Source organism: Lycorma delicatula, chromosome 3 (assembly GCF_047948215.1).
Source record: "Lycorma delicatula isolate Av1 chromosome 3, ASM4794821v1, whole genome shotgun sequence".
NCBI lineage: Eukaryota > Metazoa > Arthropoda > Insecta > Hemiptera > Fulgoridae > Lycorma > Lycorma delicatula.
The window spans coordinates 66,605,108-66,749,286 of NC_134457.1; the positions used below are offsets into that span (position 1 = coordinate 66,605,108).

At 31.1% G+C, this 144,179-nt stretch overlaps 1 protein-coding gene and 1 long non-coding RNA gene across 2 annotated transcripts; one reads left to right on the top strand and one right to left on the bottom strand.

The window, feature by feature from the left end:
* Window positions 1–16,429: 16,429 nt before the first annotated feature.
* Window positions 16,430–31,619, bottom strand: LOC142321664 (putative dimethyladenosine transferase). The gene is made up of 6 exons (XM_075359930.1): window positions 31,467–31,619; window positions 29,294–29,480; window positions 24,498–24,801; window positions 21,650–21,871; window positions 19,138–19,244; window positions 16,430–16,548 (listed from the first exon to the last, which is right to left on the bottom strand). Exons 1-6 carry the CDS (start codon window positions 31,522–31,524, stop codon window positions 16,506–16,508), a joined length of 921 nt encoding a protein of 306 aa, XP_075216045.1. The 5' UTR covers window positions 31,525–31,619; the 3' UTR covers window positions 16,430–16,505.
* Window positions 31,620–32,215: 596 nt separating this feature from the next.
* On the top strand, window positions 32,216–85,218 carry LOC142321665 (uncharacterized). The gene is made up of 4 exons (XR_012755699.1): window positions 32,216–32,375; window positions 49,457–49,610; window positions 81,606–81,890; window positions 84,900–85,218. It is a non-coding gene; the product is annotated as an uncharacterized LOC142321665 (long non-coding RNA).
* The last annotated feature ends 58,961 nt before the right edge of the window (window positions 85,219–144,179 follow it).

Below are 144,179 nucleotides of genomic sequence, written 5' to 3' on the forward strand. Positions count from 1 at the left end.
GTCAGCATTGAGATTCCAACAGTAGTTGCCCAGCATTCTTTAGTTCCAATTTCCCTGGTATTGTATTTTTACATGAATATTTGCTGGGAAAAGCATTTTCCACGTTCATCACTCACAGCTCCAAGATTGGTAGGGAAAAAATCCAGATGAGAATCTAAGAAGTGGATCTTTAGTGATATATTACATCTTAGTGTTTTGTGGTTTTAAAGATTCTCAGTTTTCTCCTCATAGTCATTAAAACTGTTCAAATTCAATATATTCATTAGTTTTGTATTTGTGGTCTAAAAAATTTATCTGTCGTTATCTTAGCATCACTTATATTAGGGAACTTGTTTTTCAGAAAGTGAAATCCAGTTCAATCACAACCCATTGCATTAACAAGATTTTTCATTAAACCTAGCTTAATGTATGTATATTTTAGGTTTTACTAGTACTGGACTCGATTCCCCCCCGAGGGGAGAAGAACCCACCTCGTAGCGTGTCCGGTCGCTACACCACCCCCTCCGTTCCTAGCCAGCAGTGGCTTTAACGGAGGACTTCTTCTCGCCCTCAAACTGAGTGTGCCACACAGCTTTCAGTCTAGGCCCCGCTGAGATGCCACCGATGCAGATGCCCCGAGAGACATCTACATCGGTAAAAGTTCACCCCGAGATAGATTTACGTGTTTATGCCTTCAGAATGAAGACAACGGACACCTGCAGCTACCACGTCGCCCTCAAGAACTAAGCTAGGAAACCTAACCGCGGAAAGAAGACCCCGCGCCTAGATCCTACTATAAAGAGCCACTTTCTGAATGTCTCAGATCCGCACTAACAACCTCATTATAAACTTCCCACTAAAGTTTGTACATCGAAATTTAGACCTAGTTCCCTTAAGAACCCCGCTTAATACTCAAAATGAGTTACTATACTAGTACTGGACTCACAATTTCTATCTAGTCTGACTTTTCTCTCCTACAGTCAGTGTTTCTTTTTTTGGCCACTCTTTTTTAAACCCTTTCACTGTCAGCCATTTTGGAGTGGGTTGTGCTAAAACTGTCAAGCATTTTTATCCTGATGTGCAGAGGTGTTGTTGAAACCATTGTACATCTTGCTCTTTTCAATTTATAAATTTAAAAAAATACCACTTACCCAGAAAATTATGTAGAATATGATGATGTTTAGAAAATGTCATATTTTTCACTTTAAAATATTCATATTACAAAAATTAATTTTTTAAATTAAAAAAAATATATTAGGTATTTTTGTTCCCATTTTCCTAACACTATACTTACTTTGAAGAAAACTCCCCACTGCCATAAAATCATATAAGAAATATGAAATTTGAATTATTATTTACAACGTTATGATAAATAGAAATCTGAAACTGCATGACAATTTTTGTGCTGGTTTTCTGTATTGCCTAGCATTTTTGGTTGGGAAAGTGCTCTCCATGCAACCCCCTATTACATCTTGTACAAACAGTTCTTAACATTCATTTTCTTCCTTGAGAAGTACATACACAACATTTTGACTCCTCTTCTGGCAATTTTCTCAAACCTGTTGTTCCACTATGATCATCAGTTGCATTTTTTCTTGTAGCCATTCAGCTGATAAGCTTTCAATTACCCTTATAGTAAACAGATATCTGGAAACAATTTTTTTCCCTTTATTATGCTCTTTATACTGAATGTATGAGTTTTAACACCATTCTTGATATGTTATTGAGTGCTACTTTTTTTCCAGTAGCACAGCACTCTCCTCTCACCCAAAAAGACATGCAACATCATGTCGATGTGTCTATTCCACCCATGTACTGGTTATATTGACAAATTATTTCTGGTTTTGTTACTGCTCTTGAGTTCCTTTGTTGACCTACACTGTCACCAACTCCAATTTTACTTTATAATAAGAGGACAGGTGTTGGCTGGAATTTTTTTCTCTTTGTGTGCACATGTGAGTACTGGTCCACATATATAGTACATCATATTTCCTACTCCAAATTTCTTTTTCAATTGCTCTGGCAAAACTTTTCTGTCTTTTCCTGTTACCAATAATGTAGGCCCCTAATTTGAAAAGGTTTTTTTTGCCAGTGGTACAGACAAAGACATGGTAGCCTTTATTCAAATAATTACCAAAGTGTAGTAATTTGTGTACAACACAATATCCTAGCCCATGTCTAGCAATTTCATTTTTATCCTCTTGGCTTTTTGCACCTTGTTGTGTGTAAAATCCAAGGCAATAATATGATAATCACAAAACATGCAGAATTCTATTTCCCAGTGGTGTTAGTGCTTGTTTGGCAAGTATTGTAACAGGGGCGTGTGACATTTAGTACCAACCAGAGTTTCATCTACACTCAGCTGTTCATGTGGTGTGTAGTGATGTCTGAATATATTGTTGGCATGATATACCAGTGGCTGACATCTGATACACGGAACATAATCAGGATGATGAACTGGTGGTGGATACTTCTCGCTATCGGCAAGATGAAAGAACTTCATCAGATGCCTGAACCAGTGTGCAGTAAACATATTAGCAAACCATGGAAATGACTGACATAGGATTGTACTCCAGTTAGAAAGCATTCTAGGCCTTCTGTTAAGTCCCATATTTAGTAAACATGCTATAAAACCTTTTATCTCAGTTGTAAAATTTTCCAGTTTTTATATGGAGCAGACAAAGTAGCAGCATGGTTTCACTGGCAATAAGTTGCACTAATCTTAAAGTGAAAAATAAATTGAAATAATCCAGTTCTGAAGCTCCCACTGGTGGCATATGTTTTGGTCCAGGTCCAGGTAGCTCATGAAATGGGTATGACAGAGGCTGTAGTGTTTCAGGTACTATCACTTCAATGTATTGTGTATCTTCTATTTCATTCCAGTGTTGGCTCCATTTCAGAAAAAAAAAAAAATACACAACAATAACAAACAAAAATTAAATAGAAAGAAGATGGAAACAATTACTAAACAAAACTAAGATTACATATTACAAAATAAGCGAGTGCAAACAAGTATTAGGCTAGGTGCAATGCAGAAGGATTGTAACTTTCAATATCGATGATTTGTTGAAACAGCCCTCTAGAACCGAATACTAGTGATATATATGTAGAATGAAACGTATAGAACCAATATATAACACTCCAGCACAATCTAGCTGCGATTTAAATTAAATGAGACTAAACAGAGTACCAATAGATTGTACCCTGACATTCAAAGGGCTTTTTTTTTGTCTTCAGTCATTTGACTGGTTTGATGCAGCTCTCCAAGATTCCCTATCTAGTGCTAATCGTTCATTTCAGTATACCCCCTACATCCTACATCCCTAACAATTTGTTGTACATATTCCAAACGTGGCCTGCCTACACAATTTTTTCCTTCTACCTGCCCTTCCAATATTAAAGCGACTATTCCAGGATGCTTTAGTATGTGCCCTATAAGTCTGTCTCCTCTTTTAACTATATTTTTCCAAATGCTTCTTTCTTCATCTATTTGCCACAATACCTCTTCATTTGTCACTTTATCCACCCATCTGATTTTTAACATTCTCCTGTAGCACCACATTTCAAAAGTTTCTAATCTTTTCTTCTCAGATACTTCAATTGTCCAAGCTTCACTTTCATATAAAGCGACACTCCAAACATATACTTTCAAAAATTTTTTCCTGACATTTAAATAAATTTTTGATGTAAACAAATTATATTTCTGACGGAAGGCTCGTTTCGCTTGTGCTATTTGGCATTTTATATAGCTCCTGCTTTGTCCATCTTTAGTAATTCTACTTCCCAAATAACAAAATTCTTCTACCTCCATAATCTTTTCTCCTCCTATTTTCATTCAGTGGTCCATCTTTGTTATTTCTAATATATTTCATTACTTTTGTTTTGTACTTGTTTATTTTCTTGCGTAGGACTTCATCTATGCCATTCATTGTGTTTTCTAAATCCTTTTTACTCTCGGCTAGAATTACTATATCATCAGCAAATCGTAGCATCTTTGTCTTTTCACCTTGTACTCTTACTCCAAATGTAAATTGTTCTTTAACATCATTAACTGCTAGTTCCATGTAAAGATTAAAAAGTAACTGAGATAGGGAACATCCTTGTCGGACTCCCTTTCTTATTACGGCTTCTTTCTTATGTTCTTCAATTGTTACTGTTGCTGTTTGGTTCCTGTACATGTTAGCAATTGTTCTTCTATCTCTGTATTTGAACCCTAATTTTTTTTAAATTCTGAACATTTTATTCCAGTCTACGTTATCGAATGTTGATTTCTCGTTGAATGTTCACCTTCAGATCATCAATATTGCGGAGATAAGATGCATTCTCCTTTAAATAGCCCTAAAGGAAAAAATTGCAAGTAGACAATTCTGGGGAACGTGGAGGCCACTGTCTTCTGCTGACAGCTCATTCATTTGTGAAAGCTGCATGAACGCGATTCAGTGAAATGTAGGATGTGTGAAACGTTGCTCCATCATATTGGAAGAAGTTATATTCTTTTTCATTATTTGTTAATTGCGCATAGAATTCTTCGAAAATTGTGAGGTAAACCTGTGTTTTGACAGTCCGGTCAAAAAATATTGATCCCACTGTACAATACCGGAAACAGCACACCACACACTAATTTTCATCATGAAGTGGATGCTCAAGTATCTCATGAGGATTACTTGCAATTCAATATCCGGTGTTCTATGAATTAACATGGCTGGATAAATGAAACCATGCCTCATCTGAGACTTGAAATACAAATCGAGTCTATCTGTCCACCAACAATGTTTTCAAGAAGCCATTTGCAGTAAGTCGTTTTGGTTTGTCTGTCTCCTTTAGTTATTGCACAGTTGTAATGCGGTATGGTTTCAGTTTTAATTCATGAAGAATTTTACAACAAGATGTGTATTTAAAACCAGATTGTTGGGATAACGTGCTTAGTGATTTTTTTGGATTGGCAGTAATTCTGCTTTCAATGTTGCTAATGGCCTGTGGAGTCCTAATGGAAAGTTGCCTATTTTGTTTTGCATTTGAAACTGAATCTGTTGTATGCCACTCTTCGTTGGTATGCAGGCATTCAGGAAATTTTTGTACAAATACTTGACACGATTCTTTAAATGATCCATAATGAATATAGGCCTAAAGTATAGCTACCTCTCCTGGATTGAATAAGGCATTTTACACAAACACAGTTGCACTCATAATACTGCACTGCAAGAAAACATACACTGGACTGACATGTAAAAAATGGCAGTAACAATCAATAGTAACATTCATCCACTAGTCATGTATGTGAGAGTCTTTCATAAATGGTATTGGGTAGCGGCTTCATTATGGATTCGGTTTTATGTTGCTCACCCTGTACATGAATTGCAGCAAATATAAGGAGTTCAGGGCCTGTACTGATCACCTACTTTGCATCCAAAATATACTTCATATGATTTCATCAGTGGAGTTATATTTCTTCTCTGAGACTTTGTTTCCTCACCACAAATATTGAGAAATGAAGGTTAGTGCAACTGTGTGACACTTCTGTTAAAACGTTCAATGCAGTGCGGTTATAAACACATACTTTATACACGTTAATGTATACTTTACAGAGAAAAATAGAATTACAAATTGGTGGGAAAATAGCTGTACAACTAAATGTTATGCACATGAGAGCTTGCACTTGACAGATGTAGTTGAGATTTTTCTTAGCTTGCATGATTCATTGTTTATTGTTTACAGTATTAATCCAGCACTGAGTCACCAAAACAAAATTCATTTATACTGCACAACAGGTGAGAATTCCATTTAGAAAAAATGTGACATGAATCATTTTAATTACTTTTTAAATAATAGTGCTTATTTGTCATGGTTATTTATCAGCTCAAATAAATTATAGTTTATTTAGCAACTTAACTGCTGCAATAAATAATATATTGTGCTTTCAATGTTCATGCCCATGTTCTTGCTGGAAAATATGAAGGGAATTACAGAAAATCTAAGACTGAGAGTGAAATTTGGAATCAATATTGTTGACAGTGTAATTAAAATACAAATTGAGATTTAAAAGTATTTTAAAGCTTTAGAGGTAAACAAGATTGGTTTCATTCATGGGTTAAGTTAGAGCAACATACTTCTTTTTTGTTTGTAACTCTCATGAATCAGGAAACAGTTTTTCTCTTTCTTCATTGCTCATAATTCTTCCCCTCTATATTTGTCTAATTCCAGTTTATCTTCTACCAATTTCCCCATCTATCTTTTCTTCATTTATAATATGCATATATTCTTACTGCCTGCTCAGTTTATGATGCTTTTTATTAGCCCTTCAGCATGGGTTGCAAGTTCATACCTGTCTTATGTTATTTTTGTTTGTTTTATGACATGTAAAACATCTGCATTATTACAACCATCTATATGATTACCTCTTTGGATTAAGTGATTTTGCTGATTGATTTAAAATATATATATATATCAAATAGCAACAAAATCTATTTGAGGTTATTTCGCACATTGGTCAGTTTGTTGATGAATTATATGAATTTTCACAAAGTTATTTATATGTATAATATACATAATTTTTATTCAGATTTGAGTGCTTTTTAATTGTCATTTAAAAATATTTATAAGTAAAGAGGTTGTTGTGTGTGGCAAATCTTCAGCAATTCCTGAATAGTTTAGCACAATCTTTAAATTATTTAGTTTAGAAACTTTACTATCAACTATTTAGTTCATTATTATAGTAAAAAAAGACATGCATTGGTATTATTTATATATCTATAGGTGTGCTATTATCATGTTTACGTGTACATATAAATTTATCAGATAAAGATTAGATATTGTTATACTTCTAAATTTTGTTTATAGCAATTTACATTAATAGATTCATCACTTTTGATTTTTAACTGAAACTTCTTTAGGTTTTTGTATGTGTTATGTAGTTTAGAAATTCCTAATGTTTAGTATTTTGCGTTTTAGTACGTTCATTTCTTTTTCTTTAATTAACCAAATAATTCTTTAAAGCAGTATCTCTAAGTTACCTTTTTCACATAAAATATTGATTTATAAACTATAGTTAACACCAGATTAAGGTATTGTATCATGTTAACTAGTTCATGTTAAGACATGCTCAACTGTAATTTTATTTGTTTATTTAAAACAATACAATGAAGATATTTTCTTTTTATTAATGAAGTAAATGCGTATAATATTTTTTTAAAGAAAATTTTTACTATTTTATACTTTATACATTTAATTAATAATTATAGATTTAAATAATTTATGACTATACTAAACATTTAATTATTTAACAAATTTCAAACTCATATTGGTTTAAGGATAATTCAGTTTAAAAAAATTAAAGTGGGAGATTTTTTTTTTAATTATTGTTTTGTTTTTTGGCACTGAAAGCTCAAAAATTACTACTTTTGTTAAAATAATGTGGTTAGATTGGTAAAGGATGTTTATACTCAGGAATGTTTTTTATTGTGTTTTACAAAATATTAGATGCAAAGTAAATTGAATGAATAAATATTGTTCAATGAATTTTTTTTTCTAATTAAAAACTAACATTTCAGCTGTTAATTTATGAAGTAGTATTACTCCATCTAAAAGTTATTTGTAAAGTGGGTTATTTTCAAATTTCCAGATAATTATGTGTGGTGATGTAATTTAATACTACTTGTTCTTCTTAGATTGAATTCTGTAGGTTTTGGTGAAATTATGCAGAAAAAAATTTGTAGAAGATTAATTTTTACATTATCTTATAATAATCTGCGTTTCTATCATTTCTCCGAGAGATAGGTTTTTATTTTTTATACGTTTTTGGAGTGAGTAAATGTGAGTTTTTAAATGGAAAGGAGTTGAAGTCATGCTGAAAAAATGTTAAATTCTTTGAAGTGGTTATTGAGTTACTCCTAATCGTAAAACTAGAAAAAATTTAGCAAATATTTTTTATCTTACATCTTTATCTTACTGCATTCATTTATTTATTTTCATCATTTGTCGCAATCTCTATAGTAAATGGTTTGTCTTTTACACATTTGGTTGTATCATTGAGAAATTAAAAAAAATTTTGCGTACTAGAAACTCGCTTAGCACCATTAATTGATCATTCTGAGAAATTAATATGGTTATCCTAACTGTGTTAAGGGAGCAGATGTATAGCAGGAGCCTATTTCCATTATTTTTACTGCTTTTATATTCTAATTATTGACTAATTTAATACATTCAAAAAGTTACTGTACACCAAAGCTCAATGCCTTAAGCCATTTTGTTGAAAGCGAGTTATTATATTAGTATATAAAGATCTACATATCTAAATGAAATTAGTAATATTTTCCATAAAGAGAGATAGGAATTCAACATTTTCTTGTGAAGTTGAAAAGCAACTGGTTCTAAATTTATTACTATGTGATACTGATGATATTTGGATTCTGTATAATGAAGTTTGATTTCAGTTTGTGTGACCTTACCAAATGTTTAAGTAGATAATGGTAAATCCTTACCCTTCTGAGACCTGAGTATTTTAGATAGAAAGTATTCTTTAAAACCTGTGGTATAGTAAACTATACAATAATGAGAGTGTGACTTGAGTCCTGAGCATAGCACAATAAATTTGATGTACATACTAAAATATGACCATACTGGAACAGTAATTGTGAATTATTAGGTGCATTTCACAACATAAAAATTTACTAAACTTTTGACACCCATATCAAATTTTGTTGAATAGAGTGATGAAACAGAATAATGCTTTGCAACAATATGATGTCAAAATCAGATTTTGAACGTTAGTTGTAATATCTAATAATTTAAAAATTTATCACAGTATGCTAAATAAAAATTATTTTAAAATGTATAATTTCTTTTTTTAATGAAATTGTTCTTGATCCGTTATTTAATCATGGGAGCCTTAATCTTGGGATTAATGCGAGACAAGTATGAGTCACTGTACCGATAGGCTGGTTCACTGATAAGGACAATGCTGATTTTACTATTGTCAATCAATGTTGATTACCTATCCAGGAAATACTGATTGCCTGGTTAGGTAGGTAATTACTGAAATACAACTGTAGCCCAGCAATTACTTTGGAGAGTTGTCAATTCACACCTTCCATCTTAACAGGATATTTGCAATCGTGAATAGCAGATTCATTCCTAACACCCCTGTAATATCAAGGGATTCCTGTACTCTAAAATAAGAATGATTTTATATAAATTGATATGTGCAGTTGTTAATAAATTTTTAATTCTAATCCATCTGTTTTGTAGAAATTTTGGCTAGGTACCATTAATTATAAAATTGAAACAAAAAAATAAATGTAAAAAGAAATATGGTTTATAAACGTATTAAAAAACTATAAATTTGGTTTAATTTTATTGGTCCCTGATAAGATTAAACATGTATATTATTGTATTTACAAAATTTTTGTTGTACTGTGTAGATGAAAAATTCAATAAATTTTTTGTGCATTTATTTTACTACCTCACATTTTGTTCCTTATTTTATATTTAACTGTTAATTTACATATATATATATATATATATATATATATATATATATATAGATTGATTGAGAGCTTTATTAAACCATTTCTGTTTTTTACATATGTAATGCCACAGACAAGCCTTTACAGTAAATAATTCATCAGCATAAATCATCACTGTATGATAAACTTCTCTTAGTGCTAATTAATATATCACATTAACAAAAATTAGTTCACTCCCTGTTTCTCTCATAATTACATGTTTTTTTTATTTTTTATTATAATAAATTCATCCTTTAGATATAGATCAAGTGGTTTCTCGAATGGCACTGAGAAAGGCACCAGGATTGACCAACTTGACCTGGATATTTTCTCTCATCTGTTGCCTGTCATAAGAGAGCCTCTTGGCAGGCTGTTGTTGGGGTGTCTAAGCTGAGGTTGCTTTCTGACTTGTTGGAGGATGACTTTGGTGAGGGTATTCTTAAAATCAGCAAAGGATCCGAGTGAGGTCGGCAGTTATTGACCCATCAGCCTCTTGCTGGTAATCGGCAAGTTGCTTGAAAGGATGGTTGTAGAACAGCTCTGGGAAAATGTCGATATGAACTCTCTTCTAAATCGAGGCCAGTATTGCTTCATGAAAGGGGTTGGCACTGAGGATTGCATCTTAAATGCTCTTGCCGAGGTGGAAAGCGCCCCGACTGTAAATATGTTTTGGCAATTTCTATTGACATAGAGACAGCATTTCCTTCCTTGTGTTGGAGTTCTGTCCTCTGTGAGTTAGAACGCTACAGTGTTTCCATAGTCCTGCAGACCATATTACTTGACTACTTGTCTAATCACACAGCTCTGTTTAAGGATGTGCACCTAGTTGTGGAAAAATCCGTTACCAGGAGAAGCCTGCAAGGTTCTGTTCTTCGTCCCCTGCTGTAGAATCTGGTATTCAACGGATTTATGGGACTGACATTACCAGAAGGGGTCACGGCCCAGGCTTTCACCAATGACTGTCTCCTGTTAGTTTGTGATAACTCATGCTACAAGACTGAATGCAGGCAGCTTTGTCAACCGCAGAGGGCTGGATGGACATTCAAAATTTAAAGATTTCTGTGCACAAGACAAAGTTTATGGTTCTCAAGGGTGCAGACAAATTATCATACAGTCGTAACCCCCATATTAAGTATAAAGGCTGTGTAATCAGCTGAGCTCGAGTTCATAAATACCTAGGCGTTTTGTTTGATGAGAAGTTGCTGTTTAGCAACCACATTAGGCAAATAATGGCAAACACAGTCTCTGTGATGCAAAAGCTTAGGAGGATTGCTTGAAAGGATTATAGGCTGTCATTTGTACATGGTGTACTGAGGTGTCTTCGAAAGCATGACCTCTTATACTGCGTTCGTTTGGACACATAGGTTAGAAAGAAATTGAGCACTTATTCAAAATTTAAGGAGTCCCCAGCACAGAGCCTTAATTGCAGCAATTGGTGTTTTTAAAATAACCTCCTACAAAGCTACCACTGTATTGGGAAAGGCTCTCCCAATCGATTTAGTAGTGAAAGTTCGGGTGGCCATGTGGAGATTGTGAAGAGGCAGGGAGGCCGAAGTATTTGGGATGCAACTTTGAACCAGGCCTGTACCAGTGCGGAACGGTGATCTCAATGCACCGGTTCTAAATTTTGAACAGTTTCTTATCTCCTGCATGCGAAGGAGGCTTTACAGCCTCGCGATGGAAGAATGGTCACGATGGATGGAAGAACATCACAACTAAGGGAAGGTCCTTGTACAGATTTATACAGGATCTGGGGGATGGTATGCCTCTCCTTTGTTTTTAAGGGCAATGGAAGCCTGAGTGCTCTCCAACCATGTAAATTAGACCAATATTTGTTTTGGTTCCGCCCGGCACCTGATGAGCTGTGCATCTGCGGGGAGGTCCAGTCAAACAAACACATGATGTTTGACTGCCCAGCTCTTGGTGGGCCAGAAATTAGACCACCCTGGAACTTAGAAGTGAAGGGGAAAATTGGCCACTCACAAGCAGTGAGTCAATGTGGCGGGAGCCACACTGTCGAACCATGTGGGAGTTCCTTGATGCTGTTGCTTTGTTCAACCGACATCAGTAGTTTACCTAAGGGAAAAGACTCCTACCACGCTGCTGTAGGAAGCTAACCAAGAGATATGGCTGGCTACCAGCCAAATTAAAGCCCCAAGCGCTTTAACTGTGAACAGATACTTGCTGACATTCAGTGGCCTAGGCGTGGCAGCGATTGCTATTTTTTATGAGATAAATTTAATTATTGATAGTCATATAAGTTTTAGTAGTTGACGGGTGTACCTACCCATTTTAATGATATATGACAAGTGGGCAGCAGGACATGCAAGAAAGTGGTGTACGGCACTATGCTTATTCCGCTCACACTTTTAGGTTAGCTCTAGGAGCTAGTTAGGACACTTGTCGCTAAACTGTTTCAAGGCTTATGCTTTAGTACAACTGAATGGTGTGGAAGAAATGCCAAGCGAACGAATCATCCTTTATTTCTCTTGGAATACTGTTAAATAATTTAAACCATTGTAACTTAATTATTTTTGTATTGCTACTTTTTTCATTCCTCAAATTTGTTTTATTCCTTAAAGAATAACTGCTACCATTTTCAAAAATGTGATATCTTTCAATAAGTTCACTGGAAATTTTCATTTCTTACTCTAAAAATTAACAGGAAGCTTAAGAACTATATCCTTTGCTTAATATTCATCCAACATAATGTCCGCAACATTAAATTAATGCTTGTAAATTGATTAACTTTTCAAAATTACTCGCATCATTCTATTTTATAACTTACATCAATTTGGCCCTCATTACATCCAAGCAATATCGAGGCACAAAAATCTCATAAGGTGGACACCACATTTTTACATAAATTAACAGCTTGAACATATTCTAATTCTAGCTAACACAAAACTATTTTTTGAATTTTTTTTTACATATTTGATCAACATGATTGTTGAATTTCAACTTACCATCAATAATAACTGCTAAATTTTTAATATACTATACTCTTTATATTTTGATTTTCCATTCTTACTGAAACCTGTTTTTTTTTAGTTTTTATTAACTAATACTGTAAATTTTGTTTTGTTTGCATTTAACTTAAGTTTATTTAGATTCATCCATTTGGTAAATTTATTTAAAGTTTATCTACACCACTATCTATGTCATCACCTTCTATGTACACCAAAGAAGATCATCAGCAAACTGTTTTACATTACTATACTATGTGAAATGCTTAATCTTAATGTGATTTATATGTATAATAAACATACATAAAGCTCTTAACATATTTCCTTGCAGTACCCTTAAATTAACAACATTCTCACTAGAGATCTCATTAATCATCTTAATTCTTTATCTTCTATTATTTAAATATGATTCAAACTAACAGTATGCATTATCTTCTTACTCCATAAAACTTTAATTTCTTTAACAATAATTTTCTATCAGTTGTCTCAAAAGCGTCTAAAAATACATCTATGATGATTTTGTTCTTATCTAAAGGGTCCTTTCATTTATTCAGAACAAATCAATGTGGTCTCATATGAATGATTTTCGCTATAACCCGATTGTTCGTCTAAAAGTATCTTAGAATTTTTCACACATATCAAATTTTTTTTCATTCAAATTTCAATTGCACACATATTATTGATCGGTCTTATTTCTTCACACTTATTAGCCCTCTTTAATTTTCTAATTGGTGTAACTACAGAAAATTTTAGTATATTGCATAAATTTAGTAAATTTTCTCTCATGTTTCCTATTAATTATTATTTCAATTACAATATTAATTAAAATACTTTTTATTGTATTAAAAACACCTAAAAACATTTTCTTACTCACTAAATCTCCATCTATTTTATTGTTCATTCTTTGTATTACATGTAAAAATTCTTCTATCGATCTTTAAAAAAAAATCTACTCAGAAAATATTTCATATATTCATTGATTGATTTTATTGGTACTTATCACTTTATTTATCTGTCACACTAAAATAATTATTCAGATCTTGTACCATTTTATTTTTATCATTTATCTTGAGACCATTTATAACTATTCAGAAATTTCATTTTGTTTACTTTTTTAATATTTTCCATAACCTTTTTTGATTTATTTCTGTTATTTTTAATTTTTTTTTGGAACCATACATTCTTTGATTTCTTTTATTCATTTTTATACCTATTATCTATTAATTTAAAATTCTTCCAATCATTATCTATACGATTGTTCATTCAAGCTATATGTTTACTAAATTTATAAACAATTTTTAATATATCTATGAAGATTATTTTTTTTAAATGCTGAGAAATTTTTCTGTTTTAACATTCAAATCTGAATCATTAATATTACTTGTAATCAATATCAGTTAATTTCTTATACAAGTCCTTTTCATACTGAAAAACATAAACATCTTTCTGTAATGATTCTTTATTCTTTGTTTTTAATTGAATCCATTAGCCAAAGGTCAGAATGCAGTTATAACTTTTTTTAAATAAAAGATTATTTACATTACATGATTTATTGTTTTGCCAAAATATTTTCCTTTTAAAAAATTATTTAGTTAACAAAATGAATAAAAATAACAGTGATCTAAAACAATTATGTTACTATTACAACAATTAAGTTATAGGCCAGCATGTTTACCTTATTATTTTATGTTCTTGTAAATTTTATAAATAAGTAGTAACTAATTGTCTTTTAAAAAGAAATTAATCATTAAGCTAAGATTGTATATTAACAGAATTTAAAATCTTAACTTATAAGTTTGTAACATAATTTGTGTATCATATTTTATTCTTAAAAAAATTTGATGTGTAGGGAGAATTGCATAATAAATTAGTGATTATAGTATCTCATTATTTTATTTAACGTATTTAAAATTTTGATTGAATGCCAAGTCTATAAACAGGACAAAATTGTGTTAAGATATTACTATTATATGTAATATTACAAAACTTTTTTAAAAACTTACTTTAAACTTTTTAGTCATACTTTCATCAAATTATTATCATGCATTGCATGAGTTTAATTAGTAGGCTAATCTGGATTTCAAAAGATAACATCATATATTGATATGTCTAATATATTTATAAAATCTCAAACAAATTTTCAATCAAATATTTACTATACAAAGTAACAAAATAGTGAAGTTTTTGATTATTGAAATACAGTTGTAAATTAACAAAAGTTTTTTTTGTCATATAAATTTTACAAATTTACCCCCTTTATGGTGGGATGTTTGCAAAAGAAACGGTGTGGAATATTGTACTGTCACCTGACCTTAGTAACTGCAAAATTTCATCAATAGGCAATGTTAGGAAGTATATTAAATTATTACACCTGCACCCTTAATTTATCCCCATACAGAGAGATGTTTGCAAAAGTAATGGTGGAATATTGAATTGTCACCTGATCTTAGTAACCGTATAAAATTTCATCAATTGGCAATGTCAGGAAGTATGCTAAATTATGGATGCAAGATTTGAGGACAAACATGAAAAAAGAAACATTGAATTAAAATAAAGGAAGTAATAAAAAGATGTCAACATCTAAATTAAATACCATTAATGAATGAATTATATGTATTTTCAACTTTGAGTTACTATCAGCATCTTCAAACTAAAGAAACAAGATGTGATTCAGTCTGGATCATTTTTAATGCTTTTATATGTCATTAACTAACAATGGGTAAAGTGAATAAAAAGGAGTTGATGTTACCACTACAGTGTTTTTAAGTTGTAACTTTGTTTTTCTGGAAAGGTAGTTAGTTATAACTTAATTTTTGATGTGAATAAAGTGAAGATACAACCTACTTAAGTCTAGTAAAACTTCATTATTTTGGAACTTAGGTAGGGTAAACTCCACTTTGTCAGTTGTCTTTGACATCGCGATGTTTCAAGCGATGAAGGAGGAAAGACATATACAGAAAGAAGTTATGAGTAGATGTAAGGTATTGATGCGTTTCAAGATTGAAAGTATTGATTTTCTAACTTCATATCTTATGCCAAACAGTGATGAAACTCTGGGAAAAACACTAACCCCAAGAAATCACATGGATATATCTTTATGTTATACTGCTGATCCTGGATTTCAGAGTGGAGTGGGGGAAAATTTTGTTGTACACAAAGACCAATCAACAGTCTGTAAAAGTATTAACAATGTTATGGGTCATATTCTTGAAAAAGCTCAGCAGGATTCATTTTCCCAGTACAGCACAACAGATGAATAATGCAGTTAGTGTGACAAATGCACTATTATTTACAAACTGTTGTTGGTGCATTAGATTGCATCCACGTAAAAATAAAAATGCCATCAATCTTCGGGGACGAATATATAATTGCAAGGGTAATGTGTCAGTGTTATAGTCAGGCAATGTGTGATTCAGAGGAAATGTTTACAAGCATTAACGCCGAGCTCTGGGCACAATGCAAGAATATAGGGAATGATTGATATTAAAGACATAATCTTTCGATATGACGTCGCTGCTTGTTTGATAGGCGACTCTAGCTACAGTATATCTGCATGGTTGATCGCACCATTTAAGCCACTTGCAGGTGACATTCAACATCGATTTAACAGCAAACATGCTAAAGAAAGAGTTTTTGGTCAGCTCAAACAGAGGTTCCCAATCCTCAGGAACTGCATGCAAGCATCACTAGAAACGGTACCAAAATTAATAGGAGCTGTGCTGTGTCATAGTTATAACTATTCGTAAAAATTGTATCCTTAGTTTTCTGGATACCACTCCTCTCAAGGTAGATATAATTACCTAAATGTAGTGTTTGTTTATTCACTTTGTTTTGACTAAAAGCTATCAACTACACCCTAGAGTTGTTCAGAAGCAAGGGATTGATTACCTATTCCCTATCTGATCTTTAGTGCAGTTAACAGAATAACAAATACAGCACACACTAACATAATAAAAAGGTTAAGTTGTAGTAAATAAATTAACATTAGAAAATGGTAAAATTTATTACTTATAAATATTATACAAGATATTTACAGAAATTACATTAGCAATTAAAATAATTATGAAAAATGTATTCCTTCCTTATTAAATGCATGCAGTAACCTGAAAAAAAAATGAATGTATTTGCTAATAAAACAAATAATTGTAATAATTCTAGTTATTGCTAGTGAGACCCATTAACTTTCCTTGATATTACATTATGCTTAACATCAATTAAATAATTTCATAGATAATAATATTATATAGACTTTGATTTTGGCACTATAGCAATTTCTTCATTTATAAACAATCGGTTATCGCACCTTCCCCTACATTTAATATGATCTGATTCAGCCTTCTCTTCCTAATAATTACATCCACTTATCCCTGTAATAAGTGTTTCAACTCTTTTACAATGAGCTGTGTAATGAGTGCTGGCCTCAGTAAGTTGCAAGTTTTCAAAAAAGTTAATTTTGAAGAGATAAACAAACATGTGTCCCTGCAAGTTTAATATAAAGAATTAAGAAAAACCTTTCTCTACAATTTACTTTAAAAAGTCTTGCATGTTATCTCCAGTGAATCATTTGATGCAAGTGAAATAAAAATATGAAATTAAAAAGTAAGGTACATGGTTAAACTTTTGTTTGGATGACAAGTATTGATGTATTAAACCTTTTGAAGCTTTCGTTCTATGTTGCATTACTTTTTTAAAGAAAAAAAAAGGGTTAACATTTTATGGGAAAATAAACCAACGCTATTTAACCGGTGCATTACTAAGTGGGGTATTCTGACTACCCCAGTTTCATTTATTCCCTATAATAATTTTATCTGAAGAGATATATATTTGAGGTTTTCATGACTTAGTCCTAAAATGATTGAAATTCATTCACGCTCGTGACTGGCCCATTTTTTTGTTTTTATAGTTATTATTGACAGGATATATTGGTGGGATTGTGAGACTACTCTGCTTGGTATGAAATGTCTTGCTTGGTATTAAATTCTTATTTGTCAAAAATGAAAGTTTTACAAAATATTTTTCTCATTCATCTTCGTTGTTTAATTTTTTCATTGCTGAATTTTACCACACTCCCTTGTTTAGCTCAAATAACAATTTTTGCCCAACAGAAAGAAAAGGTTCAATCTTCAATGTCAGGTTTCACAGATGACTTGACTGTAGTTTCTTATGCTCCAAAAAGGGGCAAGTTGGTAATCTTACTTTCTACTCAGTATCATGAGAGGTGGTGAAGAAAGTGAATACAAACCTGAAGCAATACTCCATTACAACAAAACTAAAGGTGCTGTAGATAATGGAGACAAAATGACAAGAGAATACAGCTGTGTTCTCAGAGGAATCAGGTGGTGACCAGTAAGACTTTTCATGGAGATGGTAGATATTGTAGCACTGAATGCATGTATTCTGTACAAAAAAAATCTCCTGTGTGGCAGGAGAATAATCACTGACGGAAACTCTTATGACTGAGCTGGCATTTGGACTCAGCAAAGGCAACGTGGAGAAAAGAGCTAGTAATATCAACAGTCTTCATAAGGATGTACAAAATGCACTGAAATTCTGACAGCAATGATCCAACCCGAGTTCCAACTTACCAACACCACAGTGATATCAAGATTGCAAGAGGAACGAAGATCGTAAAACAAGATTTTATTGTGTAATGTACAAGAAACCTGTTTGCAATATACATAGAGAAGAAACTATTATTGTGAAGTGCATTTTATGCAAAAATGTACCTGAATGAACAGTTCAAGAATGTTATTTATTATTTTGAGACAAAGTACTAGTTTACAGCAATGACAGCCAATTCACTGCATACAATTCTGCCACCTGGGATTGTAGCCACTTTTGCATAGAGAATTTCAATTCTTCACTTTCCTTGAATAATTGAGACGCAAGCCAGTTTTTGAGGTGTAAGAAGATATGGTAGTTACTGGGTGCGAGATCAGGACTGTAACGAGGATGATCAAAAACCTCCCATCCAAATTTTTGAATTGTTTCTGTTGTGCATGCAAGCTGTGTGTGAACATATGCTGTGAAAAAGCATGATAAACAGCAGATGCTCCTGATTTCATCATTCCCTGTTGGTTTTGGATGGCACGACGCAATTTAGAAAGTGTTTCATAATAGACTTGTGATGTGATGGATGTTTCAGTTTCCATGAAATCAATCAAAAGCACACCCTTTTTTAGGTCCCAGAATAGAGTTGCAATAATTTTCCTTTGGGACTAGGCTTGTTTGAATTTTTCAAAGCGATCGTCAGTCCAGACATTAGGCTTGCCACTTCTCTGTTCATCGTGAAAATTTGAGTGGTGTTCCTTAAACTCACAACACTATTGCCTCACTTTTCCTTCACTCAATGCAGTAGGCCCATGTGTTTCACACAATTGATAGTAAATTTCAGTAGCATTATGTCCTCTTGAATTTAGAAATCTGCTCAGTGATTGAAATTTATAGCTGGTGGGATTTGTTATTCCCATACTCATTTTAACACACTTGTCTCACAAAGGCAAACATCTTGACAGCAATGCGGCAGTTATATGCCCAACAAACCACTTAAAGCTACTGTGCATACGCAAACCAATCAGTGTTGCCAATTACTATTTATAACTCATCGGCCCTTCCTTGTGAACCATGTATTGTATACATCATTTTTATAAGATTAATTATATTAAAATAATGAAAAATAATATGCTACTTACATTATAAAATCATCAATATCCATAACTCGAGCTCGTTTTTCTGCAGCACCACAGTCACTGAGAATACTTTCTATTTTTTCTTTTATATCAAATCCTTCTGGTATTGCCTAAAAGTAGAATACTCTGATAAATGAACAGCAACAATTAATTTTACTTAGATAAATCTGCTAATAAACTCTAAAATTTTGGAATACTTGATAAACCATATTTTTAATCTGTCTATAGCTGTAATTACTGTACATGTTTGTAAAAATTTCTGTATAATAATCTCTTATTGAAATGATTAAAACTTATAGGTCAGTATGTGAGAAACAGTTACAGGTACACTTCGAAAGATTCAAGTGCATTCATACCATGCACAACTTCTACCTTTATTCTTTCTGAAAACATCACAAGTTCTTCACAAACATGACTGAAGTACCACAAACTTAAAACATCTATACGTATAATAAATATATATATTAAAGAGGGCACTACATGAACACAGAATTTTTGTCTTAGAAAAAATATCTACCAATAAAAAAAAAAAACTGTTTTTACTGCTTTAGTATGTATTAACAACACTGTAACATTTATAAACTTACCATAACAACAAGTATCTTCAGCCATTTGATTTCAATTTTATCTAAAAATGGGAGGTATACAAAATAATCCATTTTTTACAATGATTAGCTAATACAGTGCCCATTATAAATCAAGTGTTATTTATATTTATAAAAAAGGTTGTACAATAGGAAAAATATAAACAAAATTGAATAATATAATTACAAAACTATCTTTGTGTTTTAAGCTAACAACTATGAGGGCAGTATATCATGTACAAACATAAGTTAACAAAAAAGAATGGACTCTAGTTTAACATATAGTGAATGTAAATTTAGAACATCATTTGTATTTTATTTTATAATTTCCATTTTCAAATTTTCTTGGATTAAAGAATGATAAACATACCACAGCTTTAAAATATTGCTTACTTCAAGTAAAATTATCACAGATGATCAATTAAAAAGCTTAAGATTTTCTAAATAAAAAAAGGTGAAATTGTAGTTGGCATTTTAAATAACTTTTTTTTAAATTAATTAACAAAAAAAATAAAAACCGACTTCAAATAAAAATAGTACTAAAATGTTACAAATAATTATATTTTTATTTATTAACTAAAGCAAAAATATTTACAACAAATAACTCTATTTTTGAAGTCTTTACCAGCCAACACAAGTTAAACAAAAAGAAAAACCTTATGATCTATATAATGCAACTCCCACTTCAGGCAATGCAAAATTGGTAATAGAAGTTTTACTACAATAAAATTAGATCTACAAAAATATAATATAATAATAAAATGCGACACACAAAAATATGATATAACAATACTTTATAGATACTTATGTAGAACTATTATCATTAAGTATATATGCCTTAGCAAACTCAAGATAAGGTATGATCATGAGATGCTCTATCTTCTTATATGCTCTTGAGATCCCATTTCACATGTGGGAATCCCATTTAGTTGCCTTCCAGTCGGTTGAGGTATTAATTTTACATAACTTGATGTTTAATTTGTGTTGGTTGGCACTGACTTCAAAAATAGTTATTTGTTGTAAATACTTTTACTTTAGTTGATAAATAAAAATATAACTATTTGTAACATTTTAGTACAATTATTTTCTGAAGTTGGTTTTTTATAAAAATTAGTTTGTTTCTTAATTTTTAGTGTATATATATATATTCTAACATGGCCTACGAGCATGATTAGGGCCTTTTCCCTGATAAAAATAAAATATTCTGATGTCAACATTTTGTTGACATTCATTCTCAGTCATAATATTCCATTGTTTTACATATTTCTTTTTTATTAGTACTCTGCACTGATAGATAATACTAGTTGTTAGTTTTAATACTGTGTAAAGTAAGAGATTTTCTGTGTATTTGATCACTATCAGCTGAGATGGCTGTATAAAGTTGTTTAATTTTGCAAACGTAGTACGAGTAATTTGTTGTAAATACTTTTACTTTAGTTAATTAATAAAAATATAATTATTTGTAACTTTTTAGTGGTATTATTTAATGAAATCAGTTTTTATTTTTATTTTTTATAGATTATTTTATAAAAGCTCCTCTTTTTGTACTGTGCAGTCGACAGCTGTGTTGAGTCGTTCTGGTTTTTGTATTTTTCCTAAGATTATCATCGGATTTGGTTAAAATTTATATGAGACCGTTCTGAAAGTATACTCTTTTGATTAAAAAAAGATTATCAAAATCAGTTCATCAATGTCAGAGATATTATCATATATTAAAAAAATTGTATGATAATCTTTTTAGAAGTTAGTTAAAAAAAAAATAAAAGTTTTTATTAAGCACAGAGCATAAAAAAATATGATTTAGAGATCCACAGAGATAAAATTTATAATATATTTACACAACAAAAATGTAGAAATGGATCCAAAGTACAAGAGAAAATATTTTTCTAAAGTATAATACACAGATATTATGAGAATATATGATGATTAACCTTGTTCATTAGAGAGCAAGCTGTTGTATAATTCTTTTCAAGCAATGCTAAAACGGTACTCTGTTTAAAAGCTGCACTTAACGTTTTATTTTTTCTGACAAAAGCAATACGAGTCAATCCATCCCATTCCTTGAAGTTAATTGGAGGAGGTGGATTCCGTGGTTCTATTCGTACCACATTTGATTCAACCTTTGGAGGTGGCCTGAAATTATTTTTTCCAACCTGAACAGAAATAATATTATAAAAATTACACTTCAAATTCATTAAAAACAAGCTGAAATGATGAATTTACCAAAATCCTTCCATTTTGTGGTAATCTAGAATAACATTTTTTCAATGCAATTATCATTTTCATTTTTATGTACGTATGCATATGTATATTTAAAAAAAAATAAACTGATAAAAGCAGTTCATGTAACTTTTTGGATATAATGAGACTTTACTTGAATGTTATCTATTAACATTTAACTGATCCTATGCTTTCAACTGCATCATTATTGTAATAGATTTATTTCCTAGAACATTATATGCTTTATAATACATAATTTACACATTACCAAATTCATCTCGGCCTTTCAAATAATATGATTTCAACTTTCCTCATACTAGTCATTAACCTTGTCATGCTCTGGACTAAAGCAGTATTTATTAGACTTACAAGGAGCTAATTATTCAGTTTTTTGATAATTATGTACAATTAATAACTCGCCTACAATTTTGAATATACATTATTTTGAAATTTGGAATATACCTACCTTATTTAGAACCTAAGTTATTTGTTACAATTGAAATAATTTGTCAGAAACGCCTTTCACCTGAGCTTAAATCCCTTATAAATTGTATTGTACTTTTTCCAAAAATTTCATAATTTAACACTGCACAAGTGTAATATACATTATTTTCAGATTAAATAATTTGGTTAAGTTTGTTAATTAAGTTAAGAATGATATTAAATTCACTTAAGAATAAATTAAGTTAGATTAAGTGCAATATAATTTTTTTTGGGAATAAATAACTAAGTCTGTGAAATTTAATTGAGTTTAGTTAGATTTAGGTCTAGGATCAAGGGTACAGTTAGGTACCCTTGAGTTTAGTTAGGTAAGGTAATCAACAATTTTGTGTACTGAACTTCTTAGAATATCAACATAACCTAACTTTGCTCACCAACTTCATCCAATTAACCTTAAATATTCAATTTGCCAATTGTTAGTCTGAGTCCATAAACAATAATCAATTATTTAGTACAAATAATGTACATTATCCTTGAACAGTGCTGAATTACAAAATTTTTTTGGTGATGGTACTTTGTAAGTTACGAGGAAATTAACCAGTGAAAGGTATTCTGATGAATAATTTCAAGTGTAATGAATAACTTGGGTCCTAAATAAAGTATAATCCAAATTTCATCAAAATTGGAGGTGAGTCCCTAATTACATGTAACTACTATTTTTTTCAACTTAGACTTAATTAGAATTTCTCTATCTGTCTTGTTTGTTTAAAATGCACATGTTTATTTGATAAAAAGAACTCTGTTTATCAGCATGAAGAATTATCAGATGTAGAATTTGTATAATGAGCAGTTCCGATAATGTAAATGTTACATTTTAGAATAAGATACAATACAATGAACTTACACTACACAAAACAACATAAAATAACAATATGGATGTCAGTAGCTCAGATCAAGGGATTAGAGATATTTTTAAAATTTATGTAAGAGCCATTTTAACTACTGTAATAGTTTCTGTAATGTTGCTGATGTGGGTTTGTTTATTTACTATGTTTTATGTTAAAAAAAAGAAGTAGGATTGTGGCATGCTGAACTGAAATCAATAATTTTACTTTAAAGTATATATGAAAACAGGTAACCAATGAAAACAACATGTAATGCTGGTTCAATTAGTTGAAAGATGAAACAATTGCTGTTCTCAAAGCAGAAATTGCCTTGAAGACCACCAGTATCAGAAAGTTTTGAACAAATTACACAATCTGCAATAGAAGTCCTAATATATCCATCACTTGTGTTAACAGACACAATTCATCAATATGAATTGAAAAACTGAAAACCAACACATCATTTTTTGAGAAAGCACATGATACACTTATGTTAATGTTTGGTGTGGTTTATGAAAAACTGTATAACTAGGCTTTTTCTTCTTTGCTGAAAGGGGCATTAATGGACATGTTTATCTTCTACATATTCTGCATGTAGAAAAGCAACAGTCATTTGACTGTTGCTAGGATTAACTACAGGATGAACTAGAAAAAGTATATTAAATTTATTTCCAACAAGAAACTAGACTGAATCTTAAATTTTCATAATGTGGGGATGCACCTGAATTGTGACTTGAATCACTTAAAGAAAAGAACTAATGAAACAATTACAACCTATACAGAATATATGTTACATCATGAGGCCAAAACTGAATTTTGATAACAGTTTTGCCAAATTTTGAAAGTTATTAACATATATGTTTTCATAAAATTTTATAGTGGCAACTAAACATTAGATAAATGTGAATAAATAATTAAGATATGTTCATCCTAAAAAATAAAATTACAAAATAATCTGGAGATGAAAAATAAAATTTATATTACTATAAAAGGTACACCTTCCAAATCCTAGTTTCTATTCAGTAGCTGGATAAACATGAATGTAGCACTGGTAAGTTGAACCCGTCTTCAACCAGATGACCAAATGATGTAATCTGGTTATGAAGTGACATTAACTGATAACTAAATCATGCTTGTTTTGTCACATCACACAAGGTATGTTTCTAGTAACTGAAAGTAAAGAGCAGATGATGTAATGTTAAAATAATAATCATTAAAAAATAAACCAAATAACCTTCATAAGTAATTCAACTTTTGCTAGAAGCTGAGTGTTGAGAGACAATCTGCAATATAACTTATCTCCAGGTTTTGCAACAAGGCGGTAAGCAAATTCTCTTTGGAACATTAAAACAGCACATCTGAAGAATGGTCTATGTAAAAGAAGTTTGAAGACTAATGGTGATGATATCTGATAGGGTATATTTGCAACGCAGATATTAAAAAATGGCAATTCCATTTTTAGTACATCTCCAACTAATATTTGTAGTTTTGACTGAAACGGTGTACCTAACACTCGTTTTTGTAATTCAGCTACCAATCTGAAATTAAGCAAAACAATTTTTAATTGAATGAAGAATGAAATACAAAATATCGCAATATATTAGACCAAATACCAGCAAGAAATATGGTATAACTGTTAAACATGCAAGTAAAAAAACCAATTAAAAAACTAGCTGAATCTTTTTTTATTTATACTTAAATAATGATGTAATTGACAAAGAGATTGTTAACAATAAATGTTCTTCAATGCTTATCACAACAAATGTTTTTCACAGAAAATGTCATATTTTAAAATCAAATTTGAGGCGGGTAGGTAATGTCAAATAAATACCTGCAACTTAAAAACTGTTAACTTGACTAGTGTAAATAAAATAACATCTACGTAGTAAATTAACTATAAATGGAGAGGAAGTTATTTAACATGGAGATCACTAGGAGTAGGGGATACTTCAAACGCTTCCACAGATCACAGTGATAGTTGTTTTTTCTTCCTCAGAACAACAATTTTCCATGTGTGATCTAAACCCAGATAGTTTAGGTTTCTGATTAAACTGTTCACAATGGTAATGTAAGTTGTACCTTTTCAGGGCCAAGTGTCAAAAGTTGAATTTTGAAAATCTTTCAAAGTAAAAATTTCACTTCTAATTAACCGATTCTGATAACATTTTTAAAATCTTCAAAAGTTATCAATCTCAATAAAATCTTATCGGACAATCTCAGAAAAGTGACATTTTTAACTCAATGAAGCAATTCCCTCATTTTACAGAAAGCAATTTTTACCTTTGCTAAAAAGTGGAGCTCTAGGAAAATTAAACTAAACAGTGCTTCTACATCTACTGTATTTTATGAACTAGTAATAATATGATAATACTGAAGTCTTCAGAGGGTTACCAATCTATTTTTAGTCACACTTTGCTGACCACTGCATCACTAGACTACTATACTACATATAAATTGAGATTTATCACCGCATAAATATATACAAATGAAATAAATAATGTAGTAAACAATTAAATTTCATGGTATCATCCTAATGGTTGAGCAAGTGATAAGCACCACAGATGCTTATTATGCCTATGGCTATGAGTGACGATTGTAAGCTGTACTTGTATTACAGGTTCCAATTAATCTAACTGGATTTGAATAACCATGTCAACAGTATAACTTTGCACAGAGTTCAATTTACATAGCTATCTTAGAAATGGTTGGCCTGAAACTGGACAAGATTAAATGCTACATACTAGTTAACTATACATTATATTGGGGTTGAGGAAAAAGTATTCTTCTGGTCTGGTTATAACTAGTACATAATATTAATCAAATCATGCAATATTCACATGCTTTTGAAAGGTGACATTCACTGAGTATTTTTCTGAAAGGTTATTGTTATATTAATTTACTAGCAGACCCGACAATGCTTTGTTATGGCTAGATTTGCGTATATAAATATATTAAATGAACGCAATTGAAAGTTTGATAAAACATTAACAAAATTAATATTATGGTACTTCACAAAATTTAACCTTTCCCTTTTACCCTTTCCATTTCCCTTTTCCACCATTTTCATTTTTACCACATTCCTTTTCCCCCATTTCTCTTTTTCTTCTTTCCCCTTTCCATTCCTTTTCCCTCTTTTCTCTTTTACCTTTTTTGATTTTTCTTATTTCCATTTTTCAGATTTTTCCCTTTCTACCTTTTTCCCCCACACGTAAATCGGTTCCAGTAGTTGTTTAGTCTATAGCGGATACACATATTGGAAACACTGAAATAAAATCGTAAAATATTTAGTATAGAATGTGTTGCTTTTATGTCCAACAGATGGAGCGCTGTTTTTTAAAAATAGCATGTTTTTACCTGTCACAGGTGTGACATCTTAGGTATATAAAAACATGTGCGTTTATGAATGCAACGCTGTGTCAAAATTTCAAAGCAATCATTGAAGAACTTTTGGAAATTTAAGATTTTGAATAAACAATCATTTACATTTTTATTTATATACATTTATTTAAAAGTGATAGCATCTTCTTTTAAAATTATTGCAAATAAAGAAGAAATTTGATGAATTTTGCAATATTATTTCAAAAACGGAAAGAATGAGACTCAGGCTGATAAAAACATTTGTGAAATTTATAGACATGGGGCAAATATCAATATGCGAGGCACAAAAGCTGGTTCAAGGATTTTTAATCAGGAAATTTTGATGCCAATGATGCACCCCACACTGGTCAGTCAATGACTGAAAAGTTCAATGAAATCAAGGAAAAACTAAGCAAGAACATCATGATATCAGTAATAAATTAAACATTATCTACAAAACAGTGTTAACCATTTGAAGGCTGATGTAAAAAACTCTACATTTGGGTGCCACATGAATTAACTATATAAAATTTAATGTATAAAATCTCCATCTGTGAATCACGGCTAAAACGAAATGAAACTGAACCAGGTTTTATAATGGATGATGAAAAATGTATAACATATAACAATTTTTTTTTCATTTTCAGTCTTTGAATGGTTTGATGCAGCTCTCCAAGATTCTCCCTATCTAGTGCCAGTCATTTCATTTCCTTACATCCTACATCTCACAATTTGTTTTACATATTCAAAATGTTGCCTGCCTGCACAAGTTTTCCCATTCACCTGTCCTTCCAATATCAAAGCGATTATTCCAGGATTCTGTTCAAATAACCACAGCCATGATTCAACACCTTGATTATGTTAATTATCCAGCATTGTTACTTGCCAACACACAGTTTAAAAATCATAACAGAAGAATATAAAGATGGAAAAAGTCAGGTGATAGAGCAAGCTATCAGATATATTATATCATGGTTACACTATGATTTAGAAATTAACTCATTGGCTGCAAAGCATATGCTGGAGCAGAAATTGATAGCGACCATAATTTAGTGATAGACTGGGGTTTAAAACCTGAAGAAAAGGTGTCATATAAATCAATGGAATTTAGAGAAGCTTATTGAAGAGGAGGTGAAGAAGAGTTTTGGGGAGGATATCGCAAGAGGTCCGAGTAAAAAAAGTAAGGTAGAAAATATAGAAGAAGAATGGGAGAATGTTAAAAAGGAAATTCTTAAATCAGCAGAAGCGTACTTAGGCGGAAAAAAGAGAACTGGTAGAAAACCTTGGGTATATAATGGGATATATTGGATATATTGGATAATATTGGATATATTGGAGCTGATGGATGAACATAGAAAGTATAAGAATACTTGTGATGAAGAAGGTAAAAGGAATTATCGACAATTAAGAAATACTATAAACAGGAAGTGCAAATTAGCGAAAGAACAGTGGATTAAAGAAACATGTTCAGAAGAGGAAAGAGAAATGATCACAGGTTAACACATGGAGCATACAGGAAAGCCAAGGAGAATTTTGTGGTACATAAATTAAAATCTAATGTGTTAAACAAAGATGGTGCACCGATTTATAATATGAAATAAAAAGGCCGATAGATGGATGGAATATATTGAAGAATTATATGCAGGAATGAATTATGAAATGGTGTTCATAATTCAGAGGAAGAAGAGGAGGTCGAAGAGAATCTAAATTTAAGAGAGCATTAAAAGATTTGAATGGCAGAAAGGCTCCTGGGATAGACAGGATACCTGAAGAATTACTGCACAGTGCAGGTGAGGAAGCGATAAATAGATCATATAAACTGGTGTGTAATATTTACAAAAAAGGGGAAGTTCCATCAGATTTCAAAAAGCGTGTTATTGTCATATCAAAGAAAGCAGGAGCAGATAAATGTGAAGAATACAGAACAATTAGCTTAACTACTCAATCATTAAAAATCTTAACTAGAACTCTGTTCAGGAGAATTAAGAGGAGAGTGGAAGAAGTGTTAGGATAAGACTAATTTGGTTTCAGAAGAAGTATAGAGAGAGCTTGACTGCGAAGTTTTGATGTATCTACAGTGTAGTCCTGACCATGCACTGTCAGACTACCATTTATTTTGGTCTCTAAAAGACTCTCTTAATGGTATAAAGTTGGCTTCAAAAGCGGCTTGTGAAAATCGTTTATCACAGTTTTTCATCCAGAAAAGAAAACACATAAGTTCTTCAGTAATGGTATTATGATTTTATTTCAAAAATGACAAAAGGTGGTTGATCAAAACTGCACATATTTGTTTTAAAAAACTTCATTTAAAATATGAAAAAATCTTGTTTCACTTTTGTAATAACATACTAAGAAACCCTTTAGTTATCATAATTATAATATTGAAAAAATAAAAATATTTGACATGCAAAATAAAATAATAATGTAATTTAACTATGCTTTTGATGGGTTATTCTAGTACTCCAAGATAAAAAAAAAAAAAATTTCTAAAATTCATGATTTATGTGTCAAAGTGTAGATCATTAAATAATAGATAGAAACTGCTAATGCGATAGGAACTGGTCATTTAAAAAAAAAACTGTTTAATATGACAAATAAAAACTAAATACATTACTAGAATTCTCTTAATATTATGTAAATTCATTCATAAAGAATGGTCAAATATGTACACACCTTGGATCTATTTCACATGCTATTACTTTTTTAACTTTTTCCAAAAGACGAACTGTCATGTTACCAGTACCAGGTCCAATTTCCAGAGCAATGTCTGTTGATCTTAAAGCAGATTTATCTAACATACTTTGAATAACTTGTGGATTTTTTAGAATGTGTTGCCCAAAATCTTTATTAAACAAGATACCTAAACAGATCAAAAAACACTATATAATAATCTTACAGTAAATAGTAAAGTAGATTCTTAAGCAATAAACCTCACTTACCACTAATTATTGGTTAGAACACTTCATTGGCATGCTGAATTCATAAAACTATTTTTATTAACAATCTGTAGCTATAGATCACTGGCTACCTTCTAAGTTTTTGACGGAATTTTCCTTCAAACGATATTTTATTCAACTTACTTTTTTTAATGAAATAAGTACATAAAAAACCCCTCCAGATAATTCATCAATATATTATTTTCCAAGGTGGAATAGAAGGCTTTCGTTTCATTCCAAGGGTAGTGGCTTCAAATACTGGTCAGGCTTGCCATTTTACACAAGTTACAAGATTAATTTCTTATAAGTTTAAGTAACTGATTGTTAACGTGTAGTTGCTACAGTAAAGTTGTTTAATAAGCTATGTGTGCTTCTAATGATAAAGGATCTAGTCTGTAACCTGTAACTGATAAACTTCTTTATTTTTCCAAAATTTTCATAACAGCTGATGATGCTAACAATGCCAGTCAGCTGTGTTGTATTTTAAATAATTGCAGCCAGCTCACAAACAATGATTGCTTTTAAGTAGCAATTAAAACATGAGGGATAACTGGAAATCACACACAGCCATATCTGGAGAAAAATACAATTTGTTGTTGGTTCAAATTTTTTTGCTCAGTTAAAACCAGTTTGGGTGCAAATTTTCCAGCCTCCTTTGTACGTTCAAATCATACGTGCTGAAATAATTAATACTGATATTTTGGAAAATCATCCAATGATTTTTTTCCTAAATAAATAATTCCAAACCTTTTCAATAATATTTTTGCTTTTGGTAGTGAAGCAAAATGATGATTACTTAACACAGTCTGACGGTTTCTTTTTTTCCATACTCTTATTTGTGCTATCACAGTATTATTGTCTAATTGAAAAATCTTGTGTTGTTTGGCTTGGGTATCAGTGAGCTTTTGGCAAAACTTTATGCAGAAGTATTATTCAACTTACATTCTTGAAAATGAAAATGTGATAAAGACACTAATATAATTTTAAACACAGGCTGACTTCACTTACAACAGAAAAATAACTGATGCACAGTAAGACTGATAAGTTAGTACTTTGCTGAGCTTTGCTTAATCACTCTAGCTGGAACTGAAGAAAAAAAAGCCATGTTTAGTTCTGAAGAGATATTACATAAAACAATATAGCTCTCCTTGTACCAAATAAAATAACAAATTTAGTGCGTTATTTTGATTATCCATATTTAGATTTAATTATTATGTACCATTATAAACATTCTACAAACAACGGCAACCAATTAAATGCTTCAATTCACAAATACAATCACGCTAGTAAAAGGAAATATTCGATGTCTATAACATTTAGTTCTGTTTTAGCAATTATTATAATTTTTGAACAATTAAAATGTTTTTTTCACAAAACTGCATAAATCAAAAATTTAAAAGTTACATCTTCAGTACTTTCTATCTGCCTTCTATAAGGTTTTAAGTATATCTCATCTTCCATCAACTGGCCAGCTGATGTACTCATCGGTATACTGGCTTATGATCTCTGTAATTGGGTGTATGTCTCTAGAATGATTAAGTTTATTTTTTAGATTACAATAATGAAGCCAATTTTGTCAAAGGAGCACCTCTATGTAAAAAGTAAAGCATTAAATATAACATGAAACTGATAATAAATGATACTTTTGATAGTATGGAATGAAAGTTTTGATGCGAGTTCACATCATTGGAATTTTATAAAAAATTGATATAGAAAAATAAAATTCTTTATTTTATTTATTCTTTATTTCATGACTTTAATATAGTCATGAAACATACATAGTCCCCAGTTATCCAGATTAATTTTCGAAATAAACAATATTTCCGGATGTGAAAGTAAACAAGATTTAGATTAATCTCCATTACCTCCATTACTAATCTTAGGTTTATTTTCATTATAATTTAACTTACCTTGTCTAGCCACTTCTTTATGTTGACTGTAACTCTTGTCTCTTTTAATTTTCGGCATTTTGAAGTCATAAACTCTGCCAATAAACGTCAATTACCTTTTGAGGTTATATTTTAAGCACATGTTAAGACGTAACCTCATAGACACGTGTTGAACGTATACAACCTTCCGAAAAGAAAATTTGATTTTAATGTAGTTAAATATGATAATATAAATTCATTACTCATTACACTGAATATCTGAAAAATATTCAAATTTTAAAATAAAACATAAATATAATTTCAGTAAACTTAGTTTACAAGAAAATAAAGCCTCTTCAGATGGCCAGAATTAATTTTAAACTGTAAGAACATTGTAAAGATTCTATTATTTATTTCAGGCTATTATATGTAGTATATTTATTTTGTACTGTTTTGGTTCCATCATGTTAAACTCAGTTATAGAGGAGTGTTTAATAAGCGATGTAAACAGCTCTGGCACGTTAATGACGGACTGAATTTGTTTGTCTTAAACCTTTTTGTTTTTCTGTATAGCCTCTGGAACCACCGTAAGGTATTACTTCAGAGGATTATATGAATGAATGTAAATGAACTAGTCTTGTACAGTCTCGACCATTCCTGAGATGTGTGGGTAATTGAAACCCAACTACCAAAGAACACCGGTACCCACTATCTAATGTTCAAATCCGTATAAAAGTAACTGCTTTTACTAAGATTTGAACCTTAGAAAACATGACTTCGAAATCAGCTGATTTACGATGACGAGTAACCACTAGACCAGCCCGGTGGGCTGTTTGTTTTCAGCCTAGTATTATCGAAAATCACCGACTGAAGTATTACACGCCAATCCGATTTATATTTTTATTAGATTTCGAGAAATCAATTGCAGCTGACCCAGTTTGGAATCATTAAGTAAGTAGACTGGCATGCCCGTCAAACACCTTGATATTCATGATAGAAAAATCTTTCTTTTAAGCAGCTACTTTTTGCCATTTACTTTCCCGATTTTCGCAAGCATGTCAACCTTACTACCTCTAGAGGTTCTATGTATGTTTTTTCGTGTGTGGAATTAATTTTGCTCAATAGAAGTATGTTTCAATAGTTCCTTTGAATTTGGAGCTATGTGATTTGTCATTGTTTTACTAAATGATGCATATAAATGGATTGTACAATGCAATGTTGAACTGCCTCCGTTTGTATGAGTGTGTGAAATTCGTTTTCTCAACGGCTGTGCAGTCGCCTTATATTTTTACTCTTTAAAGAGAGAGATGGATATTTAAAAAGTTTAGATATTTGATTACCAACTACTATTTTAAATTGATATCTTGTTTTAATTGTGTTCCAATGTTTTAGCAAAAACTTTTTTGGTCTATAAGTAATAATGATAAAGCATTAGTTTTTCGAAATTGTGTCACTGAAGGGAAATTATAATGTGTAATGGGTTATTTCTTTCTTTTTATGATTAAAATAACCGTAATACACAATGTCAGTTTTAAAATTGTATGATGTGGGAGTCTAAATTCAAAATTTAACTTTTTATGGAGCTATTTCTATATGTGCTATGGAAAATTTTGAATGCAAGATCCTTATAAAGCATTCATTCGACTCGATTGAATAAACCACAATGTTTGTGTTAATTAGATCCTCCTCAGATGTAAAAATTAAGCCGTAATGCTCTGTCAGGTATGATGGTTATTAAATCCAAAAATAGCATTATTGTTTAAATATACAGAAACATTTAATGAATTTCAAAAGGAACAAAAGTTAAAGCCAGCTAATAATCGTAAGTTATCCAACAAGCATGCACCTTATAAAATACATTTTAATATTTAAAAAAAAATCTTTAAGCACATTCTGACCCCTGTAGGAGAAGACACTTACCCTGTGATGATACTGTCCCCACACCATCTCCTCTGTTCCTAGCCTTGTTGGACTTTACTGGAGATCATCTTTTAGACCCTCTAAACCTGATAACACATCATAGTCATCAGTTTGGCTTCTGTCAGGACGCCATCAATGCAAATTCCTCAGCAGACATTTCTATCAGTGTATTTACACAACCTACAATCGCCTTCGTATGGGTTCTTCCAACCACAACCATCTACCATAACTTACAACCCTCAACTATCAAATTAACTGTTTTACAGAAGCGCGATCGCCACGCCTTCCTCTAGAGTATGAACTCAGATCATTACTTGATTGAGTCTGAACACCAACAATACTATCCTCATACCAACATAACATGTGTTGATTGCAACAATGACAATTTTGTCCTGCAATCCAATTTATTCAAAATCCTCTTGATTTATTAAAAAATCAAGAAATGAATTCACAAATTTAATTAGCCTCTTTTGAAAACATACCCTATCTCTCTCTGCTGTGGTCCACTTTCGGGACCAAGATCAATGCCTACACCCTCTAACACCACAGCTCCCATCACAGAGTTTTCCACACATCCATTCTCATCCTGACAGCGAATATCTCAGCTAACCAGAATTGATGCCAAAATGTCTGTCTTGGCGAAGTAAGCAGTCAGGTGGGCCTCTACCCATCCAGGTTGTTATTCTCTGTAACAGCATCAAACCACCTCAGCCATCCTCCACAGGGCTAAGCATCTAAGGAAGCCAGTAACTATGTTCCATTCTCTTTTGGTTTTTCAATTAACTTGCAGATCAAAACCAGAATTGATCCTCGGAAGCTGCTTTGGTATGTTCAGCTGTGTACCTGGGGCAGACATGTAAGACATGATCCACATCATCAATGGCCACCTTCTGGACACAAGCCTGAATTAATCATACCAAATCTGGCCAATTACCTCGAAAAGCGTGTCCAGTAAGAAACTGCCTAATTATATAATAATCTATACCATCATATAAAGATGAAGAGGGTTTTTGTTTGTTTGGGTTAAACAAAAAAACTACTCAGTCAATCGCAACCAAACTTTACCCATGTTTCTTGACATAACTGAAAAGGTTTTTAGATATATTTTATTTCAAAAAATCTAAAAAAAAATGTATATATTTATACAGAGTGTTTTTAAAATGTTGGGCTGGCTATAGGCGCTAATTGTAGACCTCTTGCCTCAAGCCAGCAGCGTACTTGCTGAACTGCATTATTGACCACCTCCTCAACTTCTGCTTCAGTATGTCTGGTCTTGAGCAAAGCCAAGTCATTGCATATGCAACAGGTTCAACATCCCCATCAAACTCAAGTCTCAAAAGTGAGGTTCCACCGGAGTGGATCGAGAAACCCATCAAACGTGTCAAAAACCAACTCACCATCTTCTGTGGGGGTTTTAATTTCCATGTTAAACTATTTACTTCCTTATTAGCACTTTTTATTCTATGATAGTCCATTGCTTTTAACATGCACAACATGTTTTCCATCTGATTCCATTCCAAACTTTTGATTAACTTTAACACATTTCTTTATTGTACGTTAAGGCAATATCATAAGCACACAATATAAAGCTTTCAACCCAACAAAAACACATTTTGGTACTCTGAACCATAAAAAATTATTATAAGATTCATTGGGGCTCTGCAAGAGTAATAAGTAATAAGACCAAAGTCTTGTTGAAGTCTTGTTGATATTACTCTTCTAAGAAAATGTTTACATGGTCTCATGCAGAACCTCAATGAATCTTATAATAATTTTTTATGGTTCAGAGTACCAAAATGTGTTTTTGTTGGGTTGAAAGCTTTATATTGTGTGCTTATGATATTGCCTTAACGTACAGTGATGGGAATGTTTTAAAGTTATTCAAAAATTTGGAATGGAACCTGATGGAAAACATGTGCATATTAAAAGCAATGGACTATCATCGAATAAAAAGTACTGATAAGGAAGCAAAAATAGTTTATTAACATGGAACTAAGAAAAACAGAAAAAGTACTCAACCAGAATATAAAGATGGTGAGGAAGAAGACCCAGACAATGCAGAATATGGTGTTGGGATACACTTTTAACAGATGCTTTTAATCGTTTTCCAAAAATTTTATGTTTTATAACTATAAGACCCATTATCTCATGAACTGCTTAAAGTAGAAAATAGAATTTTTACATTGTGTTTGTGTATGAAAGATTCAGCTACTGAGTTTTTTTAAGACCTATTGATTATATTTTCTAAGGTACATAACTTTCTGTGCAAAAAATCAGCATCAAAAATAGGAAAAAAATAAATATTGTTAAGTAAACAAATTTTTGTGTTTAAAGTATGAAAAAACTCAGTAGATAAAAGAAATATCTAAAAACAACTGTGCAGAATTCTCTGCTGACTTCCTATTGTGTCCTGAGATAATCGGACTTCTTTTTTTCTGTTTTTGTTCAGCCACAAGCCTGTCTGACCCAGTACCCTCTACTTCCCTTACAAGACTTCTCTGCAGCATATAGTTTCGCCATCACCTTCCTATTGAAATCTTCCACAGCTTTCCAGCTCTCCTCACCTTCCATTTGGATCCCTTGCATTTCATTCGGTGTGAACATATGGTCACGACTCAGCATGTCTAACATTTCCAAGCGATCCTGCATGCAGGATCCTGAAACACAGGCACCAGAAATATACATGCTCTGTAATCTCGCACGCTGGGCAAGTGTTCGAGTGGTCCTAGTTAAACCTATATAGGTATGATCAATAGCCCCCAAGGCCCACCAGGAACTGAATAAGACTGTATCCCAGCGAGCCGTGCACCCTCTCACACCACCCCTTCAAATTACCAATGAGGCGATGTGTCCACCAAACCTTCACACTTTGGTTCCATCTCTCTTGCCACCAATTTCATGAACTCACCTGTTATTATCTTAATTTCCAATTTCCTGTCTACAGGCTGTAAATCCCCCAACTCACTTATTCTCTTCCATTGCAACAATACCAAGTCTGTCGGCATACATCTGGCCAACACTTCTGTGTCACCTTTAATGATACTGTTCTGTATGCTGATATAGCCCACAAACAGTACCTCCTGTAGAGGGACTCCAGTTTCCCTCTGTATTTACAGTATATAGCTACACCTGACCACAACTCGGCTCCATACAGAAGAGAGGAATAAGCAACTCTGACCAGCAATCTCCTTCTCTGTTATTGAGGTCCACCTCTATTTGGCAGAAGGCTTGCAGTCAGCCGCAGCACCCTATCAGCTTTATCACTTGCCTCAATGGCATGAACTCCAAAACAGTCTGGAGTCTACCCAGACTCCAAGTTACTTAATAGCAGGTCTTGTAGCAATGTTCTTACCCTCTAGCGTATGTGTCAAAGTAGGCCTTCTCTTAGCAGAAGTAGGCCTTCTCAGGAGGCAGTGATTATCACTGCCTCAGTTTTCTCTGGTGCTAGCTCTAGCTCGGAATCCTCAATCCATGCTCTAATCACCAGATAAGAGTCATGTATCTTAGTGACAGCCTCCTTCTGTGTGAGGACATCAGTCATCATTGCCGAATCATCAACATATTCATAAAGCATGACTCTCGGGGAAAGGCAACCCGGAACACAACATTGTATGCTAGGTTCCAGAGGGTTGGTCCAAGGACCGACCCGTGTGGGACTCCCCTATCAAGACCATGTTCGACCAGTCCATTCTATATCTGGCATACCATCTTATGTACTGTAAGATATGACCGAACTATCCTACATAGATATTCCAAGACACCATGAGTCTCCAAGGAGTGCATAATAATAATGGGAGGAATGCTATTAAATGCATTCCTCACATTCAGCGACACCAGAACACACATCCTGCCACCATCAGTTTTAATAATCATCTCCGCTGTCCTGCACACTCCAGCCACGGCATCCAGGGTGGATCTTCCCCTGTGAAAGCTAAACTAAATTGGCCTGCAGAGAGCCTGCCCACCTCTTCCACCACCCCCAAAATCCGCTGCTGGATCATTTGTTTCAAAACTTTGGCTAACGAACTAATCATGGCCAGTATGAGGAGGGAGGAAGTTCCAGGTCCCTCCCCGGTTTCAGAACCAGTATAAGCTGCTGCTTCTTACAACTCGTTGGAAAAATGCCTTCAGAAAGCCATATATTAAAAACTTCCAAAAATATATCCTGGTCTATCTGAGCCGCCATCTTAACTACTAAATTTGGCAGCCAGTCTGGACCTGGTGCCTTGTCCACCAGCATTTGTGTAATCGCCTGAATGCCGGGCTCATCAGCAATGAAAGGGGGGTGGAGGTTCCATTTCTTTCATAACATCAGCCTCTAATTCTTCTCTGTGAGGGAAAAGACCATCTATTATACACCGTACTTGTACATCTCTTATTACAGGCACTTTGGGTCTCAGTGTTCTCCTAACAAGCACCCTGTATGGTCTCCCCCACAGATCTGAGTCTACCTCTGATATCAACTGTTTCCATGTCTTAGCTTTTGACTCATGAATAAGTCCTGCAAGTTCTTTCCTGCACTCCCTGTATTGCATCACATAAATGGCTCAAAGGGAGTGCAGGTACTCCCTGGTCATCCACCTTCTTGCCCTGTGACATACGTGCCTTTTCTTGGCGATGTCCTGGATCCACAAGTAAGTGGGTGGGTATCCTGTTCTACTACACTTCTGCAGCAAACCCGCATAAGCTTCTTCTAAACATCCTGTCAGGCAAGCAGCCTTTTCCTTAGCTGTGGTAGCCCCATGCGACTACTGAGATCCAGGGCCTCTGCAAAAGCCTCCTGGTCTAGGTCCCTAACACTCCAGCCGTGAAACACTGGCAGCACACCTCCATCATGGCCGTTGCAAGATATTGCTAGAAATCTGTGCAGCCGATGGGTCTTAAAGTTGGATCTTGGGTCATGGGTCACAGATCATAGGGTCATGGTTTTAAAATTAGAATAACATTACCGAGATACAAGTACCAGGTGCCCTTAACCACTAAGTCTGAGTCTCTTCCATAGTTTGCAGGTACATCACAAGTTTCATTTTGTTGCTCATACACTTTATCTTTCATACACTTTCATATATCTTTCTGTTCCATGACATTTACAGCCTCTTATGTGGGTAATACTTTATCTTCCACACATTAAAAATCTTAAACCTTAAATTTACAAAATCAGCTTAATAATCTTTAAGCCTGAGTTATGAACTGGCGTACAAAAATTAGCAATGGGAAAACTGTAAAAACTTTAGATAAAAATTTTTATCTGTCTGAATGAACATTCCTACCTTAAAAAAAACAGCAAATTATCATGGATGTTATTTTATTACCTGACTTGGAATCAACATGATATCGCAATTCAGGACACTATAGGCTTTAAACATAAGCAGTTCCATTCCTTAAATTTTAGGACCTTAAAGTTTCAATATATCCAACATTCCAGGTTTATTTACTGTTTTTAACAACCATTTACAGTAGACAATTTATTTTTTCAAATCACCTGACATATCAGAAATATATCCTTTTGAAATGGAAACTATTGTCATTAATGTTCAAATGCTTGTGGTTATTAATAACTACCTATCATGAGGTATGTAATGAATGCATTATTACATTCCTTATATGAAGACAGAAATGAAACTGGGAGTAACGATATCAGAAGGCATGTTTAATTAAATGCTGATATTTGTTTTTCTATCTGAACTAATCAATCTTTAATTTCTTTTGGCATAAAGGGACTGGATTGTGATCTCATCAAAGCCTTTTAAGTCATTCTAATTGTTCATCAGATTTACTACTTGTATTCTATTTTTTACAATTATAAATTATTATATTGAAAATTAAAAAACTGTAAGAACACTTTTTAAATGTGAAAACTTTTTTACTATTGCATCTTGTGAGGAATTGACTGCTTCATTCTTGATGAACTCATAGTTCCTAACTGTCAGTTAAATGGAAGAATATTTACTATTTATATTTTATTTTTTATAGTTATAAATTATTATTTTTAAAATTAAAAAACTGTAAAACCACTTTGTAAATGTAAATACCTTTGTTTTGCAATTGGATCTTTGAGAGGAACTTATCTGACTTCATACTTGTGAACTCATTACTATGAGTTCACACATAACTTCTTCCACATAACTGAGTTATGGGGAAGAGGTGTTAATGTAGAAGCACAAAATATTAATAAAACGTTTACAAAATTGTATTACAAGCTGCTAACTTACAGATTTTAAATAAGCTGTAGATAACGGGCAGGAGCCTAAATTGCAAAAAGAGAAAAAATCATTAATGTGATGATCTATAAATAAGGAGCAATCCAATTTAATACTTGGAGAAAGGCAGCTGCAGAGTATATGGTATCTGTGGTACTCGAGTTCTCTGTTTAAGGGGAGAAGTACTAAAAAATAAAACAAAGCCAGTAGTCATACTGTGCCTCATGCCCACTGTTAAAGCCACTACTGGCAAGGAACGGAGGGGTTGGTGTAGCGACCGGACACGCTACGTTGGCGGGATGTTCTCCTCTGCGGGGGGGGGGAAGAGATGTACCTCATGCCCTTGTTAAAGCCCATCTGGGCTAGGAACAGGGTGGGGGGTAGTATAGCGACTGGAAGCACCACAAGGGTGTCTTCCCCTACGGGGTTGCCTCATGTCATTGAAAGCAGGTGATTGTAGTTGCTACCTGATAGGATCTTTGGTGGTTGGATTTCAATTAACCACATATTTCAGTAATTGTTGACCTGAGACTGTACAAGATTACACTTCATTTACATTCATATGTATCATCCTCTGAAGTAATACCTTATGGGGGTTCCAAAGGATAAACAAAAAAAGAAAGAAAAAAAAAGTTAGGAGGATAGGTGCAAAGAAGCCAGTAAACAAATTATTTCTGAAATTGGGCAGTAGCTGTTTCAGAAGTTGTTGAGAATCAACTAATTGATGGTTACAGCCTGAATAAATTCAAAACTTACCTAGTTTAGGCTTTGGGTATTGGTTGGCTAAAATCAATGGAAAACTACAGTTGAATGCTTTGAAGAAAGTAATTTTCATCAAGAATACACTTTTATTTATTTCTTCCTTATTTTTAAAAATGCTTATAATAATGTTCTCTTAAAGTATTCTACAGGGAAACTAGTTTCTGGTTTGATCTCCAGGTGAGGATTGCTCAAGAGGAGGACATCAAGAAAATATAAGGTCATGATATTCTTTGATAAGATGTCATGTCATGATGGAATATTAAAAGCTTAAATAAAAGTGATAGGGTAGATGATTTAATAGAAGAAATGAAAAAGAGGTAGATATAGGAGGGATTAGAAAGGTGAAATGGAAAGATGATCAAATTATGGTCAGAGAATATAAAGAATTATTAATATGAAATTAAAAAAGAAGAATAATAATAGAAGTTAATAATGATTTAGAAAATTGGTCAAAGTTAATTACAACAAGCAGTATAGGGAAGTAATTATTTTAGTAAGGGTAGATTCAAATCCTAATCGCACGAGTGTGGAGGTATAAAGGTTATTAAGGAGGTATAGAGGTTATTTTCTCTTCAGCAAAAGAGATAGACAAGATAAAGAAACAGATGATTTAGCTAAATATGTAAAAATAGATGATAATTTAATAATAAGGAACTGGAGTGCCATAGTATGAGAAGAATGAAAAAAAAAGTAAGTTTGAGATTATGGGTTAGTTCAAAGAAATGAAAGAGTAACTAGGCTTTTAAAATTTTATACTAAGTATGAATTAGCAATTGTGAAAATCCTACTTAAAATCATAAAAGATGTACATGGGTGAGACCATAATGTGCCAGACAACTGTATACTTGGTAATATAATGATCAGGCAGATATTTTAGAATCATACATTATGACCTTCAAATTGTACAGAGGAACAACTTGATTCTTTCCATAAATAAAAATCTGATATGGGCACCATATATATTAATTTTTTTTTCGCCTATTTAATTACACTTGCACATTTTTTTAAAATGAAAAGTACATAAAATTTTATTTCATTAATAACGTATGATGTTTTTTCTTATTTTTTTATTGTTACTATAGTATTATTATTTATTGTAAAATTGTTTTTACAATATCAGAGGTTAATAATTATTCATAAATCAATATATTTAAATTAAAAAAAAAGGAGTGAAGTCTGATTCGAACTGATGTGCGTTCCCCTCGATTCAAATATTTGATAAATTAAAATTGTATCTGGCTATAACTCTGGATGAAAACAAGTACCAATTATGATATATTGTTGAATTGAAAACCTTTTTTTGGACACTTTTGATTCAGTCGATTGCAATCAAAAGGGAAGGTACACAACTAGATGTTATCACACCCCAAAATCCAAAATTTCAACATCCTATGGCTAATTGTTTTTGAGTTATGTGAGGTACTTACATACATACACATAGATACAGACATCACGCCGAACTAGTCAAAATGGATTCAGGGATGGTCAAAATAGATATTTCCCTTGAAATATGAAAAGCGAAATTTTTCGTGATCACAATACTTTCTTTCCATACAAGGAAGTAAGCATGATGTAGTTTAAGTTGAAATGTAGAAATTAAAGTAGAAAGGAGATAGAGAGATGATATACAGACAGGTTAAAAGAGAATGATGTGAACTTAAAATTCAATAAATTACTGCAAGATTTTGGAGAACGATTTTTTCGCTTTTTATTTTAGCTGTCGCGCTGTTCTTTTGAATTATCACTGTTATATTTCAGCATTATTACACATCGATGTATCGATAAGAATGAATATTTTCCTAAACAATATTATCATCGCCGTTTTGTACAATAGCAATGTCAATGTGTAGTCGTATACTGACGTATTTTTGATTTGGTAATTGTGTTTTCGTGCTGGTGAAGTTTGTTATCGGTTTTTATTTTGAAGTATTAATAATGTCTAGGTCGTAGAAAATAATTAAGAAACGTATTAGTATCGGTAAGATTAAAATTATGGACCAAACCCGTGACATAGTTGTTGAAGAGTTACCTAACCTACAAAAGCAAACTGACATTCCTGATAGTGAGTTTAGTTTAGATTCTATGTATTTAATTGTAGAAGTAGAATTATGGAATAATGTGCTTCAAAAATGTGCTGTATGTCTAAGTTGTGGAAGCAACATTTCAGTTTCTGTGAACAAAAATATATTGACTTTGCTTCTAAACTTTCTTTTTTTTGTGGTAATTGTACCGAAAAAAGAGTTTATTATCCTTCTTCATCTGTTTCGATTAAAACTAATTACAATAAAACACAGAATTTCTTTGATGTAAATATTAGATTAGTGTATTGCTATTAGTGTATTGCTTCATGGTATTGGTAAAGGAAAGCGTTCCATTGAATTACTTTGTGGCATACTAAACATTCCAAAACCACCAGTTAGATTTTCGGGATATGTTGATGTGATTGTTAATGCTACACAAAAAGTTTGTTTGAACGCAGTGAAATCAGCAGTTGAAGAGGTAATTATTGATAATGGGGGTAGTCATGATATTTGTTTGGCATCAGATGGCTCGTGGCTCACCTCTCTCAATAATGTCATTACTGTTGCTAGCATAGACTTAGGTAAGGTAATTGATTATGTAGTTTTATCTAAATACTGTAGATGTAAGGAGAAGTATATCAAAATAACACAGAAAACTGTGTGGCCAATTAGTCTGGTACTTCTGGAGGTATGGAAGTTCAAGCAGTAAAGAATATTTTTAATTACTCTGTTAGTAAATTTAACATTTGTTATATTCAGTATTCAGGGACTCAAAAACCTTCAGTGGTACATCAGATTTAAATGTTTATGGAGATGATTGCCCCGTAACTAAAGTTGAATGTGTGCGTTATGTTCAAAAGAGGATGGGAATGCACTGGGTGGCTGCTAAAAAGGTATGTTTGTATTTTAGAATGCGTTTTCCGAAAATCCAATTTTTTACTGCTTATGTTTCTTTTCTAAAAAAACTATAAAAGCTATAATTTTGAAATCTTTCAGAGAGTTTACCGCATACAAAATTGAAAATAATTATGCAGCTAAAAATATGGGGAAAAATAGTTGTCTGTAAAATTTATAATTTTTATGAAAAATTTTTTTCAAAAATCCCTCCATTAAAATAGAGACAAAGTAACTGTCTACAACAAAAAAAATTTCAGGTTGAAATCTCTTGATAGTTTTTGAGAAAAAGGTTCATGAATTTGCCCTAAAATAACATGGGAAAAATAGGAAGTACCCTACCCCCTTAAACAAATTCATACTGAAAGAAGTAAGAGATGATCTAATCTTTAAAAGAGTCCTAAAAGAATAAAGCAATAGGAACTGATGATACTAGTGGAAATAACAGGAATCTTTATTACTGTGTTGTGTGGAAAATATAAGAGCTATCAGTATATGCTCTTTTCTGCAATTGGTAAATAGCAGAAGGCCACCACAAGTTATTAAAAGCACTGGAAATGGCCAGGAAAATTTCCAAGACATATTCCGCCGCTCTTGTCGATACCACACTCATGACATGGAGTATGGCGACCTCAGTACCTCTTCCGAGACAAAACCCATACTGGTGGTTTTCCATCAGTAACCCACATGTGGTCAGCCTCTCATCTATACGAAGATACAGAACCTGCTCAAAGACTTTGCCAATAACCGGTAGTAGCGCCAGAGGCCTATAAAATGAAGAAACGTGGAATCCTTATCACCTCCTTTCAACTGCAATTTAACAATCCCTTTCTTTGAGGATACAAGGAAGCACCCCTTAAACAACAGTTTATTGAACACATTGTGATAGTTCTAACACTAACCCCTACCGAACAAACAAGGAACTCTGCCGTTATTCCATCAAAGCCCGGGGCCCTACCCCTGCCCAGTCTACAAATAGCCTGACGCACATCGCCCTCAGCAGTCTCCACAGACAATGCATCTCCGTGAAACAGAACGACCTCCCACCTCACCTGCAGATGGTATGTGGTCTCTCCAGCTTCGTTGTCATTAGTCAGTAAATCGTTAAGTAATCTGTGTAAGGTTTCAGATACATCTGATATTATGTCATACCGGATCAAGAAAGCAGACAGAAGAACGACCTTTTTACATTTGTATCCTGAACCCTATACACAATACTCCAGGGATCTGTGTTCCCTTGTTCACTAACAAAGGATTGCCAAGAATCCCTTAGCCGTGTGGATCTTATAGAAATAATGAAATCTTCGATCTTTATACTCCGCAACTGGGACTGTTCACCTATCTGGATCACCCTGACGCTAAGACGCTCTTCATAAATGACAGACAGCCTGTTTCAGACTTGTTAATTCCCTATTCCACCATTGTGCAAGCCTCTCTTGACCAGAACTACAGGGAATTGAATGCTCAGCAGCATCAGTGAAAGCCGCTGACAACCTATGTGCCAGATCCTCTAAACCTAATGTCTCCAGACACCGATCAAGAAACCTGGCCGACAGAAAATCAACAAACTTCCTCCAGTCTGCATGCCTGTACAGAAAACGACCCTGCTGAACTGAAATGTTACATTGGTAGCGCTCAGTCAAACCACCAAGAATCTCATAAACAATCAATCTATGATCACTTGAGCAATCAACCACCTTCCAGTCACTAACATTGGCAGGAATAAACCTACCAACGGTAACATCAATGTTCATACCACCAAACAACTGACACCCATCTACATTACCTGCATAGGTGGACAACTCACCAGGCATATTAAATACCTGTAAGCTATACTGGGCTAAAATGCCCTCAGTTAATTCACCATCATCATTGGTGAACCCGCTATGCCAGAACAGTGACTTACACCTGCAGTGTTACAGTTACATCCACACCAATAAGGATTGGACTATGACCAAAGAATATAAGAATTTTATCCCAGACTGCAAGATGATAATCAGCAGGATCTCTGTACTAAAAATATGAACTTGCTACATACAGATGCAAGTTCGGAACATCTACACAAACAAGTGTTTCCAATGAGAGAAACCTGTAGATCACTAGACACAATGAATGGATGCTGAAGTAGAACAACATCCAAACCTCTACTTAGAGCAGTCTAATCTAGCTCAACCTGTACAACGTAAGTGCCCTGGCATTTAAATGATCAAATTTAACCATTTAATGCTAAAGGATTCAGATATATATTGGCAGCCCTCCGGTTAAAACCAGAATCCGTACTATTCACAGAATGCTTAATCCTTATTTGCACGCTTGAAATTCGCACAAGCAGGACCCTCTGACTTCGTGGGACACTCATCGCGCTTGTGCCCCTCGCCGCATTGTGCACATACTGCCACCAGCTGTTTAAAGAACTTTGCCCTGTGTGCATACTAGCAGCATTTAAAACGACGCTGGACATCTAAATAATCCTTGACTTTACAAGAAGAAAAGTCGACAAACAACCTGCCTTCCGCAACGAAGCGTTTCCAGAGATCAGAACTTAACTTCAAACACGCCGTGGTAATGCTCGGTCTTGCGCCTACCCGTTTTAAAGAATAATCGACAGTTGGACGTAAAGTCCCTCTCTTTCATCTGTTTCTGTTCACGTATACTCATCCTCAGATAAACGCCGATCTATATCAAAAACTATGACCCTAGGGCGCCCCTTCTTTTGGGGTCGACTTTCATTTCGGTTTTCCCGATTTTGAGGGGGTCTGAAATGACCGTAACAGTCTGCTTGTCATCAGAAGCGACCACTAACCCCATTTTTAGTGTATATTTCGAATTTTCAGGTTCGATCTCTTTTCTCAAAGGAGAAATTCGTCCTTCATCTTCTTACTTGTCTTAGTTGTCACTCCTCTTTTAAATTTACGAAAACGACCTCCGGTTGTCCGCGGATCAAACTGGCTTCCCGATTTTCATTCACAGTACATCTAAATTTCTGTCCAAAACACGTTTGAATTAACTTAGAAGCACAATCGTTTGATTGAAAACTGTGGTTCTCTTGCACTTTATGATAAGCCTAGTCTCCTTCGGTCGCAGCAACGTACAGAACTTTTGAAGTTCAGATGTTTTTTTAAAAAAATTAAACATCAAAGAACTTGAAGCGGCAGCAAAATGGGAATTTTTATCTTATTCTGATCTTAAATGTTTCTCAATGTTGCTGGCACCTCCATGGACTACACTAAATTCTGTAGACGCTTTTCCGATTGAGTACTTCGTTGTTTTATAAAAAGGTACTTAGTTTGTAAGTTTAATTTAAAAGTGCACTTATGTTTAGGCATTGTTGAAATAAAGGGTTCGCACGCAAGAAATTTAAATTGACACGTAAATATTACATTACCAGAAATATCGTTTAATCTCATCCGTTGTTAATTATTATTATAACTAACCTCAAAATTTTGACAAATTGTACGGTCGATTGCCGTCATCTAGGCGCTACCGTCGGATTTTTTTTATTTCTTTCACCCTTTTTTTAAATTTGTTGCTCTCTTTCTGAAAACGGGACATTTCAGCGTCCCAAAGCTATGTTTCGCGACAACGGGATAGGTTACCTAAAAACGGGAATGCACTCCTGTATTCAATACTGCACTTTGCAATTTAAACCTAATGGAATAATTAAGAGCTTAGAATAAAACATTATTTTAAGACTGAAATTGTTAAGGATTTAAAATAAAAAAAATTGGTGTTCTCCATAAACTTTGCATGTAAAACTTAAATAATTATAATTGTTGTTGTACTTCATTTTCCACACGGGACTAGACCAAATGTGAAGATATCTTAAGAGGTATAGAACAAAAGTTATTTATTGAATGTGGGCTATGATGTTGATATAAAACTCCTTTATATCCTTTGATTTTACAGGATACTATTATCTGTGGTTCTAGAGTGAAAGATCTTTAGAAGAATTGTTTTGGTTCTTTTTTTGTTATTGCTGTTAATGAATATTTTTAATTTTCCTTAATTTACATAGCAAATATATACGTTTTATTTCATACTGTGAACGCTTATTAATAAACATTAAATCTTGATGAGTTTGATGTTTAGAATTCTTTTCATCTTTAATGAAAATATTAAATCTTTAACCATAGTCCTTAAAAACTTCGGCATTTGTGAAAAGTTTTAATGTATTTTTTAAGGCTGCTTAATATTGGGATCACTTTTTTAAAATTAAAAATGTTAAATACTTTAATTATAATATTATTATATTACTGAAGTTAACTTTTAAGTATTTTAATTTATACCTTTTGCTATAAAAATTTTATGATCATTTTTTGTTTTAAAAAACCATTTGTGATGATATAAACTTTGATGTTTATTATCTAAAGTTAAAATTATCTCCTTTAAATACATTTTTTTTTAAATTTTAGTATTAAATGCAAAATTAAAATTATATGCATATGTATTAATGATGTCATCAAAAATTGAATTCATGATATTTAAGCTGGGGTTACTGTCATACTCGTATTTTTATACGTGTCGCGATAAGCTTTTTTTTTTAATATGTTACTAGAATGTTTTAATGCTTGGTTAATACAATTAATGAGATTTTTCCATGAGTATTTAATAATATTTTATTTATAATTACTTTAATGACTTTTTTTATAAATTTTACAAATAAATGATACAATTTTTGAAAATATGAATATAACCTTTTTTTATAACTAATCAAAATAAAAGTAAAAAAAAAAAAATGAACTTAAACATTGAAAATAAGATTTTTCAGCCAAAAAAAATCTTAGAATAGTAAACCAATTTTTTAAAAGTATTTAAACTTGCAGAAAAGCTTAACAAAAGTATCAGTTTCATTTTGACTACTTTTATAAAAAAATATTAGGCTCATTTAGAATCTGAAGCAGAACAGATAAGAATCTGTTCTCCAATTCAGCTTTGAATCTTCAGCTTAGTAAACCAATTTTTTAAAAGCTTTTAAACTTACAGAAAAGCTTAAAAAAAGTATCAGTTTCATTTTGACTTCTTTTATAAAAAAATATTAGGCTCATTTAGAATCTGAAGCAGAACAGATAAGAATCTGTTCTCCAGTTCAGCTTTGAATCTTCTGCTTGTCTTTAGATTAGTGTTCTCATTTATCCCTCTGACTATTTTTATAAAATTTTCTTAGTACCGTTCAAAAATACGAGGGTGGATCAGTAAATCTTTCGAGATGAAAACAGAAATAAAAGTTGGTAATAGTACTGCACCACTTTGGTTTTCAGTGCTTTATCTACTTATAATCTTACTCTAAGCTTCCTTGTAGATTATAATAATTTTTATTCTAGATACTATGAAGTCATAGTTTATGTTTTTACAATCTCCTTATTTCATTTCTATTTGGGCATATGCCATTAAAGTTTATTCTATTTACGTTATTGTAGATCATGTAAGGACAACATTTCTTGGAAAGTAATGGATGGGGTACATATGTGTGACCTTGTGAACTAACAAATTTTAATCTTAATACGAAGACATTGCTATCGATATTGCAGCTATCCATAAAAAATGTATTTAAAAATCTATTCATTCTGTTTGTTATAATTGATTTGAAACTGAACTGAGTGTCACGTGTGAAATGACTGGAATGTCATGTTTGATACAAAAATTTTAGTTAAGAAAATGTTAAAATTTTAACAAATGTGTTCCTAAAATAACTATTAATGTAGTTATTTATGCATTCTCAACAATATTTCAAACTTTTAATGAAGACCAGGAGCTTTAAAAGTTAATACATCGTGTTTGTACATGTTCATTTCACATAAACAACAATGTAAATTTCACATTTTCCACAACAGGATCAAAGTGTGTGATAAATATGAAGAATAATTGAATAAACATAAAGAGTGGAGTACTAATTCATTCAGATGAGGAATACTTTGCCTGAACTGTTTATTTTTTATTAAGGAATGTATATTTTACTATAGCTAGCTATTTTCTATTTTAATGTACATATATTTTTAGGAATATACTCATATTTATAGATATATTATTTTACTACCCATTTATTCATCTATTGATGAGATAAATGATGTGAAATAACATTTTTCTGTCTTTGTTAAAAAACATCTTTCTCTATTAAGATTAAAATATATATGGACAAGTAATTCAGCCTATATTATATTGTTGAGTACTGGTGCAACTTCTAGTCCTGAGTAAAGGTTCAGTTTAATTAAATTTATTTTTCAATTCTTTGTTTCAGCATTACTGTGAAGAGTATTTACTTCAACTGCTTTGTCAGTCAGTGGCAGAGGTCTTTCAGTTCATGATGTGTCTACCTCTAATGAAATGGGATTAAGGAGCATAGCAAAAATGATAATTATTAACAAAAAATAATGACTTGCATTATGGTAAAGGTAATATCAACCTATATGTGTTAAAAGTCGACCAAATTGTTAAATAAAGTACTTACAGCCAATTAGAGATTTAAATCTCTTTTGGGCATACTCTATAAAAAAAAAACTGCACATATTTTATACATATTTTTGTCTCCTTTGTTATAAGTTTTACGTTAAATAGAATGAATTTAAGGAATTTATTTTTACTTTCCTGGCTTCATAGCTCAGGAGCTGTGCTGAAAGAAGGAAAGTATAGTAATGAGTCAGAAAATGGGCTGTGGGGTTTTGCATTTTTTGACGTTTCATGAACCAGGTATCCCAAAAAACAAAAAAAGTTGTTGGTAATGTTCGTTCATAGTACATGTATTCTGTATGTACGTGTGCTGGTATCTTAGAAGCTTAATAAATCTTGTCTGGATAAAGTGATTTTGATGAAATTTGACAGAGAAATTTATGTATATGGAGAAATTTGTTAATATTTGGTGCCAGTATCTCCAATCTCCAGGGTGTGGTCGATGGTTTCTATGGGATGAATTTTCTCTTAAATTTGCAAGTATAACCCTAATTTATATTAAGCTCAGTACATGTGTACATGCATATTTTACAATTTTAAAAAAAGTTGCTCCCAAATCCCCTTCCCCTTCCGCAAAAATTTAGATCCTTTTATTTGCTGGATTTAATAACAAAAAAATCTTTTTTAAGTCTTCCTAAGCATAGTAATATAAGTGGCCAAAAAAAAATACTTTGTGGGCATTTATGAGGGTTGGGAAGCCGATAAAAATTAAAAAAATATTCATTTTTGTAAAATGTTTTTTGTTTATTTAAACTTTTAATAATAGTATTTCGATAAAATTTCATTATAATTCATCCTCATCTCCTAAAAATAAATCTTATTCAATTTTTATGGGTTGTACATTTATCAGTGTTTTATTTTTAGTTTCTTCCATTTAATATAGGAAATTAAGCAAATAAAAAATTCTCTTAGGAGACGGTTTTGGAGGTGAGGAGCAAAAAAAAAGTAAAAAAAATAATTTTTTGAGTTCTTGAAACTTTTTTTACATATCATTGATTATTTTTCCATTATGTCTATAAGAATAAATAACCAATACCAGGAAAGTAAAACAACTTTGTTAGCTTTTTAAACTGATTATGTATTTAATTATATTTTATAATATGTTTATATATAGGTACTACTAATGTGTAAAGATCTTTTCATTGTAATTTGATTTTGCTTAAAAAAATTTTGCTTCAGTGAATTTTTTCTTATTCATTTGATGTATTATCAAAAGTATAATAAGCTATGTTACATTATCCCATATCAAAACATTATTGGAAGAATATAATGAATTTAAAATTTTAGGTTTATAAAACTATAATTCATGGGGTATTTGGTGTTGGCTACATGATTCACATTTCTTTTGCCCCATTATAAATAATCATTCTGGTAATTTTTGAGTTTAAAGTATAAGAAGGAAAAAATGTTTTATAAATAAGATGCAAGAGACTTTCTGGATAACAGATAAACACAATAGTATTATCCAAAATTCATGAAAAATGTAACTAAATTTGTTGTTACTGCTAAATTTGTTACTTCTAAATCTATTGCAGTGATGAATGTTATTCATCTTTATTAGTAACATGAAAGAAGAAAAAAATCAGAAGTAAAATGTCTTTATTCAGAAAAATTCAATATTTATGGAAATTTATTTCTGATCAGTTGACTTCAGAATCGATAATCTGTTTTGACGGTTACACTTTGATTTTATTTAAATTTTATAGCGCTTAAAATTTTATTCGGATAGTATTTATAGCGGCATAAATATGTGTATCGTGTTGATGTTTGCACATGGTGATGGATACATCGTGCTCTATTATACTTTGTATTCTTCCTCGTATAAAAAAGGAAACTAAAGTCACCGTGGAAGATTTTCTTTTGATACCTTCTTATGGTTAGAAAAAACCAATTTTAAAGATAAACGCTTTTTGAATAATGCGACCAGGGTGTGAATAATACGTATGACATATATATATATATATATATAAAAGTAACGCTGGGCGTGAATGACATCCTGTTTAGAGTAAGAGGAAAAAATGTTAAGCGGTGATAGTGAGCGAGAGAAAAACACCTCGTCTTTCATACGACATAACAAAAAGAGGGGATAAAAAAGATAAACATTAGAGGTTCTGGAGGGGGTAAACAAGCGGGATAGAATAGGGAAGGTGAAGAGGCGTAAACCAGCGAACGTTCACGCATGCATAAATGTCGCGCGTATTTGCGTTCAGAACATAAAAGTTGGCAAGACAATTTAGTACTGCCTTGGGAAAAAGATAAGGCATGCCCCGAATTTCGTATGAAATCGTTTAAACCAAATTTTACTGTATTATATTGTGTATTTTATACCTATTTGCTTAGTTTAAATTCAAATATTTAAATTTCTCTACAAAGTACGTCGTAACAAATTTACCGTTTATTTTCTCCCGGTTATTTTTAATAAGCTAATGATTACTAGTCTGAATATTAAATTTAATTATTAAAGTGGGGTCCAACGTTTTCCTTTCACGTAGGACAAAAATTAAAATTAAAATTATGAATTTTGTTCAAATTTATTTCGTACTCGAATTTTTATTGTCAGTTATAACAATTTTGAGAACGTCGCGGTGGGTGTGGTTAGAGAGTGTGTGGCGCATTAGAATTAAAAAAAAATGGTTTATTTCGTAGAAAGTAAATGGTTTCTTGGCTTTGGAAATTTTATTAAAGTGATGTGAGTGCCGTTTATTTAACGTTTTCTCTCGGACAAATAACATCAATATAAAATTAATAAGTTCCTTCATTCTTCTGGCTTCTACAATAACCAATAATTAAATAGTTGAAGAAATTAATTGGATTAAGAAGAAGTTAATCAATGAGTTAAAACGGTTTTTTAAGGGTTACGGTGTATTATATTTTGGGCTTTAAATAAACGTCAAGTGTTTTTGTAATTTATATCTCAATTTTAAATGTTATAATTCTTTTTCTAACTTAATTAAAATATGACGATTGAATTACTTCTATAAAAACTCTTTCCCTATTGAACATTTAATATCGTTGATAGTTTAAGTATAGTGCGTCATTACGAAGGAGAAAATCCACACTTCTAACTACTGAGCTGACATTTACCGTCACTGCAGTAAACGAATCTCTTGCGGAAGATCTCACTCTAATTACAGTCCATTAAGTTGCGTACATGTTTTTCCTTCCGACCGTAGAAACAAGTAAGGGAGGTATATCTTTAGGGTCGCTCTCAACGTACATCCTTGCAACCTCAATAAATTTAAGAAATTCAAGAATTTATGTTGTAAATCATTTTCATAATACCTGATCTTTTAAGAGACTGGGAAATAATTCTTAAGTTATACAGAAACAATACAGTTATACAGGGGAAAAAATTAATATTTTTTCATCCGAGTAGTAGTATCCCTGTTTAATTTTTCGTTTTGTTACTGATTAAAAGTGATTTTTTTTTGCGCCGAATGATGTATACTCTTGGAGTATTTTTTAAGTATTTTGAAAAATATTGATTTCTTGTAAAACAGCCTTTTCACGATAAAAATACAAATAATAAGTCATTTTAATTTGGTGAAATAGTGTTAAAAACTTAGGTTTTAGTTCATTTCTAATGAAATAATCTTAGTTTATAAACAATTAACAAATTTCAAATTTTATAATAAATACGAGAATAACGTACTATGCAATTTCAATAACGGTTATATAAATTAGGATTGATATCTAATTATTTTCGAAAAAGCTAGAATCCACCTCAGTGAATTGCGGCGACAACATTTTATCCAGTCCACAGGTTCGTACAATCGGTATTTTATAATAGCAACTATATTAAATTATGCTGAGTATGTATAAGATCCAAATAACTTACAATGAAATTGTAAACCGTATGGTAAGAGTCTCGCACGTATCATTTCTTCCGCATAAAAAACAAAAATTTCTGTTACGTAAACAAAATGATGCTGATATTAAAAAAAGGAAGACAGTACATTTCTATTATCAAAATCTGTTATTAATTTAGAATTTTGTTTAAAAAAAAAAACATGTTAAATATATGTAATAGACAATAGATATACAGTTCTATATAATAAACAATGTTTAAGCGTTCCATATAATAAGAAAAAAAATAGAAAAAATTGTTACATAACTCTTACCGGCCGGATTTCTTATATTAAACAACGAATACATAAGAATCGTATTATTTCTTTAAATATGATATGTATTACATGTAAATGAAATCGGGCCGCTAAGAGTTTTATAGCAAATTTTTCTATTTTTTTCTTGTTATATGGAACGATTAAACATTGTTTATTATCTATTATTGTATATCTATTGTCTATTAGATATATTTAACATGTATTTTTTTAAAACAAAATTCTAAATTAATAACAGATTTTGATAATAGAAATGTAGAGTCTTAACTTTTTTTGATATCAGTATCATTTTGTTAAAAACAGTTTTATTTATATTACAGAAAGTTTTGTTTTTTTGAGCGGAAGAAATGATATCTTTTTTCCTGCTTAGCCTCTGGGATTTACCGTTCAGGTATTAATTCAGAGGATGAATGAGGGTGATATGTGTGAGAGTAAATGAAGTGTAGTCTTGTACAGTCTCCGTTCGACCATTCCTGAGATGTGTGGTTAATTGAAACCCAACCACCAAAGAACACCGCTATCCACGATCTATAATTCAAATCCCTGTAAAAGTAACTGCCTTTACTAGGACTTGAGCGCTGGAACTCTCGACTTCCAAATTAGTTGATTTGGGAAGACGCGTTCACCACTAGACCAACCCGGTGGGTTAAGAGATGATATCTGCGAGACTTACCATACGGTTTATAATTTCATTGTAATTTTTTTTGGATATCACTGCGTTTTCCTAGATTATTCTTTGATTTTTTTTACGAATTACTGATTGTTATCTTATGGATTTATTATTAAAATTTATTGCCTTTCTAGAACAAACAAATATAAATTTATTGGATTTCAAGGCAAATTTTTTTTTTGTTGAAAGTGATGTCATTCACTTCATACAATATTTTTCATTTTTTTTTTTAATAAAACTAGTATAATGACCTTTCGAATTGATGATCCGTGATGTAATATTGCACTTATTACTTTGAAAGTGTAACCCTCGACTTTTATCGTATCCGTGGACATACTTTTTATATTATTATATAAACTTTTTTTTTTTCTCGTATTTATTTCTTTTTTAATAAAAATAGTATAATCTCTTGTAAACTAATACTTTTTTTTCTAAAGAAGTGATGGGAATTAAAAAACTTGTTTCATCTTCAGTACTTTCATTTACATTAGAGCATTTACTATTAAAACTAGCTGTAGTATATTTTCTGTTAAATTTTATTATTTCAAGTTCATTATAAAGTTTTGTACGCTACCTACTACTATCAAGTACTGCTATCTAGCGGCGCAATTCGTAAAGTCACCTATAAAAAAAGAAAAAGTGATATATTTGAGTCCCGCGGATCATCAAATGGAAAAAAACGTTGTCTAATAAAATTTGAGGTATTTTTTGAAAGTATTCTTTATTGCAAATCTAACTGAACTGAAATATAATGTTTTCTACTTATTTAAATTTTTTTCCAGTTTCATTTCACTTTTAGGTTAAGTCATGTTTAAAACTGTAAACGTAGTTCGTTGACTTCGCCGTGCCGTCCAGTTCTGCGGAATCTTACCGGCGAAGTTCTAACGAAATTCGTGATAAGTTAAGTATAAATTGATTAATTAAAATAACTGAAGATCAAATCTGGTTTTTTTCTAGAAAAAACTGATACGTAAAATTATTGGATTGTTTTAATTAAATGTTATAGCCTAAAGTAAACCCTTAAAGTAGAATTTTATAATGTGTGTATAGTATAAAGGCTGTTAAAATTTAATACACCTGTAGGAGTATTATTTATTGATCGTACCCAAGATTTAAGTCAGCGATTTTCCAATGTTTACACCGGTGTGCAGTCTAGTATAATACTGTATTTGTACTTACTCGGTTAGCTCTTTAGATAAGAGCTCAAGCAGAGGCAGAATAAGATCTTCAATTCACTTCAGTTAAGATCAGAACAATATGTAGTTCTATTTCTATCCCTTACTCTCGTTCTCTCTCTCTCTTTCTCCTCCTCTCACCATTTCTATTTCGTCTATCTGTGTGTAAGCTGAAGTATTAAATTTTAACGTCGGTAGAATTGTGAGTGGATATGAAGTGGGTATAACGGAGGTTGAGAATCGAATCCTTGCGTCATGTCATTTTCCGGCTCGGTTTAGATTAAATGCAGTTCTATCGGTAGAGTACTCAAATACTCACCTGGTTTTGTAACGTATCCTTAGTGCATTTGTTTTAGCATTAAATTCTCGTTACAGTTACGTATGTATATTACAGATTTTATCATAATGTACAGTACTTTGTGTAAATAGAAATGCAGCTCCTACTATATATATATATATATATATATATATATATATATATATATATATATATATGCTACCGTTAAAAAGTATAATTTCGCTTTCGTAGAGTTTAATTCCGTAAAATTACAAGATGCTACGTAAATTTTCATAATTGTAAATGAATCCAATAAATAGAATAAAATTATACTTCGAGATAAAACAGCAGTAATATATTATATATTTGCGACAGCAACTTAAGCGATATATTATGATAGAAGTTTTTATTCCGCTTGTATTGCACGTTACCGCATTGAGGGACGGGGCTTTGATCATCCTTGGGCGCCAAACCCTAATTACTAGCATAATAATTCTATAAAATATTAATCTCCATTGTTAAGTCCAACAACAAAAATTTCTTTACTCTGTAAAATTCATCTAATTATCCTTCAGTCATGCGTGTACTACTGGACGGGAATTTTTTTTTGTTAATGTATAATTGATTAATAAATGTTTGTGAACTTTGCTGAAAAGTTTTCTTCCTAATGTATATACAGTCACGGTTGTTAATATTAATTTTATTATTCACGATATGGATTTAAAAACCTTTGAATTGGCTAACTGAAACAGTACATGACACATAATTGTACTTTTCTGTTGATTGTACCAATGGTATAACTAATGGAATAGAATAATTGAACTGTTGCATTGCTATTTCAAGTGTTGGGCAGTTAATGGAAATTTCTATCATTCTAGTAAGTTAAAAAGTAAAAGGTTAATACAATGATAATTTGCCATTTATATTAATTATGAGTTATCTACAAAAATTATTACACTAATTTTTCGAATTGAATGTTGGACGGATTATTTATTATTACTCGTATTATTAAAAATAATGTCTTATAGAAGATATTTTGTATTGATTTTTATTACTCGACTACCCAAAAAGAAGTGTAATATATTAAGGTTATGTTTATGTATGTTTGTTCCACCATAGCAGCTCAACGGGTGGACCGATTTAGATGTATGACCTCGCTTTGGAATCCTTGAATTATCCTTGCCGCCCGAAGAGAATATACAAAACGATTAACTCACGAAACCTTGTTAAACAAGACGTATCTTTTGCCGTTTTACATCAAGTAAAACCCCTGCAAATGCAGGTAACCAATACTGCGGGATCCTGTAGTGAGCTGAAAAAACTTGTTCAGATGTTATCTGATCAGGTTGCTTTATTTACTGCAACTATTTCTGAGTTAACGGAGATAAACAAAAGGTCGGTAGTTGCAGCTAGCGAAACTAACGCTAGTGGGATCCCTCTTAAAGTTCCTGTCCCCAAAGTTTTACCGGTACGGACAGGAGTAAATACATATGACGGTAAAATATTTAATAAACTCCTTGTTAAGGGAAGCTACACAACCTCTCCCTCTGTGATGTCGTTTGCGATTTTGCATTTTTCAAAATCTCCTTCTCCACACCTCGTGTACTGAAGGATATGGTTGAGCCGTCCGACCTCAGAGCATCGGAGTTTAATTAAAATTCGAAAAAGAAAATCCGGATCACCTACAACTAATTTTTTATATATCTGTAATTCTGTATCTATAACTACTTAAACAAAAGTAGCACTGAATAAGCATTATTCAGTGAAACGTTAGAGATCTTCGGTTCCGCATTGAAGATGCGGGATGAGGGACCAATGTTGATGCGCGCCCGTAAACCATTAATAATGTGCATCCAAGAAATGTTTCCTCTACAAGATGCAGTAACACTCGGAGTCTATTTCTGTAAGATATAAAACTAATTCGTAGATAGTAGATAAAGTGGTGTAGTTGCTATTTTCATGCGGAATGATACGCGTCTACTACATTTATATATTTATATTTATTTATATTTTCATGCGTCTACTACAAAGATACAAGACACTATCTATTCTCATTCCTGCTTTTGCTGTAAAAATATCTGTCCCCTTTAAATTGCATATCTGCAATTTGTATGTCTCGCTGAACTCGGAGTTCAGCGGATTTCAGAGTTCAACTCGGAGTTCAGAGTTCCTCACACCAGATTCCATAGCCATCGTTAATAATAGGAGACTTTAATGTCCGCATATTTCACGGGGCTCTTCTTTCTGCTCCACTCGAGGAAATATTATTAATAGAGCGAGACAAACTTAGATCTCTATCTAGTGAATGATGGATGTACATTCATGTCGTTATCGTCTGGTACATGGTCCAAATCTACCTCACCTTATGCTCACCGGTATTACGCCCTCTTCTTAATTGGTCTATTTGTGTACGACTTTCACGGCAGTGACTACAGGCCAATTATTTTTGTTTTTGGTGAACAAAAGGCCACGGAGATGGATTGTTAAAAAGGCAGATTGGAAATGATACCGTAAAGCCTTCCCATTACATTATGACGCTGATGCCGACGCCCTTGATTAAATTACCGTTTTTACGTCCCTGTTACTTGAGAACCCTAATAGATAAATCCCACAAACATCGGGAAAACATAGACGTCCTCCGTTCCTTGGTGGTATGATGATTGCCAAAACGTTATTAGCAAACGATGGCAAGCACTTAGCAAATTTAACCACAAACCTACAAATAAACATCCAAATTTTTTCCGTAAGACTAGAGCGGTATGACGTCGGGTATTCTTAGACGCTAAGACTCCATTTTCATTCAATGAGTTGTCACACGTACTTAAAACCTTACGTGATACCTCCCCTGGACCTGAAAACATTCGTCTCGGTATGCTGTTACACCTTCCTAAATCGGCGCTGCAAACTTATTGTGTATTTATAATGGTTTATTCTCCATACAAGTCTTTCCACCCATTTGGTCAGAAGCCGTTGTCGTACCAGTACTTAAACCTTACAAAGTTATGAAGACCATCCACGTTATATTGCATCTGTGGGGGTTCGTACCCGGCGTTTACTACACCTTAATAATGTTGACACATCTTCTGTTCATATCCTCCGTGGGAGAATCAACTTTATAAATTTTATGTTTGATCTTACGATATACAATAAAGAATCAACACTACCTATTGTCTTTCAGCAAATGTTTCACTATATTCTCTCCAAGACCAACCCAGACGCAGTAATATACACAGATAGATTGAAACAGACTAATAGCGTTGGATGCGCATTTGGTTCATTTAACGTTATTATTGGCGGTTGTTGGGCCTACGTAGTATTACAAGTGTCTTTTCTGCTGAACTATATGCTATCAATACGGCTTTGAATGTCATCGACCCAAAGTACCGTTGTAAATTTTAGCGATATTTTTTTGTCTGTGCTATAAGTTTTAAGTTTTAGTTGTTTTTATGTATTTATTTAAAAAAAAATTTAATATAGCTTTAGTTGTTAATGTTTTAATTTTTTCTCGATTGTGATATTAGTTGTAAACTTTTAGTGATATTAGCTTAAGTTTTTACGGATATTTTAACAATGTTATTAGTTTTAAGTTTTAGTTATTTTTATATTTTAATTTTAATCTAGATTTACTTTTAGTTTTTTAATTTTTTTTCTCTTTTATAATATGTTGGTCCGGATGAAATGCAAATAATGAAATCTTCTACACGTTTTCATAATAAAATTTACGCATTTATTAGTTATTAACAAAGTTATTATACTTCAAACGTAACAAAATGTTTTCTGCAGCCGAAGTTTTCTGTTTTACGTTGGAAATCATGAAAACTACGGGAAATACAGTTGTGGGACCTATTTTATTCGATTTTTCAAATCAAAAAACATAAGAAACCATTGAGTTTATTCCTAATATACCAAAATTTCACCGGAGGCGACTGAAATCCGCGCGAAAGTTATCTCTATCCGTAACTCGATAGAAAGCGTTTTCGGACATATGTTTGTATGAACGCTTTTGCTTATTTTAAGCTTAGAATCATTTACCAGATTTCCCCTTTCCTTTTGGTTTCCCTGCATATATATATATATATATATATATATATATATATATATATATATATATACACACACACACACACACACACACACACAGAGTGATTTAAAATTATAGCTCAATCTTTCGGGAACTATTCTATATCTAAATTTCCTCGGTGAATTGAAGACTTCTTGAAATTCTAGAAAGGTAAATTAAGGGGCGACTTTAGTTGTTTCTTACGGATTTTGACTTGAAAATACTAAAAAAAAAAAATGGTTTCCAGAACTGTTCCTCCATCAGTTTTAAAGATATTTGATCTAAAATACAATAATTAAATGTTTAATTAAGTTGTATTTCTTTTGATTATAAATGTAGAAATTTCAATTTTGAAAAGATTCAGTAAATTGCTTATGAAGAAAATTAGTTATTTGATGCTGTTAAATTTTTTTTCACGATTCAGTTTGCTTTGTTTTTTAATAAAGTTAAATTTGAATATCCTCTATTCAATTTTTTATTAAATAATTTACATGAACCTTTATAGAATTAGATTTCCTACATTTCTAATTGAAAGAAAAAGAAAATATAACTTTACCATTTAACAAATTTCTTACGTTAAGACCCATTTTTAAAAATATTTTCCGGTCAAAAACTGTAAGAAACAACTAAATTTGCCCCTTAGTTTACCTCCCAGAATTTCAGGAAGTCTTCATTTCACCGGGGGAACTGAAATCTTTTACTAGTCGTAACTCGTGAACGAAGCATTTTCGGGCTTATGTTTGTAAGAACCTTTTTTCCTATTTTTAGCTGTAGGATGAGCTCTTGAGAGATTGCCGTTTAGTTTTGAATCACTCTGTACAGTCATTGACACTTCCGGTAACGTAAGAATTACTACGCGAGGTCATACCTCTAAATCATATATCTATAAACCAATTTAGTGGTTAAGCTGCTACGGTGGAACAACCATACATATACATACACCCTAATACATTACACTCATTTTTGGGCAGTCGTGTAATAAATATTTAATAATAAAAAAATATGAAGAAAAAACAAACCATACGTTTAGTGTTATGTTTTACAATGCTTTCAATTAAATAATTTTCTCTTTTATATTATTAAAAAAAATTAACGATTGTTGGCTCAACCAAATGATTTTTAAAAAAATTAATTAATTTTTTGAAATTTAATTACTTTTTTATAATCTTATTGTTACCAGTTAGTGTCTCATCGATTAATATTCATATGTTTATTAATTAATTTAAATTAAGTGTAAATTAACAATTTAGTTTTATTTGAATATACAAGATGATAGTTTTGGAAGTTTCAACTTTGTTTTATTGGAACCAGTAGGTATTCATATCACTTGGTAGTTAAGTGGCAATGCACATAGAATTTAACTCTTAGATTTGCAAAAGCAGGGTGTGATGTTAATAAGAACGAACAAGAAATGGTGGCCGGAAGACCAGAACAAGAGCTAATAACATTAAAATATTACTAGTCCAGCTAACTTTCGATCTGTTCACCTTCACTACGGAAGAAATAAAGAAGTAGCAGTTACATAAACGTTTATGAAAGCGTGAAAACAGAAATTCATCTAGATTAAACCACTGATAAATTTAATTCATTCAATGCCACTAAACAGCTGAACTATTATTTAAATGTAATATCACATATATTACATTTTACATGTAAAATTATGTATTATAATGTAATAATATCTGGAAGATACGATTACGCTCTTTTTACATTTCGCTTAAAGTCCAAACCTATTTTGTCCATTTCGATTGAAAAAATCATCAGTAGATGGTGAATAAAAATTATAAATAGAATTATAGTAATAAATAAGCTAATAAAATGAATGAGAAAAAAAATGTTATTCTAATTAACCAACAGTACTTGCGAAATGCGTTACTTTTTAAATACAAACAACTATTGTTACTAAAAGAAATCGAAATAAAAAATGTAAATTTAGCTTAAAAAACTTTAGCCCATTTAAACGTCTAATTCAGATTACCCGCAACAGCTTAATGCAAAGCTCCTGTATAAGTTGGATAAATAAAACTTATCTCAAAAAAAAAAAAAAATTAAATAAACACAACATTAAATTTAACTAGTAAAAGAGTTATTCTCGTTTATCATCAAAATTTTCTCGTCTATGTCAAAATTTAAAGGAAGGGTAATCGTTAAATGTTATGATTGAATATTTTCACCAATAGATATTTTTTAAATTTAAAAATCAAAAAGGCTGTTAGATATACGTTTTAATTAAAATATTCGAGAGAAAATATTTAAAATATTCCTTTTGAAATTTAAGTGTCCGACTCTGTAATGTGTTTGTACTACACTTTGATCTTAGCCAAGAGGCCGAGAAGCGATGTAATATTTTTTTGTTTCGTGTTGTGTGTTGAATTCACTTCTACCTTCTATGGGGAGGTAGTTTAATTCCTTTGTTAGTTAGGTATTTTCAGTCTTGATTAAGACTCTGTGAGCCGTATGAGATTGTTTTGAGTTCATCAATTAGTAGTACACCGATGGGAATGTCACTCGTGGCATTCGCATCGGTGGCATCCTGACCGAGGCGGACTGGAATATTTCAAAAGCAGAGGTTTCGAAGATGACCTCTGGTAAAGTCCATAAAGGCTCGGAACGGAGGGGGTAGCGCAGGGTGCTTCCCCTAAGGGATCAGGATGAAATGTGTTTATCAATGCGTATTTTCTTGTTTGGTATTTTGTATCTTATTTAAAATTTTAAAGAAACAAGAATTGTTCATTTTTGAAATTTTCTGCGATCGATAGATGGAGTTACTTTTCAAATGGTCATTGTAAAGCGTAAAACGAAAGAAAATTCCTGAATTTGTTGCTACGTATTTCAACTGAGATGTAAATGAAACTCTTACTAAAATGGACAGATTTGGACGATTCCTTTTTATTGGTTAAAGCATGACGAAACGTGATAATATTTTTAAAGTATACAATAAGCAATAAAAGTTAGTAAAGATGAGATTTTAGTGAATTAGGTTTTCCGTAAATGAACGTGGAATACTGAAAAAAGTGATGCGAATTCTTTTCAAATTTTCTGAAGAGACAGATTTTACCGGCTATGCGGTGTTCAGACCGGTTCTTAGTGCTAATTAAACTACTGATTCATAGCGATCACATTTGTTGCATAAAACTGTGACCTTCTGTTAAAAAAGTTTACCCTTTTACAGTCCTCGTAACAAAACAGTGAAACAGATTATATGAAGACTGTACTGTATTTTATGCTTACGTATTAGCGTAATGGTTTTTTTTTATGATCATTAGCATATGCCAAATATAGGTCGGCTGGAATTGCTGAGAGCGCTAATCTAAGTATGCGAATTTGTTACTAAACGTCCGCGTACTCCATTCACCTTCACTGCATTACATATCGTAAAATATACAATAAAAGTTTTAACGCGTTACAATGCATGCAATAGCAAACGTAAGTTGTTACTAGTACGTATGATACAATACAAAACTTTACTATCTGGCCGTTATAATATTCGTTCGAGTCAAGTAGAAATAAGAATAATATACTTTAATGTAGAAATTTTTATTTGGAAATTTATTAAAATTTGGAAATTTTTCCTTGATATATTTATTTTACAAACTTATTTTTACGAATTTTTTTATTTTACGTATTATTTAACAAATTATGTACATTGCAATGCATAAAGTCTAAAATGTATGCGTTGATGATTACAATTTAAAAAAAAACACTATGCAACAAATTAATAAACACAAATAACATGATGAATCATATGTAGTACTCGCACATGTAACTTATACATCTGAAATTTTGTAGCTCCAAAAGTTTAATAAAAAACAATCCATTTTTGTAACCAACAAAATAAAATGTCAACCATCCTGGCAAAGTAGTAGCTTCTCAGATTTTCATCTTGAAGGTCCCAAATTCAAATCTCAATTAACCTGGCATTTTTTTTTCTTATGTTAAAAAATCTTCTTTCTGTATTTTCATAAAGAAGTTTAACGTTTATTTGGTGAATTAATCTACGTGAAAAACTACTTTAATTTCATATATATGAAATTAAGTGTTTTTATATCTTTATATATATATTTCTTGTGTGCGTGTGTATGTCACTGAACTCCTCCTAAACGGCTGGACCGATTTTGATGAAATTTTTTGTGTGTGTTCAAGGGGATTCGAGAATGATTTAGATTCACAATTTAGTCCACTGGAAAATGTTTTTTTAATTAATTTTTTATTTATAAGTAGTTGTTGATTTTGGAATGTTTTACATTGGATCCGGCAGACTGCGCTACCATCGCAGTATAGAATATTCAATAATATTCTATTTTAATTTTAGTTTGTCCCGACAGTTGGTGCTGCGATCAAATTGGGAAAAATATTTCATAATTTTGTGTTATTATTGTATTACAAAAAATCGCGAGAAAACAGTTTTTTAATAAATAAGAGGCTAATAAATCAGATGGAAATCTAAACAAAGGAAAACCAATCAGATCATTGCAAGATGGCCGCTATCAATCACAACGACCAATCACAAAGAGCCTGTATGGCCGTTGCCAATGTAAACAAAATCACAACTGATTAAGTAACAAGTAGGCAGCACTGCGATCGCGTTTAGAATTGTGCGCGTATTGAGAAATATTTTATTATATTGTTATTTATTGAAATAACGTTTTAAAGTGTAATTAAAAAATATACATTGTGCAAATTTGTAAGGTACAGTATTGAAGTGAAAATATTTTTTTAAATTTATTTATGTGTTGTTGATCTTGGGATGGTTAAGGTTCACAATTGGGTCCGGTAGGCAGCGTGTGGGCAGCCTAGCGGTGGGCAGCGTGTGGGCAGCCGGACCCGATAGGCAGAGCTGCGATCGCGTTTTAGAAGTTTTTTTTAAATTTTTGGTTTATCAGTCAAACCCGGTTGTCGGTGCAGCGATCGGATTCTAGGAATTTTTTTTTTATTTTGTTGCTTTTTCGCATATCAGTTACTTGCGTCGTAGCTTAGTGTTGCTCTTACATTAAAATTCATATTTAGAGAATAGTTTGAATTCGATAGGTAGTGGTGCTGTTGTGACAATTGGATATTTATTTACATTCTGAATTTTATAAAGTTAAAGGTGAAATTTTATAAATTTTATTCCGTAATGTTTTGTAAGTTTCTTAATGTTCAGTATTAATTGTAATGCTTTTGCAGCCACAACACTTTTCGTTAAAAAATTATTTTCCACCGAATACTGTGATTAGAGAGTGGTGTGAATTAAATCCGATAGGTAGTGCTGTTGTTTTGCCATTTGGATTTATTTATATTCTGACTTTTATAAAGTGAAAGGTTAAATTTAGTTAAATTGCTAATGTTCAGTTTTTTAAGGTTTTATGAAACTTTCAATTGTAGTCATTTAATCTGTATGTATACTCAGATCTAGCAATAGCGAAGCATTGCCGAGTCTGCTAGAATTGCGCGCTTATTGAGAATATTATATTATATTATTATTTTTTGAAATAACGTTTAAAGTTTAATTAAAAAAGGTACATTGTGCAAATTTGTAAGGTGCAGTATTGAATTGAGGATTTTACATGATTTCTCATTAATTTTAATGATGTATACATGTGCATTCAATAACAATCAACTTAACCTACAAATTTAAATTGTCAGTTCTCATTTGATTCTATGCAACTTATGAAGTATTGAACGGCTCTTTGAAAATAATAATTTAAGTTTGTAAAATAAATTATAACATTTATAAAATTAAAAAGTTACTAAAAATATAGTTTAAAGTATATTTATAAAATTGAATTTATAATTGAATTTTTAACTGATTAATTTTATAAAAAGTTTTCTAAAATTATTTTTAATTTACAATTATCTAAAATTTGGTAAAATAGATGTTAAAATAAAGAATAAGAAAAATTATAAAAATTTCTACAAAAATTTTAAGTACGTTGCTTTTTTACAGTGCTTTAATTATTTTATTAATTGAATAATTAAGCTGTTACATGGTTATGAAACATCAAAATTATTAAATAAAAAAAAAAAAAAAAATATGTACTTTTTTAGAATGATGTTTAGTGAAAATTAGTAGTAATGTGGATGAAAATTTATTAATTACACTAATTATTAATTTTACGACGTTTCGATTTTTTAATTCAATTTTCATCGGACATCTCAATATTTAGTGAAAATAAATATTAACCATACTACATATAATTAATCAATAAACCCATTACAATAATACAACAATCACAAACTGATAATAACATACTAATAGTCATTTTAATGAAATTTAGAACACATTCCTGCTAATTTTAACTTAATTAAGTTACTTATATTTATGTGTGTGCATTTATTACAGAATAATGCCGTGTCAGGACAACGTCTGTCGGCTCCGCTAGTATATATATATATATATACATTATAATTTACCTTTTTACTCAATATATCGAAATTATATATTCGTATTTTACGCAGTAATACTAGGAGTGACTTCTAAATTGTTAGAATACACCTCAAAAGAAACAGAAGTAGAACATGAAAAAAGGACTAGAATAAATTGTCGAGAAATATTCTTTTTATGTTTATAACTTATTTGGCTATATTATGGTTTAATCTATCTACGTAAACTCTAAAATATTGCATATTGTAAAAGTAACTTCGTTAGTCGTTCTGTACAGGTTGAGATATGCCAAGAAAAGTTACGTTCTAATTAAAAGAGGTACTTCAGTTGAACCTTTTGAGAGTATTTTTGTTCGGCGTAGATAAACGTTCCCAGTCAGTAATCGAGTTGTATCTAACTCTGTTCGTAGACAACTTTTTTATAATAACGCTAAAGTTTGTTAATCAATAAAATCAAAATAAAACAAAATGAGCTGCACGCACGCACGCGCAGACACACACACACACACACACACACACACACACACACACACACACACACACACACACACACACATACATAAATATATATATATATATATATATATATATATTTATCTTTAGTATGATATTTAAAGAAAACTGGCAAAATAGTTCGGAGGTATATCGATTATTAGAATTTAATGGGCTACATGTACACCCATGCATAAAGATCACATAGGACTATTCAAGGACTACTCATAAAGCAGATCATCAACAATGTAAAAGCTCTGAAAATATTTTCTGAATGTAAATTTACAGGATTCGTCTACAAATAACGCTTTAAAATTAGATTTTCTTGGATAAATTATTTTAGAATTATTAATGATAATAGCTGCATAAATTCAGAAAATTTCAACATAAAATTTGTTAAAAGAATTAGCAGATCGGCTAGAGTTTTCTAAATTTTAAGCGAACATCTTTGTATATAGACTTGCATACGTTATAAACTTGCATACGGGTTATTCATGTATGTTACGGATTTAATTGTATGTTCATGTACGGATTTAATTGTACGTTAACATTATTTAAAAAAAATTTTATTATTAAGATTACGTACAATTTTATTCCATAGATTTATTTTTGTTAAATGTTCGATCTTCAAACAGTGATCTTTTTATTGTATCCAGCTTCGTGTTTTCACGCATTTACGTAAATTATTCATTCGTAAAACCATTAATAAATTGTGTATATGTAAATATATAACTCTACATAACATATGTATGAGTATAGTAAATAGATAAAAAAAATTAAGATTCCAACAAATACTATTTTCAAATTTATGCAGATTTAATTGATGAAAGTTTGTTTCTTTATAAATGCGAATGCGCGTGAACAGAATGAAATATGATCCAGACACCACGAATGATCCTAATTCTCACAAATTCGAAAATGAAAATCATTACCAATGATGATAATTCACATTCATCCGAGCGTATCACAGATTACACTTAACTTTCACCGCACCCTCCCAGAAACACTTCCAAATACTCCATTCTGATATTTTCAGTAATGTTACATTACTTCTATTCCAACTAATCAGAATATCGCATTTTCGTATCCAATCGCAAGTATTAAAACTATTAACCGATAGAAAAACATCATATTTTTACCAGTCGCAGCACAAAAAGGAAGTAACCAGTACGAAAGCAATAAATTTCAATCGGTCATAACTCTTCATTTTTTAACTGTTTAAAGCTATTCGGTTGGAAAGGAAATGGTCGATTTGGATGCACTAAATTTTAATCAAACAGTATATAACTCCTTTGATTAAACTGAACACTGTTAATACAATATTTCAACCGATCACAGATCCTTCTATCTTATTTGTTTTAAGGACTTAGGTTTAAACTACTCTGAGAACTGCAAGTTTTGACCAGCCACAATACGGAATTTTCTTGATTGTTACAAAATTAAACGTTTCCGATAAATAAATAAAAAATATAGCAGTCTTATAAAATATTCACCAATTAAAGTCCCATTATACCTTTAGTATGAGTATAATTAAATACTTGAAAGAACGCGAAAATATGGATTTATTACATTTTGTTAGTTGCAAGCAAGAATATACTTTATTATTGGTTCATTTTTTAAATTACAGATTAAAAAGTTACGAATTTTATAAATGTTTTTAAAACAATTATTGTAGGATATTTCCTTTTGCTTTATTCATTTACGGCTAAAGAAAAGCTCAGAAAAAAGCCAATGACATTAGTGTGCTTTAACACGGATTCAATCACTTTGTTCCGATGAAATTTAAGTCATCATTAAAATTACAATTATTTTCACAATTTAAACCTATATACAACTAGGGACTTATTGTGCATCATAGTACGTCTACCATTTTTGTTTTAGAATTGAGAAACAAGGATCGCTAAAGTTTTATAATAAAACATTTAAATTTTAATGGTTACTGGTTATCACAATAGCTTACAAAGATTTACGACTAGCTCACTTATTCGCTATCTAATCGCCCTAGTATTTAATCACTAATAATATTGTAGGAAAGCAGTTACACCATTTCGAAATGATTAGAAGGCAGTATTACTGGAGAATTAGGCAACTATGTAAACTATCATAAGAGTTATTTCTGATACCACTAAGCATATTCACAACAATAACTACGAAATGTATGTATCAGCATATATGAATTAGAATAAGCGTAATTTGTTTCCACATAAAAGAAATTATAAGTATAATATCCATTTGTTAGTATTATAAAATATTGATTTAATTTTTTTATATTACTGTAGGGTAGTTTTTTACGTAGCCACTGAAATAACTCTCAGAGTAAAAGGAATAACCCTTGATGAAATTCAAGTTTCCTTTGAACTGACTTACAAGGGTACTCAGAACCCTAAAAGTTGTAAGAACTTCCTGACTGTATTAAATGTTATACATACGAGTAGAATGCATTTAAAAATCTTTTGTTCACTTTCTATCGTTATGTTTCATGTAATCCTAACTTAAAAAAAAATTTAACTTTTTATGCATACATTGGAATTAGTATATGTAAAATTTCGGTTATTTATTTTACAACAAAGTTGTCAAATTCCTTTTTTTTTTCTTATAATATTTCGTTATTCAATTAATTTTATAGAATTATTTAGTAGTTATTAAAAAGCTTATGTTTATCATTTAATTTATAAAAAAAAAACACTCTATAAATAATAGCTGGCTGAAAGTGAAGTTTAAAATAGTGTTGTATTCCAGTTTTGTAATTGTCCAAGGTAGCCAGATATTGCCAAAAATCTTTACTCATTTAATGCTACAACTTTTATGCAAGTATATCAGAAATTTGAAAACGAAAACACCGTAGTGAAAAGTCCCAGAATTTATCCGAAAATTTCCTGAAGTATTCCTACATCACCAGTTTCACAAAATTTAAGAATTTATAAAACGATCGAACCTTAATTTTCTTTTAACCTATATATCATATTTTAATAATTTTTTTCTTAAAACCTATTAAAATACATATTAAATTCTTATTTTTTTATGGAAATCGACATCCATTAGTGTAATTTACAATTTTGGTTATTTAATCACTTGTATCCATTGAAGTTTATGACCTCATTAGACATTATAACTGGCAAATCTATATGGTAAGTCAATAAATTTGATTGGTTTTCATGATTATTTTTATGAAAAAAATTATTTCATTCAATAAAAATAAAAATAAAAACAATATTTGTTATTAATGATTTCTTTTTTACAGAATTAATAATATTTTTTTGAATATTTATAAATTAAGTACATTTAGAGTTAGGTAAATAAATTCTTAGTCGGTTTCATAATTTAACCCAAAGACAAAAGTATGTCGGTGATTTGGATTATCAAATCCAATCAAAACTATACTTATATGAATTTGTATCTGGTTCATGTACAATCAAAAATTTGTATGTTATAATAAAAAACGATTCTCCAGTAGAAGTTAAGACCTACCCAACATCAAGTACAGAATTCTAAATGGAACAATATTCGGCATTATTATTATGTGAAATTATATAAAACTAATGAATATCTCAGACAAAAATTATTACTTTGATAGACGAAAATTGGATCATTTGGTAATGTTTTTACTTCCTTGTACGAAGTAAAGGAAGTATTGTGATCGCGAAAAATTTCGGTTTTCAGATTCCAAAGGATATATCCATTTTGATCATCCCTGAATCCATTTTGACTAGTTTCGGCGTGACGTCTGTACGTATATACTTATGTATCTCGCATAACTCAAAAACGATTAGCTGTAGAATGTTGAAATTTTGGATTTAGGACTTTCTAGTTTTGCATCTTCCCTTTTGATTGCAATCGACTGGACCAAAAAGTCAAAAAAAGCCAGAAATCCCAAAAAATAGGATTTTGAACTTTTTCTTAACTACAGTAATAAGTTCTCATTGAGTGCTTTTCAACGATATAACGTAAGTGGTACTTATTTTCATTGGTTACAGGCTATAAAATTTTAATTAATGAAATATTTAAATCTTACGAAAGCATATCGGTTCGAATCCGACTTCATCTCTTTTTTTTAACTTTTTTTTAAATTTAAATATATTGATTTATTAATAATTATTAACCTTTGATTACAAAAAAAACAAAAACAAAAAAAAGTACAATAAGTAATAATTTAATAACAAAAAAATTATGAAAAAATATCAAAAGCTATTAATGAAAAAAAATGATGTCTTTCATTTTAAGAAAATGTGTATATGTAATTTATGTATTTAATGCCGGCCTCCATGGCGCGAGTGGCAGCGTCTCGGCCTTTCATCCGAAGGTCTCGGGTTCGAATCCCGGTCAGGCATGACATTTTCAGTTATTCATCTCATCCTCTGAAGCAATACAGTGGACCCGGAGGTTAAAAAAATAGGTCGTGCAAGGAAGTATGTGGTGTCCACATCAGATTTTTTTGTTAATTGATCGAGTCGTTTTTGACCGATCACGATCAGCTGATCTCGTTGGGGCCTCTCTGAAGTCTGAATATGTTTAGAGTAGTTACTGTGGGAGTTTGATGCGCTCCAGTAAAAAACAAGAATGCTAATCGAAAAATTGTTTTGTGCATAAGATTACTTTCTTATTTAGGATTCTTAAATATAATTCATGTATCAAAAATCATTCTTAGTTATTTAATAAAATCGGTTTGAAGATACGGAAGGTGTCGAAAAACCCTAAGAGACTGAAGCATCTAAAAAGTATTACTTTATGCTATGCTAAGCTAAGAGTTTTTTAATGAATTACTAATTTTCAATTTTATCTTTACGTTTGAATAATTTGAATTTCATACATAATCGGATTGGATGAGTTCTCCCACTAAGATCGCTACACCACCTTTTTTAACATCAAGAAGATTGAGTCTCCATATTTGAAATGTACTTAAGGAAAAAATTCTTTTTACTCAATTAATTTAGATTGCTCGGCATCCGGTGCATTTTAAATGGAGCTGGAGCGACTTGAAGTTAAAGAAAGGAGAAATATTGGTCCAAGCGAATGTACACGAACTTTCATGCAATCTGAAGTTATTAGAGGTGCCAAAATATGTGTCAGCTCGGTGTAGATGCCATATGTAGAATTATTTGAATCTAAACTGACAAAAACAAAAGAAAACACTACACTCATTTAAATCAAGATAATTTTACATTTATGAAATGATAGTTAGGTTTCAATAATTAACCAATGTTTTAATTTTTTTGCTTTAGATAGCATAATCTTTTATTATATTTAGCAGAACATTCTAGAAAAAAACGTATGAAGAATATTAAACTGAATTTTGTTACATGGAGGTAATTAATTTATGATCAGTTAAGCTTATATTAGTTAGGATTAGAACCTACCCCGTCTTAATAGGCTAGAAAAATATATTTCATAATTTTTCTAATTTTACTTAGGAATTTCTGTTTTTCATTAATGGAAAAAGATGTTTTTAGGAAACGAAATTAAAATGTTAACATATTCCGTATATACTAAACAAAAAATAACATTATCTTACTTAATGAAATATCTCATTATAAGTTTCTGAGTTTGTGCGAAGGAGAGGTTGAAATGTGTCGTTTGTTTTTGTGTTATAAGAGGGGTTACGGGTCTCAGCTTTACCGTATTTTTCATTCATAATGTTTACTGTTGGCCACGAATAGGAAACATAATTTGATCGGTCTGCAGGGAACCCTTTCCACGTAGAATGGTGAAAAGTGGGTAAGTCCTACCGTTCTCAGCTCAGAGCTGTTAAGGTTCAGATCCGCAACTACGAAACCATAACTGGAAAAGAAGTGATCAAGGATAATACCAGGAAAATACCTGGATGAGCTGAAAGGAAGATCTATCCTCAGAGACAAAATAACCCTACCGAGAAAAAGGTCAAAGTCATTCCAAGAAATGAACACCACCTTATTCACAATCCTTCAGGATGGAGATATTTTTACTTAGCTGGAATAATATTACTGGTCAACAATTTTGCATTGACCAGTAGTATGCGATTAATGTGGTGTAACAAATATTATTTTTCCTGCAGTAATAAAAAAAGCAACCCGAGAACACATACAGGGTTCGTAAAGGAGCAATCTTGTCCGTTTCCGAAATAATATGTCATGTGGAAATTCCCAAATAAACTTTATAAAGTGATAACATATGGAAAAATATACTGGCCTGTTTTTTAATAACATAAATTTTTGGATACTGCATTTTTTGCAGTGCATTATTTTGAAATAATACGGATATTACGTAGTTACAGTTCTTGAAGTTTTCTTTCTGTTGGTCAATAACAAAAAAGTCATTAAAGGAAAATATCTCCAGGAAAATAAGTTTTACTAAGTATACTTTATATTTTATAAGTATAACTTTTGTGTGTGTGTGTGTGTGTGTGTGTGTTTTATCGTTATACTTATTAAGCAACTGGTTCATTCCGTTATTAATCCGCATAGCGTCTATATTAACATTTATTCACTCAAGATGGATTTACCCTAGAGTATTGCTGCTCTTATGAGAACTTTTTTCAAAATTCTGATCATATAATATAATTTTTTTTATATTACTTTTTTGACGGAGTTGTATTTTTGTATTCCTCTTCCCTGATTGCTCTATTTCATAATTCGGTACAACCTTCCATCTGTTTATTTGACCACCATTTAAAGTTTAAAATACATAAGGGAATTAAAATATTCATTTAGTTAAGAAAAATAAATAATATATATATATTTTAAAATTATATTTTTATTTTAATAAAATATGCTGTTATGAATCAATAAACCATTTGTCAATGAGTATGTAAATTAATCTCTCTATATAGAAACGTATATTTTTTTCATAAGTTATTTTATATTTCAAAATATAGTGGATTTTTTAAATAATGTTTTTAAAAATCTCTTTTTTTACTTTTTGCTATATTTTTATATGTAAAAATTAGAAAAACTCCCAGTAGAATTTAATTAAACTTTTATTGTGATCTGCTTTTCCATTTAAAAATGTTTAACCTTCTTAATTACATTATTTCTTTTTATAAAAAAAAAATTATATTCCATAAAATAATTAATCAAGGTTGAATAAGCGAGAAAAATATTAGTAATCTGTTATATCTTTGTTTATTCTTTTTATTCCTTTACGAACATAATATAAAATTAATTTTTTTTTTTTTATAATTATATTGAATTAATTCTGGTTTATTTAATTATCTCCAAAACAGTCATTATTTGTATAATTTCGTATTTGAAAAACTTATGAAAAATATGTTTTTCCAAAAAATGCTGAAAAAATTATTAAAAATAATTTTTAAGAGATCTAATAGTAATTAGTAAATAATTCATTAGTGACAAGAAATTACTTAATCTGGAAAACTGGAGAAATTAATTAATGATGTATTAATTCTTACTCATCTGTCAGTTTAATCTTTAAAATTTCACTATATTTATTATTAAGGTTCATTATGAATAAATAATTCACTTATGGGATTACACCGGTTAGTTTTTACAGTGATAAGCAATGTAATGAAATGAACTTGAAAGACTATAAAGATATATAGAGTTTTAATCATTTATTTTTTTTACTAATGATATTAATTTTTTTTTAATTGTAAATAATTATATTTTTGGAGTCGCCGTGTATATTTGTGTGTGTGTGTGTGTGTGTGTGTGTGTGTGTGTTTGTGTGTGTGTGTGTGTGTGTGTGTGTGTGTGTGTGTGTGTGTGTATGTGTATGTGTGTTATAAAAAATTTGCGCCGCAAAATAACGAGAAATGTTTTTGATATTATTGATATTATCAGAAGGTTTGTTGTTAATAATATATGTAGCATGTTAAATGTTTGTTACTATGTGTATTTTTAGAGAAAAAAGACATCGTAAAATTCGGGTCAGAATGTTCACGGACGTAAAGTAGTAACTGACAATTTTAGAAAACATTTCCTGCAAAGCGAAGTCTTGAAATTCCTTTTCCTCGAGTGGACCGTACGAAACTCAATTTGTCTCGTTCCTGGGGGCGGCTGAGAGAAGAAACTTGTTAAGGGTTCTTTGGAGAAACTGAGGGTAGAACAAAAATAAAAGAGGAAGAGAAGCTCTGTATATATATATATATATATATATATATATATATATATCTTCCCTTGAGCGAAGAACTATTCTACAAACTGAAAATCTGTTTTTGAAACAGTATTTTCAAGCTTTATACGCAGAAATACCCACAAACCTTATTGTGTTCGTTATTGGATTTATATAGCTATAATATTTATGTGTATGTGTGTGTGCGCGCGCGCGCCTTTGTGTGTGTAAAGGGGGAGAAATGAGATGGACAAACAGACCGTCAAAGACAGAGATAGAGTAATTAAGAATATACAAATGTGAGGAATTGCAATAGACTTTCTAATAACTTAATTATACCTCACTACATTTTATTAAAATAAATAAAAATGAATAAAACAGGTTGTTGGCACATGTACGCGCGCGTGTGTGTGCATTCATCGCTTTAATACTGTGGTACTTGTTATGACGATTGCGTTAATGGCAATGAACTACACTATACTTCTAAATGATAGAACTGGAAATTACTCTCCACAGTGATTTAAATATATAAATAAATGATAATTAATACATTTTTATTTCAGCCATAATATGATTAATGAATGAATAAGTGTAATCGTTTTATTTTTATAATTAATTCATTTTTTTAATTATATTATTTTCACGGATAATTAGATAAAAAGTGCTTACTCTTCATTTTTGAAATTTCACTAATTATTTATTTTTACGTAGGTGACCAGTATTCAAAAGAAATTTTTTTTTGAAGATAAAAAACAAACATTTTTCAAGAGTTTTCCTTTTATTAAAAATATTAGTTTAAGATAATCGGTTGTTAAGAAAAATGAGAAGTTAATTTTAACCGTAATTTTCAAGTACAGCAATTTTTTTAAAATAAAATCAAGTAAACTAATATAAAATTCGTTATTTTTAGAAGAACTTGCAAAAGTGCTAGTAGAAAAATTGTATTACATATAATACTCTTTAAAATGAAAGTTTCTGAATTTCTTTAATCCAGAGCCTCGGTACATAGTACTGGCCATCACGTGTGAGAACCCTGATTATATTAGATAAATTCAAAGTATATATTTTTTTCATACAACTCTGTATAGCTACTACAGTAAATAAATAAGATTATGGCTACAAGGAGTGTTGTATCAGATAAAAAAAAAAAAAAACAAACGTGTTGTTGAGCATGAAAATGGAATAGTAGATAGGTTTGCGACTCTACATCACGTATTTCCTTTCATTGTTTTATCTATGAAACATAATCAAGTAAATAATTTTCTATAATCAAGTTAATGTTCAATTTCTTTTTTGTTCTCGTTTGGTTTTCGTTCATATTTATTTATAAGAATTTTTGTATTTCTAAGTAAAAGAAGACAAAATTATTCTGAATTTTCATTTTGAGAAACACCTTGTGCGTCACGGATTCTTTTTTCAGGTTATTTTTATGAATTTTACTACTTCGATTTCAAGTAGAATATAAAGCAGAACAGCTGTTTGCTATTATCTGTAATGTATACTCTATTTTATTAGAATCTTGACTGAACACGGCATACAATCTTATTACACGGTAGAATGTTTATCATTATTTTATAAAATTATTATTCTAAGTAAATATAAAAATAAAATAAATAGAACCTTAAACAATGCAGGGACCGGTTTTTGAAGACTATCATATTTAAAATAGGTCAGTTTTTTTATACTTCATGGGCGTTTTTTTTATTGATTGACGATATATTTTAGTACATATTTTTATTATTTATTTATTATTATTGATGAACCTCTTCTATTTTGATTTAAACATATTCTTGTTTTTTTAAAGCATTTCACGTAATAAAACTCAGGAAACTGTTTCTTTTCTTTTAAAAACAATGTAATTTTACGACATCCGGCAATATGCTTGTTCTAGCAGCAAAAAACTAGGTAATTTTTCGCGGTCACCCGATTTATGTATAATTCCAAAATCACTTAAATTCGTTTAAAAATTTAAGTATAACTTTAATCAACTGTAAGCAGCTCGAATAATATTTAAGCTACTAATTTTTTTCATCAGTAAGAAATGTAGAACTGAACCGAATGCTTTACTGAGGTCGAAAAACAGTTTAAATGGAATTTTTTTGTTACGTACGCTATTTAATTTTTTTTTAATAATCGAAATCGTTGTGTCAAAAAGAATTTTTTTGTTAAAATTATGCAAGTTTGTATTATCCGTATAATATTCATTATTGTATTAGCGAGGTTGAAATGCTGTTATATATATTTTTTTTTGCATTCATCATGTAAAATTAAATATCTAATAATATTAACATATAAACTGCATTAATTATAATACAAGTATGACATAAAGTTTATAGAGCATTAATAGACCATATATATACTATTTATCTTGCGCTAATTATATAATTGGTTTTTAATCCTCTTCTTAAAATAAAAATAAGATTTCTCATTATTACATATCTTGGAAATCTGAATTGTCCTTAAACAAACATACAATAAAAAAAAAAAATATCTAAAAGCCTGAACCAATAAATCAGACCTATTACGTAATTTAAATAAAATTAATTTCATTAAAAAAAAAATAATAAATAAAAAATAAATAATCATATTGAAAAATAATACAATACTCGTATATGGCGTAAGAGAAAAACTTGTTCACTATTTCTTCCCTTTTTAGGGGAGAAAATAATCATAATTCATAAATGGCCGTTTTTAATTTCTGTAACCCAACTGTAATAATTAAATCCAAATTACTGATCTCTTTAGTAAAGTGATAGCGTCTTCATATTTAACTCAAAAGGTTCTGAATTCGAATCCCGGCGGTCAAGCTTAGTATTTTTCATAGAATATAAATAATACACGTATTCCCTATTATATTTCCACGAACTAGTCTTGAGCTTATGAGGTGAATAAATTATCTTAACAAAAAATATCTTCTTCATTTGTTATTTTTATATTAAACAATATTTAAACTGTACTATAAAAATCAGTGTTTACTAATTCTTATAAACATAAAATTCCTTTTTCAGTAATTATTATTGGATAGTAGATTATCTAATGATATCCTTGTCACAGCTTAAAAAACCTCTTATCTATAATGTTAATCTTTAGTTCTATCTTAGTCTAGTACGATGCGGTGCCAAGATAAACTGGTAATTTAATGTGATTAACAAATTACAAGTTAATGATTACCGATGTGTATCTGTTTACCGGCAGTAAGATATTGTACATAAAACAAGGATACATATGATTTTTAATATTTTTATTGGTATTTTAGGAGGATGAAGGTAAAGTAATAACAAGACCCGATTAGTTTTAGAGAAAAATTTGCGAATACATTTTGTAGACAGATAAATATTTCAAATTTTCCACTTCGGAATACTAAGGATATGCAAGTACTCTTATAATATGCAAGTACGAAATAGTTTTCAAACTTCAAAATGGTACGGAAAGTTTTAGAAATCAAGTGTTTGAGATGTTCCTACAATAAACCAGAACTACTTCTAAATTTTATTGTATATATGATTTACAAAATTCTGTGTTTAAGAAATTAATAAGAATGTTTTTACAGTCTTCACATCTACAGTGCAGTGGATATTTGAAATTCCATTAAGTATCACACTTGTGTAATTATATACGTTATTAATTATATTATTACTCGTATTTTAAAAAAAATTGGTATAACGAAAGTAAATCATTGGTATAAAACGCAAAAATATACTGATGTATATAAGTATACCGTGTACGCCCATGCACCACGCGCACCCATACTTGGAATTTTGAAAAAAAGTAAAAAAAAATATTGTTACTTTGTTGCATTTTATTAACAAAATCACCGTCGAATATTGAAGTATAATGGTATTTGTTACTTTTATAATATCGGTAAATCAGTCAAACTGTACATATTTGATTAAAAGCATAGAAATTATAGTAAGTGTTTAGCTTAATCGTCATCAGTGCTCCAGACTCCAGACTCCAGTACTCCAGACTTATAGAGACTATAAGAGTATAAGACTATAGCAATAGTCTTCGTAATCGCTTAATCTCAAATAATCGTTTTCACTTCCATCGACAACGTTCGAATAAAAATTTTCTCGAACGATTTATTAATCAAATCATCCGGTATTTCTGATCAAGCCAAAATAATCCATCCACGTATAAGGAACGGGTTCTTAATTTTATCAGATGGTCTAGACTCGTGTGCACAAACTCTGCTTTTTTACATCTATTCAGGTAAACCTGATCCAGTTTAAAAATTATCTTTACTTAGTTGATGTTATAAATTTATCTCTTATATAATGTATAGAGTGCCGTACATTATATTATTCTTCATTATGGATCTGAAACGGGGCCAGTGTAACGTGTTTCTTCCAACTGAGGAGAAAGTGAGAGAAAATAAAGAAAGAAGAATCTAGAAGGAACTTAAAGGGATTCTTTATTGCGAATAACTGGTCTGTTTAACAATTTATTATTTGTAATACAGACAATGGCACCTCCAAAAGCTCTTGTTTGACTAGAAGGGTTATCGGGCCGGAATAACAATTTATAGAAAAACGTAAGGGCACGGTTAATGAAAATTATTTCTTCAATGATCAAAAGGACAGTCGGGTACTGGTTCTGCAGGCCAGGATGTATGAATACTACCGGGAAAGAGCAGACAGGGTGAGTAGTTTTGCAAGCCCGAGTTAGGTGCATCCCAACCCCTTAGGGGAAGACACTCGCCTAGTGATGTTCCGGTCACCCTCCCCCGTTCCTAGCCCTGTTGGGCTCTAACGGGAGTCGTCTGACTTTTTACATCTCACAGTAATAAGCCTGGTCTCGTTGAGATGCCACCGATGTAAATGCCTCGGTAGACGTTTGCATCGGTGATTTTATAACTCAGCTTTTGCTTTCCCTGTAGGCCTCCTCCGGACATCTTGAATGTCCTACATCGTTTCCTTCTGAACTAGCTAACCGACCTCGCGGAAGCGCGAACCTCGCGCCTAGTTCTACTTATTATAAACCAATTCCATGAATGTCTCGTAATTCGAGGCAAAATAACACAACATACCACCAAACACGTTGATCGCAACAACGAAATTTAGTCCTAGTTCCTTTAGTAAATTCAACTTAAACTTTAATAAACCCCAGACTTAGGTTATATTATGAATTCTTGTCTGGGTCCACTAAGGAGAGAAGGACAGACCTCCTACTCCCACTCGGCTCCATCGCGGAGTCCCGCGTGACATTCACCACTTAAACCATCGTCGAGATGCCGCTACACCTCACCGAGTTCGGTGCAGTTGCGATAAAAATGTTTGATAACAACAAGTGAAGAGTGCGTCACGAGTATTCATTCAGTTTCGATCAGTGGTTGAAAACAGTAAGCCGTTCTGTGAGTTATTTGTAATTAAGAGTGAAGCTGACAATATTTTATTTATTCACAAAGTGTAGAGTAAGTCTTGTAAACAGTAAAACTAGTAATACTTGCAGAAATTGAATTATATGAATTTTACACTTTTCTATTGTCATCTTATTATTAATTCTATATTAGTTCGTGATCCAACGTTTTTAGTAAATTGGACTGTATTTTGGTATTTAAATTTAATTGTCCTTAAATCAATTCTTTTATGTGAATTACTATTTTGTATGTTTTATATATATTTATTATTGCGTTTTTTATTTTTTGTTGTATTTTGAATATTTTTAGAGTGATAAATTGTATCTATAAGAGATTTTTTCGTTTGTTATTCTCAATATCCTTGTCGAACTACGAACACAGTTCTTTATTTTGATTTAGATACAGTAAATATATTTCCTAATGAAATTAATTTTCTTTTTAAATCACGAGATAGATTTGATTTATTGATGTAGATTTTTGATAATTCATCCTTGGATAGTTTTCTTTAGTGCATATTTGTTCAAAGAGAATTCAAATTTCTAGGATATCTTTTAATGAGAAAATTCTATTATTCTTAAAAGCAGAGGATAGAAAAAATTAATAATATAATATTATTATTTTAAGGTAAATAATATCTATTATAATATCTATTGTATTGTAAATAATATCTACTGTATCTATTGTAATGATGTATTATGTTCTATAAATGTTTATTGTACATGCACTATAAGTGTTACGATTTATATGTAATTATAATATTACATGATCAATGAAATAAATATATGTTACAGTATTTCAGCTTTGCTATACAGTAATGAGTATAAATAAAATAATATTTATAATGAATAATACAAATTTTCATGATTTTGAGAAAAAATTTGTTTATTGACGCAGCCGTTTCTCAGTTATTAGAAAATATTCTAGATGCCTACATTATAAAAAAAATTCATTTCAATTTTTTTTTGACTTCACTAAATCATTTGGTTTAGTTTTACAATTCTGACTGATAAAGAATAGCTTTGGTATTATTCGAGCTGCGTACAATTGATTAAAGATAATCTTACCAATCGTGAAGAGGCGGTTAAAATTACATCTTTGGATAAAATACACATTTGAAATAAAAGTCTTCATTTCAAGATGTAGAACGCGAAGTGTCAAAAGGAAATTCTCTCAGTTTTTTGCTTTTCGTATTGTTTATTAATAATCTACCATAAAATTTTTAACAATTCTTCTCTGCAGACACACAACTACATCCGAAGGTAACTAATTAATTAAAAGGATTTGAAATTCTTGATTTAAACGTTTGCAGCTCAAAATATTATTTATTAGATAAATTGTATCAATTTAATTTTAAATATGCATAAAACCTTTGATTTCTAGGTAGACGACATATAACCGCTTGGATAAATTACGATTAATGATAACGGTAGTGTTTCGATTGTTCATAAAGGAAATACAAGGTAATCTTACAAACGATATAATTTTTTTGACATTGATTTCGTTTGAAAGATAATGAAACCGTACAGTTTTGATATGAAGCGTCTAAGCTTGTCACATAATTAAATATTTATTATTGCTATGTATATCTACGTCTAAAATATATAGTCTCTGAGGATACTTCAAAAAGTCAAATCGCGTTTTCAACATACAAAAATTGACGATCAGGTAATTTTTTGGTTTCCATTAATATGAATAATATCGATTAATATTTAGTAAATTAAATATGCTAACTTTAGCACCATATTATTATGTTTATGAAAGTACAGCTCTTATAAAAAAAAGTCAGTTATTCTTAAAAAATATCTAATTTTATTGATATAGACTATAAAATTTTTTTGTGCTTTTCTTGGCGCACGAAATGACCTTGTTATGCTTCTTCGTGTTTTTAGTAATTACTGGACCATTGAAAAAGATTCCCACCGTTTTATTAAAAATAAAATTATAAGATTTTATTTTACAGAAAAAACAAATGTTTTACGATGTATTTTTAAACAATACTAATTAAAAAAAAAATGAAAATAAAAAAAGAATCCCGAATTGTTTGTATCCCGTCCAGGTAAGTATGTGCTCACATAATTTTCATTAACGCTTTATGATTTGTGATTTATTACTTCCTTGGTGAGTACAAGGAAGTATTGTAATCGCAAAAATTTCGGTTTTCAGATTTCAACGGAAATATCCATTTTGACCGTCCCTAAATCCATTTTGACTAGTTTCGGCGTGACGTCTGTTCATACTTATGTATGTATCGCATAACTCAAAAACGATTAGCTGATAGGATGTTGAAATTTTGGATTTAGGACTGTTGTAACATTTAGTTGTGCATCACCGCTTTTCGGCTGAACCCAAAGTGTCCAAAAAAAGCCCAAAATCCAATTTTCTTTGGATTTTGGACTTTTCCTTAACCGCAGTAATAAATCATCATTGAGAGCTTTTCAACGGTATATCTTAAGTGATACTTATTTTCATTGATTCCAGAATTAAAGCCAAATAAAATTTTAATTAATGAAATATTTGGATCTTAAGGGAAGACAAACCGGTTCGAATCACACTCCCTTTTTTTAATTTAAATATATTGATTTTACAATTAGAGGTTACATCTCATTCCTCATTGTAAAAAAAAACATTCGATGAATAATAATTCAATAATAACAAAAAAAAATAAAAAATAATGAAAAAATTACATAAAATTGTATGTAATTTAAAAAAAAATTGATATGGATACCACATGACTTCCTTGCACGTCTAATAAATTACAAATTTTTGCTGCATTTCATTTAAACTTATTTCTTTTTAAAGTGAGATACGATCCTCAAATTCTTTAATAAAAGTGGACAGTTACATAACTGCTAAAATATTAGTTTTTATTAACATCAAATATTAATACAATTATTAATTCAACAATATTACCTGATATATTAGGTGAGAAAAAAGTCTCTTGATTACTCTTTAAATAAATTGTTTATCAAATAATCCAATAATAAAACTGATTATTATTATTTGACCGTAAGGTCAAAATTAATAATTGTAACCAGTATGTATACATGAGTTCACTAAAGGGAGTAATTTAATTATTATTAACTTTTATTTATACGACACACCAGAAATCTGAAATACATACAGGAAATCTTGTGCATATTACGCACAAGTGAAAACAAATTTTCAACTATCACTTTAAATTGATTACAATTTAAAAATTGTATTCTTCTGTCAAATAATTAAATAAAATGTTTAAAAAAAAAATATATACAATTTGTATAAGAATTTGCTACTACGATACTCCACAAATAATATGATTCTAAATTACAATTTTCAATTAATATTAAATAGTCTGATGTTTCACCAAATCTATTATTTTTATTTTACTTTGCTTCTAATTTTATTTCACTAATAATTATTTTTCATTTTTATTATTATCAATGATTTATTGTAAAAGCTTTTTACAATTACGTGCTAATAATCATTAAATCAATATATTTTAATTTAAAAAAAAAAATTTAAATAAATAAAATAAAAAAAAGTTAAAAAAACAAAAGGAGATGTCTGATTCGAACCGGTGTGCCTTCCCTTTAAGATCCAAATATTTCATCAATTAAAATTTTAATTTTAATTTCGACTGCAATCAAAAAGATGATGCACAACTAGATGTTACAACGGTACTAAATCCAAAATTTCAACATCCTACGCCTAATCGTTTTTGAGTTATGCAGGATACATACGGACGTACAGACGTCACGCCGAAATTAGTCAAAATGGATTTAGGGATGGTCAAAATGGATATTTCTGTTGAAACATGAAAACCGAAATGTTTCGCGATCACAATACTTCCTTGTACGAAGTACAAGGAAGTAAAAAAAGTTTAAAAAAAAGAAAAAAGGAGGTGAAATCTGAAGACTTCACGATTATAATATTTACTTTAATTCGTTCAAGGAAGTAAAAATGTGTATATGTAATTTAACAGGCGTACAGAGAAGTCATGTTGGTCCACATCAGATTTAAAAAAAAAAAATATGTATACTCTCTAATTATTTACTTTAAAATTATTTTATATTTTTATTTGAAATAATTAATATGGATTTTAATCATATCCATTTTTAATTTTATTATTAATTATTGGTTTTATGTTGCTGGACTGGTCGAGGAAATACCATAGTTTCCCTTATTCAATCCAGGAAAGTGCTGATCCAGTTCCTCTTTTTATCCGTGGAGTAATAAACCTACCCAATTCTGACGTGATCTGTGTATTACATTATTATGTATCGACCGAATTATAATATAAAAGCTATATAATTATATATAGTGTAGTATTATTTATTTTAATAGTATTTTGATTTTACACAATTGATTACAAACAGTTAATGATAATTCCTATATTATATAAAAAATATAATTTTTTATTAAAAGGATTCGTTTTGATGTATTAAAACATATTCAAAATTCAAGGTTTTTATTTGTGTGACTTTTCTTAGCAAGTTGTGGCACCAGTTTGTTTTTATTTTAAAATGTTAAAGCATAGTGTACATATATATTCACATAGTACGCAGATTTTTACCATTATGCATAACTCTTATGAGTTATGTAGTGTGTGAATCCATAAATATGTATTTTTATATATGTCTACATTATACATTTTTTAAGGAATCATTTTTAACGGTTACTTGTTTATTTTTCAAGGGCATTACTCGATTACTGCTGTATGTTATTCAGTTAACTCAGTCAGTCGCTGGCAATTCATTCATTGATTCAGTCAGCTGGCGGATTTTTAAAACCGAGCTGCTGTATTCACTTATTGATAATTTTCGTTATAATTACAATTGTAATTCGATATCATATCGAGTTGCGTGTTCTTCTGGAATGGAAATAATATAATTTTAATCTGAGCTATCTAATTATAATTATTTTTGTTGTTAATCAAAACAATACGTTTAATCACTCAACAGTATTAACCTAGTGAACTGTAATCTAGTATCTTCGAGGCCATTAACATCAGTTATGTAAGGCAAGTAACATTAACTTCATTTAATTATTAATAATTACTATTAATTATTAAGATTACAATGTTTTAGGTTATTTTAGAGTAATTTAAAAAAAAAATATATATAATTAGTTTGTATTAATTGAAATTGAAATTTTACCGTCGTCTTACCAGTTTTGTTGTCAAATTGTAAGTTTTGAAGTCTTTTTTTAATTTACCAACTTATTTCCATTTCCTCTAATAAAGTGTGTGAAAGTAATAGAATCGCATTCGATTTTTAAAGATTATTTTCTTGGCAAGAATACTGTATAAATCGATACACATAAACAAGATAATAGCGGCTGTCAAATCGCATTAAAACATGAACTGCTGACTAAATATTACATTTTCTTCTGTAGGAGCAATTTATTTTTTTATAAAAATAAAATTCTGGAAAAGACTATTTTCTCTTACTTAAAAAAAATATACGAATACAGTTTCTAATGCTGCAAGAACGGGTAAAAATCATGAAGTAGAACAGGAATCAACATCTCTAATAAAGGCTAAGTATTTTTAAAATTATTAAGGTAATATTTGATAAAAACGATTTTATGGTTAAATCATGACTTAGTTAAAATTCCTTTTGATATCTTGAAAGCAGCCCTATTTATGTAGTGCTTTTCTGAAATTTATTTTTACGTAGCAAAACGTTTTCTAAGATAAGGATTCTTCCAATAATTATTCAACGTTAGAGCGTTTCCATGTTTGTTTATTAATATTTGTGTAATAAATAATTAATTTAAAAATCAGTATTTATTATAAATATATATAAGTATTTATAATAAATATATATATATAAATATAATATATATATATAATATAAATATATATATAAATTATATATAATTTTGATAATCAATATGATGGACATTTTAAAATCTGGAAAATTTCCATAAAATTTGTTTAGCCACTTTGATTTTTTTTTAAAACGCTAATTTAAAGTAGCATTATTTTTATTTCTTAGTTGTTTACTCTTTTAAATTATTCTGGTGAAATAGTTAAGATATATTCGATTTCTCTTACCACATATTATTATTATTATTATTATTAACATAAACTTTTCGCAACTAATCGTCGTTATGAGATGTTAACGATGTTCAAACTGAGAAATGAGTAAAAGTAATCAGTCGGTGTTTACCTTACTAACTCAGTTCTTCCGATAAACTGTAGAATTCAAAGAAAGTATGTCAATAAGTAAAAGTAAAAAAACTTCAAATATAGTCACAGACTACTTTCTTCGAATACAGTTCTCATTTAGTATAGTAATTTATTATTCTAATAAAAATAATCTTAATAAAACGAATACCTTTATTCAGAATAAAATGCCAGAGTAACTGCGTTACTCTGGCATTTTTTATATATAAAACAAAAAAATAAAAATAAAATGAAATAAATCAAATTAAAAAGTAAAGAGAAAAAAGAAACAAATTGCAGTGTGTTCATTGTAGCTTTATTACAATTATGTGGTAAAAGCTTAAATATTAAAATTTACGAGTACAGTAATATTAATTTCAGCACGAATTAAAAATAAAGCATAAAAATATTTTTTTCTTAAATTTATCCTAAAAAACTTGATACGACTAAGATTTCGTATGCATCATCATTAAATTTTCCGTAATCAACCCGTATGTTTTCTCTTTCAGTCTGTATCATTAATCATACTGTATCCCGATTTTTCAGCAATATCCTTCAAACAACATTTTCTTGTTCTCTTCTGTGCGATTCTTCTCCTCTTCCTTTCAACAGAATTCCATTGCATGACGGAACCATTTATTCTCCAACAATTTATAAATACTCTTTTTTCGTTGTTATTAAATGATTTATAATGAAATATAATTATTATTTAATAATAAGATGTAGTTGTAAATACATTATATGATAATAAGTTTTTATTATAATTTATGTTTAGTATTTTTAGAGTTTTTAATCAATATATATTACAGCCTATTCATAAATTCATTTGTTTCATCATTATTCTGAATTTCCTGTTTTTCTAAATTTTATTTATGCCACGTATCTATTTTATTTACTCATACCTCTGTATTTTATGTACATGGGATAAACCTTATGTTAAAGGTGACCTGATAGTACTCAGTAATTGCTCCCAAAAATTATAAACATCCATTCTCAGGGATAACAACAAGTGGTTTCCCGTTGTATGTTTCATAATGGTAATTATACTATACCGTATCAATAAGCCAAGCCCGCCGAAATAAGGGGAATTTAGTCATACAGAGTTATCAGCCTTCATGGTGTTATTTGTACTCATACAAACTTAGTTTTATTATATAGGGTATAATATATCCACATTTTTTCGTATCAAATAACAGATTTCCTCCAACAACTAAGTCCACATTTCTGTCAATATTTTCTGTTGGTGTTTCATTTTGGCTACTTATGGTGTAAATAGCTTAAATTAACAAAATAAGCTAGGTTATCAGGCGTTATTTTACTTAAAATCCTCTTCTGATTCTATTTCAATATTTTTCTAAATACCTGTTACTTAAAATCATAAATTTAATTTTAATTAACCTTTCTTAGCTATAATGAATATTTTTAATTGATAAATTCACTCCCAAGAGAGCTAGGGCCTCAGTTTACGGCTTAGAATCTTCTCTAGGATAACAAGAATGTATTCTGAAAATTTGAAAGCAATTGGTTGGTTGGTTCTCGCGTGATGCGAGAAAAAAACAAACAACATTTCGACTTTATGTATCAGATTGTAAGTTTATAATAAAATCCTCCCTATAATTTATTTTTTTTCTTTTATTTTTAATTATCCACATAAGCTCGAAGCTTGGACGTGGGAATATGAAATTAAAATTTTTTAGCGTCTGAAAAATGTTATTTCTGATCAAATTGGAACTCTGGACCTCCGGATAAAAGACCAAGGCGCTATTACTCTGTCACGGAGATCAGCAGAATGGCTTTTTTACTTCAAATTATCATACATCATTTGTTATATGAGTATAATAATTTACTAAGTCAGTCGTATGAAAAGTTATAGTAGTTATTAAAAACTAAGGAGTTACGTTTAATATTTTAAAAATAAACTCTATTAAAACAAAAAAGAAATTTCTTAAACTTGTGTTTATCACTAATAATTTCTACACTGTCATTTTTTAGACATATGAGGGTCCTTTCCTCAGTTAAAAAAATTTTTCATACCTCTCTGGTATTTGGTTTACTGGCAATTCTCCCGCCACCATCCCATTCGGTTCCGCTAAAGCATAAGACCGAATGTCTGTGCCACGACGGCTACTGTGCCTCGCAGTAGTTTATGCGATCAGACTCCTAACTAGCTCCTAGAACTAACCTACTAGCATGAACGGTATAAACATGGTATATTCCACAATTCAATTAACTACTAAAAGACAGCAATTCGCTGCCACGCCTGGGTCGTTGAATGCCAGCAAGTGCCTGTCCACCATTTATAGCCAGCCGCTTGGAGCTATTGGTCGATGGCCGACCATTCCTCGAAGGTAGTCTTTTATAGTAGCTCGGAAGGAGTCTTTACCCTTAATAAACTACTGATGCCGGTTGAACAATGCAACCGCATCAAGGAACTCCCACACGGGGAGTCGTCGGACAGCGGGGCAGTCGAACATCATATGTTCATTTGACTGGACCTCCACGCTGACGCACAGCACATCAGATGGCAGGCGCAACCTCTCTGGTGTGGTAGAGTATTCTGGCACCCGCATAGATACTTATGAAAGCGGATTAACATTTTACATAGGATTTTCAATCTTCAAATAAAATCTTTTCGTGTAATCCCAAATATGTTAGAAAAAAATTCAGTAGAACTTATTGTCGAATAGTTTCTGGCTATATTTTCACTGTACAATTTCCATAATCTTGATCGCTGACCTGGACTAAGAATTATGTCCATTTGGATTAATCTGGGTCTTGTCCCGTTTCCAAATAATGCAACACAGAGCTGCAGGTTGTTATTAATATACATCACATCGTATGACACTATAGTCTAATAAAAGTTAAGAGTGTACTTTTACTGATATTGTGTCTCCTAAACAAAAGTACATCTCCATGTGAATGACGAAAATGTTTTATTACTTATTAAGAATAATTTACCAAGAAATAATCACGTTGGCAGAGTCATAAAACGCTTGGCATTAGACTATTTCACTTGTGTTTTTTAAAATTAGACCATTAATGGTTAAATCCTGTATTTCAATTGTAACTTTTTGATGTGTTTAAAATCGGGAGATCCATTTATAAATGATTGACTCACATGTCAATCAGTATAAATTGTCTCATAACGATACTAGGTAATTCGTGATTAAAGAACTTAGAAACCTGAGTGTTGGTCATTTACCTGAGTTTCTCCTTTCATTAAACAGAAGCTGGACTCGGTCAATTTCCTCCGCCACTACCTACTTCCTTTTTCAAACCAGTCAGTTGCATCCCCCGTTACTACTAACAAAAAGAACGGTTCAGCACCCCTATCCCACCTGCTTCTTGTATTTATACAATTTTCGGGATTTATTCCTTATTTAGTTGTCGTTAGTAGTTGTCAAATTGGGTTGAAGTATTGAAAAATTTCCAGCATGATACATACATCAAATTAAGAAGCAAAGAAGTTATAATGAAATGGAAGAAAATTGTAAAAATATGGAAGAAATCCCATTGTATGGATGGAAGAAAAGGAAATAAATCTTCGGGAACAAATGTATAAATTCACCATTAAAACCTGTTCTCGAATAGAGTATATAGAGGCTGTATACAATTTTTATTAATGAAATAAAGTAACATAAAAGATTGATAAAGTTATTATAAGTAACTAGACAAACAGCAGCAAAAAAAAAAAAAAATACGTAGATAAAAAAATTACAATAAAAGTTGCACAGAAAATGACAAAACTATCTTAAGTGGCTAGGCAAAGAGCATAAAAAAAAATGTAATATAGAAAATCGATAAAACCATTGTAAGTGATTAGACAAAACGTGTACTGCAGCACCTTTTAAAGGCTATCTACAGCTGATGATCACTAATAAATGTGAAATATGTTTTGGTTTTCACTGGGATATTAAGACCATAATTGATTAAAGGAAGATACATACTAATGTATCTATACTTATTTTATTATCAATTCTTGGGAATAGCAAGGTACAAATACCTACGAGGGACGGAGTTGACCGGGTAAAATTTCGTACGAGGGGTGTAATTGACCGGATTCTTTTTCAGGCGAGCGCAACTGACCGATGTCCAAATTAGCAAGTCGAAGCCCTTTCTATTGCTAATGTGCAGTGTCATAATGCAATTATTTACTAATTATTTAATAATTTAAAATGAGATTTTAAGAAAATAAAACTTAAACGTTTAATAATTGCTGTTAAAACAGGCATCAGATAAAAAAATTAATTAAAAATATAAGTTGATTCTTTCCGTTTTGTAACAATTTATAATAATAATAAAAAAACCTAACGCGATATCTATTTTAATTTTTGAGCATTGTTTAATACTTTTTATTTCTCTTAAGAATCTAGTATTTATATATTTTATTTTTTTTGTTATCGGCATTACGTAACTTCAGTATAATGAAATCGGTAATACGATTATATTAAAACAATTTAGTATTTAGTACAATTTATATTCATGGCAAAATATTTCAGTTTATTGTATCAACAATAAGCTTGTGATACATTGAAGATACACTATATAGCCGTTAGAAATCGTCACTTCAAGGCAAATGCCTTTACCTCCTTCGTGTTTCATTTTTAAATACACTGGTATTATTATGTTTTGAATTCTTATGTCACCAAGCGATAATGTAACTAACATCATCTATATAATCGACACGTTACACGTAAATGGAAATCCAAATAATCCATGTCGCACAATGTTTATTTTAAACGTAACTGACATGTTCGTCACATTCTCTTTGATTGCGGTGCAAATTTAAACTATCAGGATTGTTGGCCTTCGTGGCGAGAGTGGTAGCGTTTCGGCCTTTCATCTGATCCCGGGTTCGAATTCCGGTCAGGCTTGGCATTTTCACACGCTAAAAAAATTTCATTCATTTCATCCTCTAAAGCAAGACCCGGAGGTTGGGACTATATCAACATCTACCAGGATTGTTGATACACGGGGTAATGGTGTAAAATAGAAATAAATAAAATACAAATTTTAAAAGCTATTAGTTACACGTCTGAATTTTAGTGTAGTTCTTGAGTTTTTGCATAATTTTAAACCTAGTCCTATGAATCCTTGTACAGAATTAGCTTCTTTTTTTAATGCACGTTTGGATGTAAATACATACACAATATTATTTATTTATCGTTGATTAACTTATCTTTTGTATTAATATGTTTAATAGTTTCCATTTTGATTAGGCTTGTGTTTTTTGAGCTGTTCGCATCCAATTTTTATTTTTCTTGTAGATCACTTATATACAATTTTCCGATTAAAAAATCTTTCTTACCTTCATTTGTTACGTACAGTTCTATTAGGGCTTCTTACAGCTTCAAATTTAAAGAAATATGAAATACTTTCTTTATGTCTTTCTACACCGTCAAAATACTTATGCGCTTTCTGTTTGTCTCTTTTGTTGTTGTATTTCAAATTTAAATAGATTTTTTTTATTAACTTTTATGTTGTTAAGTTTATAATATTCGAAAGACAATAAAATTTTATAGTAATCAATTATAATTAAACAAATTTGTACTTAAAGTAACTGATGGGTTTTTATAAGATATTTTTAATGCGTAGTTCAATATATTTTATGTAAATTAATATTTTATTATCAATAAATAATTTACGAAACTCATTTTCAATCTTAATGGATTTATTTTTTTCTACGATAATAAAACATGCAGATAAGGATTGAATTTATCGTAAATCGTAGTTTGGTGAATAAATTGCACATCCCGTTCCATTTTAAGTACAGGGTGAACACTAACGAATATCGTGGTTTTAATTTGTTATAATATCTCTTGAATGAAATATATTGTGTTGCTGTAAGTAGAGAATTAAAAAGCAAAATGAACAGTTTTAGTTGCATGCATGGCCGTAAATTGATTCCCTATCTTTCCGCTTGACAGTGCTACTAGCAATGATGGCGACAACCGAATCGAATACCTGTTGTGTTTTGCAATTTGCTAAATGTGAATTTGTAGTTTGGTTCAGCGTATGTTCGGTAGAAAATGTAATTGTGATCCTTCAAGTCGCAATAAAATTCTTTCATGGCATAAAAAGTTTGAAACGTTGAAACGATCAGATGTACGTGTAAAGGGAAGAGTATGGGACCACCAAGAGCGACTGAAGAAAGTGTCAAGGAGTCCTGTACAGTCCTGAAAAATATGTTAGGAAGGTCGGTTGCGATCTAGCAATTCCAGTGATAACAGTGTGGATTATTTTAAGGAAACACTTACATATGCGTTCACATTGCTTACAGCTGTTAAAAGGTTTTCCGCCGACTACGCTGTGCGTACCGACTTTGGAATCGAAATGTTGGAGCATAAAGATGACGATTTTCTTGATCGTGTCGTGTTGAATCAAAATTTCATCTTAGTGCAAAAATTAACACACATTATCTCTTTATCTAAGAGTCAGAAATCCCTATGAATTCTTAAAATGCGAAAGGGACTTCCCAAAATTAAATATTTTCTGTGCGATATCCCGACTATTAGTTTACGGGCCGTCCTTTTTTGCCGAAGCATGCGTAATAGGACTTGCTTATTTGGATGTTCATGATTCTTTTCTCAACTGCAAGTTAGACCAGAGAATTTTATTTGGCAACAAGTTTTTGCACCTCTTCATTGGTATAATTATTCAGGAACGATTGAATGACGTTTTTCCCGACTACCGGGTCGGTAGGCATAAGTTTGATAAAGAGAGTGTTTGTGATGCCCTTGAAACTAAACCTATCTGACCCGATGTGATTTTTTCCCTTTGGAGTTTTATAAAGGATCTTGTGTTTGTGCCTCCGTTATCTACTGGTTTTACCCGATTTGCGGCACAAGATTTAAGGAGCTTTCGCTTCCAATCCAGATATGCTAGTTAAAAAATGGGACAAACTTGCCTATCGTTTGAATATGCGCCGCATGAAGTAAGGTACTACTCATTTTAACATTTACAAGGCGTAATTGTGAGTTACTTTCATTTTATTAGCGATTCATAACTACGTCAAAGTAAGGAGATACTAAATAGCATAAAAAACTTATTTTTTTATTTTTTTTTTTTACACGCTGTGTAATGAAGTCAGCTATTTAATTCTTACTAAAAGTGTTGCTCTTTATCGATAACTATCCTCATACTGTTATTAGTACCTTCCCTTTATGAAATAGGTTTTCACTTACACACAAAGTTTTTTTTTTTGAACGAGTGATATACATAAGTTAAATGAATTGTGGCATAATGTATGATTAAAATTTTGCGGTTTCGTAGGTCAATACGGGATCGGCCGTTACAATGATACCACGTTATTTTTTTTTTTAAAAAGGTGTCATACACCGAATCAGTCAAACCATTAGACATGAAAAATCAAATCGGCAAAAGCTTCTTTTTAATGATAATATTATTCGTTGATTGTTTGCTCTTCTGTAGACGATTTTTATCGTTAATATTCGTTTTATGGTTATGAATTTTGTCAAATTGTTTATAGAGGAGCTGTCAGAGTGGGTAAATGATCTATAAAGAAAGATTAAATTACCGTCATTTAATAAAGCCATAATAAAATAATTGTAACTCGGTACTTTTATAATAAATTATCATTAACAATTTTATGAAAATCATTACTCATAACCTGATTAATTCGATATACGTGTCGTAAATTAATAACAGCTAATAAACCTATTTTATACACCTATCTATTTATTTTCAGTAATAATGTGCTGACCTAAATATATTTTATAGCAAGGCACATAACCAGTAACTTACGTTATTAATAAATATTTTATTTTTTGATCGAGTAAAGTTATTAATCGTTTGCTACAAACTAATATTCTCTACATACTAATGTGCAACATATTCTCTACATTATCAAGTATGACTAGCATAGAAAATCGTTGTCCTTCCTTATTCAAAGTTTTGAAAAATTCTAAATTAATAACTACTTCTATTGTGTATCTGAACTAGCATGATTATAATGAAAGCAATGCATGCATAGGCAAAAAGGTTTATGACAGCGTTGATAATTTTAGAAAACTCCTATTCTTTACTAATATTTTTAGACTACAATACTCACTGCTGCTACAGAAGTGTATTTATTTACAATGTCTTTTATTTGCGGTGGGAATAATAAATTATTATGCAAACTTAATGATCGTATAATCTGCGTAATTCACATACGTATGATGCTTTAAGTTAAATTTTTCGCAGTATTTCACCTCTTCAAATCCTAGTGAATTCTAGATCGTGGATACCGGTGTTCTTTGGTGGCTGGGTTTCAATTAACTACATATCTCAGGAACGGTCGATCTGAGACTGTACAAGACTACATTTTATTTACATTAATACATATCATCTTCATTCATCCTCTGAAGTAATACCTTACGGTGGTTCTGAACGTTAAACAGAAATGAGATTTGCTATATTTATACATAAAGCAGCAGCTATCATTATATACAATATTTCATTTCCAAATAACATCTGTAATTTTATAACTTAAAAAATATTTTTAAAATGTTATGTAAATTCTAGCCGTTAAAATGTTATTAGAAATTATATAATGAAAGAGCTTATATGTTTGAATGGATTTATAAAATTTATGTTGTTTTATTATAAGGAAAGAAAACAAATATTATGCTATTACAAACATATATGCTGGTTTAAGTACCATAATTGCCTTGACCTTACAATTTTTAATAACGTAATATATATATATATATATATATATACTTGATTTAAAAATGATATTTGTTTTTCTTTTATTACTATGCAATGTTTATTTATCCCAATTTAAAGCAGTATAAGAAATTTGGCTTTAATACTGGATCTGTCTGGGACTTTGGAATTTGAAAACATACGGAACGATTTCTTAAAAGAATAAAACCACTTTAGAGCAGCCATTTCGATGGTGCTTCAGAGAGCAAACAGTGATTTATACAATTTTTTTTTTGCTCATAGCTGTATTGATTGAATCTTCTTTACTATTTACTGTATGAATAATTTTTATACTGTGAAAGCTTTAAGAAAAATTATTATATTTAAACAATTTTCTTTGCGACTAAAAGATATTGCTATAGAGATACCAGATAATCCAAAGACGGTGGCAATTATTTTTTCATTTCCCTCAAAACGATTATTCTTCTATAGTTGTACAGAAAATATTTAGAAGAAAGCATTGTTATGTATGTAAGTAGAAGGGCATTCTCTAGTAAAGAAAAAAAAGTACGTGTAGATCGATTTGTTTTTTTTTTTATATATACTCTATACTATAAAAAAAGGACTCCCATATTACATTTTTCAGTGGCTATTTAGAGAATTTTATTATACACTTTTTAGACATACGAATTGACTTATTAATTGCAAAATTCACGAATAGAGTTCGTTCATTTCACAAATTTGAATAAAGTGCGATAGAGTGAAATATTATATCGCAGAATAATAACAGTATGGACTTTTTAAAGATTTATTAAATAAATTTTATTAATATTTTTCCAAAAAAATTACATTTTTATTTTCTAAAAAGAGTCATAATAATAAAACGAGTAATGATGGTTAAACAAACAACAAACATTGTGTTTAATTTTATTTGAATCATAAGTAAGAAAATATTATAATTTAAGTATGCACTTCTTAATTTTAAAAGTTTAAAAAAAAGAAGAAAGTTGTTATTTGATCTCTATTCATTTTTTTTTATGATAAAGTCTTACTCATTATCACATGGAACGATTTCATTGATTTTTACCGATTTATCGACTGTTCAGTATTACTTTAGGTCGCACGATGGGATGCCGAGTAAAGTTGAACTTCTTTCCTTTTTAGTTATGAAGAGTACGAAAATATCCACTTAAAATTTTATACATAGGCCTATATATATAGGTCTATGTATAAAATTTTGTGGCTCGAAAGTGTTTAAAACTACTCGACCATTTTCATTGAAATTTAGGTATGCTGTAGTAGTTTATCTAATGTTGTGAATGTAAAAATTTGACGAAGATTGGTTGAGTCGTTCCTGAGTTACGTTCAATTTAAGATCGACAACAATAATCTCAGTTTGAGGTTATGTTAAATTTGTACTGGTGTATTTTTCATACGCGCTTATACTTGAAAGTTTACTCATTATTTTTAATTATTTAATCAAATTACGGTTATAATAATTTAATTCTCTTATAAACAGAAAATATATTTTTAATACTGATTAAAAAAAATTATACCTCTTTTAATTTTCTCATTTAGTGTGTTTTGTATATTTCTTGCCCAAAAAATTATACAAAATAAAATAACGAAAAGTCGGTCAAACTACAAAGTAGTATGTAGGATTATCACAGCTGATGTTCTGATATTCAAATTATTTTCTTGAAAAAATTCAAGTAAAATAGTACAGGAACTTAATCCAATATTGTAACGAGAATATTCCTGCAATCCATCGAGACTTATCCACATTTTTTAGTAGTTTCTTTATATCATGTTTCTCTATTCTGTTTTTTAATTTTTATTAAGAAACAGGTTTTTCCTCTGCGTTTATTGCAAATGGCTTTCTTCATATCGATAAAGAAAATAAACTTTTTTTATATGAAACCAACTAACAAAAAATAGAAAAAAAACTTTTTTTTAAATTTTTTGTTAAATTTCAACTTTTTAATTTGGAGCAAAAATGAAAAGAAAAGTTTAAAGTGTGAATTAGTAAATTATTAACAGTTGTTTATGATATAACGCTGACTTTAAAAACGGTGAAAAAATTTATTCTCTAATTTTTTCTTTAACTCACAATTTTTTTTTTCATGTTTGTCCTCAAATCTTGCATCGTTAATTTAACATACTTCCTGACATTGCCGATTGATTAAATTTTGCACAGTTACTAAGGTCGGGTGACAATCAATATTCTACCATTACTTTTGTAAACATCCTCCCGTACAGGGGTAAATTAAGAGTGGACATTAATGATGCGGGTGTAAAAAATTGCAAAATCTGCAAAACGGCTATGCCGGTTTCAATTATGATGTTATCTTTTGAAATCCAAGTTAACCTAATAATTAAACTCTTGCAATGTATAGTAATGATTTGATTAAGGTGTGAATTGTAATGATTTGATTAAGGTGTGACTAAAAAGTATAAAGCAAGTTTTTAAAAATTTTGAAAAATCTTTTAATATTATTAGTATTCTTTTTTTTGAAGTAGGTTTCATTCTATTATTTATATATAGTCAGTTTTAATGTGATGTAGGAAGCAATTCAATGTTAATATGATGATGTTAATTTAACATCATCATACATGTTTCTTTACATATATAGGGGCCTAGGTATAAAATTTTGTGGCTCGAAATTTCCAAAACTACGGGATCAATTTCATTGAAGTTTAGATATTCTATAGTAGAGCATCTGAAGTTGTGCATGTGAAAATTTGATGAAGATTGGTTGAGTCGTTTTTGAGTTACGCTCAATTTAAAGTTGAAAACATTTTGAAGTTATCTTGACTGTGTAGTGGTGTACGTTTCTTTCATACGCGGTTATGTAGTGAGTCACAGTTGTAAGCGAGTTGAAACTTGATTTTTTTTTATCGTAGTGTTTTTTTAACGTGTAACTTTTTTCATGAATCAAAGGTTTGTTTTTTTTGTAAAATTTTAGATTAGAATGAGTTAATACTTTTTCGAAAGGAAACAAAATAAATTAATGAAAAGATGGTCTTCTCGCGCAGAACTGCGCAGGAATTTTTTTTTGCGATAATATGTATTTTGTTATAACTGTTTAAATATGTGTTATTCGTGTTCATATAAATATGAGTTATTCAATAAAAATTTAGTATGTTATTCATATTCGTTGTATGAAATCTTTCATTTTTTATTTTATTATAATGTATAATTACATATATGTAATTATGTATATTGTATATATATATATATATATATATATTTATTTATTTTCATAATTTTGTAGTTTTAATCCACCCCAATTTTTTCTTTATTTTAATTTTGAATTTTTTTATTCATACTAATGATAGACACTTATTTGTGTAAAGTTTGACATGTTTTGAATTAATTATTAGTAATTAAATGTATTAATAATTAATTAAAATACTTAGTTCATACTTAATACTTAATTACAATAATTAATTATTACTTTAAGTACGTTATTACTTGATAATACTGAATAATTATCTTTGATTATTGTACTTTTAAAAAATGTTAAAAATTCAAAATTAAAATAATTTTTATTTAATTTAACAGTTATTCTGTAAATAAAATTTATCTTACTTTGTGTTCAATTCAGAACAAAGAAAAAGAAGTCTTAAAATCACTACAGTTAAGAAGGATGGTAAAACTGTATCCATAAAAAAAGAAATGAAAAGTATATTTTGTTTTTAATTGTACTGAAAAAAAAAAAATCATAAACTTACTGTACATATGAAATGCATTTAGGACGACTATCTTATTAAAAAGCATGAAAGGAATCTCTTCATTTATGTGGCATGATATAAATGGGCTAAATAGATTTATAATAAATCATTAAAATAAATTTATGTTTGTGATTGTGTATTTCATAAAAGTTATTATAAACAAAATATTTAGTAAAACAAATTATATGTTTTGGTGAAATTTTTACAATAAGTTAACTTCCTGTTAATATTTGTATAAATCATTTTAAACATTTATATATAAACGTGGTACAGTTGCCATTTATGATATATCATAATAAAATAAACACGTTAATTAAAAAAATATTTTGTTTAAGATTAAATAAAATGTTTCGTAACAATGTATAAGGAATAAAAGCTCGAGTAAGTTTCAGTTAACTTATTTAATGACAAAACAACCGTTTATCTGGACGAAAAGCCGGAACGGTTCTGATTACGTTATCCTATCAGGAGATACACTTAAGAAGTTGAGCGATACATTCGCGTTTATTGAATGTATACGATTTAGAGTAATACCATTGTTATTGTGCAGTAAAGACCTTAGTAGTCTTTTCAGTAATAGAAGATAAATAAGATCTTTATTTATCGCAAAAAAATCCATTTGTTTTGATCTGCTATTGTTTATTTATTTAAATTGATGATAAGATATTGTAGCTCGCTCTTATTTAATACTAATGATAATATACGTTGCATATAATAAAAATAAATACGATAATAAAGTGTACATTAAAAATAGTTTTAAGTAGAATTATACGTCATAATTTATGTTACTGAAAATAATAATAAATAGGTAACAGGCTGAAATGGATAAATGGCATTGAACGACAACAGGTACAAAAACACAAAAATTCTAAAGGTATTGTACATCGAACTATTTAAAAAGGTTCGCCGGTGAAGGTAATATTCCCGTCAACTACTTTTACCGCAACGAATCGTATTACGAATTTTTCATTACGTAGATGTATTATAATGTGTAATCCATTTGAATTTAGCTAGATCTTGATTGAATAGCTAAGAGCGCTGATTCCACATGTGCACTTAATATTAAACGCTCGCACACATATTATCCTTTCAGCCCTGAATTTCCTGTATATGCCGTGTAATATTAAAAATAGATTATCCAAATTCATTCATTCACGTGTTCATGCACAATTACGTTAAACGTTGTTACGAACAGATATGATAAAAAAAAAAAACACGTTAAAATTATAATCTGATTCGTTTTCCTGAATAGAAATAACATCTTTTAATATAAAAATTATTTTAAGTTTGAAAAAGTTTTCTCGATGGAATATAATCTTTATTTAGCAAAACGAGCTTTAATTATATAGTAACGGGTATTAATCAACAGCTATAGTTATTAGCTCGGTGAAAATTGGTAGCGGTATATATAGATGGCACGCCTGACTTCGAACCCGGGATCTCCGCACGAAATGATGCTACCTACTCAGCCTCAGAGCTCAGCTATACAGTAACTAATTTACATATAATTAAAAAAAAAAAACATATTCAGAGATTGATAACAATATTAAACATTTTTACCACAAAATAATGATTAAAAATTAAAAAAAAAAAAAAGTAATATTTATCATTTAATTTATACATTTTTTGTTTTAAATAACTTAGCTGCAAAGAGTTATAAATATTCAGTTTTAAAATCAACGCAATAAAATTAATGTAGTTTTATTTCGATAATCATTTGACGTAGTTCTATATGCTCGGTCATTAATTTTACTTTCTGTATTTGATAGCAGGTACATTTTTAAGAATATAAACTATTTTGATTATACTTGAGAATCAAAATAGTGTAATATTTTGATATTCGTCTATCCTTTTATAATACGTAAACATTTGGTTGCATTCTAAACAGTCAAACTCGTTAAATAATTTCAATCTGATAGATTTTATGACAAAAGATATGGAAGCAGATAAACTATTAATAGATCCAAAACAAAAATTATAAATTACAGCTGCAGCTACAGCTACAGCTCTAAAGTCTTATGGGCTGAGATTTAAAAATTACTAGCGAATTTTTCATTTTAGCACTCCTAAGAAAAAAAAACACTCCTGATTCCTTTGATAAAGAACAATAATTTGTTGATCTGTTAATTTTTAACTAAAAATTAGATGTGGCTCATTTTGAATAAAGTTGCAGTCAAAATAAAATTATTAAAAGAATGATAATATTCTTATATTTTATTTTTTTAAAATTCTTTTTATTAAGACTAGTTATATATTTTATTGAATAATTATATTCTTATTATTATTAGAATCTCTTTAGTTCTTCTTTTCATTGTTATTTTCTCATTCTTTCTTCGTAATTGGAAAAGTCCAATTGGAAGAAGTTTTTTTTTTTAACCTCTGGGACTACCTTAGGTATTGCTTCAGAGGATGAAATGAATGATTTTTAGCGTGTGAAAATGCCATGCCTGACCAGGATTCGAACCCGGGACCTCCGGATAAAAAGTGATGCTACCACTCGCGTCACGTAGGCCATTACCCTGGTCTGTTATACTATTCCTCTTAACAATATATATTTATAAGGAGCTCAGGAGCGTAAGAGCTCAAGCGCCAGCTGAATTATTTTTAGTGAAATGAATAGATATTTTATGATTTTCGGAATTTATAGTACCATAAGAAAATTAATGTTCAATTTAAAAATAATTAAAATTGAAACAAAAATTCAAGGGTTTAAACGCTAATGGATGTTTATTACAAAAAATAAAACATTGCTTTATGAAAATATATGGCGCTTAGTGCAGTATATTGTCAAGTATTTATAAATATGGGACTTAGTTACACTCTTTTTGGTGAATCAGTCATTCGATATATATAAAAGCACACGTTTTTTTCTGTTTATAAAATTTGTGTGCATCACAAAATTCAGTATCTCAAGACATTCATTCATTATCTCAAGGCCAAAAACACATTCCACTTGATCAAAAATAGAAATGAATGTAAAATATGCTTAAGGTATTATGATGTATATGTTCTTTTGTCATCATGAACCTTGAGACCAATTTTAGCAGTTCTAACTTCTCTGGTATTACATAAATTGGTCGTCGCTTGGCGGGCAAAACCTCCTATCGTCATTTTTGCGAAAATAAGGTATTTGTTTTTTAGATTTTTGACTCTTCTCTTGTATTGGGTGAGACTTCCTACGTGCTAAGCCACGTTTAAAAATTAATAAAAATAATTTTAAAAACCTTCAAAGTGTAAGATTTCTTATTTTATCTTCGGAAAAATATCTTGTCACTGTTACATATTAGAAATTTTTTAGAAAATTTTTTAAAACTTCCTTTGTGCACTATTGTGCACGTAGAAGGTTATTATGAGTTTCACTGTTGCTTTAATAGTCTAATTTGTCACATTGTTAAATTAAATAATAAGGGAAATTATCAAGCAGGTAAATCTTCTGACAATAATGAAAAAAAGGAAACAAAAAATGTCCCCAAAAGGTTGCATAAATTTCTTGGCCTTACTCTTGGAAAATTTTTGTTTCAAATATGCCATACGGTTTTTAAATATTAAGTACTTAATTACGCAATATTTTAAGTACAGTTTGAAAAATATAAAACTGCTCAGTAAAAAAGTACGGGTATGATTTCCCTTGATCAAATTTTTACCTTAAAAATTATGCAGAATTAAAAGCATACTTTAATCAGTCAATTTTTATCTTTTAATTAATTGCGTATCCTGTGATGTTTGTTGGTCTGATCAAGGTTTGAATAAGCTTTTTTTTTTATCTTTCCAATAAATGCTGGGGCAGTCCCTTTTTTATCCATGAAGTAGCATACTTATTCATTTCTGACATGATTAGTATAATGTATTATGAATCGATCAGAATAAAAAATTTATTTTACTTAATTTAGATTTTGCGTCATTTCGTTCATTTAATTTTGTGCTGAATTTTTAAAATTAATTTTATTTTTAAAAATAAAAAAATAAAATAACTGTTTTAAAATTGACAAAATTTATTAACTGTACGCTCTTAATATACACTAAATATCATGATTTTAATATATTTATAAAATCATACAAAAACTACAGAAGTTGTTATTAATATTATGAATTATCTTCCTATTAATTTACTGTAATAAGGAGTTAGAAAAATACCGACAGAAAATATTTATAAAGGAAAGTTAATAATTTTTTCATAATTTACAATCAATAGCAAACTTGGAGCTCCTGAAAGGCTGCGCTCAGACGTCACAAGATGCAAGACAAACTTACTGAAGTAGGGTTTCACTGTGAACTCTGTTGCTTGCGACTGTGGTGATACGCAGATTACACAACTTATTTGCTGCAGAGTCATCTTTGCCCAGCCAACTGTACACAGAAGGAACTACTTGAGGCTCACTTGACGTCGCTGATTTTTTGCGTGCTATTATTTAAGTGGTCTTTGAACTGTGATATTATATTTAGTTTGATTTAAATCTTCCAATGAAATTAAAAAAAAAAAAAAATAGTTTAAATTAATTGTAATATGTTTTTAACATATTTTTTTAATCGTATTGAGTTTTTTAATAGAAATACTTTTGCTTTTGATACAATAATAAATAATATCAGAAATTTTTATTCCATTTAATACAATTAAAATAACAATTTACTTACAAAAAAAATTTATGTCGGTTAAAAAAATTGACATTCCTGCCATTAATTTTTTTGTAAGCTAAATGATTAGATAATGCATTTCGTCCCAGTGTAGTTGGTGATATGTATACATTTTTATGTTGTATGTTGTACGCGTAATTTGTAAAAATTTTGGAATAAATTTTTTTTTCAGAATAGGTGAGAGAATTATTTTTACCGCATTTTAATAACCGCATTTTTAATCATATACCGCTTATCAAAATTGATTTATTTTTTAATGATAATTATAAAATTTCCACCACATGATTATTTTTGATAGCCAGAAGCAATATGTCATTGAGGTGGGAGCCCACTTCTCCACCTCAGTATTCCCATTATCATTATGGTTCAACCATATTTATTACTTTTTGAAATATTGTTTATGCAAATGTTTGTGAAAGGATATAAGAGATTTGGTAGGTGTCTCTAACAATAATTCCAATTTATGTGAATTAAAAGTTACATGACAGTTGCTTACTATACAAGGCTAACTATTAACAATTAATAATATAAATTATAAATCTTTATAAAAATATAAAACTGTTTATACAAATTTTACTTAAAATCTATAAGTATAATGATTATTTCGATTATTAAACAATTATCATCATTATCAGTAGTCATTAGGAAAAACTATAAGAGAATAAGTAAAAATAGATAAATGGAAAAAAAGAGAAAATAATAAATATTATTTGATTAATGAACATATTATTATCACTATAAAACAAGTATTTTAACAGTATTTTTAGAATAAGAGTAAAATAAAAAATGTAAATAGCTGTTGTTTTAGGTAATTCCAACAGAAGGCATAAATTTACTAGTACCGTAAAAATATCTAAACTATTGAATAAGTCAACTGAGACTTCTGAGCACGACTTAATTCTCGCCTCATATTTAGTTTGGATAAGATAAACATTTGTCGAAAATAAATATAATTAATAACCAATTAAACAATTAACCTTAACCAATCAAACAGAAATACCCACAAATAAACAAACTTTAAGGAAGTGATAACCGCTTAATGTTATGATTGAAAAATATATTCTGTAAATTTAAAATTCATAGACGTATTGGATCTTTACTGTGTTTCATTATTATATGTGGAGTTACTAACAACTACCCATTTCTGATGTGACTTAAGTGATTTATTATTTTGTACAATTTGGAATAAGAGATTTATTTATTAATAAAATGGTAAATTGGTAATTAACGACAAAAAACTTTTGAAAGCTAAACCATAATGAAAATCCACATTTCACAGAAGAAAAATTTGTAAAAATTTGTATTGTATATCTACAAGCTTGATTGTTCTACACAGATAAAAAGACCCTATTTTAACGCGCTTGAACATTACAAAATATTATTTATTATTCGTCAGAATTTAAAAAAATTGCGAAAAATATCAAAATATTCAGCAATAAAATGTGCTCCCGATTTGACCTCTTCCATTAGATAACGTTTATACATAAAAATTGTGCAGTATGAAAGTACCAGTATAATACAGAGTGATTAAAAAAGAACTCCAATTTAAAAGCATATAAAAATTTACTTAGTTAAGTTTTAACAATTGTAGTTCATTTACCAAATTTGGCTATAGTTATTACCAAATTCGGTCGCCAGCGCTGGCACCAGTGTTGTTAAAAATGGGTACATTTACTGGTGCGGAACGTAATCGTTGTGAGTTTTGATAATTTTCGTATAGAGTGCGTTAGGAGCCTTCTAGTAGGCATACAATTTACTTTTGGCACCAAACCTTCGTTGAAACAGGTTGTTCTGTTAAACATAAAAAATCACCAGGACGCCCACGCGTTCCTGAAACTGCTGTGGAACAACTCAGAAAAAGCTTAGCACGTAGTTTGAAGAAATCAAATCGACTTGCGCTACGTGAGACTGACATTCCACAAACGACTGTTTCGCGCGTGTTACGTAAATTAATACACTTGAAGCCATACAAACTAATCGTGGTTCAACATATTACAGATGACGATAAACTTTCTCGGCTGCAATTTTTCGTGGAAATGATGAATAGAATTACAGGCAACGATACATTTTTAGACGATGTAATTTTTAGTGATGAGTCAACGTTTCACATCAATGGCAATGTGAACACTCATATCTACCGAATATGGGGTAACGAAAACCCTCATGAAACTTTGCAGCGCATTTGTGATAGCCCGAAGCTCAATATCTTTTGTGCCTTAAGCAAACAAAGACTGCACGGCCCGTTCTGTTTCCAGGAGGTAATCGCAATTGGTATCGTTTTCTGGACGTGCTTCAAAATTTTCTAATCCCTCAGTAAGACGATGATACCAATATGAACGCCATTACTATCAGCAAGTCGGGGCATCACCTCACTACCGCCTAGAAATAAGAGATTTTATTGATAATTAATACCCAGGCCGGTGGATTGGTCATAAAGGTGGCCTTCATATCAAATGAAGATGGTCATTGCATGGCCACCACCGTTCCCCAAATTTGACCCCGCTAGATATTTTCTTGTAGAGGTTTCATTAAAGATCGGGTTTATGTACCACGTTTGCCTGCTGATCTTGTTGTGTTAAGACATCGAATTAGTGCCGCAGCTGGAGAGGTAACGCCAGACTTGTGGCTACATTCTGTAATGAAATCGATTTCAGGTGGGATGTATGTCGCGCATTACAAATGGAAACCATATCGAACCAAAGTGAATGTGGGTGTCAAAATTGATGTACTTTTCTATAAAGTAAGACTTCAACCGATTCTGTAAGTTATCTCGGTAATTTCTTTTGTACTTTTAAAGTTGTGAAGTTCTTTTTGAATCATCCGATATTGAGAAAAAAATCAAAATTCTTCGAAAAACATTTCGACTTGTAAGTTATATATTTCACATTATTGTATTAATTATTTGTACATTCATAACAAACACAAGTTGAGTTTGTGGATGAAGGAACTAGACTGACCAACCAGAGAGCATTAGAAAAATTCATTTAATAAGAGAAACAAAAAAGTGAGAATTTGGCAGGGATGTCATCCTGAGCTAAGGAGTAATAAAAAAGTAAGAATTTTGCGGGGATGTCAACCTTCATTTAAAAATTAAATAACCGTATTTAAATTCCCATTTAAATAACTCTGCTTCTTAACATAACTGCCTGCCAAAAATCATATGATATATATATTTATATATGTATATTATAAATTTAATTATTACAAACAATAACATGAATCACACGATTTTTGCAACTACAATAAGTTATATACATGATACAATCTATATTGAGGCATTTCAACATAAAAAACACGTTTAGTTGTGAATAAATGAACAATAATTTAATTAAATTGTTAATATTTATGATTTGTTAAAATGATAATTACATTCATTGTGATATAATATTAATATTACTCAACAAGTGTATAAAAAAGCATATAATAAACATAATCTGTAATTAGAATTTCAAATAATAACACTGATAGATAAAAAAAAAAATTAATGTTTCTCTAAGTATGATGCCATTTCTTGAATTACTATTTTGCGTAACTTACAGATCTGTAAATACAATTTTTCTACCACCTTTAGTTTTAAATAAATTACGGTTAAAAAAAAAAATTAAGGGAAAATATAGTTAAAATCTGTAAAATTTATAATTTTCCATGGTCATACCTGTGTTAGAATGATTTCGTTGATGCTTTTCTTTTATAATAACCTCAGGCACATCCCGAATTAATGCCCAACAGTAATCGGCTAGCATGTTAGTATTTCATTTCCCTTTATAGCAGCTTTCCATCACCGAAATGTCTTGGTGGAAACGTTCACCGTGTTCGTCACTTGCGTCTCCGAGGTTGTCCGTGAAAAAATCCTGATGTGAGTGGAGGAAATAAATTTTCAAAGACATATTACATCCCATAGCTCTATATGATGTAAGAAGTTGATTAACAATATCGTGGTAATTGTCTGATTTTTGTTTGCCTAGAAAATGTTTGCAAACGTCTTTAAATGAAGCCCAAGCTGGACTTTCTTCATTATTTAATATTGAGTTAAATACATCATCTTTGACCAACTCTGTTATTTGAGGAGCAACAAATATTCCTTCTTTAATTTTTCTTTCACTTACATTCGGAAATTTCTGCCTGATGTACAAAAATCCGGAACTGTCCTTCTTCATTGCTTTTACAAAATTTTTCATTAGTCCTAGCTTGATATGGCGAGGGGGTAAAAATCATTTTTTGGGTTCAACTAAGGGCTCATGAATAATATTTTTCCTATTTGGAGTTACGTTGTCTTGTTTCTTCCACTCTTCGGTAACATAATGTTCATCCCTAGCTCGGGCTGTCCCATTCGCAAAGAAAACATATGTACTTAGTATAATTTAATTGCATGCCTAATAAAATAGCTATAACTTTCAAATCACTACTATGTTCCAGCTATGTTTTTTATAATTTATTTTTACTAGAACGTCTTTCATCACATCGGATATCTTTTTCAAATTAATACCATAAGTGATAGGTATCGAAGGATATTTGTTACCGTTGTGTAGTAGAACCACTTTTAAATTATACTTGGAAAAACTAGGAAAAGGTGCCATTCCTCAGGTTTATGAACTTGTCCTAAGTGCAACATAAGCTCATTAATATTTGTGCAATAAACCAAATTATTTTCATCAGTAAAGTATTGAGAATGTTCTTTTTTTCGGCTTCGAAACCAGAAATTTTTGTATTTTTTTGAAATAAATTCTAACCTTGCAGTCTTGACCCTAACAATTCAGCTTGGTTTTTTTGATAAACTTAAATCCCTAACCAAGTCATTTAATTCACCTTGCGATATAAGACGTGGCTTATTGAAAGATAATTACAAATCAAAATCATTGTTGTCTTCTTCAGTACTGCCTGATTCGACATCGCTGCTTTCGAAACATACAGATGGCTCAGGAACTGGAATAATTTCACCGCGAGGTACAGTGCTGATTGCAGATTGCAATGAAGGATATTTTACAGTATGTTTAGATTTTTTAGAAATTCCAGACACACTTGTTAAACAAAAGCATCAATCGGTTACATTATTCTTTGGTTCACGCCAAACCATGTGGACACGAAATGGCAAAGCCTTCCGTGTATCTTTCAGCCATCCTCTTAAATATACAGAACAATTAGTGCATACTATATGAGAAGCCCACTTCTTATCCTGATCACCAATTTTACACTGAAAGTAAGCTTTTTTAATTAAAGGTGTAATGTTTTTCTATTTGATTTTACGGTAAACTCATCAGATAAATAACAAAAGGCATCCACACCATTTACACAATTTCAAGGCATTATGATACTGTGCTGTTAACAAAATTAAGACAGCAGTAAGACTGAACAAAATTAATTCATTTCTAAATCCAGTGCTTAATACAAAAAAGACAGCTGTGTTTTCAGCTACATGTTTGACCTGCACAGACATAATTAATCTTGTCCATGAAGGCTCACTCTTCAGTATTAGATATGATGTCATAATGTGTGACTATGATGTGATTTAATTCTTTGTCTAGTATTATTTATTTATGGCTTAAAAATTATGTTAACAAAGTTAAACAATAAAAAATGAGCTAAAAAAATACAATACAGGAGCTTAAAATGCTAACTATATGTTGAAAAATGAAAAAAATCCTTTAATTACAATTAAAAATTTTTTCAAAAATGGTTGGTGGTAGAAAGATTAAGTAGAGTTCATATTCGTTTTCAGCATAAAAAAAAAAAACAAATTAAAATCATGTATCGCATGTTAGGAAACAAAAATTATGTTATCAGTGTAATAATTATCCATATTGCTTAAATAAATAATAATACAATTGAATATTGCAATGTATAACAATTTGAAATTATATTCACATAAATCTTTAAAAATATATTAAAAAAAAAAAATAAATCTAGGGAGTTTTATTCCTCAAGATTAATAAATTATTATATTATTACTGGTGTCTTACTGCACCTTTTTATATAAATCAATACATAATCATATAATGCTTAATACAGATGTAAAATCATAAATAAATTAATACAAATATGTAAATTAGATTATAAATATAAGTATTATGTTTATGAGCATGTTAAAAAATCATATTACGAGGATACAAATTAAATTAAATTACAAGAACTTAGTATGTAAGTAATAAAAAATATTACTTAAAAATATTATTTAAATCAATCATTTGAGATTGGTAATAGGCATAATTAATGCACAGATCTTCTATTTGTGTTAAACTGTGTATAATTCCTCTAAATTAAGGACCGTTTGTCGAGTTACACGACGCGTATGAAATTTAACGCTTTTGACTGCACTTTCCCATAAACCAACAAAATGGGATGAATAGGGAGAAATAAATCACCAGGTAATATCTTGTGTAGTTGTTAATGGTTGATTGTCTGAGTTTAGTTTTCTGAATTTAAAAGTTGATACAGATTGTAAAGTTTTGACGGAACGGAAATTTGAACCGTTATCAGAATAGACTTGAGTGGGAATACTCCAACGTGATATAAATCTTTTAAATGCAGCAAAAAATGATTGTGAAGTCAGACCAGAAACTTGATTCTAAATGGATAGCTTTAGTAGTGAGACATATGGAAGGTGCTGTATAAGATTTACTTAGTCTTAGATCTCTGCCTACCATGTCGAATCATATTTGGGACCGCTGTAGTGTAATGATAAAGTAGAGAATGGTCGGTTGGATTTTTGATACATAAATACTACGATTGTTGCCATTATTATTATTATTATTATTAATTTAATTTTATAAATATTATTATTTTTTAATTTGTTGGAAGATGTTTCAAACTGAGCATTCACATTTTTAGAACTTGAAACCTTTTGTGTGTACTTGTTAAAAATAATAATCTGTTGTTTTTCGGAAGGCACATGGAATTCTTCATAATTTGTAATAGATCTTCTAATGGTCTGAGTTAGATTAGTTCTGTCTTGATTTTCTTCATTACTATTTTGTTTTTGTTTTGAATTTAATTGTTTATTTTTGTTTTCATTTGTTACATCTGACTTCAAAGTTGTTATCGGTTTATCTATTTTAATTTTACCAAATTTTTCCATCATTTCTGATTTTTTCTGTCCTTAGACATGACATTGGCCTCTCATATCTTTTTCAATACATTTCTTTGACCTATCACGTTCTTTTATATGAGTTGCCGAATCGTTGTTTGATTAAACGATTTTGATTATTTTTATTTTCTTTGGTATCAATTTATCGTCTGCTTCTTCATCTGTGGCCTTTCCATAAACAATTCGATTTGTTTCGAGTTATTCATCGATATTATCGATACAAACAGAACTGGTTATTGCAGGTTTATCTGAATTAGATGATTCTTTTTCAACCCACCGGGTTGGTCTAATGGTGAACGCGTCTTTCCAAATCAGCTGATTTGGTAGTCGAGAGTGCCAGCGTTCAAGTCCTAGTAAAGTCAGTTATTTTTACACGGATTTGAATACTAGATCGTGGATACCGGTGTTCTGTGGTGGTGGTTGGGTTTCAATTAACCACACATCTTAGAAGTGGTTGAATTGAGGCTGTACAAGTCTACACTTCATTTACACTCATCCTCATTCATCCTCTAAAGTATTATCTAAAAGGTAATTACCAGAGGCTAAACAGGAAAAAGAAAAGAAAAGATGATTCTTTTTCGGTTAATATTTTATTTTTATTTTTCTCCTGTAATGTATAAATTAGGTGTTTGGCTACACCACTTGTATTAATATTATTAAGAAACGGTGGTTGTGTGTAACAATTGCACATATTCCTAGCTAATTCCGACTTTCATTTTCTTAGCATCTGCTTCTGATATTTCTACAACTTTATCATTTTGCTCTTAAGTAGCATTCCAACACTTCTTGGCGCACTGCGACATTGTTGACGCAATTTATCTTTTTCCATTGGAATGATTTTTTTATCACATGTTAACTCATTAATATTAACTTTTTCATCAATTTATATTTAAGATTTTTATTCAATATCATTATCATTAATTTTAGATGATGATTGCTGTTTTGTAAATAAATTTCTAATATTGTTACAACTAAATTTGTTAGCGTCTTTATTTTCTAAATTACTCATTGTACAATCGTCCTTATCACTAAAAAATTTATTATTAGTACCTTTTATATTATTACTTACATCTTAATATCACAGCTGCTAGATTCCTTACGATTTTCATTTGATTTATCTATTATGTTTTTATTAATATTCGAACATCTACCACCTACTTTTGTACTTACAACAATACTCTGTCTTTTTAATTCATTTGTTTATTATTATTCAATAATAAATCGTGATTTATGTCTTTAATATTTTGATTATTTTATATACTTCATTGTTGTTCGTTTTTAATGAATCTCTTTTTTTATCATCTTCCGTCAATTCTTCAACAATAGCCTTGTGATTTAACTTTCTAAAAAGTTTTTTTGTTGTACAGGTAATTCAATCGATTCTACAACAGTTACAAAATCGATAATTAATTTTAATGTTAGTGTACTAGTACTTGGTTTTCTTTTAACTACTGGCCTTTTAACAGATTTTTATAAACCATCTTGTTTAACAACGCATCTTCATTTTTCATCTTTCTATTTACACTATTATTAGAATCATTTGATTTATTTTTAGATGTAATACATTTTCCATTGGAGCTGTTGCATTCATTTCGTTGATGACATCAACAATTGGTAATATTTTTCATGATTTTTTACCACTGTATTTCTTTTTTGTTTTCCTATTAATATGATTATATTTAACAGTACCACAATGACTAATATCTTCAGCATTTGTACTCGACGTTAAATCAGTACTATTTTTACGACTTTTTTTTCGATGAGTTTTAGGAACCCCATTTACGGGCGGAGTGGAGTGTCGGACTCGCTAACTGGTTCCGCTAGATGTTATTAAGAGAGCGTATGTGTGCCTGCGCCTTACCGACCAAACCTCATATCTCACCAATCCTCCCCTTCCGGGATCGGGTTTGTTTTTACGACTTGAAGGCGTCGAACGTAACCATTTAATTTTTTCAATTTTCCAGAGATTCTCGAATAGTTGAGAGATTTTCATAAATGTTACGAGCAAGAAAAGATGCAAAAGTATTGCTGACCCTAATGTTATTAGGAAGGTGACCACTAAGTACATTTCCTAATTTAGTTTCCTGAATAATAGGTTATCTGGAATTTCGAATGAATTTCCCTGGCAAGATAAGACTCAAATAGAATTGAGCTCCATTATGTATGTCAGTGTTATTTGATATGCTGAACTTGGGATCTGCTCGATATATATTACGTGGAAGAATAAGATTAGAAATGTCAAATGTGGTTGATGGAAGGCTGTCTGATATATCAGATAAAATAGCACATTGCACCTTGAATAAAATTTTTTTTTATCGATAGTGTAATGTAAGTGTAGCATTGTATTTGGATTGAGCTAATTGATTATTTATATCTGAAATGGGGATATCATTTTTAATTAGTTTAAATCCTAATTATCGGGAAAAATTTTATTTGTGAAAAAATTTGCCTGGCTACCAGAATCTAAGAAGATGATGATTACACGAATGATGATTACCATATATGTCATTGGTGTTACATATGACTGTTGATAAAAGTGTATTTTCATTTGACTGATTATTAACAATATGTACGAGGCTTGGCTGATAAATTTTGCACATATATGCGTAGCATGGGAATGAAAAGAGATATTGGAATGAAATGCAAAACGAATAAAAGTACAACACTTTAGCTGCAAAATGCAGTGTATATTTTTTAATATAATCCCCGTTTACAGTAATACACTTTTCCCAAAGTATGACAAGTTTTTGCATTCTGTCACTGAATAATTCTGGCGGTCTTTCTCGAATCCAAGTGACCTTCACCTCATACCTTCCTTCACCTCATCATCGGTGGTGTAATGATTACCTTTGAGATCCCTCTAGCAATGAGGGAAGAAGTGGAAGTCGCACGGAGCCAAATCCGGCGAGTATGGTGGATGCGGAATAGGCTCAAACTTCAGCTTGAAGAGAGCCATCAGAGAGTTTGCGCGGTACCCATCGTGTACAGATTTTACGATAACCCAATTGCTCGATAATATGGCCTACTCGTTCTTTAGATATGCCTAACTGAATAGCGATGCGTTGCTGGGTGATTTGCCGATCACTTTGAAGCAAATCGTCCACCTTTCTGTGTTTCTCGTCAGTCACAGAAACTGGTCGTCCGCTGCGAGATGCGTCCTCAATTGTCGCTTTACCAGCTTCACATTCGTGAAATTTCAACGCCCACCTATTCACAGTACTCCTTTCAACAGTTTCACTACCGTAAAATGCTTTTAAGCGATGGAAAATAATCGTAGAATTCACATTTTCTGCTGTTTCGAGCACTGCGCGCTGTTTTAATCGTGTTGACATATTGGCCGTACTCGACTCCATTTAACTGCTACTGAAAACAAACCGGTAAACAGATTTCAACGCATTATCACAGGTTTGTAGAGGGTGATTTTAGCTATCATGTGCTGCCACGCCCAATTAGATAGTGCCTTTTGTCTCCGTATAGCACGCTCGAGTGCAAAATTTATCAGCCGAGCCTCGTATTATTTTTAGGCTTAGTGCTATCTAAATTACAATCATTAATTTTATTCGCGTGAACGAGCGTATTATGTTTTTCTTAGTACAAATCGTACATAACCTTTTTGATTAACAATCAGTAATAGAAAAACCTTTATTTAACAAATAAAACAACAATTATTATGCCCCAAAATGTCTCTGCGTTCATTGAAGGACAAATTTAAGAATGCCTTACATTGTTGTAAATGATGGTTTGACTTACAAAACAAACATTGCTTAGAATTAAATTCTGAATAATAAGTAACATTATTTCCTTTAAATTGTTAATTAGAATTTAATGTAAAGCGTTTATTAAAAGATTTGGTTGGATTTTTATAGCGTTATAAAAATCCAACCAAAGGATGCTTTGGCTTCGTTTTTTGTTTTCGCTTGCGTGTTTGAAGTGAAAGTATTAATATTTTCTAGAAGTTGCCTTTTCGAATTGAAACTCGATAAAGTCTTTAAAGGTGGGAGACCTTTCATTTGAGAATTCTTCCTTCCGTCTTGAGGTATTGTAGTCCAATTTTGATGTTAGAAGTTGGACGACAATAAATGTCTTTATAGAAAGTTGCAATGATTCGAGCAAATTTCACATATGGGGAAATCTAATTAATAAATTTTGATAAAGTATCTACTGATTCTCTTTTTATAGAATCTGACCTTAAGATGTGTTCAGCATTATAAAATGAAATTATATATTTGTTATCAAACCGTGTTTTAATAATTCTAGAGCAGTAATATAATTTTCATTAGGTATTGGTAAATTTTTGATGATCGCTAAGGCTTAATCCTTCAGAAATGAATTTAATTTTTAGATATTAGATAATTCATTTCTATTATGTACCAAATAAATACATTAAAATAGTACTGCCTCTCTAACACATTACCTCTAAAAAATGGGTATATTAATTGGTTGTAGTGTGCTTGCTTAAATGTTGTATTTGAATTAACTTCTTGATTAGATGATTTTTGACTATTATTTATTAAATTTTGCAATTTGGATTCTAAAATACAAAAGTCTTCTTCGACTTGTATGTGATCCGAAGCTAAAACTTTATCAAAATTTTCCAATTCAATTTCTGATTGAATGATGTCGTATTTTCTTCGCAGTTCAAGAAGATTCCTTATTTTAATTTGTAAGGTGAGAATATCATAATTGTGAGTGAACGTGTCAATCCTAGTTATAGCGGCCTTTACTAACCCTCTTTGTCTAATTATAAATATAAATCTAAATATAATAACAATAAGTAAATAAATAAATCAATGAATCCAGCAAGAAATAAATAATACAATCAATTAACATATTACATAAAATAAACTATTCAAACGAAGCATACGAATGAGTGGATAAACAGGATTATTACGTAAAGAATTTTTAATTAGTACCTAGAAATAGGGTATTTCTAAGTATTACTATTATTATTATTATTACTACGTACGTTTATACTTTGTTATTTATTGCTATCAGTTATTCTAAAGTAAATCTGCAAAACATTTCTTGAATTCTAAAAGAAATTTTACTATGTAAAGGTGAACAAGGATTTTTTCCGTTCTTTGACGATTTAATAACAGTTGCCAATGTATTATTATACACTATTATAGTTTGTTAACGTAACTGGATGTTATTAAATTTTAAAAATTCATATATTCATATAAAAATAAAAGTTATCTTGAACCATGAATAAAGTACATCGTAACCTAGCTGTTTACCTTAATTAATACTGCTAAGGCAACATTTATTTACTCTATTAAATTTCTTCTCTTTAACTCTATTGAAAGGTGTTCAATACTATTTTTAAAGTATGTGGGAGCTTTTCAATAAGTACGTTAATAGTATGTTACGTTTGTTTTATCTGTTTGAAATTTCGTAATTTATAAATTAATGGATCTGCACTGCTATAATAAGATGGTAGGGTAAGCTAGTATCTGGTAATTATTTTTTTTATGTTCTCCACTGCGTAGTAGATGAAAGTTCAGCCACTAATAGGATTTTCTATTTATTTCATCTTTAAAAAAAGCAAAACTTTTATATTTTAATAAAAAAAAGCAAAATTCATTTCGATGAACGAAAACCGAAAATCAGACTTGTGCCGGTTCAAGAAAATTGATACCGTTCGGTACTATCTGATAAATCTTTTAATGAAAATACTTCCTTCGTATACCCTTAAGTTGTTTACATATTAATTAAGAATTAGTTTAAACATTTTTTAATTAATTACATAAAAAAGTAATATATTCAAATCCCTAACCAAAACATTTTAATTAATCATTATTAAAACAATAAATAATAACTAAAGAAACTGTATATTAATTAATTATGTGCTTTCTTATCATAATTGCCCATTATCTCTATCAATTGATATCATTGTTTTTGTAAACGATTTAAAACCTTTAATACCTCTCTTGCCATTAATGTCAATGTTATATTTAACAATCAACTGTGTACGTATCGTAACTTAACCGTGCTTCTCTGATGCGGTGAAGATGTTGACGGAGGAACGAATTAGGATAGAGTGGGTCCACTGCTGCGCCTATATCAGAAAAGTTGAGGACAGATGTTTCAGGTGTTGGGGAGCGGGAACGTAGGGTCGCAGTGCTTGGGTCCGAATAGGACGAATCTGTGTTTCACTTGTGGAAGACCGGGGCATAGACGGGAGCATTGCGAAGGAGCAAAAGAATGCGCGCCATGTGGTACGGAGGGCCATCGATCTAGGGAGTGTCCGACTACAAAATGAGATTCCTGCAATTTAACTCCAATCGAAGTAGGTGGGCTATGGACCTATGCTGGGAGGTGGCCCAGCAATAGGCAGTGGATGTAGTTATGATATCAGAACCCAACGTGGCGGCGGTAGGGGGACCTCGGTGGATGGTGGACCGGACATCCAACGCTGCCATTGGTCTCCCCCTAATTCAGTGAACCAGTTGTCAGCTGTGGAGAAGGAAGCGGCTTTGTTTGGGCTGACCTCGCTAGCTTGGTGGTGTTCAGCTGCTACCACTCGCCCAACACCAGGATTGACGACTTTGCAGAATTTCTGGACAGTTTGGGGGAGAAGATCGCCAGGTGCAGAGGTCGCCGAGTGCTAGTAGCGGGGAACTTTAACGGAAAGTCTCTCGAATTCGCCAGCACAACAACGACGATAGAGGACTTCACCTCAGTGAGAGGATGAACGCGCTTGTCCTAAGTTGTACTAACGGAGATGGAGGTACGTTTATGCGGAGGGAGTCACGTTCAGCTATTGATCCGGCATTTTTCACCGAGAAACATTTCACTGAGTACTGCAACTGGTGGGTACTGCAGGAGGAGAACCTGTCGGACCATTTGATGATCAGATTTGATTCCCGGGCAAGGCGCCGAATTGACCATCCAGAGAGGTTGGCCACATCCAGGACGGTCTGTGTAGCGTTCACACAGAGGATAGGACGGCGTCTTGTTGGAGCCAATTCCCCGGAGGTCCTGATGGAGGTTGTGGCTGATGAATGTAGACTCTATCGAATGACATACATGTGACCGCGACGGAAACACGTTTACTGGTGGAGCTCGGAGTTGGAAGAGCTACGCAAACGGTCCTGGGCCAGGAGAAGGGCCTACCAGCGTATTAGAGCTAAACACTCCGCAGACACGGAAGCCCTGCACCAAGAATACCTGGCGGCGAAAGCGGCCCTCGTGTCGACGATAAAGCGATAACAAACAGTGCTGGAGGAAGCTGTGCGAGCAGATCGACCAGGATCTGTGGGGAAGAGGGTTCCATATTGTTACTGAGCGGTTCGGTAGATCATTACCCGTGCTAACGGAAGAGCAAGTGCGGGCTAGTGACGGGACGAATGGTGCAGCGTTTGGCTAGGTTGCTCTCAATCGGCGGACTACAAGCATCGAAAAGAAGGCTGTATTTACACGTGGTCAATGCAACACTTCTCTACGGCGTTCCGGCGTAGAATATAGCCATGGCCGTGTGCCGCAACAGGAGAATCCTAGAGAGGGTACAGCGCCGCATGACTCTGAAGGTTGCATCAGCATATGCCTCGGTGTCGACAGAGGCGGTGCTGGTGATCACGGAGCAGCCACTTCTTTAGCAGCTGGTAGAGGCTCGAGTGTTGGGCCACCGGGGGGTTCCCAAGCGGGACATGCATGAAGCCCTGTTCCGAGATTGGCAAGTTAGATAGGATGCGTCTATCCAGGGCAGGTGGACGCACCGCCTTGTCGCAGATATAAAGCCGTGGGCCAGGTGGAGGTTTGGTGAGCTGAACTACTGGCTCACGCAATTCCTGATCGGCCATGGGGTCTTCCGCGCCTACCTGTGTGGTAGGAGGGAGGCGGTTGATCTCTACTGTCCTTATTGCGGCGACTCGGATACCCTAGAAGACGTGGTGTTCTGGTGCCTGCAGTGGGATGATTACCGCCTAGCTTGCTTGGCAATTACCGGACCGATCAGCGTTTGGAACATCATCGCCACAATTTTGCGGAGCCCCAAGAGCTTTGACACCATTGTAGGGTTTGTGGCGAGAGTTCTTTAGGAGAAGGATCGAGAGGCTCGGGGATGACGGACAGCCCTCTGCGGAGCTGCCGTTCGCACGTGCTTGCACGAGTGGACGGTAGCAATGATACACGGAGACTCTTGCACCCCCGAGCGAAAAAGACCGAATTCCGACGGGGATGCCCTACTCGGGGTGTCCCCGTTAGTGGTATTGGCATAAAGATCGAGTCCTGGCTCCGGAGTAGGGATCCAGGGACGGCATAGCCGGGCCTGGTGGATCTTACTCTGAGGGTTTGAGGCGGACGCAAAGTGAGATCCGACCGGCGGGCCGAGACGTGGAGGCCCGTTAGAGTAAAGGATACTTCCCTGGGCTGTGTAATCTTAACTGCACGATCCTGCCCGGGAGAGAAGAAAAAACCATGCTTCTCTACTAAAATAATTTTATTTTTAAATTCTTCTGAAACTAGTACTTTTCTATAAGTGAATTTGGATTTTTTAAATTTTCTCTAATATATTTTTAAAAGATTCAAGGATAAAAATATGATAAAATTTGCTCAAATTTTGAACCAGTAATTTTGTAACTCCTTTATTGAATATATTTTTTTTTTATTTTCTCGTACACAGTTAATTTTAATCGTAAAAGAACTTTTTATTAACTCCCAAAAAACTTTATTTTCATTTTTTTTTTGTTAGTAATATTGAATTTACATACATACATAGATTATAGTATTATGTATATTTACATACATACATACATATATATATTTTATATATATATATATAGATTACAAGATTATATTTTGTACACCCCGTTGAACGTGTACATAAATATGTCCTCAATTTTCAATAACGCCTTTGGAATTATTTTTTATTAATTTTTTTTAGTCAGCGTATTCATATATTTAATGTATCTACCATTATTTCATGAGTTTTTATTTTAAATAATTAATACGGACTTTTAAAACTAAAGTAATGGAAGTAAAGAACGAAGGGGATTTATTGGCAAGAATAAGTGAAGGAAGAAAAGTAAAAAAAAAATTGTAGATACTTGAGGACTATGGTAACAGAGAACAAGAAGAGAGCAACGAAAATAAAAGGAAGGATAGCGTAGGCAAGGGAAGCCGTCGTAAAGGGCATTACAATGTAGTAAATGTGTTCACTTAAGAGTTAAGGAAGAGGTTAGCCGAGTGCTGTGTGTGAAATATCTTGTATGGATGTGTCGTGTGAACTTTGTGGGGAAATGAACTGGTCTGAGATTTTTGAGATGGGTGTTTGGAGAAAGGTAGACCAATCCTACCTTGCCCTTTTGATTTGTTTTTTATACAGATCTCGTAGTTTCTACAAGTTTTCTTTATCTTCTTTGTTATATTTTCTGATGAGTAATGTGGTCCTATTTTGTTTTGCATCTTTTTTATTCTTATTTGGCAGAAATGTTGGTGCATGTTTTCTATGAACCTTTTACAAAAGTCTTCCGATAGTATAATTTTCTCTTTCTTTCTTACCTTTTTATAATACAGTTTACCTTTTAAGATGTCTATTGTTGTTATCTTTTAAGTCATTATTTCTTTTTTAATCTTCTGGAATATCTTCTAATTTTATTAAATTTACAATTTTCAAACTGTCATCTCCATTTTTACAGGCTTCTAATACTGTATTTCTACCTAAGCAATCTGCTTCTAAATTAATTTTACCCGGACGGTATATCAGATAAAAATCATAGTGTGATAAATAATAAGTTAGATCACCTAATTCCTCATCGGTTCTAGCTTTAATATTTCATTTTTTCTAATGGCTTATGGTCAGATAAGATGGACGGATAAAGTGAGGAATGAGGAATGTAATGACAGGGTTAAAGAAAAATAAGAACACTTATATGGGAAATATACAAAGGAAAGAAAACCGGTGAGGATATGTAGTTAGAGGAAGTGGAGTCGGCATGAGAACTGCATCGGCATGGTCAGTAAAAGGAGAAAGGAAGCGAGAAAGAAGAAGGATGAAGTTAATAGATGAGGTGAAAATTGGATATAAACTGTACGGGGACAAAGGAGAAGGCTTGAGACAGAAATGGATGGAAACAGCGATGATGAAAAGGGACTTGCCTCAAGGCAGAACAGCAGATGATGTTGATGGAAATCTAGTCACACTTATTGTTTATCTTATAATTAATAGTACACTTTCCTGAAGTGACTTAATGTGTTATTATATATTGATCAGAATAAAGGATTTATTTATATAGTTTTAGTATAAATTTTTACCATTTTATATATATATATATATATATATATATATAATTATTACTCTTATTATATAATAATGGTATAGATTTTTTCAAGATTTCTTCATAAAGTTCTAAACATTAAATCATCGTATTTGAATTAAAAATGATTCATTTATAGCCAGCTACTTGTGTTTTACAGAAAATGAACTAAAAACTATTAATACTTTCTATGTACATTTTGAACAGCTTTTAATAATATATTAGCTGCAAGGAAGATTCCAGACGCTAACATGGAAGCACTTAAATCCGTAATTATGATACGTACTTTGTTTTTAGAGTTGCAACAGATAAACAGAGTTTGTTTAGATTTATGTAAAATTCCTGATGGCTTGTCAGACGATTACCTGAAGGTTAAAAGTAGATATTTGTATACCCGAGTATTTCAGTATTTTAAATATCATGTTTAATTTCTGGTACTACCTATTTTGATTTGTTTATGTTAATTATACTCGATTAAAAAAGATCATATTCTGACTGTAAAACTAGACTTCCATTTCTAAACCTGAATTCATGTGAAATGGATATTTAAATTTCCAGCAAGGCGGTTCTTTATTACTTTGATGGTTGTATTTAAATAAACTTGTTTATAGTTTTACTTTAATGTGTTTAAAATCATAAACTCGTTTTATTAGTTAAACTATATCATTTTTTTAATGTGTTTATTAAAAAAAATATCGGTTAAAAATATTACTTAAAATTATAATAATTATTACTTCATTAGATCCTTGTACCAAATCTAATAAGAATCTGGATGAACCAAAATGTAGTAATAATTGAAATAACATGTTTTACGTATTTTATATTATGTTATTCTATAAAATTAGTTATATATGTATATTTGTTTTAAATTAAAATCCTTAAACAAAACTCTACTGACTGCTTACTGATAGTAAAAACATGGCGATTAATTTTGTTATTATTTACAGTCTATATTTAACTTCTATCCTTATTTATCCGAATTAACTCGGAAGAACCTGTGTGCTTGGATTATTAATTTGAGGAATCTAGAACGTGTGATATGTTAACAATCCGAATTTTTTTCGTATTGCGAGTTTAACGTCATCATATTATGACCTTGTTTCTAGTTTTAAGATTTACTTAATCTGACTTTGTCAAACGAGTAATACTGTTCAATTTTCACCCATAGCTTATCAATATCAGTACATTTTACCGTGCATGGTTTATTTTTGGGTTGTTTACGTAAATTATTCTGTAACAAATATCATTCCATAATATGTTAATGTATCAATAAATATTAATTTTTCATACGTCAGTTTTTGTATACCGTTTATTTATATTTATATATGTATATGTATATATATTTATTTATTTATATTTCTGTAAAAAAGATATTTATTCTGCAATTATGCATGCTGTCAGAACAAAATTAACCGATATAACTAATTAAGCTTTACAGCAATTTTCCTCTACAAAATGAGAATCTGATGAAAAACATCTTAAATATGATCTTCTTATAGCTGACCGTTCGTTATAATTAGTCGTATTAAAATTTTAGCTCACGGTAACGGGATTGAAAATTTATTGGAGATGGGAAAATTAAAAAAAAAACCTGGGATACTCATGCACGATATCGGACCATTACCTTTGTGAATTCATGCAGTCAAAAATCTTTTTTTATTGTAACGTTACAGCAACTTTACAATCTGTTCAGTAAGAGAATTGAATAAGTAAATAAGATCTATTTGAACCAGCATTAAGTAACCACAGACCCAGTGAATTGTTGTTAAATAATAATAACGAAATAAAAGAAATGAAATAGAAGAGCACTCCGTAAGGCCGGACTATAAAGTCACCTAACTGAAACGATAAATCAAAGCAAGAATTTTGTTTCTCATCAGTCTTGAAAAATCACTGATTGTGTTATCCAACAGATTTACTGCCATGTAGTTTGGGTGTCGATCCAAACGATTTTGATATCGTAGGCTGGCTAGAGAGATTTCCTATCGAACGGTTGGTAATTTAAAATCATTACATATGAGGTTATTGTTATGTACCAGGGTATATTTAGCATTTTTCGTATTGTTTTTGTCTGGTAGCGTTCATGTCAATATTGGAATTACTTGCTGTATCCCACAATTCAAGCCCGTTAAGTCCAAATAGACTTCAAAATGGATTTATAAGTCGATAATTTATTTTCTACTGAAAGCCGAGATCTATGTCCTACTAGCCAGAACATGTTTCTAAACTTGAGATTTAACTGTATCCGCTTAGATTTGATATGTTTTGCCCAGGTAAGTCGTCGGTCAAGATAAAAACCTAAACATTTGCAGTCTCGAGAACTTGGAATTGGAATGTTGAAGATAGAAACAGTTGGACAGTGTTCCTTTCGAAGGGTGAAGGTGACGTCCTTCGACTTCGTTTCGTTTATTTTTATTTTTCAAATTGAAAGCCAGGATTCGACGAGAGTCATATAATTTTGAATATAATAAGATGCAGTAGTTGGATTTTCGTGGCCAGCAAGAACTGCAGTATCCTCAGCAAACGTTGCAGCTATGGTATCTGCCGTAATTCGCAAGTCGGCCGCAAATAGAACATACAAGATGGGTCCGAGAACGCTTCCTTGAGATACTCCTGATTTTATAAGGAACAAACCCGTTAAACCTCTTCATGTTTAACTTGAAAATATCTGTATTGTAGGTAAGATTTTAGCACTACATAGAAAACATGCGGTAAAACATTTTTCAGTATATAGAGCATCCCTACAGGCCAAACTTTGTCAAAAACTTGACTGACATCGAGGAAAACCGCTTAACAGTATTTTTTCTTGCTTATAGCATGATTTATAACGTTAAAAATCCTGTTTGCTTGCTTAAAAGCAGCATGGTTCTCCCTAAACCCAAACTGATGAATCGGAATTTGACCGTTCACGAACTGCTTCAGTCTTTTTCAAAAGGAGCTTTTCAAACACTTTACAGAGCACAGAAAGCAGGCCTATAAGATGTTACATTTGTTGGGTTTTTAACTGGTTTTGCTATCACAATTATTTGTGAAATTTTCGACGGACCAGGAAAATTACCAATCCGAATAATAGCATTAAAAATTAAAGTAACTAAACGTATCGCATGTCGAGGTAATGCCTGGAGATCCCGACCGGTGATCAAATCATATTCCGGCGCCTTTGTTGTATGTATTTCATTGTCAATAACTGAAGAGACCTCGTGGATTGCAAAGCGTTGTAATAAGGTCGTTTGGAAAGAAGTCAAATATTCGCAGATTTCTCTGATTTCATCAGGATCCGTCTCGATATTATTGGGCTGGAATACGTCGGAAAAGTGTTCAGCAGATAAGTTCGCCTTCTCTTGAAAACTTCTCGCCTATTTCCGTTTATTTTACGGTGAGGAGGAGTAGACTGCAGGGGTCTCTTGAACGACTTTGTAGCTTTCCAAAAATAAAAATTTAAATCTTCATCTTATTATTTAATTTTAATTGTTTGCTTAGCAGTTTTGATTAAAGTTGGAAGGACTATACAGTTCGAACGTAAATTTAATTTAGCTTCTGAAGTCGCCGTGAGGGTCATTACAAGTAACTTACAGCCCTGTAAGCTTGTGGAAAAGATGCTGGCTGGCCGCATAGTGAGTGAGGTTGAGGAAGGCTTGGGCATAAGCCCAAATCAATATGGCTTCTGGAAGGGTAGATCCACCGTTCAGGCCATCAGTAAGGTGATTAATTGGGCCGAGGAGTCTAGAAGAGGTACTCGGCGAACTAGACAGATTCCATTAATGGTATCCCTTGACGTGAAGAAAGCATTTGGTACAATAGCATGGAGACATATAAATATGGCCATGGAAGAGAAGAGAATCAGCTTATACCTGCGGAGACAAATTGAGGAATATCTCAATGAAAGAAGGTGTAAGATTAGTACACAAGAAGATGAAGTACACTTCAATATGTCAGACGGTGTGCCGCAAGGTTCAGTACTGGACCCATTACTATGGGTCCTGGTCTTTGATGGCATACTTAGTTTAAGGTATCCAGAAGGGGTACAGCTTATTGCTTATGCTGATGATTTAGCTGTGCTCGTACAAGCTAAAACAATGGAAGAAGTTAAAGATAAGACAAACCTGTCACTAGAAATAGTAGCTAGATGGTTGCATACAAGAGGGTTACAATTATCTGTGAATAAGTGTAAATATGTCAAGTTCACCGGACGTAAGGTACTAGAATCGGTTGATATACATATCGAAGGTCACAGAATAGAGGAAGTACAGATGCTAAAATATTTGGGAGTCACATTGCAGAAGAACTGTCGTTTTACAGAATATGTTTTAAAAATATGTGATAGTGCAGAAAGAATGATGAGAAGTTTGAATGCGTTAATGTCAAAGAAGAGAGCACCAAGGGCTTCGAAGAGAAGACTTCTTGCGTCGACAGTGACTTCTGCAATGTTGTATGCCGTTCCGGCATGGTGGTCAGCATTCAATATTGGAAGGAATAGAGATAGAATGAATAAGATACACAGAGTGGTACTCTTAAGAGTTGTATCGGCCTACAGAACGGTCTCTTATGAGGCCCTCTGTGACCTTTCTGGAGTTTTCCCTATAGATCTTATCGCTAAATACAGAGTTGAGAAATACTTAGGCAGAACAGATAATGAAGTAAAAGAAGAGATATATAACTTATATATCAGCAAAGATGGCTGGATGCAGGGGTAGTTAATTGGACTAGATTATTAATACCTGACTAATTAATATGGACAAGTAAGCGTCATGGTGAAATGGATTATTATGTTACACAATTTTTAACAGGGCATGGTTGTTTCAATGCATATCTTCATAAAATTGCCAAAAGAGATCAGTCTATGTGTATGTACTGTGTAGAACAAGATGATGTTGAGCATACCATTTTGAGGTGCCACAAATGGCAGGAGTTAAGGCATCATGTAGGTATTAGAGGGAAAACGCCGAAGGAAACAGTTGACTATATGCTTGATAGTGAGGTAAAATAGAAAAAGGTTGCTGATTACATAAGAACAGTTCTAAAGCAAAAGAACATAGATGAAAGAAATATGGGGTACTAGTTTGTTAGGTGGGGTGGACAGCCTCAGCAGTGAGAGCCAGCATGCTGAGGTGTGCTGGTTTCAATGATCTGCTGAGGACTTCTTGGGTGTGTTTGGTAGGAATAAAAAATATCAAAAGATCCATGGGCCACACCACGGCATTGAGGTATGGTGTGGTGCCATAAAGGACACAAAATGAAAGAAACCTCAAAAGAGCCACCGGTTAGCCCGACCTATATATGCCGGTATATTGCCGGTAGGTGGGGAGGGCTAATTAGAGTAACGGAGACTCCCCTGGGTGGCGTAATACCATCAAGTCGGTCCGGCCTAGGGGAGTAGAGGGGGGAAAAAAAACAAAAAAAGAAAAAACTTACAGCCCAATTTTTATAAATCGAAATAAAATTTAAGAAAAGCGCTTTTTTGGTTTTGCCGAAATCTTTTTTTTCCTCTTTTACAGTAATAATAATGATTGGTTAAACGATTTTTCGTGATTAGAATATAGTATGTATCCAGTAAAAGGTAAAAAATATATATCTAATCCAGTTAGAAGGCAACAGAAAAATGTCACCTCTTGCTCCCAAAGACCTTCCAAATTCAGTTGTTGCATCCGCCCCTGCTTCCATGAGGTGAAATTTCTAAATGTTCAGAAATATGTCATTTTTATCAAGGAATAAATAAATTCACACGATGGATAAAGTAAAGTTTTCTAACGTGACACATGCGTAAACCAAAATTTCACTAAAAATATTTTTCCAAATTTCGGTTGTTCCCTCTTTAGAATAGTTGCTTGGTGTTGCTGTTTAGGCAACAATTTTTAATACTTGAAATTATGGATACAAATATGATGATAAATTTAATTATGTATTCTCTTACCGTTTAAAAATTAACATCATAGTTTATATTTTTACTTGGAATTATAACTCTAGAGCTATGCTGCAAGAAGGAAAGTATATGATCAGTGAAAAAATGGGGTATGAGTATGTTTTGCATTTCTCGATGTTTCATGACCAACCTCAAAAAATAAAATAAAAAGGTTGGAAGGGGGTAATTTTCGTACGTATATACGAGTCATGGTGTATATAATATAGATTTTATAATCTATATTACATACGCCGTATATTATCATTTAGATTTTTTGATTTTTTTAAACTTTTTTTAGATTTATTTAAATTTTTGATAATATTATTGCAATAAAATTCATCATAATTTAATTCCACTCCGAAAATGAAATTTTAGGTAACCTTTTATTGGTTGTATATTTTTAAGTGGAATTTTTTTTAGTTTCTTCCATATAATATAGTAAACGTAGACAAATCAAAAAAAAAAAATTTTGAAAGGTGATTTTGGGGGCAAAGGAGCAAAAAATGTAAAAAAAAACGATTTATTGAATTTAAAAACTTTTTTTCACGTTATTATTTTTTTCCTATATAAAAGTGAATAACCAATGTCAGGAAAGTATAACAACTTAGTTGTGTCAGCTTTTTACTAAATAATACACGATGTCGGTTGGACGTCAAATAACTTATACAAAATCGGCAATTTTATTGAAACTTTTGTTTTTGTATGCTTGGATACATAAACGAAAATTCATTATTATGACAATTTGATTTATATTAAACATTACCTGATGGGTATAATAAATAAGTAAATTAATAAAACAAAGTAATATTTTAAAATTATATTTCGGTTACATGAGCTTTTGGGTGTAAATAGTTAGCACGTAAAGTAGTTATTACGTTGCAAACGTACGTCGTTATAGTTTTTTATTTTTTTATTTTATAAATTCTATACCAAAATTATACTGAATATTTTACAAATTAAACAATTAAAAACGTTACGACAAATGATCACGATTCGGTTAATTTAGTTTATTATAATTAAAGGTTAAGCCTTTACGCACGTGTCAATGATCTCGCCTACACTGCTCGCATAGTATATTTTATGTTTTGTACGTGCAGTTCAGCAGTTTTATTAAAATGTACGACGTATAAAATCTTGTACCTATATTAACAAAGCGAGTTTAGCTAATCAGTTTATTAAATAATACATGTTATGTATACGATTAAATAAATGACAAACAGAGAAGTCCTTGGTATTAGAAAGTATTGTTTACCGTTTTATATTTAAAACGTTATTTCATGAGTTCTATGCTAAGTTATCAGCTTTATCTTAAATTCATTAATTCTAGCTAATTAACTGTCTATTGTTCTAAATTTTTTATCAGCGTCATCCTTTTCATATTTTTTTCACTACAAAACATACTCTCCACTATCTCTCTCACTCACTCACTCAAACGTATTTAAAAAAAAAAATAGCTATAAATATCAGCAAGAGATTTTCTTAAACATGTTTATTGTAACTAATCCGATTTACTTCATTATACAGGAAACCCTATAATAACTGGTTTTATACTATCTAATCAGGAAGATTGCTATACAAAACTTTACTATGTAATTTAATACTTATCGTATAATAGCTGCTAATTTATTTTTCATTCTTAGGATTATATATCAATTTAAAAATAATAGTTTTCTTTTTAAACAAATTATATTCTTTACAATTTTGTTCAAAAATCCTTCTTTATTCTTTAGCTATTTATATTTATTTTTAAAACATTGTAAAATGTAATAAATTAGTACTTTTAATTTATAAAAATTAGTATTTATTTATTAGACAGAATAGTCCACCGACATTTTTTGTTAATTTTTACAACAAAAAAATCCAAGCATAAAAAAATTTACCTTAAAAAGAATGAAAGTCTGTTGAGCATTACTTCTGAATCGCCAGACAAAATTTTATGAAACTCAATAGATGGTCATTCAAAATTTCAAAAATTAGACCAGGAATCCAAAAAAAGGAAGAAATTCAAAATTCCAGAGCTAATGAGTTGATCTTTATTTTTTTTTTATATATATAAGTACGGTTTAAATTGTTTTTTTCTACATTTCAAACCCAGTTGGGCAACAAAATTGTGTTAGAGGTGTTAAAAAATCTAAAAACTACTGGATTCAGTATCTCACATAAAATACCTTTAAATAAAATGTCTCGTTATTAATTTTATCATGATTACTATGGGAAATATTTTTTCTATTCTTGATGTCATTGCAATATTTGGGATAGAGGTGAAAAACAACTTGAGGAATGCTGGATACACAGCTTGTCACTCATAAACTCAAGTCTTGATTCATAAGCAAAAATAATATTTTTATCATATTTCAGTTTGTTATTCGCATTTTCTTAAGATATTTATTTTTATTATCTGTTTTATAAATTATTACAGCAATATATTATGTATACAGGTGTAAAGAATAATAATAAATTAAAAATCAATGGTATTCTTCTGTTAACGGATTATTTATTTTATCATAATTCGGAGCACGATTTTACTCGTATGATTATATTTCCAATCAATTATCATAATGGGCTACTTAAAGATGACAAAAAACATAAATAAATAAAAAGAATAATTTTTCTATAATATTATTAGAGTTTTGAAAGTATACTCCTCTCTAATGCCTAATACTTTTACAATTCTTCTAAATCGATGTTGATGTAAAATTAAAAGAAAATAGTTACAGTTAGTTAACAATTAATTTGCGCCAACTTTAAAAATTTTAGATTTAAAAAAAATCTAAAAATAAATTTTAGTTTTTGATAACTAATGACTATTTTTATATGAGTTTTAAAAAATAATTCCTTTTTTAGTTTTTTTTTCAATTAAACATTTATATCGGAAAACAAAAATTCTTCCAGAATGAATAAACCGTACGGAAGAAAGGAAAAGTAGAGAAAACTTCATCTTTAAAAACGTAAGTAAAGGAGTGTAGATGAAAAGAGCTGAAGAGAGACTGCAACCAAGCGTGACAAAGGTTCTCTGGAATGGGGAATATGTATTTTTCCTTTTTACTGCGTTTTGATAAAAATAAAAATTAATGAAAAAAAAACTACAGCTAATTCTTAGAAATGCGGGAATATATACTTTATTTACCCTAATTTTTCTGACTGATTTTCTTGTTCTTTCGCATGAAAGTACTTTGAATATCATAATGACATCCGATTATTTGCTGTTGTATAATAATTCTGTATTAAGCGCATGCGTATGTAGAAAGAGAAAGAAATTCCCGAATTGAAAATCTTCTACATTAAATGAAGCTTTAAAAATATTTAAATAGAATCAAATTTAAAATTGCAAAATTATAGTGATTTATTTCATAAACGTAAACTTGTTTATCCTTTACTTACTTAAGTTTATTATATAGTCCTGATTATATAACATATTAATTCTTCAAGATCATGTTTGTTATTTAAATATTAAAAAAAAATCGCAATTCAGCGGAAGAAAACCGACTTTTCGTTATTTTATTTCGTTTCCACGTTGCAATTTGCAGCATTCTAACTTGCTCCGCTCAATTGTTTCTGACCTTAAGCGTAACTCAAGACCGACTCAACCAATCTTTACATAATTTTCACGTGCATTACTTCAAATACACTACTATATCATATCTAAATTTCAATGAGATTGATCGAATAGTTTTGGAGATTTTCGAGCCAAAATAATTGTATATATAGGCCAATAAATAAATATATTTAAGAAAACCGCAATTTAAGTGAATAGTATTTTCGTATTCCTCATACTTCAAAATACAAAGAAAATTCATTTTTCATCCCCCACTCACACCATGCGACCGAAAGTAATACCGTACTTTTCTTCGAAAAGTTGGTAAAAATCCGGTAGGGAGAAATAATTCCCCCAGTTAAGCCGGGTAAGTTATTATTGCAACTCTGTCTTCCGAGGATTTCACTCTCAGCAGACTACTACTTAGAAGGAACATTATTTTTAAGCCCTTACTTTAATAACTTTCGCATTGCCATACTCTGGACTAATTTTATTACGCATTATTGTTTATGGAATCCTATGTCCTATCTCCTGACGATGGTCTAAGGACTGAAAGATCTCGAGAAATCAAAATTAATTTGCTGGTAAGGTGGATTTGCACTTTTTAATAATTTTTAATATATATATATATCTCCGGAGTTTATAATTTTAAAAATGTATTTTTTGGTTAGAGGGATTCATGAAACGTCATGAGAATTTTATCCTTTCTCATATTAAAAATCTATTTGTACAAGCATGCTGGTGAATATTTTTGTGGAAAATTAAGTATTCAACACAAGAATCATACATGGGTGGTCAATTGTATTTGGCTCATGTGAAGGCCTCGTATTAAATCGATTTAGTCGTTAAGAACCTACAAAAATCCCAACTTCCAAATTTGACTCTGATTAGCATACTTTCTCTACTAGAACAATACAGCCTAATACAATGGAGTATAATTAATATACTGTATAGCCTACTTTATTGCTGTATAGTATAACAATACAAACGGGAATAAAGAAAATTATTTTGTTATAATATTGAGTAGTTTTTGTTGACAATTGAATAATTTGTTTGAATTACCTTTTACAATATCTTATTAAATAAATTAAGTATTAGTAAAAACAACAATAATAAAAATAACAAATAAGACTTGCAAGGTAACAGTAATTTATAAATAAATATTTTAATGAAAACAAACTATCGTAAAAACAGAAACATTACGTACACGGAACACTGATGCATGTTTACTCGGGTATTGGTATATACTTTTATAGTATTTGTTTTTCCAATTATTTGAGTTGTAACGTAATTTTTATTAAATTCTGTAGTATTGGTTGACTTTTTATTAGTTTTTTTTTTTTTTTACAATGATTACGTAAATCGATTTGTGTTTGTTTAATCAAAATTATTTCATTTAACGGATAAATTTTTTATCATTTTTTAATTATCTGTCTCTTAGATATTTATTTACCTTATTCAGAAAATGCAGCTTATTAAAAAAATCTAGTGTAAATTTAAAATGGTTTTGAAGTTTATTTAATTTTTTTCCTAAGAAGTATAAATTCTTTATTATTTACAAAATTATATTCTTTATCGTTGAGTAGTTAGTGATTTGAAAATATCATTGTTACTTTAAAAAGTAATAATCTGTATTTATTTAATCAATTGTTATTATTTTTTTGATTACAACTCAAAAACAAATTCTGGAATGGAAAATCATTTGTATTTTTCTATAAAGGATGAGTTTTAACCTGTAAACGTTAGAAATAATTTCTTTTTTTTTGTAAGAAAAGGAAAGGGGGAAAAGTTGAAAGAGAGAGAAATTTTCTATATAAGTTAACGATAAAACTTATTTCTTTTTCTTCAGTTTCTTGTTTCTAAAACTTTTCGTTGGGAAAACAGTTTGAACTTTTGAGAAGAAACATTTGTTTCTTCAAAAAAACAAAAGTGAAAAAACCGTACTCTATGGGAGATAAATTTTCTAAAATAAAGGAATTAATTAAATACTACCAACCCCTTTTGAAAAATGCAGGGGTTTTCATTCGCTTATTATTTCTCATATTAAAAAATCTACTAGTCCAAAAATGCTGACGAATATTTTTGTGGAAATTTGAAGTATTTAACATAATGCATGGGTAGTCTGACTCATGCGGTGGCGTCGTAATCAATCTATATCTAGCTAAAATAATATTATTAAATAGCAACAACAACAACAATAATAATAATTTTTTTGGGGACGGTAAGTGGAAATGCATTTACGCACGAAGTACCGGACTCCTACTGGGGTATTATCCAACCGCCATCAGCAGACTACCGACTACAACTAACCCTCTTTGCATCCGGACTCTACCTGGACCCGTTTAACACATCACTTCAGGCTGAGTCCTCCTATCCTAGCCTGAGAAGGCCGCTACTTAATTTTCACAACTATCCAGCTCGCCCTTTTTGGTCTTGAGAATGATGCCGACGAATCGGGCCACACTCTTCTAGCTGATCAGGTCATGTAGCATTATCGCAATCACGTTGTGGGGGCTCAGTGTTCCGAGATCCGCCTCTGGTGTCCTTTGATCTGCCGCCCACCAAGCACATTTGATAAAGGTGTACTCGGCGTCTTCCCGTATGCCGGAGCAATAGAGGCAGTCGGGGGACGGCGGCGCTTTCCCTATGACATAGAGATAAGCGCAGAAGTACCAGTGACCCGTTAATAACTGGATCACGTAGTACTCCACTTCTCCATGCCACCACCCTGTCCACGGTCTGACCAGAGGGATAAGCCTTGCGGCCACCATCCTCTGGTCTCGTGGTTCCAGGTCTCTTGCCATGCGAGAAACGTGCGAGTCCGTTCCTCCTTGGCATTGGTCTCCCGGTCTTCGCCTGTCTGTCACCTACTGTAGGCTGCCTTGCGTTCCCTTACCAAAAGAGCAATGGATATGATGCCGACGACCACCAGTACGGCAGGTTCGGAAATAGTAAGAAGAAGAAGCAGGTAAAACTAATATTTTCTGAAAATTAATGTATTGAAATACGTCTGTAAAAAATATTATTTCGGAATAACGCCTAGATAAACTCTATGAACCTTAAAACAGTTTTAAGGTTCAAGACGTCCACAGTGGACGTCTTGATTATTTCATGTTTATCTGACATAGGCTCTATGGAAATCTAAAAAGGAGTGAGGTATGTTTCAGTTTTGAAAAACTCGTTTCAAAGAGTAAAAGTAAATAAAACAAACATAACATTTTTATCAATTGTTGTCTTTTCAAATCTTCAAAAGATAAAAAACAAATTGTCTGACATTGCTTTAAAATGCAATCAATTAGAATTACCCTATATGAATCTATTCCAAAGTAAAAGCACTGAAAATGAGGAGCAAAATATTCAGTGAATCCTCGGCTATCTACGGTTATTGGAACAGCGATCTATTTGAATTCTGAAAAATTTAAGTCTTAAATGGACGATTTCCTGTACTATAACTTAAATTGTTCCCTTACCACCTTTAAAATTATCCTTGATTCTTTCCTTTCTGGTTTTCGTAATATATATTTGGATTTTTTCTAGACTCCCATTGGATCCAAGTTAATAATGTGAAGACTTTGTTGAGTTACAGAGTCTGTGCTATTTGTTTAGTGCTCTACCCGTAGACATTTCCAGGGAAAAATTAGCTGTACAAAGCGCCCAACCTTGAAATAATATGTTTATTGAATTTAACCGGCCTTCTAAACTTTAGTAGTAGAAAAAACATAGTTATTGTTGTAGTGGGTCACTAAAATAACGTAGACATTAGCTGTAGTAAAACAAAATTATTCCCAGGATATTTATTATTACTTTTTTTTAATTTTCCTAATGTGTACGTTGCGATTTGTGAACAAGTAAACTTCCCACGGCCCAATGGGATGAGAATAATATTTATGACATGTAAATGAGGTGTATCTTGTACAAATCCAGGCCGACCGTTCTTGAGACGTGTGATTAATTAAACCCCAACCACCAAAGTTGTCTGCACCGGTAGATACTGTCTATTATTCAAATCCATATAAAAGAAACTATTTTTTACTAGCATTCAAACTTCAGAACCTTCGACTTCGAAAATCAGCTGTTAAATAACTGATTTGCGAGGACGAGTTAACCATTAGACCAGCGTGGTGGGCTATTCCCGGGATTTATATCATGAAAAATTAAGATTATTTTCATGTATACTGGAGTAGTTTTATTGTTAACATTTTTAATAATATTAAATGATATACTTTTGAAAAATGTTAACGGCATAACAGTGATAATAAAAACTTTCAAAAGAGTGTCTAGATTATTCTAAATGATTTCTTACGAGGGCGTATGGATGGAAGAGTTTCAAATAAAAATTCCATACGGGTAGATATTTTTGCATTAGATGACATATTGAATCTCCAGAATTTATTTAAATCATTTCGTATTTACTCATGTTATCAAACAACATGTAAGTGTACAAATATTTGAACATCAGGATACATATAGAGGGACTGCTAAATCGCCATGTTTAACATGATTTCACTCATATCAGTACGTGAAATCATTTCATGTTCAGAACAGCCAAGCAGAGAAAGAAAACTGTATAGTCTGGCATAAAAATAAGAGAAGGAATATTGTCAAATAAAAATTTCTTTGTTACAGTTTACATAATACGTAGTTACTCCGTGAAATTTTCACCGGCTTTGGTTTATACCAGTTTTATAATCACTGTTCAATGAATTAAGTTATTTAATAGATTGACACTGTAAAATACACTATCATTCGTTAAATAGCGTATAAAGTTGCAGAAAAACGGAAATAATTAATTAAAATGTTGACTTCTTTTTATATCGATTGCAGAAAAAATTAACATTCTGTTATTTTTTTCATTACACGCGCGGTAGCAAACAAGATCAGTTTCAAATGTAATTTAACTAGGGTCTAATTATTTTTTTATTTGAAAAAAAAAACTTTTTTTTTAATAATTAATTTTATAAATTCTATCTCGCTACACGCGGGAATTTATTTAAATACAATAATGAAAGAAACTATTCGTACATAAAATTTTTCGTTGATTATATTTTTATTACAGATTTTTTTTCAACGTTTTTTTGATGATTTTAATAAAGTTTCTCTGTTAAGACAATTTTCCACTTATTTGATTGTGTTAATTTCTAGAACCTTGTATTTCTGGAAAATTTACGGTACGTAATCGATCTTCCTTTGAAAGCAATACTTTTACATTAAAAAAGCAGTTCCTTATAAGTTAGCATTGTAATTAGAATTAATGCAAAGCATTAGCTTTTTGTTTGGAATTACACACATACCTTAGCATCTGAGAATTTTTTTAGTGATTATGGATCTTTTTGTGACCTCTGGTAGATTATACATTTGATTTATTTTACACTAGTACAATATATGCATACTGGATGACAAACGACCCTTACCTATCCGTTTGGATTTACTAGGCTTGTATTTCCCGGTCAGTATCGCTGTCAGCAGTTGTCGAGTATTATAATCTGTACATTTCTTAGTACAACCAAACCTGAATACAACATCTGCAGACTCCTTGCTTAAATATACGCTATCCCCTTGTTCTCAATACAAGGGTTCTCAATACCCATTAAGGTTATTTATATAACCCTAAAGGGGTCTGGCGAATCAAGGCTGAAACCTTAAACAGGGTCATGTTGACATACGAGACAACTCATGCAGAGCAGAGCACATGACAAGTTTAAAATAACATTGTTGGTGTCTTTCAGACTTCTGCCCGTCAAATGACTATTAGATATTTTGATGTCATCTGTACGCTACTAAACCTAACAACGGCCCTCAGTTAGTACCAAAAACAGTCTAGTGATGGTCTTGTCAGATTTTGTACATGGATTAATAATCGGTCGTACAGCTGACCCACATATTTTTGAAGTTATGCTCCATTGATTGCGATCAGACCAGTGCTCTAGTTTACTTTTTGTAAGCACTATAAAATATTTTACTTGTAAAATTTGGTATTATTAGGAGCATCAGATTGGCGAAATTTCGTTCTTGTAAGCTAGCCTTTTTTTGGGATTGTAACATGATTTTAGTGATGCTCAAATATTTCCTCGTCATTCATCTGATTCACAGAAATTGTAGGTTAATTAGTGAAGGTAGAAATCTGAAGTTTTGTGAGGAAGTGTACTTATTAGGGAAAAATATAGAATGAAATACATTCCATTTGCTTTTATTACAGTTTTCCAACATTGAAATAGCTTGTTGGAAATGTTGATAATATTTATCTGTTACTGACCCAAAGTTTGGCGGGAAGAAATCCAGATGTGAGTGCTGTAAATGGACTTAAAGTAAAATATTTCATTCCATAGCTCTGTATGAATTTATCAGTTCATCTACAATTTCCTGGAAATTTTGTGATTTATGGACTCAAAGGAAATTTTTGCAAGAGTTTTTAAATACTATCAAAGCAGCCAGTTCAACATTGGTCGTCAGAAAATTAAATTTCATCTCTGACCAGTTCCCTTACTTGAGAGCCAAAAAAATCCCTTCTTTAATTTTTGTTTCACTTACTTTTGGAAATTTCTGTCTTATGTACAAAATTCCTTAACTGTCCTTAATATCTTTTACACATTTTTTTATTAATCCTAGTTGAATATGAAGGGATGGTAAAATTATTTTTTTTCTGGTTCAACTAGAGGGTCATGAATAATGTTTTTTCACCAGAATCTAAGTGCTTACATTTCCACTATTTTATTATACAATGCTGAAGGCTAGCTCTGCTGTCCCATTTGCAAATAAAACAACAGTATTTTGTATACCCTAATTGCATACCTAACAAATTCTTAAATTTTCACCCATGTTCCTACTATGCTTTATATAAATTACTTTTTCAACAACAATTTTCACAAATCTTATGTTTCTCTTACATTAATTCCATAACAAATTGGTACAGAAGGATATTTATTACTATTGTGAAACAGAATTACTTTTAATCTCTCTCACTTTGTTGCCATTAATCCGTAGATGGTTTGCAGTGAGTTTCCAAAGTCTACTGCCCTGTGCCTTCCTCTTGAGTCATTGATAGCTTTTCTTAGGTCCTCATGTCATTCATGATCTACCTGATATATTCCAGCCTTCCTCTTCCTCAGTGATTTATTTCCTCAATCACAGCCACAGTAGTGGTCTGCAGGATCCCCTTGTTTCTCATCAGTTGTCTGGTTAATATATCTCTACTTCCTCCACTTGAATCATTGAGAAGCACCACTCCTGAAATTCATGAACTTGCCCTAACTATAACATAGGCAAACATATAACATATTAACATATAACATAACATATAACTATAACATAACTAACATATAACATAACTATAACATATTTTAAGTAATTTTCTTCCCCAAAGTATTGAGAAAAATCTTTCTACTTGCTCAATAGCCTGAGATTTTTGTAAATATGTTTTAAAATAAATTCCAACTTTGCAAACATGAGCCTAAAAGTTCAGCTTGATTTTTATAATAATTTTAAATTTCTTACTGAATCATTTAGCTCACCTTTTGATATAAAATGGGGCACACTGCGTTTTAATTCAAAGTCTGAATATTATGATTGTCTTCTTCCATAATTTCCTCTTCTTCATCACCATTTTTTCACAAAACAATTTTCAGGAATCTTGGGAACTGGATTCAATGTGAGATACAGGCCTGAGTTCAGAGAGCAATGAAGGATAGAAAACACTGTGTTTAGACTTCTTTGAAATTCCAGACATATTAATTAAACAGAAATAACAATTGGTTGATAGTCTTTTGATTCATACCAAACTACAGGGACACCAAAGGTCAAGGCCTTTTATGTGCTTTTTAACCATCCTGTTAAGTTGACCACACAGTTACTACATACTGTATGAAGAGCCTACATCTTATACTGATCATTGATTTTACAATCAAATACAATAGTTTTTCAATTTATAAACTTTTTAATTAAAGGTGTAATATTTTTATGTGATTTTATAGTAAACTCAACACACACATAACAAGAACTGTCTGAATAATTTAACACTTAGAAGGCATTATTTGGATTTACTGTTCACTTACCTAATACTGATATCAAACTGACTGAAGAGATTATACTATGAAAAACAATTGGGTAACAAAGCCAACAAATTTTGTGTTGATTTGAATTGTACGGGCATGATGAATCTTTTTTATTTATGCTTCAATAGAGAGGTGTAATAATAATAAGTGTTCTACCCAAATGCAGGTTTTCACATAGCCACCGTCCATTCTCCTCAATTCTGTGCCAGCTGTTTCATTTCATAGTAACTTCCTTCCCTTCTTATATTGTCTACCAGTTTCATTAATTTCCAACCTTTTTTCTTCTCATTAAAAATCCCTCCAATGCTGTCACCAACAGGCAGTCATGTCTCAGCCAATGTCCCAACCAACTGCATTTTCTTCTTTTTTTTATTTCGATATTCATCCTCTCTTCTCCCACTCTACAAAGCAACTTTTCATTCTGAACTCTCTCCATCCAGCTGACCTTTTCCATCCTCCTCCAAACCCACATTTCAAAGGCCCCCAATCTTCTCTCCTCACCCTTCCAAATAGTCCATATCTCTGCCCCATAAAGGGCCATACTCCACACAAAACATTTCACAAGTTTTTTCTTTAGTCGCAGGTCTAGTTTGCTACATAGCACTCTCCTCATTTTGCTGAATGTTTCCTTTGCCCTAGCAGTTCGTACTTATGCTTGAATAGAGAGGTATATTAAGCTAAGTGATGTTTGTGTTATGACTTAAGTTATTGTTTCATGGTTAAACGATTGATTGATATAGTTAAAAATATACACTGATCACAAAAATTTAAAGTAATCATATAAAATAAAAAAATTTATGTGAGTAATTATATATCATATAATATCAACAATTTCAAAATTTACATTTTTTGATTTTCTAAAACCACAGAGTGATGAAAAAATTCTGACTTCAGAATCGTTTTCAGCAAAGAAAGAAAGAAAGGGAAAAATAGAGTAGCAATAATTATGAGAAATGAAGTAGCAAAATGGGACAGAGAGTGTGTTATATTAATGATAAATTAATACTATTAAGGATTGGCATATTACCAAAAGACTTAGTAGTACAAGCATATATGTAACTTTGAATTATGAAGAGATACTGAAGAGGTGTATGAGAGTATTGAAGATGAAATAAAATCAGAAGGACTATTGTAAGATCCTGATGGAAGACTGAAAGGCTGTGGTCAGAAATGGTGTAGAAGGTAGTGTGGTAAAAAAATTTAGCTTTGGGATAAAAGGAATGGAAGAGTGAACAGATTAGTTGAATTTTGCCAAGACAAAAAATTATTTACAAGTAACTCTTGGTTCAAAAACCATGAAAGGAGCAAATACACGTGGGTATCTCCTAGGGGCAAAGCATGCTATCAGATAGGCCCAATCTTAGTAGATGAATGATGTAGAAATGATGTTAAGAATGCCAATTGATTACCAGATGCCATGTAATGCTGAAGAGTATTACATGGTATAAATAAAAAAGAATGAAAGAATAAATGAACTGACAGAAATTTAGGATAAGAATTGTAATATTACATGTCGAAAAATAAATAAGAGAAAGATGGAAGGAATATGTGAAGGACCTGCAAACAATGAGATACATAAGGTGAGAAGTTAAACATAGAAAAGGAATAGGGTTGCTGAAAAAAATAAGGACCACTGATATTATAATGAAATACACAAAGCAGTTAATTAAATGAAGAGTTAAAACTGAATGGAATAGATGAACTTCCCATAGAATTTTATATATACTTAAAGCAGAAGGAGTGGAGAATATAATTGAAGTGTGAAATAGGTCTACACTAGGGAAAAATAATCTGAAGACTGATACCAATTCTGAAGAAAACTGACCCAAGAAGATGTATAGAACATAGAACAATAAGTTTAATAGTCCATGTCACTGAAAGAGTCATAAATCAGAGATTGTTATGAATAATGGAAGAGAGTGCAGGAGAGGAACAATTTGGCTTCAGGAAGGTAAAGGAACCAGAGATGCCATTGGGCTTATAAGGTTAGTTGGAGAGAAATATTTAGAGAGAGAAAGAAGAATGAGCCTATGTTTAATAAATTTAGAGAAGGCATTTGATAGAGTCAAATGTGAGAAAATTATGGAGATTCTTGAAAAGAAAAAGTAGAATGGAAAGAGAAGATTAATTACAGAATTATACTTGAAACAAACAGCAGGAATGAAAGTAAATAATAATATGAGTATGACTGACTAGATGGGTCTAGGTTGAGGTGTTGGGCAAGGATGCAGCCTCTTACCAACACTGTTCAACATTTGCATTGAAGATATAATAAGGAATACATTAGAAGATAGAGAAGAAGGAATAAGTATATGAGGATGAAAAATAAGATTCTTAAGATTTGCTAGCTGATAGCATATATATGTTTCATAGACTGTTAATAATTCAGGGGGAAGAAATGAAGAAGTATGGAACTGAAATACATATGAGAAAAACTAATGTAACAGAAGTAAACAACAAAGAGTATTTAGTGGTAAGGATAAGTGAAGTAAGAAAAGTAAAAAAAAATGTTAGATATTTGGGGACTATGGTAACAGAGGACTAGAAGAGTGCATTGGAAATTAAAGGAAGAAGCTATCATTCCTTTAATTTTAATTTAGATGACAAAGAAAAATATCAGTAAGGAGATGGAATTACTATGTAGTAAAAATGTGAACTTAGAGTTAAGGAAGAGGTTAGCCAAATGCTTTGTATGGGGTGTCTTGATGTATGGGAGTGAAACGCGGACAATGAAGAGAAGGGAGAGGGACTAGATTGAGAATTTTGAGATGCGGGTGTGGAGCAGAATTGAGAAAATAAGATGGATGGGAAAAGTGAGGACTGAGAAATAACAGGATTAAAGAAGAAAGAGCACTTGTGTGGAAAGTACAGTTAAGAAAAGGAAACTGGCTAGGACTTGTGGTCAGAGGAAGTGGATTCTTACAACTACATTGGTAATTGATTATTATATCATTGAAGATTGAGAAGTAATTGATTATCAATCATTTTCATCAATCATTAAAGAACAGGACACACTCTTGAAAAATAAAATTAAAAAAACTACTTTCAGTAAATTTGGTTTCAGAGCTTAAAACCATATAAAATTTATCCTTAGTTGCTTTAGTAATACAATATATCGTTTAAAACATAAAACATTTCAATTTTTATAATTGTGCTGACAAGTTAAAAAGTGGCCGAATAAGTGTTATGTATAACCAACATGAAATTAAAGTTGAGGTTTCAGCACCAGGTTTGAAATCTCCCATTATAATCTTTTTTTTAAGAAGGATAGGTTGGAGAAATGGATTTGATAAAGACTTTAATGTACGCGTTAATCACTCAGTTAGTCATAATAAAAGTATATTAAAGTTATCCTTGTGTAAAGTAGGTTCTAATACAGTTTACTGACAATTATAAAGAAACCAGATTAGAATGTATGAACTCAAATAACATGTTGACTGAAGGAGATGATTTTTGTAAAGAATACAGGCTTGGGAAGAGAAGATGGGGTGTGAATCCATCAATTTTGAACCAAAATCTAAAAGGCAAAATGTAGTTTTGAAGCATCCAAATTCAACATTAAGGAAAAAAGTTTAAATTCCAATCTTAATGAAATGATACGAATAATTTTTTGGGACATTAAAGTTCTAATTTTTATGATCTTTTTGCTAGCAACAGTCGGTAATTAGAGAGATAGGTATGAAAATAAAGTTATGCTTGATGTATGTATATATTTATATATAAATGTAAAACAAAGCGTGAAATGCTTTGTGTGTAAAAAATAGGAAAAAAAGTTTTATTTTTTCAGAATAATACTTCTTTATACACACTTTAAACCATTGAAAAGTTATGCTAGGAAGCTTTTGCTACGTTCACCTTACAGACCTCAGTCATGAAAGTTATTTTTTTGGATCTTTGAAGGAGATCAAAAAAAAATTTTATTTGGTATTGAGGTTTAATAAAGTATTTTTGGTAATAATATCTGTTGCCTAACTGATTTTGAGCACATATTTTGTTGTGTTGTTTCAGTATTGATTTGAGTCTTATTTCTGCCCTAGGAAGTGACATTGCTTCATCACTCTAACAGTCGTAGTTTACATATTTCGGAGAACTCCATTCTTGAAACTACTTTTGAGAATGGAGATACACTGAAACACATCGACTATGAATTTTAGAGTGACAGTGCTGGGAAGGGCAGAAAATAACATTGAAATCAATTATGATAATCCTAGCAGTATTATGAAATATTGTGAACATTTTGTATAGTTTTAAGTCAAGTTCTCTGATATTGTTATCATTTCAAAATTCTGTTAGTGCGATTTGTTCAAAATTACTGATATTCACCACTGCATAATTTATTATTTATAGTTCCTAATATTATTTTTTTATCATAAAATAAAGTATGTGTAAAAATAACCGGGTGTATTTATTATGTTGTTGATATTATAATGCAATCATTTACATTTCTGGTATAGATTTATCGTTAACAGTTAAGAAAGCAGACTATTAAAAAGTGCTAGATATAACTTTAGTTAAAAATTAATAAAATGTTGATAACTGTGGAGGATGACAAATTGACAGTAGTTAATTTTTTTTTTAACATCCGGGATCACAGTTAGGTATTGCTTCAGAGAATGAGAGGAATGATTTGTAGCAAGTGAAAATGCCATGCTTGACCGGGATTCGAACCCGGAATCTCCGAGTGGTAGCGTCTCGGCCTTTCATCCGGAGGTCCCGGGTTCGAATCCCAGTCAGGCATGGCATTTTCACCACCCTACAAATCATTCATCTCATCCTCTGAAGCAATACCTAACGGTGGTCCCGAAGGTTAAAAAAAATTAATAAATAAAGAATCTTTGATTTCAATAGATTTCTTCAAAAGATTTTTGTTTCCTTTGTATTCTTCACTGACACTTTCTCTTTCTTTTTTAATTTCCTCAGTGAACCTGATAGTTAAAGCTATGTTGGGTGTTAGAATAGGTATTCCTTTTTGTCTTAATTTAATAACTAATTCTCTTAATTTTTTGAGTAAAGTACTTTATCATAAGAAAATATCGTAATGTATGTCGCTACCGGTTACAGTTTAACAACGATTAAGAGAAACAAAAGATATTTTCAAATCATTCACATGACTAAGTATTTTTTAATTTAAATATCTTCTACGATGTCTAGGAGAAACTTATCACAGCACCACCAGAGAACTTCTACCTGAATTATACTGTAATGGAGATGATTTATACAGCATAAATTAAACATGGAAATGGAATACTGGCGTAGGAAATTCAGAAGAGTAAACATGTAGACCTTGAGTAAACTAGTAGTAGTATTGATTAAAAATATTCCATTATATTTTAATTTAGTTTCGAAATGAAGATATGATATCGTTTTATGAGGATATTTTTTATTCTAAAAATATAACATCAAATATTTCACTCATACAATAAAGAAATAGAATTCCTAATCTGGGCCAAAATTATACATTTTTATGTTCAAATAATTTAAAATGTAAATTTTTAGAATATAGAAATGGTTTGCAGGACTTCATATTAATTATTTTTTAAATGGAAATAAATAAAAATGATTAGTAGTCAGTTGTTACAAAGAACATTTAATTCCCTCTCCATAAAAGTATAAATGTTTTGTAAACGTAATAATCTCTTTTATAAATATGTTTTGTAATAAAAAAATATCATACTTCGATTAATATCTGAGGATATCCTGTTTATTTTACGTGTGTGAAGAAAACAGAAAATACCATTTAAATAAAATTATAGTTCTGACAAAGACTACTTTGTTAACAATATTCCCGTAGGTTGTATTTCAACCTTGGAGATTTATTCTTTATTAGGTGTATTCTTACACAGACGTACGTTTATTATTATATTTAACGTTTATTCTGAATTAACGTGTTACCATGAATTTAATTTATATAATATATTTTTACGTACGAGTATTTAATTTTGTGTGAATTTACTCTGTTTTATTTTAATTT

Coding starts and splice junctions, on each gene's coding strand:
- LOC142321664 (XM_075359930.1), bottom strand. CDS start 31,524: ATGCCGAAAATTAAAAGAGACAAGAGTTACAGTCAACATAAAGAAGTG. Junction 24,802..29,293: donor GCATGTGAAATAGATCCAAG/GTGTGTACATAT, acceptor GCTTAATTTCAG/ATTGGTAGCTGAATTACAAA. Junction 16,549..19,137: donor GATATTGATGATTTTATAAT/GTAAGTAGCATA, acceptor TTTTTTTTTCAG/GTTACTGCATGCATTTAATA.